The sequence below is a fragment of the Amphiprion ocellaris genome, chromosome 4 (assembly GCF_022539595.1).
Source record: "Amphiprion ocellaris isolate individual 3 ecotype Okinawa chromosome 4, ASM2253959v1, whole genome shotgun sequence".
Classification (NCBI taxonomy): Eukaryota; Metazoa; Chordata; class Actinopteri; family Pomacentridae; genus Amphiprion; species Amphiprion ocellaris.
The window spans coordinates 3,722,863-3,867,041 of NC_072769.1; the positions used below are offsets into that span (position 1 = coordinate 3,722,863).

The 144,179-nt window shown below is 38.8% G+C and overlaps 6 protein-coding genes and 1 pseudogene across 8 annotated transcripts in view; 3 read left to right on the top strand and 4 right to left on the bottom strand.

Moving 5' to 3' along the window:
• Positions 1-17,984: 17,984 nt before the first annotated feature.
• LOC111569006 (putative nuclease HARBI1) lies at positions 17,985-21,586 on the bottom strand (annotated as a pseudogene).
• Positions 21,587-23,997: 2,411 nt separating this feature from the next.
• vps37c (VPS37C subunit of ESCRT-I) lies at positions 23,998-36,931 on the bottom strand. Of its 2 annotated transcripts, none has more exons than XM_035948514.2 (5): positions 36,438-36,931; positions 35,435-35,544; positions 33,572-33,743; positions 29,607-29,689; positions 23,998-28,664 (listed from the first exon to the last, which is right to left on the bottom strand). In XM_035948514.2, the coding sequence occupies exons 2-5, from the start codon at positions 35,525-35,527 to the stop codon at positions 27,933-27,935; spliced, it is 1,080 nt and encodes a 359-aa protein (XP_035804407.1). In that variant the 5' UTR covers positions 35,528-35,544; positions 36,438-36,931; the 3' UTR covers positions 23,998-27,932. The 2 variants fall into 2 exon arrangements, with proteins under 2 accessions (XP_035804407.1, XP_054866209.1); XM_055010234.1 differs by having other exon boundaries at positions 36,803-36,905.
• Positions 36,932-55,597: 18,666 nt separating this feature from the next.
• On the top strand, positions 55,598-68,624 carry LOC111587339 (uncharacterized). The gene is made up of 7 exons (XM_023297256.3): positions 55,598-55,750; positions 58,656-58,784; positions 61,059-61,169; positions 62,623-62,679; positions 62,859-63,005; positions 65,963-66,079; positions 68,055-68,624. The coding sequence occupies exons 2-7, from the start codon at positions 58,659-58,661 to the stop codon at positions 68,112-68,114; spliced, it is 618 nt and encodes a 205-aa protein (XP_023153024.1). The 5' UTR covers positions 55,598-55,750; positions 58,656-58,658; the 3' UTR covers positions 68,115-68,624.
• Positions 68,625-73,109: 4,485 nt separating this feature from the next.
• On the bottom strand, positions 73,110-86,297 carry LOC129348796 (vacuolar protein sorting-associated protein 37C-like). 2 transcript variants are annotated; one of them, XM_055010235.1, is made up of 5 exons: positions 85,808-86,297; positions 84,822-84,931; positions 82,532-82,703; positions 78,718-78,800; positions 73,110-77,773 (listed from the first exon to the last, which is right to left on the bottom strand). In XM_055010235.1, exons 2-5 carry the CDS (start codon positions 84,912-84,914, stop codon positions 77,045-77,047), a joined length of 1,077 nt encoding a protein of 358 aa, XP_054866210.1. In that variant the 5' UTR covers positions 84,915-84,931; positions 85,808-86,297; the 3' UTR covers positions 73,110-77,044. The 2 variants fall into 2 exon arrangements, with proteins under 2 accessions (XP_054866210.1, XP_054866211.1); XM_055010236.1 differs by having other exon boundaries at positions 86,172-86,277.
• A 16,715-nt stretch (positions 86,298-103,012) lies between these two features.
• Positions 103,013-122,752, top strand: LOC129348797 (uncharacterized). The gene is made up of 7 exons (XM_055010237.1): positions 103,013-103,159; positions 105,946-106,074; positions 113,232-113,342; positions 114,800-114,856; positions 115,036-115,182; positions 118,147-118,263; positions 120,259-122,752. Exons 2-7 carry the CDS (start codon positions 105,949-105,951, stop codon positions 120,316-120,318), a joined length of 618 nt encoding a protein of 205 aa, XP_054866212.1. The 5' UTR covers positions 103,013-103,159; positions 105,946-105,948; the 3' UTR covers positions 120,319-122,752.
• Positions 122,753-123,864: 1,112 nt separating this feature from the next.
• Positions 123,865-134,002, top strand: tmem109 (transmembrane protein 109). The gene is made up of 3 exons (XM_023297257.3): positions 123,865-124,232; positions 129,756-129,858; positions 132,403-134,002. The coding sequence occupies exons 1-3, from the start codon at positions 123,999-124,001 to the stop codon at positions 132,774-132,776; spliced, it is 711 nt and encodes a 236-aa protein (XP_023153025.2). The 5' UTR covers positions 123,865-123,998; the 3' UTR covers positions 132,777-134,002.
• A 1,670-nt stretch (positions 134,003-135,672) lies between these two features.
• Positions 135,673-144,179, bottom strand: part of wu:fc21g02 (uncharacterized) — a 22,372-nt gene continuing 13,865 nt past the window's right edge. The window contains exons 9-16 of the mRNA XM_023270193.3: positions 143,507-143,637; positions 141,690-141,773; positions 141,558-141,587; positions 141,343-141,411; positions 141,030-141,161; positions 140,703-140,834; positions 139,376-139,464; positions 135,673-136,118 (exon numbers count right to left, since the gene is read on the bottom strand). Coding sequence (XP_023125961.3) covers positions 136,097-136,118; positions 139,376-139,464; positions 140,703-140,834; positions 141,030-141,161; positions 141,343-141,411; positions 141,558-141,587; positions 141,690-141,773; positions 143,507-143,637 — 689 coding nt within the window. The 3' untranslated portion in view covers positions 135,673-136,096. The remainder of the gene's footprint in view (positions 136,119-139,375; positions 139,465-140,702; positions 140,835-141,029; positions 141,162-141,342; positions 141,412-141,557; positions 141,588-141,689; positions 141,774-143,506; positions 143,638-144,179) is intronic.

The following is a 144,179-nucleotide window of genomic DNA, read 5'->3' on the forward strand; positions in this document are numbered from 1 at the left end:
AAATGACAAACAGCTCCTCAGCGCTTTCCCAATGTGGGAATGCTGCTTTTCTTTTCCCTCTGCATTGAGAGGAACATTCCCAGTCCGGTGCTTTAAGGTCTAATTTGACTAATTTTCTTTGGAGAGTTTAGATGTTTGCTAGTGGATCAACAGTGGTGTTTCACACTATCTTGCATCTTCAGCTAACACATCTCAAAGCATGAAAACACGAAACAGGATGTGAAATTCACTTTGACAAACATCACAGACAAACAGACGGTATACCAACCTTTGCATGTGACCACCAGCGTCTCACAGTCAACTTTTCTGGTTGATCCCTTCTCAGTGATGTCATAACCTTCCATTCTGAATCCATTGTAAAATCTTGGCACACCGTAACAACCTGTCTTGCTCTGACAAACATGTTGCAGAATAGTCTCCATCTTATTTTTTTGACTGTGACACATAGGTAAGGAGGAGCTGTGGGAGGGTAGATGTAGGATCAGGCTGATGATGCCTTTACAATCCGTTGTCCAACTGACGGTGAGGAGACCCAGGACAGGTTCAGGGCTGCTGGAGTAGGAGGTGGGGGAAGCAGTGTCGGCTGCAGGAACTGTGGGGCTCATGCTGGTGGTCGAAGCATTGTCTCTGGTGTCTGGCCCAAATGTTGTTGCTTCCGATCCTGGGGGACAGAAATCAATTACTATGGAAAACAGATCAACACACAGGATCGAAATAATCAACAACTCTGGGAGAAATATGTGTTGTTTTATTCAGTCATCAGGAGATGACTGAATAAAACTTGTCATGTACTCTAATATAGATTTATATGTACCTAGAAATGCTGCATAGAATTCTACTATTATTATCATGTTTTTGTGTTCAATATGTATAAAGTTACAAATTGTCAAAAAAATGGACAAACGACAAAAACGAGACAAAAATGACAATAACGACACAAAAAACAATGAATAAAACAAAAACACAAGTGAGACCAAAAGGAAACACAAAACGACAAAAACGTGAGACAAATGACAAAAGTCAGACAAAAAACAAGACAAACTATTACAACAATGAGGCACAAAACGACAAAAACAAGAAACAAAGTGACAAAAAATGAGACAAATGACACAAAACAAAACCAAAAAAGACAAAAAAGTTACAAAGGGACAAAGAAATGAGAAAAGACACAAAACGACAAAAAGGACACAAAATGACAAAAATGAGAAACAAAACTAATTAAGCAAAACGCAAAATGGCAAAAATAAGACAAAAAACACAAGACAAAAAGGAAACATAAAACAACAAAAACATGAGACGAAAGTCAGACAAAAACAGACAAAAACCAACAAAAACAAGACAAAATATTACAAAAATGACACACACAACGACAAAAGAACAATGAACAATCTAGTGTGTTCCCTGTTTCTGTGCAGAACCATGTGAAACATCTACTTTCTGTTCAAATCAGCTGGTTTCTTCTTTATTTTTTATTTATTTTCAATTATGCTTTTTGTTATTTCCTCCAGAAACATCCATAATACAGAAGAGCAGAGATACACAAATACATCGATCACACAAAAATAAAAATGATAATAATAGTAGAATTATATGCACCACTTATAGTTACATACAAATGTATGTTCGAGTACAGGACAAGTTAGGAGAAGACTGAATACATGAAAGACAGACAGCCAAATGGAAAACAAAACTAAAACTAAAAAAAACAACAATTCCGTTCCCTTCAAAACCAGCACTAAAACGTCACTGAACTGCTTACACAGTGTTAAAGCAAAGCGTTCAACATCTGTTCTTCATGTCCCTGGTGTATGGGTTTGTTTTATACCGTCATCTATTCTTCAGATCTCATTACACTCTGATATTTTGTTTTTACGTTCTTTTCATTTTGCTTCTGTGTTTAACCCTCGTGTCGTCCTGCGGGTCAAAATTAACCATCAATATAGTGTGTAGGAACAACAAGCGGCACTCCATCTGGCAAAAACCCTTCAGTAGGACAACAAGGCTGTTCACAAATCGCACATTGTTGCATTTATTTTATCACTTCCTGCAACTGAACAAATGCTGATACAAGCCGACTTCATGTGGCTGCACATTTTAACCCTCCTGTTGTCATCATTTACGGGCACCAAAAAATATTGTTTGCTTGTCTGAAAAAAATCCAAAAATTCAGCCAAAAAATTCCCCAAATTTCAGAAAATTTGCAAAACCTTCAGGAAGAAAACTCCAATAATTTCTTTAAAGTTTCCCTTAAAAGTTTTTTTTTTTTTAAATCCTCCAAATTTGGCAAGAGAATTCTTGTAAATATTTTCAAAAAATGAATAAAAATATCCCCCCCCAAAAATCCTAAAAATATCTAAAGTGATTCCATATATATCAGTAAAACTTCTAATATTTTCTTTAAGAACATTCACAAAAAAATCAACCAAAATCCAGCAAATTTTGCTGGATTTTGGTTGATTTTTATGTGAATGTTCTTAAAGAAACATTTTTAACATTTCTTTTTTTCTACCAAAAAATTTTCAAAGATTTCCCAAAAATGTTGAAAATGTGGACATCAGAAGTTTCACTGTGAAAACTTGTTTTTTTTCCCCACATTTTCAAACTTTAAAACGGGTCAATTTTGACCTGCAGGACGAGGGTTAAACCATTTGTTTTGAACAATCTGTGCCGTTTCATCAGAAAAATGAACCAAATCTGGGCTTAAAATCACCACATTTCATCAAAATCAGCTAATTCTACACGTCTCCAAAAATAAAAAAGAGATTCTGCCCTCCTTGGCCCAAGTATGAAGCTGACCTGGGCTAAATTACAGATTCTGCTTGTATTACTCGACTTTGTTTTTGCCAAAAAGGCGATCTGTACAGTCAGGAAGTGTGTTCATGTTCACCTGTTAACCCTGAAAAACCCACTGTTGTAAAAACACAACGTGGGCTCATTTTTATTATATAAATTACTTCTTGCTGTGGTACTGCTCCACGGAGTTACCAGGCTACTTGCAGTGAAAAATGAGACCAGAACAAGCAAAAATGTGACATGACAGCCACCATCCACAGCACTAGTTTACCGATAAGTACATCTCAGTGCATTAACGTTCGTAGGTTGACCAGTTTTTCATAAGTCTTCATATTTACTGTGTTAGGAAGCTCAGGTTTCGTCTGGCTACACGCTAGGTTTCAGTAGCAAAGAGGCACAAATGAAGTTCACTGGGTGCATAATGGAGTTTCGCCCTCGTGTCGTCCTGCCGGTTAAATTGACCCATTTTAAAGTTTGAAAATGTGGAAAGAAAGAAATTTTCAGAGTGAAATTTCTAATGTTCACATTTTCAACATTTTTGGGAAATCTTTGAACATTTTTTGGTGGAAAAAAAAGAAATGTTAAAAATGTTTCTTAAGAACAGTCACATAAAAATCAACCAAAATCCAGTGAATTTCACTGGATTTTGGTAGATTTTTATGTGACTGTTCTTAAAGAAAATATTAGAAGTTTTACTGATATATATGTAATCACTTTAGATATTTTTAGGATTTTTTGGAAGATTTTTACTCATTTTTTGAAAATATTTACAAGAATTTTCTTGTCAAATTTGGGGGATTTTTTTTTAAATAATACTTTTAAGGGAAACTTTAAAGAAATTATTATCCACATTTTCAACATTTTGGGGAAATTTTTGAACTTTTTTTAGGTGGAAAAAAAGAAATGTTAAAAATATTTGAAATATTTATAATTTTTACTTTTTAAAAATTTTTCAAATGTTTCTTTCTCGCCGACGATATCCAACTCTACATCTCCACCAACACCACCGCCACCACCACCCTCCCCTCTCTCTCCAGCTGCTTGGCCGACATTAAATCCTGGATGAGGAAAAATTTTCTCCTGCTAAACTGCGACAAGACTGATCTCATCTTTATTGGACCTAAATCACTCACACCATTTCCCCACCCCCCCATTACCATTGATAACACCACCCTATCTCCTTCCGCTCACATCCGCAACCTCGGTGTGATATTTGACAGCAACCTCACTTTTGAACCCCACATTAATCAGATCACCAAAACTGCCTATTTCCATCTCCGCAACATCGCCCGTCTCCGCCCCTTCCTCTCCTTCTCAGCCGCTGAAACCCTCATTCATGCCTTCGTCACTTCCCGCCTTGACTACTGCAATAGCATTCTCTTCGGCTCCACCTCCAAAGTTCTCAATAAACTTCAACTCATTCAAAACTCTGCTGCCCGACTCCTCACCCAAACCTGTTCTCACGACCATATCACCCCCGTCCTGCAGAACCTCCATTGGCTCCCCATTTCACACCGCATCCAGTACAAACTGCTTCTCCTCACCTTCAAGTCCATCCATAATCTAGCCCCCTCTTACCTTACCGATTTGCTCCTCCCCTACACCCCCCCCAGGAATCTCCGTTCCTCCCACACAAACCTCCTTTCCATCCCGCACAGGACCAGCCGGCGACATTGGGGGGACAGAGCCTTCGCCATTGCCGCCCCCACACTCTGGAACTCACTCCCCCATGCCCTCCGTGACTGCACCAACCTCACCACATTTAAATCCCTTTTAAAGACTCACCTTTTTAGATCTGCTTTCCTTAAGTGATTCTGTATTTTATCTTGAACTTGTTTTACTATCTATTGATTTTAATTAACAGTTTTGTTTTATCTTATTGTATTTTATGTACAGCGTCTTTGAGTTTTTGGAAAAGCGCTTTATAAATAAAATTTATTATTATTATTATTATTATTATTATTAATAAATTTGTTTTTTTTTTTCTGAATTTGAATGAATTTGGATTTTTTTTCAGACAAGGGAACAATATTTTTTTGGTGCCCGTAAATGAGGACAACAGGTGGGTTAAAGTGATAAACCCAGAACTGGAAGTGATGCTTTTAAATGATTCGTACCAGCATATACCCAAGCAGGCTGACATTTGAATGAGACTGCAGATCCTCTTTTTAAGTTTAACTCATGATAAACCTTTACAGATGGACTCAGTCAGTGAAAGAAACAGCAGGGTTTGGATGTTTATATTCCTGAGCTGAGTCACCTTACATTTAGTCAGAGCTTCATCGAGTTATTAGAAAAAAACTGTGATATATAATCAGCAGTAATGTGACCCTGAGACTGGCTCTAGATCCAGAATAAAGCTGCTATTCTGTTCTATTAAATGGAAAATACACCTGGAACTGGACCAGATAATATTTTATTTTGAAAAAGACAAAAAGCAACAAAAAGAAGACAAAACATTACAACACGGAGAAGCCAAAACCGAGAAACAAAATGACAGAAAATGAGACACGAAACAAAACAAAAAAAAAAAAAATCAAAAAATTAGACAAAAAAGTTACAAAGTGACAAATGGACAAATGACAAAAACAAGGCAAAAATGACAAAATTACAATAATAACACAAAACAATGAATAAAGCAAAACACAAAATGATAAAAAATAAGACAAAAACGACAAGTGTGATCAAAAGGAAAGACAAAACGACACAAATATGAGACAAACGACAACAGTCAGACAAAAAAAGACAAAACACAACAAAAACTAGACAAAATATTACAAAAATGAGGCACAAAACGACAAAAACGAGGAACAAAATGACTAAAAATGAGACAAACGACACAAAACAAAACAAAAAAAAGACAAAAAGTCACAAAGTGACAAAGAAATGAGTAAAAACAAAACAACAAAAGCGAGAAACAAAACTACGTATTCAGCAAAACACAAAATGACAAAAATAAGACAAAAAACACAAGACAAAAAGGAAACAAAATGACAAAAATGAGAAACAAAACGACAAAAACGAGACAGACAAAAGTCAGACAAAAACAACAAGACAAAACATTACAAAATGAGACACAAAATGACAAAAGAACAATGAACAATCTAATAATTTACTTTATGATCAAAACAACTTGTCATGTTCTAGAAATGATTTTAAATTTATAGTTTTACTAATTTACAAACTGCAGTTAATGTCTTCTGTGGAATTTTTACACTTTGAGGGCCGGATTGGACCCTCTGGAGGGTCGATTTTGGCCCACAGGCCTCATGTTGGACACCTCTGTATTCTAGATATATCCATATGGTAAAAGCTCACTGACTGTAACACTTTTCAGTCCAATTTATTTCTTGGAACGTCTCTGCATCTGACTGGATTGAGCTAGACCTCTGAAGCTAATGCTAATGCTAGTTGCCTGGGTTATTTTCTCTTCTTTAATTTTCAGTTTGTCCTGAAAGTAGCAAACACTTACCAACACTCACGAACAAAACGGCTGAGATGATGAAAGCAGTGATGAGATCCATGACAGGAGCAGTGATCAACAAGTTCAGGTAGAAGACAGGAGGAGAAGCGATGACAGAAATCAGATGAACACACCAGCGTCAGAAGAAGTGATGAGAGAGGAAGTGATGCAGAACTCCTCCTGCTCTGTTCTGTCTTTCTCCATGCAGTGAATCACTTCATCCCCGACCCAATGCTGCTGCTGCTGCTGCTGCTGCTGCTGCTGCTGCTGCTGCTGCTGCTGCTGCTGCTGCTGCTGCTGCAAACGTGCACATTTCCTCCCTTCAAAGAGAGCTGGGTGAAGACAGGCAGAAAGGGGTGGGGAAAGTCAAGAACCGAAGCGAGGAAGGAGGAGGAGGATGTAGGAGGAAGAGCTGAAGGGAAGAGTGACGTGACTCGAGAGACCAAATCTGCTTTTTTTCAACATGTTTGTGAGTCTAAACCTCAACCAATGGGATAGTGAAGACCCTACATCAAGGGTGTCCAACATGCGGCCCGCGGGCCAAAAGCGGTCCTCCAGAGGGTCCAATCCGGACCTCAAAATGTAAAAATTCCAGAGAAGACATTAACTGCAGATTGTAAATTAGTAAAACTATAAATTTAAAATCATTTCTAGACCACGACAAGTTGTTTTGATCAGAAAGTAGAATACTAGATTGTTCATTGTGCTTTTGTCATTTTTTGTCTCATTTTTGTAATATTTTGTCGTTTTCTGTCTTTTTTATCATTTTATTTGGTTTTATTTGTTGTTTTGTGTTTTTGATTTCGTTTTTGTCATTTGTCCATTTTTTTTACCGCTTTGTAACTTTTTTGACAAATTTTTTGTTTTGTTTTGTGTTGTTTGTCAAATTTTTTGTTGTTTGTGTCTCATTTTTGTCATATTGTGTCTTGCTGTTGTTGTTTTTTGTTGTTTTTTGTCTGACTTTAGTCTCATGTTTTTGTTGTTTTGTGATTCCTTTTCGTCTCACTTGTTGTTTTGGTCTTTTTTTTGGTCATTTTGTGTTTTGCTTTATTCGTTCTTTTTTGTCTCGTTTTTGTCGTTTGTCCATTTTTTTGTCGCTTTGTAACTTTTTTGTCCCTTTTTTGTTTTGTTTATTGTCATTTGTCAAATGTTTTGTCATTTTATGTCTCATTTTTGTAATATTTTGTCGTTTTCTGTCTTTTTTTATCATTTTATTTTGTTTTATTCGTTGTTTTGTGTGCTGTTTTGTGTTTTTGATTTCGTTTTTGTCATTTGTCTATTTTTTTGCTGCTTTGTAACTTTTTTGACAAATTTTTTGTCTTTTGTGTTTTGTTTCATGTTGTCAAATTTTTTGTTGTTTTGTGTCTCATTTTTGTAATATTTTGTCTCGTTTTATTTCTTTTTGTCTGACTTTAGTCTCTGGAATTTTTACACTTCGAGGGCCGGACTGGACCCTCTGGAGGGCCGCTTTTGGCCCGCGGGCCGCATGTTGGACACCCCTGGACTAACCAAACGGAGTCCACATCTAAAAGGGGCTTTGCAGTAATGTTAATAATGCGTTGTTTTTAAGTTTCTGTTGTGTTGTCTTGTCTCGGCAGGCCTACTCCTGGAGCGTGACGCTGCTGCTGCTGCTCTATGACTGTGTTGCTGTGGTCATGCACTGCCTGCTGTCTGTGTCGGCCTTCACAACACTTAAATAGACTCACAAACACACACACTGGGTAAATGTACATACCACACCTTCCTCTTTGTAAGCAAAAACCTTTTTGAAAATCCTGCAGATATTTGTTTTACAGCATTGGGTCGGCACCCAGTAGGTATTCCTGTGAAATTAATATTTATAATACAGATTATATGAGTGTAATTCTAAACTAAACTTGTTCTGATAGTGTGCAGTGGGACCACAGTGGCAGTTAGAAGTTTTGACAGTAAATGATTCCCATTCAGTCGTCATGTAGCAGCAGAACGGGTTTACTGATCCATAATCCTGCACATAAAGGCCAACAGCTTCTGTTAATATTTCAATTAAACATCAGAATGGATGAACATTTGGTTTCAGTGATTTTGACAATGGCAGCTCTATATGAATCTATATGAAACTCAGATATTGGTTCTCTAACTGGGTGTACTGTAAATAATGACCTATAAATAACCACAACTCCTAATGGTTCCTTTGTTTTAGTGCAAAAATGTTCACATTTAAGGAATTATCTTTTTACTAAACTTCATGAACAACCTGAAATTTCTGAAGAAAAATAAATTCAGTTTCATCAACATTCAGCCTCAGTTTATCATTTCCACATTACAACTTCCAGATCACAGAGTGTCTACAAAGGAACACAACATTTAGTCATCTGGAACTGAACCAGAGAGGATTTACTGGAGGATCAGAACCACAAAAGTCAGACAAAAAAGACAAAAAACAACAAAAACAAGACAAACTGTTACAATAATTAGACACAAAATGACAAAAGCGAAAAACAAAATGACAAAAAAATGAGAGAAACAACATGAAACAAAACAAAAAGATACGAAAAACTAGACAAAAAAGTTACAAAGCGACAAAAAAATGGACAAACTACAAAAACAAGACAAAAAACACAAAACGACAAAAACGGCTCACAAAAATACGAATAAAGCAAAACAAAATGAGAAAAATGAGAAACAAAACGACAAAAACATGAGACGAAAGTCAGACAGAAAAGACAAAAAACAACAAAAACAAGACAAAATGTTACAAAAATCAGAAACAAAATGACAACAAATTTGACAAATGAGACGAAATAAAACAAAATGTTACAAAGCGACAAAAAAATGGACAAATGACAAAACGAGACAAAAAAACACAAAACGACAAAAACGAGAAACAAAACAACAGAAGTCAGACAAAAAACAACAAAAATGAGACAAAACATTACAAAAATGAGACAAAACGACAAAAGAACAATGAACAATCTAGTATTTTACTTTATGATCAAAACAACTTGTCATGGTCTAGAAATGATTTTAAATTTATAGTTTTACTAATTTACAATCTGCAGTTAATGTCTTCTCTGGAATTTTTACACTTTGAGGGCCGGATTGGACCCTCTGGAGGACCACTTTTGGCCCGCGGGCCGCATGTTGGACACCCCCGATTTAATCCATTCTGTCTGAAGACCAGTTCATGGCTTCTGCATCCCTGATGAGGACTTTAGTGTGAGAAGTGGGATTTCTACGGCACATAAGTGTCTAAAGAGAGATGTGAGTCCAGCTGAGGTCCAACAGATCCTCTAAAGAACTCTAGTTTGGATAGGAAGCATCTGGGAACCATGTTTGTTCAGTAGGAAGCAGCTGGGCTCCTGCTGGGTGTTCTAAAGTTCCAGATACTCGTTCATACATCCAGATCACAGTTCAGAGCTCATAAATGACTGGAGACTGGAGGTGTGAACGGTGGTCAACCTGCTCCAGAAGAGGCTGATGGGTTGTTATTGAGCTACTTGTTAGGTCTGGCTGTTGGATAGTTGCAGAGTAGAACCCAGAGTGGACTTTTTAAATGTGACTGTGAACTGGATCAGACACCTCCACCACAAAACGCCTTTTGGAAAGCTGAGTTGAACTATTTAAGGGCAGGAATTAACCACTGGCTGCTGGTTTATGACTGCGGAGGGTTATAGGATAATGTTCTAATAATGTTAAAACACTTCTAACACACACAAAAAAGCTTCTAATGTTCATAACCCTCCTGTTGTCCTCATTTACCAGCACCAAATAATATTGTTTCCTTGTCTGACAAAAATCCAAAAAGTCAGCAAAAAAATTCCCCAAATTTCAGAAAATTTGCAAAACCTTCAGGAAGAAAATTCCAATAATTCCTTAAAAGTTTCCCTTAAAAGTTTTATTTAAAAAAAATCCCCCAAATTTGACAAGAAAATTCTTGGAAATATTTTCAAAAAATGAGTAAAAATCTTCCAAAAAATCCTAAAAATATCTAAAGTGATTGCATATATATCAGTAAAACTTCGAATATTTTCTTTAAGAACATTCACATAAAAATCAACCCAAATATTTTGGTTGATTTTTATGTGAATGTTCTTAAGAAACATTTTTAACATTTCTTTTTTTTCACCAAAAAATGTTCAAAGATTTCCCCAAAAATGTTGAAAATGTGGACATCAGAAGTTTCACTGTGAAAATAGATTTTTTTCCCGACATTTTCAAACTTTAAAACGGGTCCATTTTGACCTGCAGGACGACACGAGGGTTAAGGAACATTCTGCTGCTCTATAGTAATCACATCCTTGGAAATAATTTCTGCGAAACAAGCCAAAAATATCTTTTTCTGATAAACTGAAACTGTGGACGTCTGCGTTGCTGAACGCCTCCAACATTGCCTCCTATTAGAGCGTATTTTCAGCGTGTTTTTTACATCTGAGTGTTCGTAGACCGGAGCGATGTATGACAGGACGCCTCGAAGACGACAAGTTTCCAACAGCACCAGTCGGTGTGTGGAACCTTGTTAGTGCAGCTACAGAGTGAATAAATACTGAATCTTCTGTGTGACTCATCTCAGCTTCTACTCCGTCACTCTTGGTTTCTCTCAGCATCCACTTTAACTTTACGGCACCATATAGACGACAAAAGCCCCGCAGACTTTCACTTCCTCCTCCTCTGTGCTCTACATCTCGTTTCTCATGACGAGGAACCAGCTTCTGTTCACAACCAGAACCAGGTCACCCTTTCTTCTCAGGAGGCAAAAGTCTTTTTGTTTTTCTTAAATTACCTCTACAGCGGTGACCTCCACTCCAGACTGTTCCTCTCAAAGCCTTGGTCAGGATTCAGCCAACATCTATTCCAAATCTAGATGTTGGCTGAGGAAAAAGAGGAAGATCTATTGAGACGTTCAGAGCAAGCTTCACCATCAAGGTGGCCATGATGTCCTACCATCACCCAATAACCTCAGCCAGTGGGATGGTGAAGACCCTACATCAGGGGTGTCCAACATGAGGCCCGCGGGCCAAAAGCAGTCCTCCAAAGGGTCCAATCCGGCCCTCAAAGTGTAAAAATTCCAGAGAAGACATTAACTGCAGATTGTAAATTAGTAAAACTATAAATTTAAAATCATTTCTAGACCATGACAAGTTGTTTGGATCAGAAAGTAAAATACTAGATTGTTCATTGTTCTTTTGTCATTTTGTATCTCATTTTTGTAATATTTTGTCTTGTTTTAGTTTTTTTTGTCTGACTTTTGTCGTTTGTCTCATGTTTTTTGCCATTTTGTGTCTTATTGTTGTGTTTTTTTGTCTCGTTTTTGTGATATTCTGTCCTGCTTTTGTTGGGGTTTTTTTTGGTTTTTTTGTCTTTTTTTGTCTGACTTTCGTCTCATGATTTTGTCATTTTGTTTCTTATTTTTGTTGTTTTGCGTTTCCTTTCCGTCTCACTTGTGTTTTTTCTCTTATTTTTGTCATTTTATGTTTGTGTCATTTTATTCCTTGCTTTGTGTGCCATTTTTGTTGTTTTGTGTTTTTTGTCGAGTTTTTGTCGTTTATCCATTTTTTTGTCATTTTTTAACTATTTTGGCAAATTTTTTGTCTCTTTTTTGTTTTGTTTCGTGTCGTTGGTCAAATTTTCTGTTATTTTGTGTCATTTTTGTAATGGTTTGTCTTGTTTTTGTTGTTTTTTGTCTGACTTGTCGTTCATCTCATGTTTTTTTTGTTTTGTTTCTCGTTATTGTGGTGTTGTTTCATTTTTGTTTCACTTGTGTTTTTTTGTCTATTTTTGTCATTTTGTGCTTTGCTTTATTCGTGTTTTGTGTGCTGTTTTGTGTTTTTTTTCTCTCGTTTTTGTTGTTTATCCATTTTTTTGTTGCTTTGTAGCTTGTCAAAGTTTTGGTCTTTTTTGTTTTATTTCATGTTGTTTGTCTCATTTTTTTATGTTTTGTGTCTCATTTTCTCAATACTTTTTGGTTTTTTGCCTTTTTTTATCTGACTTTTGTCGTGTTGATCATATAGTAAAACTGGTCCGGTCCACAGGAGATCAAACTGGGCTGAATGTGGAACCTGAACTAAAATGAGTTGGACACCCCTGATCAACATGCCCACTGACTCCAGCTCCACTCAAACACATCTTAGTGGGCTGCAAGACCAGCCTCACTCAAGGCCGTTACACCTGGAGGTACAACCAGGTGCTGAAGTGTCTGGCACTAGTGCTGGAGACAGAGCGCATGAGTGTCAACGTCCTTCCATCCACGTCGACCCGATGGCAAGAAAGAAACAACATTTGTCCGGGAGGGTGAAGGTCCTCTTGGGCGGCCCCAGATCTTGGACAGTTGAAAGGGGCTTGTGATTAGAGGATGCTGGTAGACCTGGACCAAAAGATCTGCTTCCCACCTGAGATCACATCCACCAACCTGTGACCAGACCTGGTGCTGTGGTCAGCTTTGCTTAGACATGTCTAAATCATGGAGCTCACAGTGTCCTGGGAGAGCTCAGTAGAGGAGGCCAATGAGCGCAAGAAGCTGAGATATATGGAGTTTGCCACCAATGCCAAACAGCGAGGCTGGAAGGTGAGGGTCTCACCAGTAAGTAGGCTGCAGAGGATTCGTAGCCACCTCGACATTTGGGCTTCTCCTGGAGATTGGAGTATGTAGGAAGGCCCACCGGCAGGTGATCAAGCACCTCTCCAGAGCTGCTGAAAAGGGAAGTCAGTGGCTGTGGATGAAGAGAAAGCACTCCACCTGGGTTTTCAGGTGAGTAGATGGCATCTAGAGGGTGAACCTGGGATTCACTGCTGAACCCTCTGGAGATGTCATGGGCCAATCAGGGTTAGGGTTAGGGTTAACCTAACCCTAACCCTACACCGAAGAAGGAGGGCGCCCACTGGATAACCCAGAGGATGCTCTCACCCACTGGACCATCTCACAGAGTCTGAGGTGTCTCGTGTATGCAAGAAGGGATGTCAACATCTAGTCCTACACAACAGATCTGCAGTCATGGAAACATCAGCATACGTCATGTAAATTTAGTGTTTTTGGACATATTTGATTTTGATTGAAATAACAAAGGTTAGATCCTAAATAACATAAACTGCACTAAACTATTGGTCTCTTCTTCTTCTTTTTTGAATTGCTACCTTTCATTGACACCAATAATGATCCTGTATTTTAATAGGTGATTTTACCAGACATGTTGACAATGTGGCAGACACCAGAGTCAAAGAATTATTGGAATGCATGGATTTTAAACAGCAGATTATCTTACCTACTCACAAACATTAGATTTAGTTCTACCATGTGGTCTGAATCTGTCACTGATCTAGCTTTCTCTGTCTTTTTTCATAGTCTTAACCAATCTTTACATCCTCCTTCAGGTAGTCACAACTCTCACATCACATATACAGCGCTTGATGCAGCTGCTCCCATCAAAACCAAGAAAATAACTACAAAAAAAACGTTCCGCTAAAAAATAATCACACCATGAAACTAAAAAGAGAACGCAGAACTTCAGAGTGCAGAAAACAAAACTAGAAATCCATCATGACATACTCACTGAAAATCTAAAACAGAGAAATTCCAGAGTCCCGACAAGCACACTTCTCTAACTTAACACCAATATTCATAATCTAGACGGCTTTCAGGACAATAGATTCTTTATTAAATCCAACAAGACATTATAGCAATGAGCCTCCAGCCTCTAGACCAGGGGTGTCCAACTCATCTAAGTTCAGGTTCCACATTCAGCTCAGTTTGATCTCAAGTGGACTGGACCAGTTTTTACATTGTTTTGCGTGCCATTTTGTGTTTTTTGTCTGGTTTTTGTTGTTTATCTGGTTTTTTTTGTGGCTTTGTAACTTGTTTTTTCTTTTTTTGTTTTATTTCGTGTCGTTTGTCTCATTTTTTTGTTGCTTTGTCTTATTTTCACAATATTTTGTCTTGTTTTTGTTGTTTTGTTCTTTTTTTATCTGACTTGTCGTTTTGATCTTATAGAGTAAAGCAGAACACAAAATGACAAAAATGAGACAAAAAACACAAGCGATACAAAAAGGAAACACAAAACGACAAAAACATGAGACGAACAACAAGCCAGACAAAAAACAACAAAAACAAGACAAAATGTTGTGAAAATGAGACGCAAAACAACAAAAAAATTGACAAATGACAGCAAAAAAAACAAAAGAGACAAAAAAGTTACAAAGCGACAAAAAAATGGACAACCAACAAAAACAAGACCAAAAAAACCCACAAAATGAGAAAAATGGCACGCAAAACACAAAATGACTAAAGACAAAAACCACAAGTCAGATGAAAAGGAAACACAAAACGACAAAAACATGAGACGAAAGTCAGACAAAATCCAACAAATGTCGCTGGATTTTGGTTGATTGGTTCATTTTTTTTCCCACCAAACAATGTTCAAAAATTTTTCATTTTTGTTTTGTTTCATTTCGTTTGTCTGATTTTGTCATTTTCTGTCTCATTTTGTTGTTTTTTTTTGTCTGACTTTTGTCATTTCTCCATGTTTTTGTCATTATTTGTTTCTTTTTTGTTTCGCTTTTTTGGTCTATTTTTTGTGGTTTTTGTCATGTTTTGTCTTCTTTTTTTGTTGTTTGTCTCTTGTTTTCATCGTTTTGTTTCCCAAAAATGTTGAAAATGTGGACATCACAAGTTTCACTGTGAAAATATTTTTTTCCCCCACATTTTTAAACTTTAAAACGGGATAATTTTGACCCGCAGGATGACACGAGGGTTAAGAAAGTACCACTATCATATCCATTATCATAAGACCACATAGTATTTTGGAAGGCTCTACACTGGCGCCCTCTGGTGGCAAGATAGTTAAACCAAGCAGGAAGCCATGGGCAGAAGGACCATCCAGAAGCTGGAACATCGGGTCAATCAGGTCAGTAGGTCAACAACCAGGAAGAGCTGCAGAACAAAAAGTAGAGCTGATCCAAAGTCTGTTGTCCTTCCTGGAACGAGGAGGACCTCTACTGAGCCAAACCTTCAAATGCTTCTCCATCGCTCTAATCAAGGGCTGCATTAAGACAATCAAGTGTTCTTAGTCTCCATAAATCACTCATTAAAGATCACTGCACAACCTTCACCTGGAGGAAATACTGAACCAAAAGATCAGAGTTTAATATTCTGATTAATGATTTAAATCAGGAGAGTCAAAGTCATCCTAGTCCAGGTTCCACATCCAGTCCAGTCTGATCTCCAGTGACCAGTAAAACCACAGCATAATAACCTAGAAATAACCACAACTCCTAATGGTTCCTTTGGTTCAGTGCAAAAATGTTCACATTTAAGGAATTATCTTTATACTAAACATCATGAACAACCTGAAATTTATGAAGAAAGATAAATTTAATTTCATCAACATTATCATTTCCACATTACAACTTCCAGATCACAGAATGTCTACAAAGGAACACAACATTTAGTCATCTGGAACTGAACCATAGAGGATTTACTGGAGGATTAAAACGACAACAGTCAGACAAAAAAAATACAAAAAAACAACAAAAACAAGACAAAATATTACAAAAATGGGACACAAAACAACAAAAAAATGAGACTAATGACATGAAACAAAACACAAAAGAACCAAAAACAGCAAAAAATGAGTCAAACAACAAAAGTTAGACAAAAAAAAGACAAAAGCAACCCAACAAAAACAAGACAAAATGTTACAAACTTGAGACGCAAAACGACAAAAACAAGGCATAAAATGACAAAAGTGAGAAACAAAACAACAAAAAATGAGACAAATGACACAAAACAAAAAGAGACAAAAAATCTGCCAAAATGGACAAATGACAAAAATGAGACAAGAAATTACACAAATGACACAAACGAGACAGAAAATGACAAAAGCAAGAAACGAAATGACAAAAAAATAGACAAACAACACAAATGAGATAAAAGGAAACACAAAGCGAGAAAAACAAGAAACAAAAAGACAAAAACATGAGACAAAAGTCGGATTTTAAAAAAAGACAAAAAATCAACAAAAACAAGACAAAATATTACAAAAATGAGACATAAAAAAATGAGACTATTGACACGAAACAAAACACAAAAGAATCAAAAACAGAAAAAAATGAGACAAACGACAAAAGTCAGACAAAAAAGACAAGAAACTGCAACAAAAACAAGACAAAATACTACAAAAATGAGACACAAAATGCCAAAAAAACAATGAACAATTTAGTATTTTACTTTAGGATCAAAACAACTTGTCATGGTCTAGAAATGATTTTAAATTTATAGTTTTACTAATTTACAATCTGCAGTTAATGTCTTCTCTGGAATTTTTACACTTTGAGGGCCGGATTGGACCCTCTGGAGGACCGCTTTTGGCCCGCGGGCCGTATGTTGGACACCCCTGGGGTCCGTTTCACGAAGCAGGTTCAACAAACTCTGAGTTTAACCCTGAACTCTGAGTTGATCTACTCTGAGATAGAAAACTCTGAGTTTTCGGTTTCACAACGGCTGATTTGAGTTGGTTAAATCAACTCGGAGTAGTTTCACCCGGAGTTAAGCGCGTGCACCACAACTCTGAAAAGCCAGTATCAATGGAGCGCCGATTCGACGAGTCACCATGGCAACGGGGAAGCGGAGGACTCCACCGTTTGAATTGGAAATCTTAATGCGCTTATATAGCGATTTGAACACGTTTTTAGAAAGAAGTGCAGCACCTGCAGCTGCAAAAGAGAGGGAGACGGTGTGGGAGAACATTGCTGCCCGGGTCAATGTGTAAGTTTAAATCACAATAATATTACAGGGGAAGACTATTAAGTTATTTCATTTAGGTGCAATCCCGCGGGGGTGAAGCGCACGTGGCAGCAGCTGAAGATGAAATATAAAAACATTGTTCAAACAGGTAAGAAGTCAGCATAATCTTATGGAGCTACCTCATTTTGATCATGTTTTACATCGTACAGTAGCCTAAATATTAGGTGGCTGTTTGACTGTGCAGTGGTTCTATCCCACACAGCCTAAATGTCTGCATCCATATCATGTTCTGTTAAACAATTAAGCCTATTTAAACTAACACAGACTTCTACTCAGCCAACAGAAAGAAAGGAGATGCCCGTAAAACGGGAGGTGGCCCAGCACCACCACCTCTAACGGAAGCAGAGGAGCTGGTCCTAAGCCAGAATTTGGGAAGGCCAGTGGCTGAGGGAATCCCTGGAGGGAGTTCATCCTCTGAGACCACCCCCCAAGACACAAGTGCTTTTATAAAATGTAATGTCTCTGTGTGTGTAGCCCATGTATATGTATATATGGAATGTTTTCAAGCATATTCATACAAATATTCATTTCTCTTTTGGGTCTTTTTTTCTTTTGGCCCAACAGATTCTGATGGTACTATCTGCCTGGTGGAGCCCCTTCACACCACAACAGACCTTGTAACTGTAAGTAGGCAATACTCCAAAGATTTAGCCAAATGGTAGTTTAAGTCCACTGAAACATATCACTCATCTAGGATGAAGAGGATGAAACTGTGTCTGCTGCCTTTACAGAGGGGGATCCAGAAAGGCATACAGAGGTATGTTACTGATAGTTCTCTTCCCATTCACATTTCTGAACATTCTGGTGGAATATAGAATGGCATTTAGCCTACACTGAAGTATTGCACATTCTCATCCTTTTTAACAGAGCATGGCTGGACAGCAGCAGGATGCTTCCTCAACTTCCACTGCACAGATTGACACAGTGAGATGGATGTTCAGTAAACACCAGAGGTTCAGTCCATGGAATTCATGTGCAACTGTATAATTTAATGTCCTTTATGTATTCCCAGTTACCAGTAAAACAAATATACAAAATCCACTTGCTGAGAAAAATACAAAAAACAGATAAAGAAATGCAGTACTTGGACCGCCAGATTAAGAAGGCAGATCTGGAAATTGAAATACTGGAGCACAAGTTAGAGGTGGATGCAGGTCACAGGTGAATTATGTTAACTACTGGAACATGAACTAAACTAGCTCTTTTATTTGTAGGAAATAAAGAAGACCAAATGAAATGTATGTCATGTGTTTATTTCACTGCTGTGGTGGTGATGATGGTGACTTAAACTCTGCAGTGATTATTGCATATGGTGTCTCTGACTGCTCTGCTGTCCTGGATAGCTGGCAGGTGGATGAGGTCATCATCTGGGTCTTCAGTTTGTAGGGCAGAGTGTTGCTCTCCTCTAATAGTGGTAATATTATGAAGAACAACACATGCCACAATAATATCACAGGCCTCTCAGGAGTCACCCTGAGGTGATGTAGACACTGGAAACAGGCTTTCAGCAGGTCTATGGTCATCTCCACCCAGGCTCTCGTCTTGCAGTGAGCCCGGTTGAAGTTCTGTTGGGGGCCTGGTTCAGGGTCAGGGTATGAGGTCATCAGCCTGGGTTGGCATGGTAACCCCTGTCACCCAGCAGAAGGCCATCAAACTCTCCTGTAATGTATAGTGGATACATTAGAGTATATTAAAGGAGGGAGACAAGTGAATTATATTGTTAAAATCTTTAGGCTGCTTACCACGTTGCAGTCTGTTGCTCACATTAAACTCGTGATAAATCCTCCAGTCATGAACAGATCCAGACCACTTGGCCTCCACATTGGAAATGATGTATGCAGCATCACATATGATCTTGACAGTGCAGAGAATGACAGATGTTGAACTATGATGCAGTCTTTAACATTTTGAAACCGTAGTCAATCTACCTCTAACCTACCTGCACATTTATGCTGTGAATGGACTTCCTGTTCACATAATCAGCTTCATTATATTTGGGAGCTGTGATGGGGATGTGTGTGCCATCTATGCAGCCAATCACACTGGGAAATCCTAAAAGAAATTAAATTTACTAATCACAGTCTGAGGTTGCAGCACAATGTCATTAACTGGATATGATTTAAAATTAATTTAACAGATCTCTACATCATTCACCTGCAATCCTGTGGAACTCCTCCTTGATGGCTCTGACAGGTTTATGTCCAGGGAAAACGACAAAGATAGGTAAAAGTCGTTTCAGGGCCAGACACACTTTTCTGACCGTCCTGCATACAGTTGTCTTACTGAAGTGCTCTGCATCTCCGACGTTGTATAAAAAACTCCCATTTGCAAAGAACCGCAGCGCAACACACAACATCTGCTGGGACGTGAGAGCATGACTGCGGTTGGTGATGTTGTAAATGTAAGGACGGAGTAGGTTGTGGATGTAGGTTATGGATTGTGATGTGAAACGGTACCGTTCAAAAAGATAACTGTCCGGAAACGCCAAAACATCTATGCGCGGTCTGAAAACAATCTCCCGACGAATATTTAATTTTCTGCACAGTAATGCTGCTCCTTCATCCACTGGATCGTTAATAAAAGGACGTCATTTTGACACACGGCAGAACTAGACTTCGCCAAAACTCGCCAGTTGACTGAATGAATGAGGAAATGAAATGGCGTGTGTGACTGAAAGAGGGCGGAGACTGAGAGAAACTCGAGGTTTACTGAGATAAACCTGGTCCCGACCAGGTTAGAGTCAGAGAGTCTGTTACTATGGTAACTGACCGAGAGCTTAAGTTACCTCTCTTTGTGAAACAGGGTAGAGTTACCCCTCTGTCTCTGGTTTGAGTTACCTCGCTTTGTGAAACGGAAAACTCAGAGTTTCCCTCATTTCAGGGTTAACAAACTCAGAGTTTTCACTAAACCTGCTTCGTGAAACGGACCCCTGGTCTAGAAGGTGGTACATGAACATTGTTTTCGTACTATTGTCCAATGAGAGGAAGTGTTAATGTGCTGTCTGACGTATCTGAATCATAAATGTGCCTGCTTCGTTCTAGATGATTTTCCGATTTAATACATTAAATCTCATTTTTTGAACAAAACACACCCGTTTCAACTGGTCTTATCCTGTCTTTTCAAGTGTAATTTGATTCCGTTCTGCTCTATTTATCCTTGTTCTACTGTGTTATTGTATTTGTATTGATTTTAGTTCTTTATGTTGAACACTTTTTGCTGCATAATCAGAAATAAATGATTCTTTAATTCCAAGAAATAAAAACTCGGAGCGGTTTGATTTTAAATCAGCATCAGTTTAATTATTCACAACCCCCCAAAAAAAACAGAAAGAAAAAAATATTTAACAATCTACAGTCATCAGTATTCTTATACAATTCCTCGCCATTGGAACAGATAAATCCATCTACACGTTATTTCCCTCTGAATAATATTAATGCTAGTCTCTATTAAGACGTCTCCCTTGTGCTTCTTCTAAAACACTGTAAGACTATTATTATTACTGCCATCCTCTCTGGGACGTGTCTTAGTTGGGATTTGAAAAGCTCATCATTCACAGAATCATCTCCATTTGAAGGGAAGCTGTCTGGTCGGACTGACTCAACGTCAACTGAAGCCATCAGGAAGCTTTTACACGGTCAGTAGAAGGTAAGACTCGACTACAGCACTGGTGATACAGAACCAAAGAGTAGGACGACGACATGTCTGCAGGTCTTATTAATCCTTCAAACCCAGAGTGTGGACATCTGTGGCACTGAGCTCTAACTCCAGGTCAACCAATCACAGGCCCTACAGGGACAAAGAGTCTGTGGTTGGGTGTTGTAGATTAACAAGGTCTAGTAAGGCAGACCTTTAGAAACCACTTAGAATGGTGAGTCAATCATTTCTTCATGTTTCTAGACATGTTGCCAGATTTGGTTTCTTATCCATCCAAATGGAACGCAAGCGTGACCTGAATTTCAAGAAAATCACCAACTGAGAAAATGAATCAACTCTTCCCTTTATTCTCTACCATTTTAGCCAATATTAGGAGTTGGGTGGTTGGTGAAGGTCAACACTAGGCGGCACAAAGTTCCCCGTCTGTACTATAAAACCACTGCAGAAGAGGACACAACGAGATGATGAACTGCTGGCCAAAGATTATAGACAACATGATGCCATTTCTGCTTGTATTAATATGAGAAAGGTGAAGGTTGAGAAATATCCAATCCAACCAGCCACTGGACATTTGATTCCTTTAAGCTTCAGGGGTTGCCTCACTAGAAGATGTTAACTCTGACTTCTGTTGTCCGGGTCTGTAGCTGGGAACATTTTGAGTTTGCCGTTCCAGTCACATGATGTCTAGAGGCTCTTTAGTGGAAATCATTCTCCTGCACAGGAGACAACATGGATCTAGTGTTTCTGTTCTGCTCTTTGCTTGGAACAGAAACAAACTTTGTGAGGCTCGGAGTTACGACATCACCCATCAGTCCATGTGACCAAAGAGAAACCTTCTCACTGGCTCTTAGTTCATGATCAGGAGGGGTTTTGGGACGTCTCAGTTCAGCAATATCTGCCATCTTTTAGCCATGATTCAGAAAATGAACAACCGTGATGAGGCTATAATAATGCATGGCTCAGACTACATGACATTTGAGTCAGATTTGGCTGAGAGTCACAACAATCTCCATGCCAATCCATGACCTTAGTGATGCCATCAGGATGGAGGACTCAGGAAAAGATGTCTGGAAGCTGTTGTCAGTTGCTTTCTCCAATGCAGTCCAAAGGTAACTTTGGATTTATTGGGTTTCTAGTGAATTACTGAATGTCTAAAGCCCAAACGAAAGACAAAAAGAGTGACTGTGGCCCTGCCTGTGGTTTACAGGAAGAGGACAGTATGGGTCATCTGTCCTTTAGCCTGTCTGGACAGTCATCAAGCTTTCTGTGGTCCCATTGGTCGACATCACAGAACGATTGAGGGAGTGTGAGGTTGTCATTGGGACGTTGTAAGCCAAGATGAAGCACTGGTTCTCATCCACTACAACGCCAGACGGTGTAAATAAATGGACGTATTAATGTGTGACATCATCTTTTGGTTGGTTTGAAGCCCAATGATGCAGCATACGAGTAGCGCCGACTGTTCTGTTTGGAGCCAGGACCTTCCAACTAAAGAAAGCAGGGTGGGACCTCTCATTCATCCTACAGTAAACCAACGGAAGCCAACAGGAACTAGCTACAGCGTGCTAACAATCATCAAGACCAATGTAAGCTTCTTGTCAGGGAATCTACTTAACCATAAAAATGGGTTTACGCAGAAAGTGTCAAAACTTTCCATCAGCCTCATAAATGAAGCAGCAATCATTTCCAAAACAACCACCGGCTAGCTTAGCAGAGGGACCACATTTAGCCAGAGACAATCCTGGGCTATTAATAAAAACAGAAATAAAAGGAATCAGTGGAGGTGAAGGTGATGCTTTCTGAAGTTGGAGGCAGATGTTCTTTTAGCAGCATCCACGTAAACTTTGGTAGCTACTAACTATGATGGCCAACATGGGATAAAAGCACCAGCAGTCAAACTCAGGGTTCATTTTCTGTCCCTACTAGGGCTGAAACAATTCCTCGAGTTATTTGAGTAATTCGATTACTAAAATTCTTCGAGGCAAAATTCTCTGAATCGAGCCTTCGTTTAATCAACTACACGCTAGACCCCAGGTCACAAAATGGCGGACCGTGGTCCGAGGCCGGACCCAGACTTCATTAGATACAAACCGGGTCCTTAAATTTGACGGGACGCTTCTATTTTAACCATTGCAGCTTTTCTATTGTTTACGGCAGGAGTGCCCAACCAGTCCGTGGTCTAAATGGTCGTCTAAACTAGCCGTCAGTGAACTAAAACAAGGACAGATTCAGCTGCTGCACAGCTTATTTCTCGCCTCAAATGCTTTCAGGAATACTTTTCCCTGAAGTGTTTTTGAAATAAAAGAGAAAGTTTGTGGCTGAGCCGCTGTGTTTATCCAACGCATCTGCTGGACTGTCAAGCTGAAAGCTCGGTCACGTGACCACGTAGCGGCCCGCTGAAGTTCAGGCGCTGTCACGTGACAATGTTGTGGCCCGCTAGAGACCGCCCACCATGCGTGCGATTTTCAGATGCGGCGCATTTACATGCGGGAAAAACGCATCTAGTGGACACGTAGCTTCACTGTATGCCAGAATTCTGGTGTGCGGTGCCAGCGTTTGGCGGCTCGAAAAAAAAAGACAGGACTACATTGCCAATCGAGTTCATCTACCAATGAAATGAGGGGAACACAGCTTTTGCTCTCAACCAAACTAATATCACTAGCCAATGGGATGTAGAGTTGGTGTCCAGGACGGTTATTTCTGCTGCACAGCCCACTCACTTCCCCTTTTGATGCTGTAACGCACATGCCTAGTGCGGAATCTAATTACTTGATTAATCGCCAGAATAATCGATAGAATACTTGATTACTAAAATAATCGATAGCTGCAGCAACGTCTGTCAGGAAATGCTGATATCATGTAGACTGAACCTGGCATAAGAGTCCTGTACCGCAGCTCTGGGTAAAACTGGTATGATTCTGCGTTTAAGTCCCTGACATGCAATCCATTAACGTACGCTTTTTACCGACCTATCCCAAAATAACCCCCTTTCCAGTGATTCCCCGTTTGGTTTCTAGGTAGACTAGAAAACACTGAAGTCTTAACAGCAGTACAGTGTTTCAAAGGCAATCATTCCACATCTCATCTCACTGATGAAGGAAATATTGTGACGTTTGGAAACACTCGTTTGTGACGATATCAGAGCACCAGGAGGAGAAAGTTTCAACGTAAAGTGATCGTTGTTTGGTGAAAATGTTGAAGAAACTGCTCAGAGGAAATGTAAAAGTATTCGACTTCAAGGCAGCACTTCCACGTTTAGCTTAGGTTCTTCCACAGCAGAATACAAATTTAGAGAGAGGATTATTTACGAATCTCACATCACTGCAGTTGCAATTTTATTTGAATTGATTGAATCGACACAAAACTGACGGCCAGCCTTGATATGTTCACTCCATTAAACTACACATGCCACACTTATTCTCACTCATAGTGCGAATGGAAGGGAAGTCAAACTGTTTTCCTCTGGGATCATCAGTTCGTCTTCAACGAGCAGGGATGGACAGAAGAGAGGGATGGACGGGAGGAAGGGGAAGACAAAGAAGGGATGAGTCTCTGGGGGAACAAGAAGAATGCAGTGGACAAATGTTTAACGCGTTTGTGTGTTCAACTTAGCGTGTCAACGACGAAGGTTTGGGCAAGCATCAGTGTCTTCAGGTAGGGTTTGACCACAGAACTCCTCCTACACCTTCATTAGACCGTCTACATTTCACATCTAACGCTTCTAACCAACTAAAAACTATTTCCTGTTCTTAGCACTGGAAATGGTCCAATCCCCTTTAGTTCCCCAAACATGTCGGCAGCCCAGAGATTTGAAGGGGAAAAATGCCTTAAGGTCAAAGCTCTTCAGCTCTGATACAGTGATTGAGTTACGTTTGTACAATACTAGAGTGCTCTTTTGTCGTTTTGTGTCTCATTTTTTAAATACTTTGTCTTGTTTTTGTTGTTTTTTTATCCATATTTTATCTGACTTTTGTCGTTTGTCTCACGTTTATGTCGTTTCGTGTTTTTTTTGTCTCTCTTTTGTCGTCTATTTTTTGTTTAGTTTCTCACTTTTGTCAGTTTTGGTCTCGTTTCTGTCATTTGTGTAATTTTTTTGTATCGTTTTTGTCGTTTTGTCCATTTTTTTCACTTTGTCACTTTTTTGCCTCTTTGTTTTGTTCTGATTTTTTGTCATTTTGTCACGTTTTTGTAATGTCTTGTTTTTGTCCTCATTTTGTCTAATTTTTGTCGTTTGTCTCACCTTTTTGTCATTTTCTGTTTCCTTTTTTTCTTGCTTGTGGTTTTTGTCTTATTTTGTCATCTTATGTTTTGCTTTGTTATGCATGCCGTTTTGTTTGGTCTCGTTTGTCATTTATCCATTTTTTTGTTGTTTTGTAACTTGTCTAATTTTTTGTCTTTTTGTTTAATTTTGTGTCGTTTGTCTCATTTTTTGATGTTTTGTGTCTCATTTTTGTAATATTTTGTCGTGTTTTTGTTGTTTCTATGTCTTTTTTATCTGACTTATGTCATTTTGATCATATAGTAAAACTGGTCCGGCCAACTGGAGATCAAACTGGGCTGAATGTGGAACTAAATTGAGTTGGACACCCCTGGGTTACGCGATCTAATGTGTCCTTTAGCTGTTTAAGTTGAGTCATGTATACTCTGTCAAAGATCTGTTTCTGACAGCAGCAAATTTTGTAAAAATGTACAAACGTCTCAGTAAAGAAACAGCGACACCTCTCGGTAGGGATATGCACCAGTAGAGTTGTTCATGACTCATCCAAGCTGCACCACCCTCTATTTTTAGAGCATCAGAGAACCATGCATAATGGAAAAGGTGCTGCTTGCTGTATTGAATCCACAAAAAAAATCACTTTCAAGTTCTGCTATTCCTCTCAGTGCAACAGTATTTTAAGACAACGGCAGTTTTCAGTGAAGAAAACTCTGCCGATGCTCCACGTAGCAGTAAATAGCTCAGGACCAAAACCAGAGCAAAGAGGAAACTCATGTTTCTGGGTCTGCCTGATGCAAAGACAATATTTAATGCTGCTTCTTCAAATCTTCACTGACATTTATTAGAATCAGAACAGTGGGTTATTTTGGAGACTTAGACACAGGAGGGCCTAGAAAGTGGTTTATCAGTAGCCAAACCGACAACAGGGGAATAGTTTGTAGTTGGGAGAAGGTTTACAACAGGGGTGTTCAACATGCGGCCCGTGGGCCAAAAGCAGCCCTCCAAAGGGTCCAATCCGGCCCTCAAAGTGTAAAAATTCCACAGAAGACATTAACTGCAGATTGTAAATTAGTAAAACTATAAATTTAAAATCACTTCTAGACTAGATTTTTTGTGGCTTTGTGTCTTGTTTTTGCTGTTTTTTGTCTGACTTCTGTCATTTGTCTTATGTTTCTATCGTTTTGTTTCTCGTCTTTGTCGTTTTGTTTTTTTTGTCTCGGGATTTGTCCATTTTTTTTGTTGCTGTGTAATTTTTTGATCAAATTTTTTGTCTTTTTTTGTTGTGTTTTGTGTCTTGTTTTTGTCATTTTGTCTCACTTTAATAAAAATTTGCTTTTGTCTTTTTTTGTCTGACTTTTGTCATTTGTCTCATGTTTTTGTTGTTTCGTGTTTCCTTTGTGTCTCGCTTGTGTTTTTTGTCTTATTGTTGTCATTTTGTGTTTTGCTTTATTCATTGCTTTGCATGCCGTTTTGTGTTTTTCTGTCTCATTTTTGTCATTTGTCCATTTTTTTGTCGCTTTGTAATTAGTATGTCTAATTTTTTTGTCTCTTGTTTTGTCATTTGTCCCTTTTTTTACATTTTGTGTCTTATTTTTGCAATATTATGTCTTGTTTTGGTTGGGTTTTATGTCTTTTTTTATCTGACTTTTGTCGTTTTGATCATATAGTAAAACAGGTCCGGCCCACTGGAGATCAAACTGGGCTGAATGTGGAACTAAACTGAGCTGGACACCTCTGGGTTACAGCGTACACCTTCGTCCTGTTAGCTAACATATGTTTTCTTCCCTGTTTTTCCTCTTCAGTAACTCTTTCTTAAATGATGAACAATCCTGAGAACTAAATAACAGGTGGCCCAAACTAAAAAAACCCAGCTCACAGTTCTGATTCCCAGCTAGCTAGCGCGTTAGCATGCTCCAGCTACAGTAGTTCCCCAACTAGCAGTGCGAACAGCTAGCGGTCCAGATATGAAGGGGAAAATTTTATATGAATTTTGAGAAAATTTGCCAAAGACAATCCAAGACAATCCAAGTAGATTCCCATTTCTATTCACTGCTGAACATTAGGAGTTCTTTTCATCTGTTTCTATTGCACTTGGTCACATATTGCTTTTATGAATTTTTCCACAACAAAGTCTAAAAACGTCTTCTATGATATTTCAAGATTTTTTCTAAATTTTTGGCATTTCCACGCAGGTTTTTTTTTTAAAACTATGAACATAAAAATAAGTGGATCGATGTGAAGATCAATGTGAAGAACAAACTTCACTGCACCGGTTTGTGGTGAAACACTGATGCTAACACAAAGCTGCAGCTAACTTCCTGTTAGGATTAAATCAGAGGAAAGGAGCAAAGCGAATCACTGCCATCAGCAGAAGCTTCTTAGGTTAAAGAAAGTAAAGTGTGACTTTGTGATTCTGGATTCCCACTGCCGACCAGTTACAGACCCCACACAATCATGCACGTTAATCATTAAACAAGAGTTCTACTTTGTGTCAGTCATTTGCTTTTCCATTTTAAATCCATTTGTTGGAGCCCGTGAGTGATAAAAGTCAAACCTTCCAACAGGAGCCACAGACGGACTCGTTCAGTCGGCTATCTGACACTGACGTAGTGTTACAAAGACTGAATTCGTCACGTATTTTTCATAAAGGGGAGTGCACTTGTGTGTTTATAAGGACTTTCTGATTGCCAAAGAGCAATACACACACTAGAAATGAAAGGAGAGGTAAGAGTGAGCGCATGAAGGGCCGGATAAAGTGTTTGAACACTTAAACACAACGCAACAACCTGAGACTAGTGAGGGCGAGTGAGGATGACACTGGAAGGGGAAAGGAAAGAGAGACAGACCATTGGAGAAAGAGAGAAATAGTGCAACAAAGAGAAGTAAAGCAAGAGACCTCTGGAGTGTGGGAGCACAGGAGAAAGGAAGAAGTTAGGGTCAGGAGAGTGGAGCTGAGGGAGGAAAGTGAAAAGGGTGAAACAGCAAAGAGGGAGGAAACTCAGAAGAACTGAGAGACAGGAGCTTTAGTGCTTTCAAGAGTACTGCTGTGGAACTCCATATCCTGGTCTGTAGATGGGTCTCCCCGTTGGCGACTGAGAATTGGAATAGGCGGGCCCTGCTGGGTAGCTGTAGCCCCCGTAGCTGTAGGAGGCCGGGTAGGGGGCAGGACCGCTTTGGGGGTGGTTGGGGGTGTACTGGCCGAACGCTGAGCCTCCGTGAGGGGCGGGGAAGGAGGGCTGAGTTGGGTAAGGACAGGCGGCTGAGGCTGGAGGCCCAAAAGCGGGCCTTGGGCCGGAGTAGCTCCCTGTTGGGTTGAAGGGCGAGCCTGAACCTGGGTAAGGAGGGAACTGTGACGGTGGGTTGGCCGGGATGGCCGCCGCCGCTGCCGCAGGGGGAGGGTTCGGCGGGGAGATGGGGTAGGGGCTGTAGGGCAGCCCAGAGGATGCCCCTGCAGACGATGAGGCTGGATGAGAGGCGTTCTGGTAGCTGGAGGACGGAGGTTTGGAGCTCGGCTGCTGCTGATTGGTGGTGGAGGCCGTCGTCGTGTGCTGATTCCACGGGGAGGGCGTGGAGGCGGCGTCCTGGCTGATGACGCCCGATGATGACGTCATGGCGGCGGAAGTGCTCTCGCTTCTCTGTCGCAGGATCTCCTGGAGTTTCTCTATCCGCACACGTCTTTTGTGGGCGAGAGAGCGCAGGGAGAGGAAACGGTCGAGGAAGGAGTCCAACGGCAGAGACCCGTCCAGAAACTCATCGGCTAGAGCCTGCAGACGAGACAGCAGCAAGAGGAAGTCAGGATTATTACTGAGATAGCACCAAACTCCCCCTGAACTGGTTTCTCAAGGTACCTCAGCAAACACTTCTACCCGCATTACTGCTGAGGTGAACAGTAAGGGATCCGTTTAGACCAGCGGTGTCGAACTCATTTTAGACACAAAACGTCAAAAAAAAATGACACAAACGACACAAAACAAAAAAATTAGACAAACAAGTTACAAAGCAACAAAAAAAATGGACAAACGACAAAAACGAGACAAAAAACACCCAAAACGGCACGCAAAACAACGAATAAAGCAACAAAACACAAAATGACAGCAATAAGACAAAAACCACAAGCGAGACGAAAAGGAAACAGAAAGCGACATAGACAAGAAACAAAACGACAAAAACATGAGAGGAACGACAAAAGTCAGACAAAAAAACAAAAACAAGACAAAATATTACAAAAATGAGACAAAACGACAAAACAACAATGAACAATCTAGTATTTTACTTTATGATCAAAACAACTTGTCATGGTCTAGAAATGAATTTAAATTTATAGTTTTACTAATTTACAATCTGCAGTTAATGTCTTCTCTGGAATTTTTACACTTTGAGGGCTGGATTGAACCTTTTGGAGGGCTGCTTTTGGCCCGCGGGCCACATGTTGTACACCCCTGACGTAGACGATCCACTAAGTCTTCATCTGTTTCATGCACTAACATTTAGATTTGTTTCAAACACTAACTCTGGAACGATAACAACGTTAAATTTCAAGGCAAAATGACCCATTAATTACACATTTTGGTTCTTTCATAGATGGATGTTCTACTGTGACCTTTCTGCTATGGCAGTTCTCCGTTCTTCTTCTTCACTCTCACAAGGGTACCTAACAAAGTGGCATGTGTGGCCAGTGAGGGTGTGTTTGAAAGGTGAACACTAACCTCTGACTCTGCCTCCGTTTTGCCGCCCTCTGTCTGTAGTCTGGAGAACAACGCCTGTGGAGACACCTGGCCCACCATCCCATCTGAGGAGATAAAAATCAAACAATAATTCCAGCACAGCGCAGAAAAAACCTGTTCAGTCTGATCTCCAGTGGACCGGACCAGTAAAACCACAACATAATAACTAATAAATAACCACAACTGCATTTTCCTTTGTTTTAGTGCAAAAAAGTACATTCTGAAAATGTTCACATTTAAGGAATTAACTTTTTAGTAAACATCGTGAACAACCTGACATTCATGAAGAAAAATAAATTCAGTTTCATCAACATTCAGCCTCAGTTTATCATTTCCACATTACAACTTCCAGATCACAGAGTGTCTACAAAGGAACACAACATTTAGTCATCTGGAACTGAACCATAAAAGATTTTACTTTAAAAAAGACAAAAAACAAGAAAAACGACAAAATATTATTAAAAAAAAGAGACACAAAATGACAAAAATGGACAAACGACAAAAACGAGGGAAAAAATGACACAAGCGAGACAAAAAGGAGAAACAAAATGATAAAAACGTGAGACAAACGACAAGTCAGACAAAAAAGACAAAAAACTACAAAAACAAGACAAAATATTACAAAAATGAGACACAAAATGACAAAAAAATGGACAAACAACAAAAACGAGAAAAGAAACAAAAACTGCCAAAAACGGCACACAAAACAACCAATAAAGTAAAACACAAAATGACAAAAAAAAGGGCAAAAACCACAAGCAAGATGGAACACAAACACAAAACGACAAGAATGAGAAACAAAACGACAAAAACATGAGACGAAAGTCAGACAAAAAAGACAAAAAACTACAAAAACAAGACAAAATATTACCAAAATGAGACACAAAATGACAAAAAACTTGACAAATGACACGAAACAAAAAAAGAGACCAAAAATTCTACAAAAAGTTACAAAGCGACAAAAAAATGGACAAACGACGCAAGCAAGACAAAAAAAGAAACACAAAACGACAAAAATGAGAAACAAAGCAATAAAAGCATGAGATAAGCAACAAAAGTCAGACAAAAAATACAATAAACAACAAAAACAAGACAAAATATTCAAAAAAATGAGACAAATGACAAAAGCACAATGATTCATGATTAAAATGACAAAAACGAGACAAAAAACAAAACAACAAAAATGGCACACAAAGCAACGAATAAAGCAAAACAGAAAATGACAAAAATAAGACAAAAAACACAAGCGAGATGAAAAGGAAACACAAAACGACAAAAACGAGACAAAAGTCAGATAAAAAGCGACAAAAACACGACAAAATATTTCAAAAATGAGACACAAAATGACAAAAGAACAATGAACCTGAATCCAGTATTTTACTTTAGGATCAAAACAACTTGTCATGGTCTTTTCGTTAGCTTTGTATCTATTTTTTTGTACCTTTTTTGTTTTATTTCGACTCATTTATCTAATTTTTTTTTCATTTTGTGTCTCATTTTGGTATTATTTTGTCTTGTTTTTGTTGTTTGTCTGACTTGTCGTTCGTCTCACGTTTTTGTCGTTTTGCTTCTCGTTTTGGTCTTTGTCTCACTTGTGTTTTTTGTCTATTTTCTTGTCATTTCGTCTCGTTTTTGTAATTTTTTGTCTTGTTTGTGTCTGTCCATTTTTTTCTTGCTTTGTATCGTTTTTGTCCATTTTTTGGTTTGCTTCGAGTCATTTATCTAATTTTTTGTCATTTTGTGTCTTATTTTTGTAATACTTCGTCCTGTTTTTGTTTTTTTTGTCTTTTTTTGGTCTGCGTTTTGTCGTTTGTCTCGTGTTTTTGTCGTTTTGTTTCTTGCTTTTGTCATTTTTTTGGTCTCGTTCGTGTAATTTTTTGTCTTGTGTGTGTCATTTGTCCATTTTTTGTTGCTTTGTATCTTTTTTTGGCTCTTTTTTTGTTTCATGTCATTTATCAAATTTTTTGTCATTTTTTTCCTCACTTTTGTCATTTTGTGTCTTTTTTAGTATTTTGTCGTTTTTGTTTTGTCTCTTTGTTCTCACTTTCGTCTCATGTTTTTGTCGTTTTGTTTCTTGCTTTTAGTTGCTTTGTGTTTCCTTTTTGACTCGTTTGAGTTTTTTGTCGTGTTGTTTCTCGCTTTGTCATTTTTGTGTCTCGTTTGTGTCGTCTGTGTAAGTTTTTGTCTTGTTTGTCCATTTTTTCGCTAGCTTCGTACCTTTTTTCCCTTTTTTGTGTTGTCATTTTGTGTCCCCATTTTTGTCATATTTCATCTGACTTTTGTGGTTTTGATCCTCCAGTAAATCCTCTATGGTTCAGTTCCAGATGACTAAATGTTGTGTTTCTTTGTAGACACTCTGTGATCTGGAAGTTGTAATGTGGAAATGATAAGCTGAGGCTGAATGTTGATGAAACTGAATTTATTTTTCTTGAGAAATTTCAGGTTTTTCATGAGGTTCAGTAAAAAGCTAATTCCTTAAATGTGAACATTTTTGCACTAAACCAAAGGAACCATTAGAAGTTGTGGTTATTTCTAGGTTATTCTGCTGTGGTTTTACTGGTCTGGTCCACCGTAGATCAGACTGGACTGAATGTGGAACCTGGACGAAGATGAATTTGACTACCCTGATATAGAATATGTAAAAGTTGAACTTTTTAATTACATTATGAAAACAGCCCTTTTTTATATTCTGTTTTTGGAGCTGTAGAGTTTCAGATGATAGCTCAGATATTTGTAGTAGAGGGATTAAATTTTAAGTTTCAAACAGAGATCTCAGGTGCTGTCAGGTATGCAGTCGGGCAAACACTCCTTGGTATGCAAATTATATGTAAATCAGCCACATTTTGTATGCAAATGAGATGTAAATGAACAGCTCCTTGCCCCTCCCCTCCAAGTCAAGACAGGGACAGGAAGTTGTCAACATTGAAAAAAAAGACACAAAAATTTGACAAACAAGTTACAAAGCAACAAAAAAAAATGGACAAACGACAAAAACAAGACAAAATATTACAAAATGAGACACAAAACGTCAAAAAAAGAGACAAACGACGATAATATTTAAAAAATTATACAAACAAGTTACAAAGCAACAAAAAAAAATAGACAAATGAAAAAAATGAGACAAAAAAATACAAAATGGCACGCAAAACAAATAAAGCAAAACACAAAATGACAAAAATATGACAAAAACCACAAGCGAGACAAAAAGGAAACACAAAACGACAAAAACAAGAAACGACAAAAACACGAAACGAACGACAAAAGTCAGACAAAAAAACAACAAAAACGAGACAAAAAATTACAAAATGAGACACAAAATTACAAAAAATTTGACAAACGACACAAAAAAAATTAGACAAACGAGTTACAAAGTAACAAAAAAATGGACAAACAACAAAAACGAGACAAAAAAACACAAAATGGCATGCAAAACAACGAATAAAGCACAACACAAAATGACAAAAATAAGACAAAAAACACAAGCGAGACAGAAAACAGAAACACAAAACGACAAAAATGAGAAACAAAACAAAAAAACGAGATGAACGACATAAGTCAGACAAAAAAACAAGACAAAATATTGCAAAAATGAGAGATTTTTTGACTGTAAAAAAATTGGCTCTACAAAATAATAAAACCTTTACTGCCTCTGTTTAACCCACGGCACGGTAACGTGTCTTATACTGAACCATGGAAAGGCAGAATGTAAAGGTCTTTTCTTCTGAATCGTGTTTACAGAATGGACAAACAGTTAAAGAAAACTGAAGAGAAACATTTCCTTTGTTAATCGGAGAAACATGGAGATGTAACAGGGATTTTTTGTTTAATAAATATGACTCTTCTGGTGGATTGCAGAAAAACATTGGTGACATATCCAAAGACTGGACCGACATAATCACATTTAACAGTCCATGCATTCATCCTCCACTGGCCCATCGTCGCCCTACCTCTCAGGGAGCTGTGTTGTCTGTAGGTTTCTCTGACGGCCTCCAGCTGAGAATATCTCTCCACCAGCAGCTCCTTTTGTGTCTCCAGACGAGGCTTCATGTCCAGGTTCTGCTCAGCCAGGCTGCGGTTCGACGCCAACGCCATCTCTCTTTCCAGCTGGATGTTCTGGATCTGAGGTGAAGAAGCACAGGGAATTATTATTCTATCTGTTTGTCATTTAATTTAGTTTATTTGATGTATTTCAGACATGCTACAGTAGCATAAAAGAAACAGAACAACCAAATCCAGAATGAGTCACATATTGAACATCTAGTCTTCATGGTGAAACGAGCATGTGGATTTTTAAATTAAACATTTCTTCTTAATTCATAATTTGCTAATTTTACTTCTGAACAGTTGTTGGATGTTATTAAGGAGTAACATGCTGCTGACTTTGAACATTATTCACGCAGTTCTGAGCTCATTATGTACGATCCTTATAGCTGTAGATCAGGAGAGTCCAACTCATTCTAGTTCAGGTTCCACATTCAGCCCAGTTTGATCTCCAGTGGACTGGACCAGTTTTACTATATGATCAAAACGGCTAAAGTCAGATAGAAAAAGACAAAAAAACAACAAAAACAAGACAAAACATTACAAAAATGAGACACAAAATGTCAAAAAAATTAGACAAATGACACGAAATAAACAAAAAGAGACAAAAAATTTGATAAAAAAGTTACAAAGCAACAAAAAATGGACAAACAACAAAAATGAGACAAAAAACACAAAACGAGACACAAAACAACGAATAAAACAAAACACAAAATGACAAAAATAAGACAAAAAATACAAGCGAGATGAAAAGGAAACACAAAACAAGAAACAAAATGACAAAAACAAGAGATGAAAGACAAAAGTCAGACAAAAAACAACAAAAACAAGAGAATTGCAAAAACAAGAGAAAATGCCAAAAAATTTGACAAACGACACGAAATAAAACAAAAACTAGAAAAAAAATTAGACAAAAAAATTGGACAAAAAATTAAACAAGTTACACTGCCATAAAAAAAAACACTAAACGACAAAAACGGCACACAAAACAATGATATAGCAAAACACAAAATGAAAAAAAATAAAGACAAAAAACACAAGCAAGACAAAAAAGAAACACAAAACGACAAAAAACAGAAACAAAACTACAAAAACATGAGACGAACAAGTCAGACAAAAAACAAAAACAAGAAAAAATATTTTAAAAATGAGACACAAAATGACAAAAAATTTGACAAACGACATAAAACAAAACAAAAAAGAGACAAAAGTTACAAAGCGACAAAAAAATGGACAAACAACAAAAACAAGACAAAAACACAAAACGACAAAAATGCCACACAAAACAATGAATAAATCAAAACACAAAGTGACAAAAATAAGACAAAAAACACAAGCGAGATGGAATAAAGCAAAACACAAAATGACAAACAAAATGACAAAAGAACAATGAACAATCTAGTATTTTATTTTATGATCAAAACAACTTGTCATGGTCAAGAAATGATTTTAAATTTATAGTTTTACTAATTTACAATCTGCAGTTAATGTCTTCTCTGGAATTTTTACACTTTGAGGGCCAGATTGGACCCTCTGGAGGACCGCTTTTGGCCCGCAGGCCGCATGCTGACACCCCTGATCTCTCTATGTTAACATGCTGCTGTTACAAATTTATTTCCTATTCTTCTACTTTATTATTTAAAATGACAGTCCAGCTCATCCTACCAAACACCTCTAAATTAAATTCTTAACTCCTCATAAAACTATTTCCTCAAACTCTGAGACAGCGATGTGAAGATGGGAAGCCAACAGTGAAGCATCATCTTTACCTCATCGGACTCCAGCGCCATAGACTCCACCCTCTCCGGGTTGTCCAGCAGCTCCTGCAGCTCCGATTGGCTGAGATCCTGGAGCTTCTCCATTTGATTTGCCAGGATGGCTGTTCGTCAGAGAGAAGCAAGGAAATGAAAGTTAAAACAGTGTTTGGAAACAGAAAGTGGAATGGTACCAATCATGAGCCCGTAATTATTAGTCCCATGTTGAAAACTCAAGGCAAAAGAAGCCACCTATTCATCTAATCCAGGGGTGTCCAACATGCGGTCATTTTTTCATTTTTGGAATATTTTGTCTTGTTTTTGGTGTTTTTTGTCTGACTTTCGTCTCATGTTTTTGTCGTTTTGTGTTTCTTTTTTGTCTCGCTTGTGTTTTTTGTCTTATTCTTGTCATTTTGTGGGAGGTTTTTGTCTCATTTGTCTTACTATTCTATTTTATTGTCGTTTTCTGTCTCACTTTTGTCATTTTTGGTCTAATCTTTGTCATTCGTCCATTTTTTTGTCGCTTTCTAACTTTTTTGTCTCATTTTTGTTTTGTTTTGTGTCATTTGTCTCACATTTTGTTCCTCGCGTTTGTCATTCTGTGTCTCATTTTTGTAATATTTTGTCTTGATTTTGCTGTTTGTCTGACTTTTGTTGTTTATTTCATGTATTTGTCATTTTGTGTGTCGTTTTTGTCATTTTTGGTCTAATTTTTGTCATTTCTAGATTTTTTTTGGTGCCTTCTAATTTTTTGTCTCATTTTTGTTTTGTTTCGTGTCGTTTGTCCCATTTTTTGTGGGATGTGGACCCTGGATTAGAATAAGTTGGACACCACTCGTCTACTCCCTTAATAAAACTACAATCATGTCGGTGGCAAACGTGGGCAGCCAAGACAGAAACACTTTCACAATGTAACGCTGTCCAGATAGAGCAGCTAGTTAAAGTCTAAACACACACACACTGCCCAGGTGAGTGACTGTAGGCCAGAGAACAGGTGAAGCCGGGAAACGGTACTCACACGGGGCTAGCAAACCAGATTCGGTGCGACACTGAGCGGTGGTGACATCCAACACCACCTCTTTATTTCCACTGACACGTCCTCAGGATCTCCGACCTTCCTCTTCCCACGCGGAATCCAGCTCAGTGGAAACAAGCCGAGTGGTTTTCGACGCCCTGTGGCCGGGGATCTAGCTAGCTACGGGCCGGTCTCAGCCGTCGGTTCGGCGGTGAATCCGGTGACAGCAGCGGTCGGTGCGATCGCAATGTCAGCCTCTCAACTTCCAGGGAAGCCCGACGGTTTGCCGACCGAAAACGGAGCTCACAGCGACGCCGCTTGGTCCTGACGACGACCACCAAACGTCTCCGTGTCTAGAAAACACTTACTGTGATAAACAGACGACAGCAGTTGGCCGAATTTGTCCCAGAATGGAGGAAATCCGACTAAAAATAGCAAAGTTTCACTCCACACTGACAGGAGCGGCCGCCATCTTTGGAAGCGTCTACGGTTTGCGGGTGTGGACGACACAGAAATACTCTAAAACCGAAGCCGTGGACTTCAACAACCCCCTTATTTATGTTTAGAAACATTTCAAATAATTATAGTTTTCCGATACACTCAGGTGTAATTATTTTTTAACACATCCAGTCTTAAATATGATGTCCCCCGCACGGCAGGCTAATGGTACGGTCCCGGTGCTCAGCTGACATAAGGGAAACCCCCACGTGACAACTACTGTTTTATTTTTGTCATTTTCTGTTTTGCTTTATTCATCGTTTTGTGTTTTTTTGTCGCGTTTTTGTCGTTTGTCCATTTTCTTGTCGCTTTGTAATTTTTTTGTAGATTTTTTTTGTCTCTTTTTTTGTTTTGTTTCATGTCGTTTGTCAAATTTTTTGTTGTTTTGTGTCTCATTTTTGTAATATTTAGTCTTGTTTTTGTTGTTTTTTTTGTCTGACTTTTGTAGTTCCTCTCAAGTTTTTGTTGTTTTGTTTCTTGTTTTTGTCGTTTTGTGTTTCCTTTTTGTTTTGCTTATGGTTTTTGTCTTATTTTTGTCATTTTGTGTTTTACTTTATTCATTTTGTCTTTTTTGTGTCGCTTTTGTCGTTTGTCCATTTTCTTGTCACTTTGTAATTTTTTTGGTCATTGTTCTTTTGTCATTTTGTGTCTCATTTTTGTAATATTTTGGCTTGTTTTTGTTGTTTTTTGTCTGACTTGTTCGAACAGAGACAGCACGATTTGTCATTGAAAATGAAATCTGGAATTGAAAGAGGAAACATTAAATGTTTGTAAATAAACAACTTTTATAGACTCTGAAAAAAGCCTACTAAAAATAAAAACGTAGATATTCAAATTCCATAATTATTTATTCTGGAAACAATTACTTATCAATAAAAAATGACTGGATATCACTAAAATGTCAACAAAATAACCTTCTGAATTTAATACCAACCACCTTCTAATTAGCTAAACAATCATAAAATGAGCTGATTCAGAAAAATTTTGGATTGTGTTCTTTTTATTAAGTTCAGATAATCATGACAGATGTTTCTTTTTTGGCAATATATCACATTTTATATGTAAAATAACAAATTAAATCCCTTTCCACTAAGTTCCCCATCATAGAAACATCTCTCCAAGAAGTGTGTTGATTCCAGATCACATGACCTGCTCCGCATGATGTCATTTCCTCCTGAAGAAAAGACTGGCCAGACTCCAAAGCTTTCTGAGTAATTTAATATAAAATAGTCAACAGGTTTACTGCAATATCTTTAGAAATAACTTTACATTTAACTCAGTTGTATCTATAATATTTAGAAGAATCGTTCTCTAAAATGCCATGTGGTGTTTGGTTATAGGCGGCCATGTTGGTTTTAGGCCTAAAAACAGCAAAAATGTCAACTATGATACAAAAAGTCCTGCTGTTATATATAGACCCATCCAGAATGACTTTGAAATGATCCATAATTACAGAAAATTAGTCCAGAATGACATGAAATTTGTCTGAAATGGCTCAAGCATTATTCCAAGATTTTTAAAAAAATGTCCAAAATGACTCAAAAAATGTCCAAAATTGCAGAAAATTAACCTAGAATGACAAGAAATTTGGCCAAAATGACTTGAAAAAGGTCCAAGGTGACGAGAAATTTGTCCAAAATGACTTTAAAAATGTCCAAGATGACAAGAAATTTGTCCAAAATGACCTGAAAATTGTCCAAGATGACAAGAATATTGTCCAAAATGACTCAAAAATTTCCAAAATGACAAGAAAATTGTCCCAAGGACAAAAAATGTCAAAATAACTAGAAAATTGTCCAAAATTACAGAAAATTAATCTAGAATGACATGAAAATTGTCCAAAGTGACTCGAAAATTGTCCAAAATAACTCGAAAATTGTCCATAATGACCTGAAATGATTTGATAATTGTCCAAAATGACTTGAAAATTGTCCACAATGACTCAAAAATTAGACTTAATGCAATATCTTTATAAATAATTTTCAATTTCAATTTGACTTAGTTGTATATATAATATTTAGAGGAATCTTTCTCTAAAATGCCATGTGGTGTTTGATGATTTTAGGCCTGAAAACAACAAAAATGTCGACTATGATACAAAAAGTCCTGCAGTCATATATTGACCCAGATATTCAAAATGATTTCACTTTATTTGGGTATTTTTTGTACTTTGATATAATTTTCAGTTACATTTTTTTGATTATTTCTTTATATCTGTGTTTTTACAGTCATATTTTTCAATTTTTTTTAACAGTCATTTTTTTTTTTTTAAATGAACTGATTGCAGCATTCATATAACACACAGATGTATGTATGTTGCTAATTACATCCGTGTTGCTAAAACGTGAAGTGAACTCGGCTAGTATTTAGGTATTTAAAGTAATCTGCCTTGTTGACATCCTTTATGTTAACTTGGTTAAAAAGCATGATACTGTTTATTGCTTTGATTTTTTAAAATTTATTTCGTAAATTATGTTTTAAAACTTGTATGGTATCATATAGTCACCAACAATCGATTTTAAACTATTACATGAGATTCATTGGAAGACAGTTTTATTTTAATAAATACAAACTGGATGATTCAAATTGTAATGTTTTAATTTAATACAATAAAAAAAATCACTGTGTGCATACAACTTTAGCAGGTGTGTGTTTGTGGATAAAAGGTTTCACTTCATTAAACTACTGTGACATCAGGAAACTGGACTCAGTTCATTAGATCTTCTACAACATGAACAGGTTCAAGAAGACGGCATTTACTGTTAGAAACAGAATCTATCAGAACATCTCAAATAGGTTGCTTTAGGTAACATGGTCTCATTCAAAGTCTAGACCAGGGGTGTCCAACATGAGGCCCGCGGGCCAAAAGTGGTCCTCCAGAGGGTCCAATCCGGCCCTCAAAGTGGAAAAATTCCAGAGAAGACATTAACTGCAGATTGTAAATTAGTAAAACTAGAAATTTAAAATCATTCGCTTTTGTCGTTTTGTGTCTCATTATTGTAACAGTTTGTCTTGTTTTTGTTGTTTTTTCTCTTTTGTTGTCTGACTTTTGTGGTTTTGATCCTCCAGTAAATCCTCTCTGGTTCAGTTCCAGATGATGATTCAAATTTAAATTTTAAGTCACACATCAAAAACCTTGTAAAAACTGTAAACTATAATCTGATAAACTTTCGGCACATTAGAGGCTGTCTATCTGTGGATGCTGCAAAGACCTTCATGCACGCTATGATCCTGTCCCACATGTATGATCCTGTCCCACATGTATGATCCTGTCCCACATGTATGATCCTGTCCCACATGTATGATCCTGTCCCACATGTATGATCCTATCCCACATGTATGATCCTGTCCCACATGTATGATCCTGTCCCACATGTATGATCCTGTCCCACATGTATGATCCTGTCCCACATGTATGATCCTGTCCCACATGTATGATCCTGTCCCACATGTATGATCCTGTCCCACATGTATGATCCTGTCCCACATGTATGATCCTGTCCCACATGTCCCATTGGATCACATGTTGGGGACAAGCTGGACAGGCAGTCATCAAACTGCTGGAGTCTCTTTACAAACAGACTTTGAAAATCCTGGACAAAAAATCTATGCAATACCACCATTGTAGGATTTTAGATAAGCATCATCTTCTGAGCTTTGAAAATTTTAAATTATTTTCAAATATGTGTCTTATTTTTGTAATTTTAAATGGTTTGGCCTCTCCTCTGCTGCGCCACTTCGTTCAGTATTGCTCGGCACAATCTATAAAATCCACGAGGATATCTTCCACCACTGACTGTTCAACACCTTTTCAACACACCACCTTTGGACAGTCAGCTTTCTCTGTAAAAGCTACAACTCAGTGGAACGCCCTGCCTGATGACATTAACAACTGTACTTCTATCAGCAGTTTTAAAAGCAAACTGAAAAACTTGCTTAAGAACTGCAACCATTAATGTCTTTCTAATTGGTATTTGTGTGTGACTGTGTGTACATGTGTGCTTTTAAGAGTGTGTGTGCGTATAATGTTTTGTTTCACTGTGTCATGTACTTTTTTGTAACATTTTAATGTTTTGATGTTTTTATTGTGACCTGCCAAGGGACTGCAGATGGAAATTAGCTTAAAGCTAACTCTGGTGCAATACATCAAATGGAAACATTTATGTTTAATATTGTACGTGGTCCCTTTTTAAATAAACTAATAATAATAATATTAATGACTAAATGTTGTGTTTCTTTGTAGACACTCTGTGATCTGGAAGTTGTAATGTGGAAATGATAAACTGAGGCTGAATGTTGATGAAACTGAATTTATTTTTCTTCATAAATTTCAGGTTGTTCATGAAGTTTAGTAAAAAGATAATTCCTTAAATGTGAACATTTTTGCACTAAAACAAAGGAACCATTAGGAGTTGTGGTTATTTATAGGTCATTATTTACAGTACACCCAGTTAGAGAACCAATATCTGAGTTTCATATAGATTCATATAGAGCTGCCATTGTCAAAATCACTGAAACCAAATGTTCATCCATTCTGATGTTTAATTAAAATATTAACAGAAGCTGTTGGCCTTTATGTGCAGGATTATGGATCAGTAAACCCGTTCTGCTGCTACATGACGACTGAATGGGAATCATTTACTGTCAAAACTTCTTTTCTAACTGCCACTGTGGTCCCACTGCACACTATCAGAACAAGTTTAGTTTAGAATTACACTCATATAATCTGTATTATAAATATTAATTTCACAGGAATACCCACTGGGTGCCGACCCAATGCTGTAAAACAAATATCTGCAGGATTTTCAAAAAGGTTTTTGCTTACAAAGAGGAAGGTGTGGTATGTACATTTACCCAGTGTGTGTGTTTGTGAGTCTATTTAAGTGTTGTGAAGGCCGACACAGACAGCAGGCAGTGCATGACCACAGCAACACAGTCATAGAGCAGCAGCAGCAGTGTCACGCTCCAGGAGTAGGCCTGCCGAGACAAGACAACACAACAGAAACTTAAAAACAACGCATTATTAACATTACTGCAAAGCCCCTTTTAGATGTGGACTCCGTCTGGTTAGTCCAGGGGTGTCCAACATGCGGCCCGCGGGCCAAAAGCGGCCCTCCAGAGGGTCCAATCCGGCCCTCGAAGTGTAAAAATTCCAGAGACTAAGTCAGACAAAAAGAAATAAAACAAGACAAAATATTACAAAAATGAGACAAAAAATGACCCAAAAAAAGACCAAAACAACAAGTGAGACAAAAAGGAATCACAAAACGACAAAAACATGAGACTGAAGTCAGACACAAAGCAATAAAATGAGACAAAATATTACAAAAATGAGACAAAAAACAACGAATAAAGCAAAACACAAAATGACCAAAAAAAAGACGAAAACAACAAGTGAGACGAAAAGGAATCACAAAACGACAAAAACATGAGACTAAAGTTAGACCAAAAAACAACAAAACAAGACAAAATATGACAAAAAGGAGGCAAAAACTACAAAACATTTGACAAATGACAATAAACAAAACAAAAAAGAGACAAAAAAGTTACAGTGACAAAAAAATGGACAAACAACAAAAACGAGACAAGAAACAAAAACTGCCAAAAACGGCACACAAAACAACCAATAAAGTAAAACACAAAATGACAAAAAAAGGGCAAAAACCACAAGCAAAATGGAACACAAACACAAAACGACAAGAATGAGAAACAAAATGACAAAAACATGAGACGAAAGTCAGACAAAAAAAGACAAAAAAACAACAAAAACAAGACAAAATATTACAAAATTGAGACACAAAATGACAAAAATGAGAGACAAAATGACAAAAACAGATGAAAGTCAGATAAAAAAAACAACAAAAAACAACAAAAACAAGACAAAATATTACAAAATGAAACACAAAAAGACAAAAAATTTGACAAGCGACATGAAACAAAAGACAAAAAGAAAAAAATTGACCAAAAAAATGACAAATGACAAAAATGAGACAAAAAAACTCAAAATGACAAAAAATGAGACGAAAATCAGACCAAAAAAAGGCAAAATCAACAAAAACAAAACAAAATATTCCAAAAATGAGACACAAAACAATGAACAATCTAGTATTTTACTTTAGGATCAAAACAACTTGTCATGGTCTAGAAATGATTTTAAATTTATAGTTTTACTAATTTACAATCTGCAGTTAATGTCTTCTCTGGAATTTCTACACTTTGAGGGCCGGATTGGACCCTCTGGAGGACCGCTTTTGGCCCATGGGCCGCATGTTGGACACCCCTGAAATAAACTAGTGGTTATTGTGACAGTGATAAGCTCCTATAGAACTCCTTTGTGTGATCTTGGTTGAGAGGTAAATATTGACTCTCTGTGAGTTTGCCTGAATGAGGAACATGAATAAAAGTGACAGAAATTTTAGTAAAAATAAAAACATAGAAAAACAACAGAAAGTTGAAGTTGAAAAGAAGTGAAAATAAAGAGAAGTTTTACAGATACTGACTGCCAGATGTTCTGGAGGACAGTGGTAATATGACCAGTGGTAGTAGTGGTGGTCATCAGGGACGGGCAAACACCGGTCTTCATTGTGTAGAGTGTTGAGGCTGTAGCAGTAGAGGCAGAAGGCCAGCAGCGCCCCCAGCAGGCCGATCACATTACTGCAGGCACAACCCTGAAGCTGGAGAAGTCAATAAACATCCATCAGTGTGACACACTGGAGCTATGTTTCAAAAGTAAAGTCATATTACAGTTAGCTGTCTGTTTGCTTATGTCCTAAACCAGGGGTGTCCAACATGAGGCCCGCGGGCCAGAAGTGGTCCTCCAGAGGGTCCAATCCGCCCCTCAAAGTGTAAAAATTCCAGAGAAGACATTAACTGCAGATTGTAAATTAGTAAAACTATAAATTTAAAATCATTTCTAGACCATGACAAGTTGTTTTGATCAGAAAGTAAAATACTAGATTGTTCATTGTTCTTTTGTCATTTTGTGTCTCATTTTTGTAATATTTTGTCTTGTTTTTGTTGTTTTTTGTTTGCTTTATTCATTGTTTTGTGTATCATTTTTGTCATTTTGTTTCATGGTTTTGTCATTTTTTGACGTTTGTCCATTTTTTGTCGTTTTGTAACTTTTTTGTCTAATTTTTCTGTCATTTTTTGTTTTGTTTTTTGTTGTGTCATTTGTCTCATTTTTTCCCATTTTGTTTTTCGCTTTTGTTGTTTGTGTGTCATTTTGGTAATATTTTGTCTTGTTTTTGTTGTTTTTAGTCTTTTTTTGTCTGACTTTTATCGTTTATGTCACGTTTTGGAGGATCCCTTGTAAAATACCAGATTGTTCATTGTTCTTTTGTCATTTGGTGTCTCATTTTTGTGATATTTTGTCTCTTGTTTTTGTTGCTTTTTGTCTGACTTTCATCTCATGTTTTTATTGTTTTGTTTCTGGTTTTTGTCATTTTGTGTTTTTTTGGCTTGTTTTTGTCGTTTGTCCATTTCTTTGTCGCTTTGTAACTTTTTTCGAATGTGTTGTCTTTGTTGTTTTGTTTCATGTTGTTTGTCAATTTTTTTGTCATTTTGTGTCTCATTTTTGTAATATCTTGTTTTTGTTATTTTTTTGTTGTTTGTTGTCTGACTTTCGTCTAATATTTTTGTAGTTTTGTTTCTCGTTTTTGTGGTTTTGTGTTTCCTTTTTGTCTCGCTTGTGGTTTTTGTCTCATTTTTGTCATTTTGTGTTTTGCTTTATTTTGTTGTTTTATGTGCCGTTTTTGTTGTTTTGTATTTTGTGTCATTGTCTGTCAATTTTTTTGTAATTTTGTAACTTTTTTGTCGATTGTTTTGTCTCTTTTTTCATTTTGATCATGAATCATTGTTCTTTTGTGTCTCATTTTTTGGAATATTTTGTCTTGTTTTTGTTGTTCATTGTCTTTTTTGTCAGATTTTTGTTGCTTGTCTCATGCTTTTGTTGCTTTGTTTCTCATTTTTTGTCGTTTTGTGTTTCTTTTTTTGTCTTGCTTGCGTCATTTGTCTATTTTTTTATTGCTTTGTTTCTCATTTCTTGTCTTCTTTTTGGCAGTTTTTGGTCATTTGGATCATAAATCATTGTTCTTTTGTGGCTTTGTGTCTCATTTTTGGACTCTTTTGTCTTGTTTTTGTTACTTTTTGTATGACAAAAATGTTTTTTGCACTAAAAGAAAGGGAAAAAATTAGAAGTTGTGGTGTTTATATGTTATTATGCTGTGATTTTACTGGTTTGGTCTACTAGAGATTAAACTGGACTGAATGTGGAACCTGGACTAAGATGAGTTTGACTCCTCTGGACTAAATATTTGTTGTGATAATGGAAATACAGACAGTAAAACATTTGACTGATTTGACTTGACATCCAAGCTGTCGAACACAAAGCTGTAGATGAGCTGGTTTTATGAACGTACCAGTAGTCTGCTGGGGTTCCTCTCATTGGCGATGGTGAAGGATCCTCCAATCACAATCTGCAACACAAACACATAGACATGCAGTGATGGAAGTGACTGGAACACATGTTCGATGCCACATGTAACCTACTTTCCATGCATGTATTGCTTCAAATTAAGTTTTACTTTAGACCTCCAACTTCATAACCACTACGTAACTCAACAAAAAGGATTTTAACAATATAGGACCTGAAAGTTAAGGAGCTGTATCATCGAGCTAACTTTGCTCACTGCTACAGTGGAAAAAATGCTCCTCTCAAAAAAAGAAAAAAAACTTTATTTCAAGGAACTTTTACCTTGAAATAAGTGAAAAAAATCTGGCAATAGAACAAGTGAAAAATGGCTTGGTAAGATTTCTTGAAATAAGATATGATATTTAGAATCTTGAGATCTCAAAATTAGCTGATAAAACTTATTTTAAGCTCTATTTTCCCGGGATTGTCAAGCTTAGGTGTTTTAAAATAAGCCAGATATGCTAAAAGAAAAATACTAGATTTTCACTCAAAAATAGATTTTTACTTTCATGTAACCTCATAATTTGAGATGTATTAACCCTCCTGCTGTCTTCATTTACAGGCACCAAAAAATATTGTTTCCTTGTCTGAAAAAAAAAAGAAAAAAATCAGCAAAAAAAAATTCCACAAATTTCTAAAAATTTCTAAAACCTTCAGGAAGAAAATTCCAATAATTCCTTAAAAGTTTCCCTGAAAAGGTTTATTTTAAGACAATCCTTCAAATTTGGCAAGAAAATTCTTGGAAATATTTTCAAAAAATGAGTAAACATCTTCCAAAAAAATCCTAAAAATATCTAAAGTGATTCCATATATATCAGTAAAACTTCGAATATATTCTTAAGAACATTCACATAAAAATCAACCAAAATCCAGTGAAATTCGCTGGATTTTGGTTGATTTTTTGTGTGAATTTTCTTAAGGAATATTTTTAACATTTCTTTTTTTCCACCAAAAAATTTTCAAAAAAATTCCCGAAAATGTTGAAAATGTGGACATCAGAAGTTTCACTCCGAAAATATATTTTTTTCTCCCACATTTTCAAACTTTAAAATGGGTCATTTGACCCACGGGACGACATGAGGGTAAAACTTATTTTGAGTTTTCTTGTAAAATTGTAAAAAAACAAGATAATTTCAAGAATGTTTGAATTAAAAAGATATTTAAGATGCATTGTCTTAAAACAAGTCCCTCCATCTAGATAGATAGATAGATAGATAGATAGATAGATAGATAGATAGATAGATAGATAGATAGATAGATAGATAGATAGATAGATAGATAGATAGATAGATAGATAGATAGATAGATAGATGCTTTATTTGTCATTGCACACTTTCATATACAATGAAATTACATTGAGCTGCCCTGCCAATGACAGCTCCAGCTGCTGCGCGGCGCCTTTCTTCAGGAAAAAAAAAGAAAAAGACATGTTGGGATCTGGGTAGGGATAGCAGAGGGTAAAAGAAAAAAAAGGCTCATTGTATCAAATGAAACCTCCAATCATTGGGAAATTCAATTTGGGAAGGAAACCTAAAAAAAAACCAAACCCGCAAACAGGCAAAGCATGATGTCAGACAAGGATAGTTGGGATAAGGATGTGGGGTGGTGGAGGGGGGAGCACTGCACAGTTAGCCGGTTCCTGTGCAGCAAATTACTGCATGGATTCCTGACTCCTGTGTATAGTTCATGAGTCCGAATGTTTGTGTATGCGTGTAGCCCATCTTCTTCCGTCTCAGACCTCCGGTGTCTCAGTTCGCGAGGGTGGGAGCGCGATAACACAGCAAGGTTGCTATGGAGATGTCCTCAGTTGGCCCGGTCCAAAAGTCAACCGGTGTCCTTGGGAAGGTGGGGGGGGGGTGTAGGAGAGCTATCTCTTGGCCATGAAACTTCCAGAGGAGTTTGTTATTGTTCCAGGGGCACCAGAATGTAATCAGTTATCTTCATGTTTAGGCAGGAGAGGAATAATTTCACCTTCCCCCTACTGCTCTCAACAATTTTAGACCTCAGCTGTAGCGATTCTCACCCTAATGGCTTCCAATCTGCCACTCAAATCAACAGTCACAAATAGTTCATCTTACGATTGAGTTCGTCATACCGAGCATCGGCAGCCGTGATCCGATCGTTTGCACAGACCAGCAGAGTTTGGATGTCGTTTCTGTCTGCGGTCTTCCTGATTTTCCAGAAGCTCAGGCCAGTGAACAAGCCAATTATCAGCAGGCCTGTCATCATAAATCCGAATATATAAACATCTTCCACATCCTCCACGGATAGGGGTGCCAGGCACATGATCCCCTTCCACTTCTCCCAGGCGTCGATCACGTAACCAGAGGCAAAACTCCCATCCGGGCAGGTAGGCTCCCCTAGGCCTGTGCTCTTTGTGGCGACAATCTTGTCAATTGCGTTGAGAGACCAGTTAATCAAGTCCGTGATCGGTGTTTCGAAGGTCCAGTGCCAAGCGATCGCTCCAAGTCAGACAGACGAGACGAGACGAGACGAGACGAAGAAATGCAGCAAGCAAGGAAACATGAGGGTATGGGGAGGAACAGAGATAGCTGCGGAGCGAAGAAAAGTGCGACCGCCTCCTACGAGAGCTGAGAGCAACTGAAATGCTGAAATGTGACTTGTTAAGTGAATTTATCTTAAATCAAGTGGGATGAGAAGTTGTTTAAATCAATCCAACTGGACTTTAAGAAGGTTCCTTGAAGACGTTTCACCTCTCATCCAAGAGGCTTTTTCAGTTCTGGTGGTGGTTGATGTTGCCTCAGCTTATAACCCCTGTGAGGTGTGGTCAGTGTTATTCACATTCTGACGACTATTGAATATCACTGACCACACCTCACAGAGGTTATAAGCTGAGGCAACATCAACCACCACCAGAACTGAAGAAGCCTCTTGGATGAGAGGTGAAACGTCTTCAAGGAACCTTCTTAAAGTCCAGTTGGATTGATTTAAACAACTTTGGATAACCATGACCTGGATGAATGAGAATCTACACAGACAACAAGTGGGATAAGACATTTTGACTAAAAATAAGACAAATAGACTTGGTAAGATTTTGAGTTTTTGCAGTGTATTAACCCTTTGATGCGCAACATGGGTCAAAGTGATCCAAATCCGATGGAAAATGTTTATCTACTGACCCAGACTGCGCATCAAAGGGTTACAAAATCATCTGCTGCTATTGTGGTCATGATTTGATTAGGTTTAGGCAACTAAAACCATTTGGACTATAAAAATCTCAGCTCAGTCTTGGAGTAAATCCAACATGACTAAGCATGTACAGTCTGCTGCAAGTTTAAACTGTTTGATTCACGCCAAACTGGCACATTTCTATCTCTCGATGAAGAAAATAGCATATCTTTTGCTACAGACACTCTTTCATTCCATTACCCATTGTTATTCATAATTCTCTGAGCTTTTGTTGTCTGCCAGACCCCGTGATTCTACCTCCATTTGTCATTAATTAGCAACTCTATGCAACCTGACCACTATTCTTTTCTGTATTTACATCCTGTCCTCTTCCAACTGTCTGACCGACTGGGTAAGAGGTTTTACTCTGTAAATGTTCTGGATTAGCTGATGCTCTGTGTTGGTAAGCCCAAAGTATACCAGAATACCAATAAACGCCTCACTACAGCAAACTTCTCACTAAGGTAAATTTCTCCAACAATCTCAAGTCAGCTTGATGTGTTACATCCTGCATACTGCTGGAGCTGATCTGACCGGTGAATGGCGCTTTCAGTCTTCAGTGAGGGCAGATCAAAGGCAAAAAGTTTTTCTTTGAGTCACCGCTGATTGAGTACAATCAATTCTATTTGAGGATCGACTGAGAAAGAGACTGATTAACATGAACAACTATCACCTTTACATAACAGAGCAGGAGTGTTCAACTCATTCTAGTTCAGGTTCCACATTCAGCCCAGTTTGATCTCCAGTGGACCGGACCAGTTTTACTATATGATCAAAATGACAAAAGTTAGATTTAAAAAAGACAAAAAAAGCAACAAAAACAAGACAAAATATTACAAAAATGAGACACAAAATGTCAAAGAAAGTGAGCCAAATGACACTAAATGAAACAAAAAAAGAGACAAAAAATTAAACAAGTTACAAAGCAACCAAAAACATGGATAAACGACAAAAACAAGACAAAATAAATGCAAAACGGCATGCAAAACAACTAACAGCAAAACACAAAATGACAAAAATAAGACAAAAACCACTAGTAAGACAAAAAGGAAACACAAAACAACAAAAACCAGAAACAAAACGATAAAAACATGAGACAAAAGAAAATGAACAACAAAATCAAGACAAAGTATTACAAAAATGAGGCACAAAACGACAAAAGAACAATGAACAATCTAGTATTTTACTTTATGATCAAAACAACTTGTCATGGTCTAGAAATGATTTTAAATTTATAGTTTTACTAATTTACAATCTGCAGTTAATGTCTTCTCTGGAATTTTTACACTTTGAGGGCCGGATTGGACCCTCTGGAGGGCCGCTTTTGGCCCGCGGGCCGCATGTTGGACACCCCTGGATTAGAGGTGGAGCCTGGGCGGAGTTATGTGACGTTTGGCATTGGTCTGTCTGTCTGTCTGTCTGTTGGCAACATTACTCCTAAATGGATTAAGGGATTTGGACCTTGGCGGAGTATTTATTAATCTTTTTACTATTAAACTAAGAATCAAAATATAAGATACGTACTAGAATTCCCATGACAAGTGGCAGTATGAAGAGTTTTGGCAGAGCTGGATCAGTGTGAGCCAGTGAGGCAGACAACAGCATCTGGAACAGCCCCAACAGGATGGTCACCACCTGTACAGACACAAAGACAAACACAACAATACTCATTTATGGAGCGTTAAACGTCGTTTTCACCGAGGCTGTGCAGTGTTCTGATTTTACCGCAGCGCTTTCAGGGTCAAACCAGGTGGCGAGGCGTTGTAACCTGGGCTCCACTGCTGACACCACCCCTTCAGAAGACATGATGCTGCAACCTGGAAACAGATCCAACAGGAAAATATTTACATAATTTACATAGAACATTTCATGCAAAGATTGAAGCTCAAAGTGCTTTACATGCATGTGGCGAAGAATGCCAAGACACTGGCAAATACATCCTTTAACCCTCCTGCTTTCATCATTTATGGGCACCAAAAAATATTGTTTCCTTGTCGGAAAAAAATCCAAAAATTCAGCAAAAAAATTCCCCAAATTTCTTCTTTCAAACCTTCAGGAAGAAAATTCCAATAATTCCTTAAAAGTTTCCCTTAAAAGTTTTATTTAAAAAAAAAATCCCCCAAATTTGGCAAGAAAATTCTTGGAAATATTTTCAAAAAATGAGTAAAAATCTTCCCAAAAAATCCTAAAAATATCTACAGTGATTCCATATATATCAGTAAAACTTCTAACATTTTCTTTAAGAACATTCATATAAAATTCAACCAAAATCCAGCGAAATTTGCTGGATTTTGGTTGATTTTTTTGTGAATGTTCTTAAGAAACATTTTTAACATTTCTTTTTTTCCACCAAAAAATGTTCAAAGATTTCCCAAAAATGTTGAAAATATGGACATCAGAAGTTTCACTGTGAAAATATATTTTTCAAACTTTAAAACGGGTCAGTTTGACCCGCAGGACGAAACGAGGGTTAATACAGGCGCTGATAAAATGCCACAATAAACAGATGTGTTTCTGCAGCTGAGTTGGCGTTCTCTTATTTGTGCAAAAAGAAACATCATTTTGTGGCACAGCTGTAGAAATCAGCATCCGTATTTCATATCATCAGCATTCACAGTTTCAATCTCTAAATGAACATTTTGGTTCATTTTGATTTCTCCTGAAGTCAATCATAATCTCCTTTACTGGAACAGTCTGCAAGAGAGGACCTGAACTGTAATCTACAAAAGTAGCCTGACATACGTTGCTGGTTTTTCTAGATGAGACAGGACAGTGTGGAGGGCTAAGGAGACGGCATCCTCTGTTGATCTGTTTGGTCTAGATGCGTATTGATGGTGGTCCATATTGATTGGTAGAGCAGCTTTGATGTGTTTAAGCACCAGTCTCTCCATGAACTTCATCATTGTTGGTGTTAGTCCCACCAGCCTGTAGTCAGTAAAGGTGCTTTTCCACCAGCACCTGCTCTTCTCCACTTGGTTCAGGTGGTTTTCCATTCCAGTTGAGCACCACCTCATCATGGGTGGAGTCATCATAGCACGGCGGCCCGGAAGTCCCTCAACGTCATTTGTGTGCGACACAAATGCAACACAACAATGGAGGACATGGAGGCGATGGTAAACCTGCTGCTCGGTCTATGACTTTTTGTCAGATTCCATGAAGAGCAATGCACACCGTCACTGTTGCAGTTTTTTTTTTTTTTAAATGTCGGATTTTGTTTTGGTGAAGGAGTCGCTCTCGTGTGTCATCACTCCCTGTCCAATCAGTGTCCTGCACTCTGTAGACGTCATTTTATCGGCTCCACTCAGCTCGCTGGGAACCCCGGCCCAGTAGGAACTAAAATAGTAACTGGTACCAGGAACTACGTCCTGATGGAAAACCTCACAAACCCAGTAGAGTCGAGCCGAGTAGGTGCTGGTGGAAAAGCACCAGAAGACCCTTCACTGCAGTCTGTTTGGGTAGTGGCACTATGGTGGATGTCTTTAAACAGGTGGGGATGATGCACTGGGACAAGGAGATGTTAAACATGTCTCTGAAGACCTGCCCAGCACAGTCTTTAAGGACTGCTCCGAGGCTGGAGCTGTCCAGGTGGATTCTTGCTCATGGTGAATGAAGAAGTGGTTGAGGTCCTCAGCTAGTGCAGCAGGTTTTGGTCCTGGTTTGTGATGCGCCGTGTTCCTTGCCATGCTCGTCCAGAGTTCGAGCTGTTTGAAATGTCCTTCGATTCTCCTCCTCTAGGCCTCTTTGGTGTCTGTGATGCCCCTCTTTAATTCAGACCTGCTCAGCATCGGCAGATTTGAAAGCTGTGTTGAGTCTTGAGCAGGAGTCGGACTTTTCTCGTCATCCATGACTTGTTGTTTGGGAATATACGGATTTGTTTAGTGGTGGCCACAGTGTCCATACAGCTTTTAACGTAAAACAGCACGGTGGAGGTGGAGGTGCTAAACTGCATGATTTTTATGCTTCACTAAGCAAAGCCAAGTATCCAAACATTCAGAAGATGGCACAGATTGGCTCTACCTACATGTGTGAGCAGCTAACTGATGAACACCTCAGATCTGTCCTGAATGACCACCAGGAGAGAGGGCTAGGGAGGGGCTGGGGTGGAGGTCCTGGTACGTTTCTAATAATCAGAAAAATTAGCAGGCTGTACAAGAACAGAAAATACGTGAATAGAGCCACACCACAGCAGAGACACATCACATGATCATGAGACCCGCCAACAACACAGAGCAGGATGTGTGTTGTTTTTGTGCGTTCGCGTACGTTTTGGCAGCGTGCACGTCTGGGCAGGGACTGAGGAACAGAGAACCAAATGAGGTAGTGAAAGAGAGAAAAAAAGGAACTGAGAAACTCTGTGTAAGAGTGTTAGTTCATCAAAACCACATGTCAGAAGCCTCTTAGGAAGAACAGGAATGCTGCTGGATGAGAAGCAGATGTGGGGAGAGGAAGACGAGGAGGAGGAGGAAGAAGCGGGCGAGTTGATGATGAAATAGACAAGCATCCCGATAGATAGATAGATAGATAGATAGATAGATAGATAGATAGATAGATAGATAGATAGATAGATAGATAGATAGATAGATAGATAGATAGAGAGATAGATAGAGAGATAGATAGATAGATAGATAGATAGATAGATAGATAGATAGATAGATAGATAGATAGATAGATAGATGAGGAACCAGACCTCACATTGACCCCTGTAGACACACAGATGCAGAAAATAAAAGAAGAAGTAGTAATACTTCTCTGGGATCGGTGGACTGCTGACTTCATGTTAAATGTGACCATGCTGCAGAGGTCTGTTAGGTTCTGTTTGGTAGAATAAAGTGCAAGCTGAGCAGTTTTGCTGATAGCTGAGTCTTTTGATAACAGCAGCCAAAGGCTACCAGCTGGAGCGCCCATAAAAATACATAAAGAGTACATCAGAGATGGAGGGTCTATCAGGACAGATAGTTTATACAGGTGTAGAATGGACAGATTCAAACAGGCAGGTAAAGGTGGTGCACATGGACAACTGTAGATAAAATATAGACAGACACAATGTGAAGGCAGGTAAAGACAGAGAGCTAACCTTACACTACATACAGGAAAGAAAAACTTCTACAAATAAAAGCAATGGATCATAGTGACACAGACATGGTAAGTATAGGTATAGATGGTACATACGGCTACAGATGGGGTACAAACAGTAGAAAGAGTAGAGTAGAAAGGATGCATACAGTCACAAATAAGTGTAGAAATGCTGTATACAGATAAAGAAGAATGATGACAGACTGATCAACTTGGTGATTTAATGTGTCACTAATGTGTTGAGGAGATGCCTAAAGACCAAGCCAAATGTCCAGCTCTGCTAAATGAAATCTGAAAAAGTGCCTTTGGAAAAGAAAACGTTTCTTCAAGTCAGGGGGAGAAAAAGTTCAACTAAGGAGCCTGAGGAAAATGTATGTTTCTAATCTACAAAAGTATTTCAACTATGGATTCTTTACTTTGTTGGCGGCCCTTTGACAGTAGTTACAGCTTCCTGTCTTGTTGGGTAAACTCAACATGTAAAAATACCTTATGACTGGCCTGTTGTGCCGTCCACAAGGATGTAATAGTGTGATGTCAGTGACTCCTGGAGCAGTTTGATGCCAAAGGACGCTATTCAGCAGGAAAAACGAAGATCTTTGGCGATGCTTCTTCACACAGCGCTTTGAGAATGCTGTCACTCATGGATAATTAATATCACAGGCAGGACATGATAAAGTTTCTTCAACAGGAAACAGAATGGATGGCCTTAGTGAGCAAGTAAAGACTATTTTAGCGCATAAATGACGGGCATTATAGTCTGTCAAAATGCAGACAGGAGAAACTGCCAGGCTGTGGCCAAAAATATCTGCAATTAAGTACATAGTAGAAGAAGCCAAGAGCCATGGACTGCTACAGATATAAACCAGGTTGTGAAGCCACCGAAAGCCACAAATGCAAGATTTGGCATTCCTGATGAGATCGTTAACAACAATCCAAAATACAAAAGTGACACCAGGGAAGACCTTAACAGACAGTATAGCAATGATGAAGACACGCCAAGTCCTCATAACCCTCAAAGATGCGTTGAGACAGCAGAATACAGCCTTAAACATGATGGCCCTCCGTTAGCAGTAATATTCTAGGGATATTCTAGTAAAAGTCTGCTTGGATTTCCAGGGTTGGTTGGTTGACATTGAATAATACTGATGTTCCTGTGGAGGCAAATTGTCTGTTTAGATTCTCAGTCATCCAGGTCAAGTGGACGTCTCTGTGAAGTTATTGGAGATGTTTTGCCTCTTGGGTGAAAAGCATCTTCAGAAACCTAAAGTCTTTCTGCATCTTATGGGCTCGGATTCTTGTGGACTTAATCTATCCCTGTTTCTGAGTACAGATAGGTTTTGTCAGCCGTTATACTAACAAAAAAAAGTGAAGTGAAAATACTGCAGAAAAGGGAGTTGCCGTCTTGCCCTGGCGGTGTCAGCTGTACCAGCGTGGGGGGAGGTAAAGAACCTGATACCCTCAAATGTTATGATTCATATGAGAACCTTATTTGTCCGATATATTTATGTCCCCAAAAGTTCCTGCGTAATTCTCCATTAATGTCGTTGTAAACACCATCAGTAATATCCACCCTGATCTGTCTTCACAGAGCTTCTGTCCTCCGAACTAAGGCTGACATTTGGCTCTAGAACCTCACAGCGTTCCCATCCGTTCTGCCGGAACAGCAGAACATGTCATTCTCCCATCTAAGAACAGTTTCTGGCCACAACAACAGATCAGTGTCATGTGGAGAAGCAGGGTTACTTACCCCGACAACAGGTCTGAGGAGTCTCTGGATGGCACCAGGACGGTTGGTTTGTCTGCTGTCCAGCAGACGAACTTCTAACAGTAAAACTCCCAGCAGCAAAAAGATCTGTGGAATCTGGAATGCACAAAACTAGGAGAGGAAGTGAAGGAGGAGCTCTGCTGGACTTTATCCAGAGGTAGAGAACAGAACGCTCTCTCTCTCTAGTAAACACATTCCCCCTGACTCACTGCTCTCACAGAAAGGAGAAGGTCGACGTTAGAAACCAGAAGTACGCAGCAGAAGACAGAACTTGTAAAGAAGGATACATTCAATAACTTTTAATCAGAAGAAAACAAGGTAAGAACAAGACATTTTCTCCTTACATGTAGCTTACTAGCGTTGGATAGAGAGGCTTATGTGTTCTAAACTCCCATCTGATTTGAAGGAGATGTCCATTACTAGAGAACAGAACTGTGGAGGAAACGTTGTAGCCATCATCTCCGTAGAAGTCTGCTTCCTGTCAAAATGTAGAAGCAAATGATTTATTTCACATCTGTAAAAATGCACAATACAAATGCTAATTGGGTAATAAAAGATAAAAAGTAGATCACACTGATATGCTTCAATATCTCAACTGTACATCACTTCACGTATTTGTCTTCTTTAGATTTCTGGATGTATTAATCCCAGACTGGCTTCCACAAACTTCAGAGAACATTGGAACTAGCATCTCTTAATAGTTTTATTCAATAAACGAAGCGTAAGATTCTTAAACTGTTCTGTGTCTAAAATGGGGATATTTAAGTTTGCAGATTTGATCGGTTTCTTCACATTCATGTCTGATTTCACATCACATTTGGAAATGTGCTTGCAAAAGTTTTGTTTCTATGTTTAAAATTCATGGTTGTTTAATTGACTCCTTTCATTTTGGTCCAGATAATGCACTTTTACTTTTTAAAAGAGGGAAAACATGAAGGAAGCATGCAAATGTTTTGGTTAGAAAAGCTTTTAGAAAAAGTTTCTTAATGTTCGAGTGACAAATTCAGGAGCATTAAATTCATGCAAGAGGCAAATGAGAAAAGACTGTTGACCTATCAGGAATAACCAGGGACTCGAACGTCCACAACTCCTTGTCAAGGAAATCGTTTTTAGACAGGAAATCTTCGACATGACCGCAGACCACTGGAAGATCTCTGGCTCACCTGGAATCTGTTTCATGTTCTCCCTGTTCATAATGGGTTTCCTCCAGCTTCCTCCCACAGTCCAGAAACATGCTGAGGTTAATTGGTGATTCTAAACCAGGGGTGTCCAACTCATCTTAGTTCAGGTTCCACATTCAGCCCAGTTTGATCTCCAGTGGACCAGACCAGTTTTTACTATATGATCAAAATGACAAAAGTCAGATTAAAAAAAAGACAAAAAAACAAGACAAAATATTGCAAAAATGAGACGCAAGATCTCAAAAAAATTAGACAAACGACATGACACAAAACAAAAAAAGAGAAAAAATTAGACAAACAAGTTGCAGAGCGACAAAAAAATGATAAACAACAAAAACGAGACAAAAAAACACAAAACGGCACACAAAACAGCCAATAAAGCAAAACACAAAAGGACAGAAAGGACGAGTGTCCCTGGTCCCAGAGCTGGATGCTTCAGATGTGTGGTTGTTCTCCCACCTCCAGCTGCCCATTTCCACCAATCTACTCTGCATTGCCCTAATTATACTTGATATGCTCATCAACATATTTTTGAATTTACCACCAGCTATATATGTAGTATATTTAATGTCAGAGCCGTACACCATAGCAGTAAACTATAATTAGTTTCCATGTTAGTTGTACTTTGCATGTATCATCTGTCTAATCATGCATGTATCAAACTGTGTGTTTTATGGTCCTTGTGTCCCCCCACCTCTCTATCTCTATCCCTCTACCTCTATCCCTCTATCTCTATCCCTCTACCTCTAACCCTCTACCTCTATCCCTCTATCTCTGCCTCTCTACCTCTTCTGTCCTTCTCAACCCGCCCGGCCAGCAGCAGATGGGTTCCCCCACATTAGAGCCGGGTTCTGCTCGAGGATTTTTCCCTGTTAAAAGGGTGTTTTCCTGCCACTGTCTCCTTAGGGCTGCTCTGGGGTTCAGGCATATGGGTTCTGTAAAGCGTCTCGAGACAATTTGACTGTAATTGGCGCTATATAAATAAAATTGAATTGAATTGAAAAAAAAAATAAGACAAAAAACACGTGAGACAAAAAGAAAACACAAAATGACAAAAATGAGAAACAAAATGGCAAAAATTTGACAAAACATGAAACAAAACAAAAAAGAGACAAAAAATTAGACAAGGAAGTTACAAAGCAACAAAATAATGAACTAACAACAAAACGAGACACAAAACGATAAAAACATGACACAAAAGTCAGACAAAAAAGAAAAAACAACAAAAAGAAGACAAAATATTAGAAATGAGAAACAAAACGACAAAAGAACAATGAACAATCTAGTATTTTACTTTCTGATCACAACTTGTCATGTTCTAGAAATGATTTTAAATTTATAGTTTTAATAATTTACAATCTGAAGTTAATGTCTTCTCTGGAATTTTTACACTTTGAGGGCCGGATTGGACCCCCTGGAGGGCCGCTTTTGGCCCACAGGCCGCATGTTGGACACCCCTGGTCTAAACTTTCTGTAAATGTGAATGTGAGTGTGATTGTATGAATGGATGGATGGATGGATGGATGGATGGATGGGAAGATGGATGGATGGATGGATGATGGATGAATGGATGGATGTATGGATGATGGATGGATGGATGATGGATGGATGGATGAGGGATGGATGGATGAGGGATGGATGGATGGATGATGATAGATGATGTATGGATGGATGGATGATGGATGAATGGATGGATGAATGGATGGATGATGGCTGATGATAAATGATGGATGGATGGATGGACGGATGGATGGATGGATGAGGGATGAGGGATGGATGGATGGATGGATGGATGGATGGATGGATGGATGGATGGATGGATGATGTATGGATGGATGGATGGATGGATGATGGATGATGGATGAATGGATGGATGGATGGATGGATGGATAGATGATGGATAGATGATGTATGGATGGATGGATGGATGATGATAGATGATGGATGGATGGATGGATGGATGGATGGATGGATGGATGGATGGATGGATGGATGGATGGATGGATGAACCCAGTGGACATTGAGCTCTTCTGTCTCCCCAGGTGATGGCCGTGTCCGTCTCCAGGGATCTAACCGTTCAGGTGCTGGAAGATGTGAATACTGTGAAGCTGACTGACCGACAACAGGCACTGCGAGCTGCTATCCAAAGAGGAGAACCGAAATGTCTGGGGGTGAGAAGGAAAGAGCTCGGTGTTTGTATTTGTGTTGTTACATTTCCTCATAGAAAGAGTGGGAGAGATGAAAAGAGGACATGTTAGGTAGATAGACAGATAGGATGCATTTAGCTCGGCCCAATCGTTGGTTCAACTTCTTCTCTTTTCTATCTTTTTGCAGTTGGTTCATGCAACAGATTGTCACTTATTACTATACACTGCTGTGAAAAAGTATTTGCTCCCCTTCTCAAATTCTTATTTTGCATATTTTCCCCACTTTAATGTTTAAGATCATTAAACAAGTGTGACCAAAGTAAATACAAAATGCAGTTTTTAAATGATGATTAAAGCTACCTGCCCCTGTGTGAAAAGTAATTGCCCCCTAAACCTAATAACTGGTTGCAGCATTTTCTAGATCTGCCAATGAGTCTTTCACATCTCTGTGGAGATATTCTGGTCCACTCCTCTTTGCAGAATTGTTTTAATTCAGCAACACTGGAGGGTTTTCCAGCCTGAGCGGCCTTTTCAAGGTCCTGCCAGCGATTCAATCAGATTCAGGTCCAGACTTTGATTCGGCCACTCCAGAACCTTCATTTAGTTTCTTTAATCTGTTCAGAAGTTGACTTGCTGGTGTGTTTTGGACCGTTGAACCCAAATGAGCTTCAGCTGGAGGTCAGGAGCTGATGGCTTAACGTTCTCCTCCAGGATCTTCTGGTAGAGAGCAGAATTCATGGTTCCATCAATCACAGCAAGTCGTCCAGTTCCTCAGACCTTCACACCACCACCACCATGCTGGACTGTTGCTAGGATGTTCTTTTTCTGAAATGCTGTCAGATGTAACAAGACACACATCTTCCAGAAAGCTCAACTTTCATCTCATTAGTCCATAGAATATTCTTCTAGAAGTCTTGGGGATCATTCAGATGTTTGTTTCCTTTATGTTCTTGTTGTTCAGCAATGGTTTTCTCCTTAGAACTCTGCCATGGATCCATTTCTGCCTAATCTCTTCCTTATTGTTGACTCATGAACACTGACCTTAACTGAGGCTGGGGAGGCCTGCAGGTCTTTAGATGTTCTCCTGGGTTCCTTTGTGACCTCCTGGAAGAGTCGTCTCTGTGCTCTTGGGGTAATTTTGGTAGTGAAGGTTCTCCACTGTTCCATGTTTTCTCCATTTGTGTATGATGGTTCTCACTGTGGTTCTCTGGAGTCCTGAAGCTTTAGAAATGGCTTCGTAACCCTTTTCCAGACTGATAGATGTCAATGACTTAATTTCTCATCTGTTCTTGAATTTCTTTGGATCATTTAGTTGCAACTTTTTGAGATCTTCTGGTCGACCTTGTCATAGTTTCTCTTAGACCTCAAGGATGTGCAGATGTTGAAGATAACGTCCGCTGACACTGTTGCTTAAAATCAATATGATTTTCTTATATAAAAGACAGCATCTGATCAGGCACCATGGAGACTTCAAGAAGCCAATACAAAATCCTGCAGAACAATGGGCAGCGATCAGTTTTTATAGGTTTTAGACATGTAGGAAGTCACAACATATGGTTCTCTGTTACATACCATATAGGGAAGCAGGGAGCATCTTCAACAAACCCCCCTAGACTCTACAGCTCCTAAAGAGCTGCATCCATATCTTTGGACATAGGCACCCTTATAAGGGTTCCTCCAACAGAAGAACACATTCCATTGTGATGACTCACACATCCCAAGTTCCATATGATAAGCAACAAGTATCAGATCAGATACTTCAACCTCATTTAGTCAGACAGGTTCTATTGAAGTGATTTCTGGATTGAACAGGTCTGGAGGTAATCAGGTTGGGGTGTGGTTGGTGAAATTGAACTCCAAAAAATGTGATTAGCCACAGTTATTTCATGATTTAACAAGGGGGGCAATTATTTTTCACACAGAGTCAGGTAGGTTTGGATAGCTTTTATCCCTTTAAACATTAAATCATCATTTAGAAACTGTATTTTGTGTTTACTTTGGTTATCTTTGTCTGATATTTAAATATGTTTGACGGTCTTAAACATTTAAGTGGGGGAAATATTCAACAAAATAAGAATTTGAGAAGGGGGCAAATACTTTTTCCCAGTACTGTATAACTATCTTACAAGAATTAACTAGAAAAGAGAAATAAACCAGCACAGCAGGTGTCCATAGACTGTATGTTGCAATATTCAGTCTGTGTGTGTGTGTGTGTGTGTGTGTGTGTGTGTGTGTGTGTGTGTGTGTGTGTGTGTGTGTGTGTGTGTGTGTGTGTGTGTGTGTGTGTGTGTGTCTCAGGTGAGTCAGGTGATGCTGGGGTTGATGGTCATGTCCTACTCCATTCCTCTTCACTTCACCGAGTTCACTGAGGTGGTCACTCTGGGGGTTCCTTGGTGGAGCGGCCTGATGGTGAGTCTGTGATCTTTGTTTTGGTCTCCATTGATACGCATGTGCTTAAAAGAAAGAAGAAAAAGACTACATAAATGGATAGTTTAAAACAGGGGTGTCCAGCATGTGGCCCGTGGGCCAAAAGTGGCCCTCCAGAGGGTCCAATCCGGCCCTCAAAGTGTAAAAATTCCAGAGAAGACATTAACTGCAGATTGTAAATTAGTAAAACTATAAATTTAAAATCATTTCTAGACCATGACAAGTTGTTTTGATCCTAAAATAAAATACTAGATTGTTCATCGCTCTTTTGTCATTTTGTATCTTATTTCTGTAATTTTTTGTGTTGTTTTTGTAGTTTTTTGTTGTTTTTTTGTCTGACTTTTGTGTCATGCTTTTGTTGTTTTGTTTCTCGTCTTTGTCGTTTTGTGTTTCCTTTTTGTCTAGCTTTTGTTTTTTGTCTTATTTTTGTCATTTTGTGTTTTGCTTCATTCGCTGTTTTGCGTGTTGTTTTGTGTTGTTTTGTGATTTTTTGTCTCACTTGTGTTGTCCATTTTTTTTGCATTGAAACTTTTTTGACAAATGTTTTGTCTCGTTTTTTGTTTTGTGTCATTTGTTTCATATTTTGTCATTTTATTTCTTGTTTTTGTCATTTTGTCTCATTTTTGTAATATTTTTTCTTATTTGTGTCTTATTTTTGTCTTTTTTTTGTCTGACTTTTGTCGCTTGTCTCACGTTTTTTTCATTTTGTTTCTCGTTTTTGTCATTTTGCGTTGTCCATTTTTTTGTCTAATTTTTTGTCTGTTTTTTATTTTTTCATGTTGTTTGTCTCATTTTTGTCATTTTGCTTGTCGTTTTTGTTGCTTTGTGTCTCATTTTTGTAATATTTTGTCTTATTTGTGTCTTATTTTTGTCTTTTTTTGTCTGACTTTTGTCGCTTGTCTCATGTTTTTTTCATTTTGTTTCTCGTTTTTGTCGCTTTGTGTCTCATTTTTGTAATATTTTGTCTTGTTTTTGTTGTTTTTTTGTCTGACTTTTCTCGTTTTGATCCTCCAGTAAATCTTCTATGGTTCAGTTCCAGGTGACTAAATGTTGTGTTCCTTTGTCGACACTCTGTGATCTGGAAGTTGTAATGTGGAAATGATAAACTGAGGCTGAATGTTGATGAAACTGAATTTATTATTCTTAAGAAATTTCAGGTTGTTCATGATGTTTTGTAAAAAAAAAGATAATTCCTTTAATGTGAACATTTTCAGAAAAGACTTTTTTTGCACTAACGCAAAGGAAACATTTGGAGTTGTGGTTATTTATCAGTCATTATGCTCTGGTTTTACTGGTTCAGTCCACTGGAGATCAAACTGGGCTGAATGTGGAACCTGGAATAAGATGAGTTTGACTCCCCTGGTTTAAAGTTTTTGGTCAGCTGAGATGAGGGCTCTTAATGTTAATCTTATGTCTTGGGGTTGTATGCTTCCAGTTCGTCACAGCGGGAGTGGTCGCTATCGTCTTGGACAAAAACTGCACCATGAAGTTTGTGAGTCTCTTCCAAACACACACAACAAACACTGTTCATCAAACTGTTCATCAAACTGTCTTTTCATTCTTCAGTCTTTCTCCGTTTCCAACACTTCTCCTATATTTAGAACTCATACCAAAATCCCAAAATTCTAGATACCCCCCAGATGTTTAGAAGGATGAAATGTGTTTTTTCAGCTGCAGCTGTGTTTGATGGTGACTGTGGTGTCCGTTGTGCTGTCAGTGGTGGCTGTGATCATCTATTCCGTGGACATGGACAAGCATCCTGAGGTGCCTTGTGTCAAGACGATACATGACGGCTGCAACGACGAACACTACGCCACGGTTGGTGTCGGCTTCATTTGTTGCCACTTTTCAACTGTTTCCTGCCTCTTTGTAGAACTTTTTATTCTCTTTAACTGTTCATAAATTCATTATAATGACACTTATGTACTATATTATACAGCACCAATCTACAGTTCAGACTCTGCTCTGTTGGTGGTCTAGCGTTTTGTTTGGTTAGCTTGCTCGTTACCCCCGTATTTGCATTCATTTGTATGTTTATATGGAGAATGGAAAAGACAATGAAAAACACAGAGAAGCCACGCAAAAGCCTCGGCTTACAGTGTTATGATCCTGCTCTAGCCCCTGCCCTTCTTTCCCTTCTTCGTCTTTTTCCTCCTTTCTCCCTTGAGTCCTGATTTGTTTCTGCTTTGACCTGTCTCTCTTTGTCTCCCACCTGTCTCTCTCTCCCTGTCTCTCACCCTCCTGCTCTCCCTGTTTCACCTGCCTGCATTCTGCCATCAGCTGATTACTGCAATGAGCGTCACCTGCAGTAATTAGTTCATTCACCAGTTCTCAACCTCACCTCCAGTATTTAAGCTCCATGCTTCCATTCACTCCCCGCTGGATCATAGATTCACATTCCCTTCTTAGATTCTGTGCCCTCCGAGATTCAGTTTCCACATGGACTTTGCTTCCCCACCTTTGGACTGCGTTTTACCCCCTCCTGGATTTTCCCCACATGGACTCAGTTCTCCTACCGGATTCTCACCAGCCCTGCTTCAGTCTCCAGCCTGTCTTCCCCCTCTGTTGTCAGTTCCCCCATCTTGTGAGTACCCCTCTTTAGCTTAGTATTGTTTATTCACTTTAGTTTTGTAGACGTCCATTTTTGCGTTCTTAGTGTTGGTTTGTAGAGTTTTGTGTAGTTTGGTTTAGTTCGGTCCCCCCAATTTGGTTCTCCATTTTATGTATTGGTTTAGTTATCTGGTTTAATAAAACTCTTTCCTTTATTTACTTGTCTGCCAGTTTCTGTGTCTGTGCTTGGGTTCTCCAGCCCCCATCATAACATACAGACCCTGAGTTTCTCTTAGAGTTTATTGCCACCCCTTTTCCCAGCCTACTTGCCCTTTGCCAACTCCACCACAGTCTACCGGCCTCAGGCTTGCTAATTCCACTGGGGTCTTTCTCTACTGCCGTCAGTCTCCAACCCTGCCTATCAAGGGGTTCTGTCTTCGCCGGTCTCCTATCCGGCTTCCCAAGGGGTTGGTTCTCTTCCATTGGCCTCCTGCCTGGCCCCTATGAAGGGTTGCATCTTCGTGGCTGCCCGAAGTGGAGGTCCCACCTGCCTGACCAGCCTCTGAGCTGCCCTTTTTTGACCTCCTTTGTTTTTTGAGCAGCTTCCGGACTGTCCTCCCTGGACGGCTAGAAAGCTTTACTGTCTCTAATTTTAGGCTGATATTTTCTTCATCTTCTTTTAAGCTTGTAGGCAAAATTTCCAGCCCATTACAGTCATTGAGAAGAATTTACAAAAATCAACTATTACGTTAAAGTAAAAATAGATTTCCATAAAGTAATATCAGTTTATCAAAAAACATAAAAAGTGATTGATAAGTGTTTACTTCCATCAAGTCAGTATTTAGTCGAACAGCGTTGAGCCTGTATGGATACGTCTTCATCAGCCCAACACTTCTTGACACTGCAGTTTTGCCCATTCACGAGCGAGACACATCATCAATTTGAAGCTTCATTGTTTATTGGATGTTAATGATCACTATAGGCGCTTTTCCACTGGCACCGACTCGACTTGACTCGGTTTAGTTCGTTTTCCATTACAGTTGAGCACCACGTCATCGTGGGTGGAGTCACAAAACAGTCACCATCCTCCAACATGGTCTCCAATAATGCAGAAGTGGAGTCAAGGCCACTCTCCCGCTCGTTGTTCACCGGTCGGTGCCGTAAATGCCGTCCATTTAGCTAAACCGCTTCCAACACCTCCGGTTTGACCCACTCTGGCCGTTGTGGTCCTTGATGGACCAATAGTCACTTTTGAGCTTCTTCAGCTTCTCCCGACACTGCTTTATTGTCCTGCTGTATCCGTTGGCAAGCGTCCACTCAGAGACCTCCTGATAAACTTTCTCTGTCCAGTTCCCTCTGGATTCTTTGGTCCATCACCAAAGACAGAAAAGTCTCTTCATTCGTCTACAGTACAGGTCTGGTGTGTCATCACTTCCTGTCCAATCAGTGTCCTGCACTCTGTAGACGTCACATTATCGGCTCCAATCAGCTCGCTGGGAACCCCGGCCCAGCAGGAACTAAAACAGTACCTGGTACCAGGTACTACGTCCTGATGGAAAACCTCACAAACCCAGTAGAGTCGAGCCGAGTAGGTGTTAGTGGAAAAGCGCCATAAGTTGACAATGACTGAGTTAAACTGATGCGGTGTAGGGCAAAGCTTAGTCAGGGATCAGCAGCGTCTCCAAGGCTGGTGGACACCTAGGAAAAGGAGAAGACAGGAAGAGGAAACAGAAGTATAGGGAGGGTGGGGTACGAGAAGTGAGAACGAACAAGAGGGAAGGGCAGAGTAGTACGTATAGACGTAGGACAGGAAGGAGCATGATCGAGGGGTGGTCCTGGTCCTGAACCTCAGCTAAAGATTTTATAACTGCTCAGAGTCTGTCAGGTTACATGGAGGATGTTAGTGATCAGGCTTTCTCAAGTCCAGCTAAAAATTCTCATTGAAATTGGGGTCTGTTCTCACTCCACAACATTCAGCTTGCCTTAAAACCATTTCTGTGCTGCTTTGACTGTATTCTTTGGGTCATCGTCTTCCTAGAAAACAAATCTCCCAAGTCACAGTCCTTGACAGCATCAATTTGTCCTCCAACATTTCCCTTTTGATGGCCTTAGTAAATGCTTTTGAGTAACCCTCATTCTATGTCAGACGTTAATATTGTGCTACGCATATATTTTAACGACAGAAGTTAATGCCAGTGCTGTATGTTCTTTATCATTTCCATCAGAGGCTAAGCAGGGGTTTGAAGTCGTCTCTCCTTCTCTTCACTCTGGCCCAGACAGCCATCTCTGCCATCCTTAGCTTCCTACTCTTCCGACAGAGACGCAGCTTCGGGCAGTATGCCGTAAGTACCCCAGAGTCAATAAAGATTACTTTCATTGACTTAAAGTACATCCAAATCAAATCAGAACTGTTTCAACAGTGATGTCCATCTCAGAATGGCATATACTTGCTGCAATGAAAGACAAGTAGAACTGATATGTAGAAAAAAATACTACAAAGACACTGGTAAGGGGGCACCCCGGTAGCTCTATAAACTGGAGCTATAGTCCCGACCCACGGCCCTGGGTACGAACCTGACAAACAGCCATTTACTGCAGGTCATTCCCAAACTCTTCTCCCCACTTTCCTGTCTCTCTCACTCCACTGTCCATTATGATAAAGGCCAAAAAAATACCTTTAAACACCGCAAAGCTTTGGGAAAGCCTCACCATTCTCAGACAGAAAGAGGAACTTCTTGAGTCTGACTGTTTCGACTCCATCCAAAGCTGCATCTACTAAACACCTGGGACGACATAAACTAAAACCTTTCTACTCATTTGTATCTTCAGTCTTGTTGTTTTGGAACTCGTGTTTCCTTTTAGGTTTTGAGTGTGATTTTTTGTTAGAGTGCATCTTTAATCAGCTATTATTATCATTATTGTATCAGTTAACAATAAAGAACAAGACAGAAGATACAAATGAAGACAAAAGAAAGCATTATTCCATAGATTCTGCCTTCAAACACAAACCACTGCAATGTTATTTTCTCTAAAGCTGGTTCAGATAATTTTTTAAGGCATCCATTCTGAAATAATTCTGGAGAACCTATATTGTAGTTGTGTGTGGAACTTCCTCCACGGTGGACACAAAACAGGTGTTGCACTTGAGAAAGGTGTGTCACCCGCGTTCATCTTTGCAGATTCGGTGTTGGAGGCTTCAGAAACTAACGGCACTGAAGAGTAGTTTGGTTGGAACAAAATTTACTGTGGCAGACCGTCCACACCAGGAGTGTTCAACTCATTCTAGTTCAGGTTCCACATTAAGCCCAGTTTGATCTCCAGTAGACCGGATCAGTTTTACTATATGATCAAAACAACAAAGTTCAGACAAAAAAAGACAAAAAAAACCCCCCAACAAAAACAAGACAAAATATTGCAAAAATGAGACACAAAACGTTAAAAAAAGTGAGAGAAACGACATGAAATAAAACAAAAAAAGACACAAAAAATTCAACAAACAAGTGACAAAGCAACAAAAAAATGGATAAATGACAAAAAAGAGAGAAAAAACATAAGCAAGACAAAAAGGAAACACAAAACGACAAAAACGAGAAACAAGACAAAAACATGAGATGAACGACGTCAGAAAAAAATATTACAAAATATTACAAAAATGAGACACAAAATGACAAAAAATTTGACAAACGACACAAAACAAAACAAAAAAAGAGATAAAAAATTGGACAAAAAAGTTACAAAGCGACAAAAAAATGGACAAACGACAATAACAAGACAAAAAAAACACAGAACAAAAACATGAGGCAAATGTCAGACAAAAAAAACAACAAAAACAAGACAAACTATTACAAAAATTAGACACAAAACGACAAATGAACAATGAACAACTCAGTATTGTACTTTCTGATCAAAACAACTTGTCATGGTCTAGAAATGATTTTAAATTTATAGTTTTACTAAAGTACAATCTGCAGTTAATGTCTTCTCTGGAATTTTTACACTTTGAGGGCCGGATTGGACCGCTTTTGGCCCACGGGCCACATGTTGGACACCCTGTGTCCACACAGATGTGCAAATGGAGCAAGAGTGTGTAGCGACCAGAGTGGAATCGGGCCTGAGAGTCAGTCTGCTAAAATCTGTGCCTAATTAAGCAGCAAGTATTAGTAGAAGATAAGTCACGTATCTATGAATGTTTAGATGAGTTCAATCAGATCAACCTCTGGAGATGTCTTCAGGGACGGTCTGTCTTCAAGAGCAGACATGGCTCAGACCAAGAACGAGATGTTCAAAGCGCTGACTCTCTTTTTCTTTCTTTTCTAGTCTCTCACTTCAGCTGGTCCTCCGACCCCCACAGCTCTGATACCCCCCGACTTCAACTGACCAACCATTGGACCAGCGGTCGCCGTGGAGACAGATCCCCCCTCGTTAGGATGATCAGCTGTGTTCTGTAATTAATCCACGTCTGGAGTTGTTTCTGTTTACTTGTATCTATGACTTAATCACCGTCCTGTCTGGCATGTCGACACCAGATTGTTTCATCAAGGCCTGAATATTAGAACATTCAGTCAAATGGTTCAAACCTCGATCTAATGAACAACTCACCTGTAATAAATATAACAGTAAATAATGGCACAAATAGAACCGCCTGAATAGTTTTACACAAATGTACTGAATGTGACACAATAAACGTGGTTTGTTTTCTGGGTGGTAGAGGGTTTAAACCGGGAGTGTCAAATTCATTCTATTCCAGGTTCCACATCCAGTCCAGTCTGATCTCCAGTGGACGGGCCAGTTTTACTATATGATCAAAACGACAAAAGTCAGATTAAAAAAAGACAAAAAAAAAACAACAAAAAGAAGACAAAATATTAAAAAAACGAGACACAAAACGACAAACAAAACATCTATGCGCGGTCTGAAAACAATCTCCCGACGAATATTTAATTTTCTGCACAGTAATGCTGCTCCTTCATCCACTGGATCGTTAATAAAAGGACGTCATTTTGACACACGGCAGAACTAGACTTCGCCAAAACTCGCCAGTTGACTGAATGAATGAGGAAATGAAATGGCGTATGTGACTGAAAGAGGGCGGAGACTGAGAGAAACTCGAGGTTTACTGAGATAAACCTGGTCCCGACCAGGTTAGAGTCAGAGAGTCTGTTACTATGGTAACTGACCGAGAGCTTAAGTTACCTCTCTTTGTGAAACAGGGTAGAGTTACCCCTCTGTCTCTGGTTTGAGTTACCTCGCTTTGTGAAACGGAAAACTCAGAGTTTCCCTCATTTCAGGTTAACAAACTCAGAGTTTTCACTAAACCTGCTTCGTGAAACGGACCCCTGGTCTAGAAGGTGGTACATGAACATTGTTTTCGTACTATTGTCCAATGAGAGGAAGTGTTAATGTGCTGTCTGACGTATCTGAATCATAAATGTGCCTGCTTCGTTCTAGATGATTTTCCGATTTAATACATTAAATCTCATTTTTTGAACAAAACACACCCGTTTCAACTGGTCTTATCCTGTCTTTTCAAGTGTAATTTGATTCCGTTCTGCTCTATTTATCCTTGTTCTACTGTGTTATTGTATTTGTATTGATTTTAGTTCTTTATGTTGAACACTTTTTGCTGCATAATCAGAAATAAATGATTCTTTAATTCCAAGAAATAAAAACTCGGAGCGGTTTGATTTTAAATCAGCATCAGTTTAATTATTCACAACCCCCCAAAAAAAACAGAAAGAAAAAAATATTTAACAATCTACAGTCATCAGTATTCTTATACAATTCCTCACCATTGGAACAGATAAATCCATCTACACGTTATTTCCCTCTGAATAATATTAATGCTAGTCTCTATTAAGACGTCTCCCTTGTGCTTCTTCTAAAACACTGTAAGACTATTATTATTACTGCCATCCTCTCTGGGACGTGTCTTAGTTGGGATTTGAAAAGCTCATCATTCACAGAATCATCTCCATTTGAAGGGAAGCTGTCTGGTCGGACTGACTCAACGTCAACTGAAGCCATCAGGAAGCTTTTACACGGTCAGTAGAAGGTAAGACTCGACTACAGCACTGGTGATACAGAACCAAAGAGTAGGACGACGACATGTCTGCAGGTCTTATTAATCCTTCAAACCCAGAGTGTGGACATCTGTGGCACTGAGCTCTAACTCCAGGTCAACCAATCACAGGCCCTACAGGGACAAAGAGTCTGTGGTTGGGTGTTGTAGATTAACAAGGTCTAGTAAGGCAGACCTTTAGAAACCACTTAGAATGGTGAGTCAATCATTTCTTCATGTTTCTAGACATGTTGCCAGATTTGGTTTCTTATCCATCCAAATGGAACGCAAGCGTGACCTGAATTTCAAGAAAATCACCAACTGAGAAAATGAATCAACTCTTCCCTTTATTCTCTACCATTTTAGCCAATATTAGGAGTTGGGTGGTTGGTGAAGGTCAACACTAGGCGGCACAAAGTTCCCCGTCTGTACTATAAAACCACTGCAGAAGAGGACACAACGAGATGATGAACTGCTGGCCAAAGATTATAGACAACATGATGCCATTTCTGCTTGTATTAATATGAGAAAGGTGAAGGTTGAGAAATATCCAATCCAACCAGCCACTGGACATTTGATTCCTTTAAGCTTCAGGGGTTGCCTCACTAGAAGATGTTAACTCTGACTTCTGTTGTCCGGGTCTGTAGCTGGGAACATTTTGAGTTTGCCGTTCCAGTCACATGATGTCTAGAGGCTCTTTAGTGGAAATCATTCTCCTGCACGGGAGACAACATGGATCTAGTGTTTCTGTTCTGCTCTTTGCTTGGAACAGAAACAAACTTTGTGAGGCTCGGAGTTACGACATCACCCATCAGTCCATGTGACCAAAGAGAAACCTTCTCACTGGCTCTTAGTTCATGATCAGGAGGGGTTTTGGGACGTCTCAGTTCAGCAATATCTGCCATCTTTTAGCAATGATTCAGAAAATGAACAACCGTGATGAGGCTATAATAATGCATGGCTCAGACTACATGACATTTGAGTCAGATTTGGCTGAGAGTCACAACAATCTCCATGCCAATCCATGACCTTAGTGATGCCATCAGGATGGAGGACTCAGGAAAAGATGTCTGGAAGCTGTTGTCAGTTGCTTTCTCCAATGCAGTCCAAAGGTAACTTTGGATTTATTGGGTTTCTAGTGAATTACTGAATGTCTAAAGCCCAAACGAAAGACAAAAAGAGTGACTGTGGCCCTGCCTGTGGTTTACAGGAAGAGGACAGTATGGGTCATCTGTCCTTTAGCCTGTCTGGACAGTCATCAAGCTTTCTGTGGTCCCATTGGTCGACATCACAGAACGATTGAGGGAGTGTGAGGTTGTCATTGGGACGTTGTAAGCCAAGATGAAGCACTGGTTCTCATCCACTACAACGCCAGACGGTGTAAATAAATGGACGTATTAATGTGTGACATCATCTTTTGGTTGGTTTGAAGCCCAATGATGCAGCATACGAGTAGCGCCGACTGTTCTGTTTGGAGCCAGGACCTTCCAACTAAAGAAAGCAGGGTGGGACCTCTCATTCATCCTACAGTAAACCAACGGAAGCCAACAGGAACTAGCTACAGCGTGCTAACAATCATCAAGACCAATGTAAGCTTCTTGTCAGGGAATCTACTTAACCATAAAAATGGGTTTACGCAGAAAGTGTCAAAACTTTCCATCAGCCTCATAAATGAAGCAGCAATCATTTCCAAAACAACCACCGGCTAGCTTAGCAGAGGGACCACATTTAGCCAGAGACAATCCTGGGCTATTAATAAAAACAGAAATAAAAGGAATCAGTGGAGGTGAAGGTGATGCTTTCTGAAGTTGGAGGCAGATGTTCTTTTAGCAGCATCCACGTAAACTTTGGTAGCTACTAACTATGATGGCCAACATGGGATAAAAGCACCAGCAGTCAAACTCAGGGTTCATTTTCTGTCCCTACTAGGGCTGAAACAATTCCTCGAGTTATTTGAGTAATTCGATTACTAAAATTCTTCGAGGCAAAATTCTCTGAATCGAGCCTTCGTTTAATCAACTACACGCTAGACCCCAGGTCACAAAATGGCGGACCGTGGTCCGAGGCCGGACCCAGACTTCATTAGATACAAACCGGGTCCTTAAATTTGACGGGACGCTTCTATTTTAACCATTGCAGCTTTTCTATTGTTTACGGCAGGAGTGCCCAACCAGTCCGTGGTCTAAATGGTCGTCTAAACTAGCCGTCAGTGAACTAAAACAAGGACAGATTCAGCTGCTGCAGCTTATTTCTCGCCTCAAATGCTTTCAGAAATACTTTTCCCTGAAGTGTTTTTGAAATAAAAGAGAAAGTTTGTGGCTGAGCCGCTGTGTTTATCCAACGCATCTGCTGGACTGTCAAGCTGAAAGCTCGGTCACGTGACCACGTAGCGGCCCGCTGAAGTTCAGGCGCTGTCACGTGACAATGTTGTGGCCCGCTAGAGACCGCCCACCATGCGTGCGATTTTCAGATGCGGCGCATTTACATGCGGGAAAAACGCATCTAGTGGACACGTAGCTTCACTGTATGCCAGAATTCTGGTGTGCGGTGCCAGCGTTTGGCGGCTCGAAAAAAAAAGACAGGACTACATTGCCAATCGAGTTCATCTACCAATGAAATGAGGGGAACACAGCTTTTGCTCTCAACCAAACTAATATCACTAGCCAATGGGATGTAGAGTTGGTGTCCAGGACGGTTATTTCTGCTGCACAGCCCACTCACTTCCCCTTTTGATGCTGTAACGCACATGCCTAGTGCGGAATCTAATTACTTGATTAATCGCCAGAATAATCGATAGAATACTTGATTACTAAAATAATCGATAGCTGCAGCAACGTCTGTCAGGAAATGCTGATATCATGTAGACTGAACCTGGCATAAGAGTCCTGTACCGCAGCTCTGGGTAAAACTGGTATGATTCTGCGTTTAAGTCCCTGACATGCAATCCATTAACGTACGCTTTTTACCGACCTATCCCAAAATAACCCCCTTTCCAGTGATTCCCCGTTTGGTTTCTAGGTAGACTAGAAAACACTGAAGTCTTAACAGCAGTACAGTGTTTCAAAGGCAATCATTCCACATCTCATCTCACTGATGAAGGAAATATTGTGACGTTTGGAAACACTCGTTTGTGACGATATCAGAGCACCAGGAGGAGAAAGTTTCAACGTAAAGTGATAGTTGTTTGGTGAAAATGTTGAAGAAACTGCTCAGAGGAAATGTAAAAGTATTCGACTTCAAGGCAGCACTTCCACGTTTAGCTTAGGTTCTTCCACAGCAGAATACAAATTTAGAGAGAGGATTATTTACGAATCTCACATCACTGCAGTTGCAATTTTATTTGAATTGATTGAATCGACACAAAACTGACGGCCAGCCTTGATATGTTCACTCCATTAAACTACACATGCCACACTTATTCTCACTCATAGTGCGAATGGAAGGGAAGTCAAACTGTTTTCCTCTGGGATCATCAGTTCGTCTTCAACGAGCAGGGATGGACAGAAGAGAGGGATGGACGGGAGGAAGGGGAAGACAAAGAAGGGATGAGTCTCTGGGGGAACAAGAAGAATGCAGTGGACAAATGTTTAACGCGTTTGTGTGTTCAACTTAGCGTGTCAACGACGAAGGTTTGGGCAAGCATCAGTGTCTTCAGGTAGGGTTTGACCACAGAACTCCTCCTACACCTTCATTAGACCGTCTACATTTCACATCTAACGCTTCTAACCAACTAAAAACTATTTCCTGTTCTTAGCACTGGAAATGGTCCAATCCCCTTTAGTTCCCCAAACATGTCGGCAGCCCAGAGATTTGAAGGGGAAAAATGCCTTAAGGCCAAAGCTCTTCAGCTCTGATACAGTGATTGAGTTACGTTTGTACAATACTAGAGTGCTCTTTTGTCGTTTTGTGTCTCATTTTTTAAATACTTTGTCTTGTTTTTGTTGTTTTTTTATCCATATTTTATCTGACTTTTGTCGTTTGTCTCACGTTTATGTCGTTTCGTGTTTTTTTTGTCTCTCTTTTGTCGTCTATTTTTTGTTTAGTTTCTCACTTTTGTCAGTTTTGGTCTCGTTTCTGTCATTTGTGTAATTTTTTTGTATCGTTTTTGTCGTTTTGTCCATTTTTTTCACTTTGTCACTTTTTTGCCTCTTTGTTTTGTTCTGATTTTTTGTCATTTTGTCACGTTTTTGTAATGTCTTGTTTTTGTCCTCATTTTGTCTAATTTTTGTCGTTTGTCTCACCTTTTTGTCATTTTCTGTTTCCTTTTTTTCTTGCTTGTGGTTTTTGTCTTATTTTGTCATCTTATGTTTTGCTTTGTTATGCATGCCGTTTTGTTTGGTCTCGTTTGTCATTTATCCATTTTTTTGTTGTTTTGTAACTTGTCTAATTTTTTGTCTTTTTGTTTAATTTTGTGTCGTTTGTCTCATTTTTTGATGTTTTGTGTCTCATTTTTGTAATATTTTGTCGTGTTTTTGTTGTTTCTATGTCTTTTTTATCTGACTTATGTCATTTTGATCATATAGTAAAACTGGTCCGGCCAACTGGAGATCAAACTGGGCTGAATGTGGAACTAAATTGAGTTGGACACCCCTGGGTTACGCGATCTAATGTGTCCTTTAGCTGTTTAAGTTGAGTCATGTATACTCTGTCAAAGATCTGTTTCTGACAGCAGCAAATTCTGTAAAAATGTACAAACGTCTCAGTAAAGAAACAGCGACACCTTGCGGTAGGGATATGCACCAGTAGAGTTGTTCATGACTCATCCAAGCTGCACCACCCTCTATTTTTAGAGCATCAGAGAACCATGCATAATGGAAAAGGTGCTGCTTGCTGTATTGAATCCACAAAAAAAATCACTTTCAAGTTCTGCTATTCCTCTCAGTGCAACAGTATTTTAAGACAACGGCAGTTTTCAGTGAAGAAAACTCTGCCGATGCTCCACGTAGCAGTAAACAGCTCAGGACCAAAACCAGAGCAAAGAGGAAACTCATGTTTCTGGGTCTGCCTGATGCAAAGACAATATTTAATGCTGCTTCTTCAAATCTTCACTGACATTTATTAGAATCAGAACAGTGGGTTATTTTGGAGACTTAGACACAGGAGGGCCTAGAAAGTGGTTTATCAGTAGCCAAACCGACAACAGGGGAATAGTTTGTAGTTGGGAGAAGGTTTACAACAGGGGTGTTCAACATGCGGCCCGTGGGCCAAAAGCAGCCCTCCAAAGGGTCCAATCCGGCCCTCAAAGTGTAAAAATTCCACAGAAGACATTAACTGCAGATTGTAAATTAGTAAAACTATAAATTTAAAATCACTTCTAGACTAGATTTTTTGTGGCTTTGTGTCTTGTTTTTGCTGTTTTTTGTCTGACTTCTGTCATTTGTCTTATGTTTCTATCGTTTTGTTTCTCGTCTTTGTCGTTTTGTTTTTTTTGTCTCGTGATTTGTCCATTTTTTTTGTTGCTGTGTAATTTTTTGATCAAATTTTTGTCTTTTTTTGTTGTGTTTTGTGTCTTGTTTTTGTCATTTTGTCTCACTTTAATAAAAATTTGCTTTTGTCTTTTTTTTGTCTGACTTTTGTCATTTGTCTCATGTTTTTGTTGTTTCGTGTTTCCTTTGTGTCTCGCTTGTGTTTTTTGTCTTATTGTTGTCATTTTGTGTTTTGCTTTATTCATTGCTTTGCATGCCGTTTTGTGTTTTTCTGTCTCATTTTTGTCATTTGTCCATTTTTTTGTCGCTTTGTAATTAGTATGTCTAATTTTTTTGTCTCTTGTTTTGTCATTTGTCCCTTTTTTTACATTTTGTGTCTTATTTTTGCAATATTATGTCTTGTTTTGGTTGGGTTTTATGTCTTTTTTTATCTGACTTTTGTCGTTTTGATCATATAGTAAAACAGGTCCGGCCCACTGGAGATCAAACTGGGCTGAATGTGGAACTAAACTGAGCTGGACACCTCTGGGTTACAGCGTACACCTTCGTCCTGTTCGCTAACATATGTTTTCTTCCCTGTTTTTCCTCTTCAGTAACTCTTTCTTAAATGATGAACAATACTGAGAACTAAATAACAGGTGGCCCAAACTAAAAAAACCCAGCTCACAGTTCTGATTCCCAGCTAGCTAGCGCGTTAGCATGCTCCAGCTACAGTAGTTCCCCAACTAGCAGTGCGAACAGCTAGCGGTCCAGATATGAAGGGGAAAATTTTATATGAATTTTGAGAAAATTTGCCAAAGACAATCCAAGACAATCCAAGTAGATTCCCATTTCTATTCACTGCTGAACATTAGGAGTTCTTTTCATCTGTTTCTATTGCACTTGGTCACATATTGCTTTTATGAATTTTTCCACAACAAAGTCTAAAAACGTCTTCTATGATATTTCAAGATTTTTTCTAAATTTTTGGCATTTCCACGCAGGTTTTTTTTTTAAAACTATGAACATAAAAATAAGTGGATCGATGTGAAGATCAATGTGAAGAACAAACTTCACTGCACCGGTTTGTGGTGAAACACTGATGCTAACACAAAGCTGCAGCTAACTTCCTGTTAGGATTAAATCAGAGGAAAGGAGCAAAGCGAATCACTGCCATCAGCAGAAGCTTCTTAGGTTAAAGAAAGTAAAGTGTGACTTTGTGATTCTGGATTCCCACTGCCGACCAGTTACAGACCCCACACAATCATGCACATTAATCATTAAACAAGAGTTCTACTTTGTGTCAGTCATTTGCTTTTCCATTTTAAATCCATTTGTTGGAGCCCGTGAGTGATAAAAGTCAAACCTTCCAACAGGAGCCACAGACGGACTCGTTCAGTCGGCTATCTGACACTGACGTAGTGTTACAAAGACTGAATTCGTCACGTATTTTTCATAAAGGGGAGTGCACTTGTGTGTTTATAAGGACTTTCTGATTGCCAAAGAGCAATACACACACTAGAAATGAAAGGAGAGGTAAGAGTGAGCGCATGAAGGGCCGGATAAAGTGTTTGAACACTTAAACACAACGCAACAACCTGAGACTAGTGAGGGCGAGTGAGGATGACACTGGAAGGGGAAAGGAAAGAGAGACAGACCATTGGAGAAAGAGAGAAATAGTGCAACAAAGAGAAGTAAAGCAAGAGACCTCTGGAGTGTGGGAGCACAGGAGAAAGGAAGAAGTTAGGGTCAGGAGAGTGGAGCTGAGGGAGGGAAGTGAAAAGGGTGAAACAGCAAAGAGGGAGGAAACTCAGAAGAACTGAGAGACAGGAGCTTTAGTGCTTTCAAGAGTACTGCTGTGGAACTCCATATCCTGGTCTGTAGATGGGTCTCCCCGTTGGCGACTGAGAATTGGAATAGGCGGGCCCTGCTGGGTAGCTGTAGCCCCCGTAGCTGTAGGAGGCCGGGTAGGGGGCAGGACCGCTTTGGGGGTGGTTGGGGGTGTACTGGCCGAACGCTGAGCCTCCGTGAGGGGCGGGGAAGGAGGGCTGAGTTGGGTAAGGACAGGCGGCTGAGGCTGGAGGCCCAAAAGCGGGCCTTGGGCCGGAGTAGCTCCCTGTTGGGTTGAAGGGCGAGCCTGAACCTGGGTAAGGAGGGAACTGTGACGGCGGGTTGGCCGCCGCCGCTGCCGCTGCCGCAGGGGGAGGGTTCGGCGGGGAGATGGGGTAGGGGCTGTAGGGCAGCCCAGAGGATGCCCCTGCAGACGACGAGGCTGGATGAGAGGCGTTCTGGTAGCTGGAGGACGGAGGTTTGGAGCTCGGCTGCTGCTGATTGGTGGTGGAGGCCGTCGTCGTGTGCTGATTCCACGGGGAGGGCGTGGAGGCGGCGTCCTGGCTGATGACGCCCGATGATGACGTCATGGCGGCGGAAGTGCTCTCGCTTCTCTGTCGCAGGATCTCCTGGAGTTTCTCTATCCGCACACGTCTTTTGTGGGCGAGAGAGCGCAGGGAGAGGAAACGGTCGAGGAAGGAGTCCAACGGCAGAGACCCGTCCAGAAACTCATCGGCTAGAGCCTGCAGACGAGACAGCAGCAAGAGGAAGTCAGGATTATTACTGAGATAGCACCAAACTCCCCCTGAACTGGTTTCTCAAGGTACCTCACAGCAAACACTTCTACCCGCATTACTGCTGAGGTGAACAGTAAGGGATCCGTTTAGACCAGCGGTGTCGAACTCATTTTAGACACAAAACGTCAAAAAAAAATGACACAAACGACACAAAACAAAAAAATTAGACAAACAAGTTACAAAGCAACAAAAAAAATGGACAAACGACAAAAACGAGACAAAAAACACCCAAAACGGCACGCAAAACAACGAATAAAGCAACAAAACACAAAATGACAGCAATAAGACAAAAACCACAAGCGAGACGAAAAGGAAACAGAAAGCGACATAGACAAGAAACAAAACGACAAAAACATGAGACGAACGACAAAAGTCAGACAAAAAAACAAAAACAAGACAAAATATTACAAAAATGAGACAAAACGACAAAACAACAATGAACAATCTAGTATTTTACTTTATGATCAAAACAACTTGTCATGGTCTAGAAATGAATTTAAATTTATAGTTTTACTAATTTACAATCTGCAGTTAATGTCTTCTCTGGAATTTTTACACTTTGAGGGCTGGATTGAACCTTTTGGAGGGCTGCTTTTGGCCCGCGGGCCACATGTTGTACACCCCTGACGTAGACGATCCACTAAGTCTTCATCTGTTTCATGCACTAACATTTAGATTTGTTTCAAACACTAACTCTGGAACGATAACAACGTTAAATTTCAAGGCAAAATGACCCATTAATTACACATTTTGGTTCTTTCATAGATGGATGTTCTACTGTGACCTTTCTGCTATGGCAGTTCTCCGTTCTTCTTCTTCACTCTCACAAGGGTACCTAACAAAGTGGCATGTGTGGCCAGTGAGGGTGTGTTTGAAAGGTGAACACTAACCTCTGACTCTGCCTCCGTTTTGCCGCCCTCTGTCTGTAGTCTGGAGAACAACGCCTGTGGAGACACCTGGCCCACCATCCCATCTGAGGAGATAAAAATCAAACAATAATTCCAGCACAGCGCAGAAAAAACCTGTTCAGTCTGATCTCCAGTGGACCGGACCAGTAAAACCACAACATAATAACTAATAAATAACCACAACTGCATTTTCCTTTGTTTTAGTGCAAAAAAGTACATTCTGAAAATGTTCACATTTAAGGAATTAACTTTTTAGTAAACATCATGAACAACCTGACATTCATGAAGAAAAATAAATTCAGTTTCATCAACATTCAGCCTCAGTTTATCATTTCCACATTACAACTTCCAGATCACAGAGTGTCTACAAAGGAACACAACATTTAGTCATCTGGAACTGAATCATAAAAGATTTTACTTTAAAAAAGACAAAAAACAAGAAAAACGACAAAATATTATTTAAAAAAAAAAGAGACACAAAATGACAAAAAAATGGACAAACAACAAAAACGAGAAAAGAAACAAAAACTGCCAAAAACGGCACACAAAACAACCAATAAAGTAAAACACAAAATGACAAAAAAAAGGGCAAAAACCACAAGCAAGATGGAACACAAACACAAAACGACAAGAATGAGAAACAAAACGACAAAAACATGAGACGAAAGTCAGACAAAAAAGACAAAAAACTACAAAAACAAGACAAAATATTACCAAAATGAGACAAAAAATGACAAAAAACTTGACAAATGACACGAAACAAAAAAAGAGACCAAAAATTCTACAAAAAGTTACAAAGCGACAAAAAAATGGACAAACGACGCAAGCAAGACAAAAAAAGAAACACAAAACGACAAAAATGAGAAACAAAGCAATAAAAGCATGAGATAAGCAACAAAAGTCAGACAAAAAATACAATAAACAACAAAAACAAGACAAAATATTCAAAAAAATGAGACAAATGACAAAAGCACAATGATTCATGATTAAAATGACAAAAACGAGACAAAAAACAAAACAACAAAAATGGCACACAAAGCAACGAATAAAGCAAAACAGAAAATGACAAAAATAAGACAAAAAACACAAGCGAGATGAAAAGGAAACACAAAACGACAAAAACGAGACAAAAGTCAGATAAAAAGCGACAAAAACACGACAAAATATTTCAAAAATGAGACACAAAATGACAAAAGAACAATGAACCTGAATCCAGTATTTTACTTTAGGATCAAAACAACTTGTCATGGTCTTTTCGTTAGCTTTGTATCTATTTTTTTGTACCTTTTTTGTTTTATTTCGACTCATTTATCTAATTTTTTTTTCATTTTGTGTCTCATTTTGGTATTATTTTGTCTTGTTTTTGTTGTTTGTCTGACTTGTCGTTCGTCTCACGTTTTTGTCGTTTTGCTTCTCGTTTTGGTCTTTGTCTCACTTGTGTTTTTTGTCTATTTTCTTGTCATTTCGTCTCGTTTTTGTAATTTTTTGTCTTGTTTGTGTCTGTCCATTTTTTTCTTGCTTTGTATCGTTTTTGTCCATTTTTTGGTTTGCTTCGAGTCATTTATCTAATTTTTTGTCATTTTGTGTCTTATTTTTGTAATACTTCGTCCTGTTTTTGTTTTTTTGTCTTTTTTTGGTCTGCGTTTTGTCGTTTGTCTCGTGTTTTTGTCGTTTTGTTTCTTGCTTTTGTCATTTTTTTGGTCTCGTTCGTGTAATTTTTTGTCTTGTGTGTGTCATTTGTCCATTTTTTGTTGCTTTGTATCTTTTTTTGGCTCTTTTTTTGTTTCATGTCATTTATCAAATTTTTTGTCATTTTTTTCCTCACTTTTGTCATTTTGTGTCTTTTTTAGTATTTTGTCGTTTTTGTTTTGTCTCTTTGTTCTCACTTTCGTCTCATGTTTTTGTCGTTTTGTTTCTTGCTTTTAGTTGCTTTGTGTTTCCTTTTTGACTCGTTTGAGTTTTTTGTCGTGTTGTTTCTCGCTTTGTCATTTTTGTGTCTCGTTTGTGTCGTCTGTGTAAGTTTTTGTCTTGTTTGTGTCGTTTGTCCATTTTTTCGCTAGCTTCGTACCTTTTTTCCCTTTTTTGTGTTGTCATTTTGTGTCCCCATTTTTGTCATATTTCATCTGACTTTTGTGGTTTTGATCCTCCAGTAAATCCTCTATGGTTCAGTTCCAGATGACTAAATGTTGTGTTTCTTTGTAGACACTCTGTGATCTGGAAGTTGTAATGTGGAAATGATAAGCTGAGGCTGAATGTTGATGAAACTGAATTTATTTTTCTTGAGAAATTTCAGGTTTTTCATGAGGTTCAGTAAAAAGCTAATTCCTTAAATGTGAACATTTTTGCACTAAACCAAAGGAACCATTAGAAGTTGTGGTTATTTCTAGGTTATTCTGCTGTGGTTTTACTGGTCTGGTCCACCGTAGATCAGACTGGACTGAATGTGGAACCTGGACGAAGATGAATTTGACTACCCTGATATAGAATATGTAAAAGTTGAACTTTTTAATTACATTATGAAAACAGCCTTTTTTATATTCTGTTTTTGGAGCTGTAGAGTTTCAGATGATAGCTCAGATATTTGTAGTAGAGGGATTAAATTTTAAGTTTCAAACAGAGATCTCAGGTGCTGTCAGGTATGCAGTCGGGCAAACACTCCTTGGTATGCAAATTATATGTAAATCAGCCACATTTTGTATGCAAATGAGATGTAAATGAACAGCTCCTTGCCCCTCCCCTCCAAGTCAAGACAGGGACAGGAAGTTGTCAACATTGAAAAAAAAGACACAAAAATTTGACAAACAAGTTACAAAGCAACAAAAAAAATGGACAAACGACAAAAACAAGACAAAATATTACAAAATGAGACACAAAACGTCAAAAAAAGAGACAAACGACGATAATATTTAAAAAATTATACAAACAAGTTACAAAGCAACAAAAAAAAATAGACAAATGAAAAAAATGAGACAAAAAAATACAAAATGGCACGCAAAACAAATAAAGCAAAACACAAAATGACAAAAATATGACAAAAACCACAAGCGAGACAAAAAGGAAACACAAAACGACAAAAACGAGAAACGACAAAAACACGAAACGAACGACAAAAGTCAGACAAAAAAACAACAAAAACGAGACAAAAAATTACAAAATGAGACACAAAATTACAAAAAATTTGACAAACGACACAAAAAAAATTAGACAAACGAGTTACAAAGTAACAAAAAAATGGACAAACAACAAAAACGAGACAAAAAACCACAAAATGGCATGCAAAACAACGAATAAAGCACAACACAAAATGACAAAAATAAGACAAAAAACACAAGCGAGACAGAAAACAGAAACACAAAACGACAAAAATGAGAAACAAAACAAAAAAACGAGATGAACGACATAAGTCAGACAAAAAAACAAGACAAAATATTGCAAAAATGAGAGATTTTTTGACTGTAAAAAAATTGGCTCTACAAAATAATAAAACCTTTACTGCCTCTGTTTAACCCACGGCACGGTAACGTGTCTTATACTGAACCATGGAAAGGCAGAATGTAAAGGTCTTTTCTTCTGAATCGTGTTTACAGAATGGACAAACAGTTAAAGAAAACTGAAGAGAAACATTTCCTTTGTTAATCGGAGAAACATGGAGATGTAACAGGGATTTTTTGTTTAATAAATATGACTCTTCTGGTGGATTGCAGAAAAACATTGGTGACATATCCAAAGACTGGACCGACATAATCACATTTAACAGTCCATGCATTCATCCTCCACTGGCCCATCGTCGCCCTACCTCTCAGGGAGCTGTGTTGTCTGTAGGTTTCTCTGACGGCCTCCAGCTGAGAATATCTCTCCACCAGCAGCTCCTTTTGTGTCTCCAGACGAGGCTTCATGTCCAGGTTCTGCTCAGCCAGGCTGCGGTTCGACGCCAACGCCATCTCTCTTTCCAGCTGGATGTTCTGGATCTGAGGTGAAGAAGCATAGGGAATTATTATTCTATCTGTTTGTCATTTAATTTAGTTTATTTGATGTATTTCAGACATGCTACAGTAGCATAAAAGAAACAGAACAACCAAATCCAGAATGAGTCACATATTGAACATCTAGTCTTCATGGTGAAACGAGCATGTGGATTTTTAAATTAAACATTTCTTCTTAATTCATAATTTGCTAATTTTACTTCTGAACAGTTGTTGGATGTTATCAAGGAGTAACATGCGGCTGACTTTGAACATTATTCACGCAGTTCTGAGCTCATTATGTACGATCCTTATAGCTGTAGATCAGGAGAGTCCTACTCATTCTAGTTCAGGTTCCACATTCAGCCCAGTTTGATCTCCAGTGGACCGGACCAGTTTTACTATATAATCAAAACGGCTAAAGTCAGATAGAAAAAGAAAAAAAAACAACAAAAACAAGACAAAACATTACAAAAATGAGACACAAAATGTCAAAAAAATTAGACAAACGACACAAAATAAACAAAAAGAGACAAAAAATTTGATTAAAAAAAAAGTTACAAAGCAACAAAAAAATGGACAAACAACAAAAACGAGACAAAAAAAAACACAAAACGACAAAAATGGCAGACAAAACAACTAATAAAGCAAAATACAAAATGACAAAAATAAAAGAAAAAACCACAAGTGAGAAAAAAATGAAACACAAAATGACAAAAATGAGAAACAAAACGACAGAAACATGAGACAAAAGTCATACAAAGAAAGCCAAAAAACAACAAAAACAAGACAAAAAATTACAAAAATGAGACATAGCATGACAAGAAATTTGACTAACTACACAAAACAAAACAAAAAAGAGACAAAAAATTTGACAAAAAAGTTACAAAGCAACAAAAAATGGACAAACAACAAAAATGAGACAAAAAACACAAAACGAGACACAAAACAACGAATAAAACAAAACACAAAATGACAAAAATAAGACAAAAAATACAAGCGAAATGAAAAGGAAACACAAAACAAGAAACAAAACGACAAAAACAAGAGATGAAAGACAAAAGTCAGACAAAAAATAACAAAAACAAGACAATTGCAAAAACAAGAGAAAATGCCAAAAAATTTTACAAACGACACGAAATAAAACAAAAACTAGAAAAAAAATTAGACAAAAAATTGGACAAAAAATTAAACAAGTTACACTGCCATAAAAAAAACACTAAACGACAAAAACGGCACACAAAACAATGATATAGCAAAACACAAAATGAAAAAAATAAAGACAAAAAACACAAACAAGACAAAAAGGAAACACAAAACAAACAAACAAAAAACAGCAAGAAAACTACAAAAACATCAGACGAACAAGTCAGACAAAAAACAGAACAAGAACAAAAGAACAAATATTTTAAAAATGAGACACAAAATGACAAAAAATTTGACAAACGACACAAAACTAAACAAAAAAGAGACAAAAGTTACAAAGCGACAAAAAAATGGACAAACAACAAAAACAAGACAAAAAACACAAAACGACAAAAATGCCACACAAAACAATGAATAAATCAAAACACAAAGTGACAAAAATAAGACAAAAAACACAAGCGAGATGGAATAAAGCAAAACACAAAATGACAAACAAAATGACAAAAAACATGACACGAAAATCAGACAAAAAAAGACAAAAAAACAACAAAAAAAGACAAAATATTAAAAAAATGAGACACAAAATGACAAAAGAACAATGAACAATCTAGTATTTTACTTTCTGATCACAACAACTTGTCATGGTCTAGAAATGATTTTAAATTTATAGTTTTACTAATTTACAATCTGCAGTTAATGTCTTCTCTGGAATTTTTACACTTTGAGGGCCGGATTGGACCCTCTGGAGGGCCGCTTTTGGCCCGCAGACCGCATGCTGACACCCCTGACCTCTCTATGTTAACATGCTGCTGTTACAAATTTATTTCCTATTCTTCTACTTTATTAATTAGAATGACAGTCCAGCTCATCCTACCAAACACCTCTAAATTAAATTCTTAACTCCTCATAAAACTATTTCCTCCAACTCTGAGACAGCGATGTGAAGATGGGAAGCCAACAGTGAAGCATCATCTTTACCTCATCGGACTCCAGCGCCATAGACTCCACCCTCTCCGGGTTGTCCAGCAGCTCCTGCAGCTCCGATTGGCTGAGATCCTGGAGCTTCTCCATTTGATTTGCCAGGATGGCTGTTCGTCAGAGAGAAGCAAGGAAATGAAAGTTAAAAGTGTTTGGAAACAGAAAGTGGAATGGTTCCAATCATGAGCCCGTAATTATTAGTCCCATGTTGAAAACTCAAGGCAAAAGAAGCCACCTATTCATCTAATCCAGGGGTGTCCAACATGTGGTCATTTTTTCATTTTTGGAATATTTTGTCTTGTTTTTGTTGTTTTTTGTCTGACTTTCGTCTCATGTTTTTGTCATTTTGTGTTTCCTTTTTGTCTCGCTTGTGTTTTTTGTCTTATTCTTGTCATTTTGTGGGGGTTTTTTGTCTCATTTGTCTTGCTATTCTATTTTATTGTCGTTTTCTGTCTCACTTTTGTCATTTTTGGTCTAATCTTTGTCATTCGTCCATTTTTTTGTCGCTTTCTAACTTTTTTGTCTCATTTTTGTTTTGTGTCATTTGTCTCACATTTTGTTCCTCGTGTTTGTCATTCTGTGTCTCATTTTTGTAATATTTTGTCTTGATTTTGCTGTTTGTCTGACTTTTGTTGTTTATTTCATGTATTTGTCATTTTGTGTCTCGTTTTTGTCATTTTTGGTCTAATTTTTGTCATTTCTAGATTTTTTTTGGCGAATTCTAATTTTTTGTCTCATTTTTGTTTTGTTTCGTGTCGTTTGTCCCATTTTTTGTGGGATGTGGACCCTGGATTAGAATAAGTTGGACACCACTCGTCTACTCCCTTAATAAAACTACAATCATGTCGGTGGCAAACAAGACAGAAACACTTTCAGAATGTAACGCTGTCCAGATAGAGCAGCTAGTTAAAGTCTAAACACACACACACTGCCCAGGTGAGTGACTGTAGGCCAGAAAACAGGTGAAGCCGGGAAACGGTACTCACACGGGGCTAGCAAACCAGATTCGGTGCGACACTGAGCGGTGGTGACATCCAACACCACCTCTTTATTTCCACTGACACGTCCTCAGGATCTCCGACCTTCCTCTTCCCACGCGGAATCCAGCTCAGTGGAAACAAGCCGAGTGGTTTTCGACGCCCTGTGGCCGGGGACCTAGCTAGCTACGGGCCGGTCTCAGCCGTCGGTTCGGCGGTGAATCCGGTGACAGCAGCGGTCGGTGCGATCGCAATGTCAGCCTCTCAACTTCAGGGAAGCCCGACGGTTTGCCGACCGAAAACGGAGCTCACAGCGACGCCGCTCGGTCCTGACGACGACCACCAAACGTCTCCGTGTCTAGAAAACACTTACTGTGATAAACAGACGACAGCAGTTGGCCGAATTTGTCCCAGAATGGAGGAAATCCGACTAAAAATAGCAAAGTTTCACTCCACACTGACAGGAGCGGCCGCCATCTTTGGAAGCGTCTACGGTTTGCGGGTGTGGACGACACAGAAATACTCTAAAACCGAAGCCGTGGACTTCAACAACCCCCTTATTTATGTTTAGAAACGTTTCAAATAATTATAGTTTTCCGATACATTCAGGTGTAATTATTTTTTAACACATCCAGTCTTAAATATGATGTCCCCCGCACGGCAGGCTAATGGTACGGTCCCGGTGCTCAGCTGACATAAGGGAAACCCCCACGTGACAACTACTGTTTTATTTTTGTCATTTTCTGTTTTGCTTTCTTCATCGTTTTGTGGGGGTTTTTTTGTCGCGTTTTTGTCGTTTGTCAATTTTCTTGTCGCTTTGTAATTTTTTTGTAGAATTTTTTTGTCTTTTTTTGTTTTGTTTCATGTCGTTTGTCAAATTTTTTGTTGTTTTGTGTCTCATTTTTGTAATATTTAGTCTTGTTTTTGTTGTTTTTTGTCTGACTTTTGTAGTTCCTCTCAAGTTTTTGTTGTTTTGTTTCTTGTTTTTGTCGTTTTGTGTTTCCTTTTTGTTTTGCTTATGGTTTTTGTCTTATTTTTGCCATTTTGTGTTTTGCTTTATTCATTGTTTTGTCTTTTTTGTGTCGTTTTTGTCGTTTGTCCATTTCCTTGTCACTTTGTAATTTTTTTGTTCATTGTTCTTTTGTCATTTTGTGTCTCATTTTTGTAATATTTTGGCTTGTTTTTGTTGTTTTTTGTCTGACTTGTCGTTCGAACAGAGACAGCACGATTTGTCATTGAAAATGAAATCTGGAATTGAAAGAGGAAACATTAAATGTTTGTAAATAAACAACTTTTATAGACTCTGAAAAAAAGCCTACTAAAACTAAAAACGTAGATATTCAAATTCCATAATTATTTATTCTGGAAACAATTACTTATCAATAAAAAATGACTGGATATCACTAAAATGTCAACAAAATAACCGTCTGAATTTAATACCAACCACCTTCTAATTAGCTAAACAATCATAAAATGAGCTGATTCAGAAATATTTTGGATTGTGTTCTTTTTATTAAGTTCAGATAATCATGACAGATGTTTCTTTTCTGGCAATATATCACCTTTTATATGTAAAATAACAAATTAAATCCCTTTCCACTAAGTTCCCCATCATAGAAACACCTCTCCAAGAAGTGTGTTGATTCCAGATCACATGACCTGCTCCGCATGATGTCATTTCCTCCTGAAGAAAAGACCGGCCAGACTCCAAGGCTTTCTGAGTTATTTAATATAAAATAGTCAACAGGTTTACTGCAATAGCTTTAGAAATAACTTTACATTTAACTCAGTTGTATCTATAATATTTAGAAGAATCTTTCTCTAAAATGCCATGTGGTGTTTGGTTATAGGCGGCCATGTTGGTTTTAGGCCTAAAAACAGCAAAAATGTCGACTATGATACAAAAAGTCCTGCTGTTATATATAGACCCATCCAGAATGACTTGGAAATGATCCATAATTACAGAAAATTAGTCCAGAATGACATGAAATTTGTCTGAAATGGCTCAAGCATTATTCCAAGATTTTTTTAAAAAATGTCCAAAATGACTCAAAAAATGTCCAAAATTGCAGAAAATTAATCTAGAATGACAAGAAATTTGGCCAAAATGACTTGAAAAAGGTCCAAGGTGACAAGAAATTTGTCCAAAATGACTTGAAAAATGTCCAAGATGACAAGAAATTTGTCCAAAATGACCTGAAAATTGTCCAAGATGACAAGAATATTGTCCAAAATGACTCAAAAATTTCCAAAATGACAAGAAAATTCTCCCAAGGACAAAAAATGTCCAAAATAACTAGAAAATTGTCCAAAATTACAGAAAATTAATCTAGAATGACATGAAAATTGTCCAAAGTGACTCGATAATTGTCCAAAATGACTTGAAAATTGTCCACAATGACTCAAAAATTAGACTTAATGCAATATCTTAATAAATAACTTTCAATTTCAATTTGACTTAGTTGTATATATAATATTTAGAGGAATCTTTCTCTAAAATGCCATGTGGTGTTTGGTGATTTTAGGCCTGAAAACAACAAAAATGTCGACTATGATACAAAAAGTCCTGCAGTCATATATTGACCCAGATATTCAAAATGATTTCACTTTATTTGGGTATTTTTTGTACTTTGATATAATTTTCAGTTACATTTTTTTGATTATTTCTTTATATCTGTGTTTTTACAGTCATATTTTTCAATTTTTTTTAACAATGTCATTTTTTTTAAATGAACTGATTGCAGTATTCATATAACACACAGATGTATGTATGTTGCTAATTACATCCGTGTTGCTAAAACGTGAAGTGAACTCAGCTAGTATTTAGGTATTTAAAAGTAATCTGCCTTGTTGACATCCTTTATGTTAACTTGGTTAAAAAGCATGATACTGTTTATTGCTTTGATTTTTTAAAATTTATTTCGTAAATTATGTTTTAAAACTTGTATGGTATCATATAGTCACCAACAATCGATTTTTAAACTATTACATGAGATTCATTGGAAGACAGTTTTATTTTAATAAATACAAACTGGATGATTCAAATTGTAATGTTTTAATTTAATACAATAAAAAAAATCAATGTGTGCATACAACTTTAGCAGGTGTGTGTTTGTGGATAAAAGGTTTCACTTCATTAAACTACTGTGACATCAGGAAACTGGACTCAGTTCATTAGATCTTCTACAACATGAACAGGTTCAAGAAGACGGCATTTACTGTTAGAAACAGAATCTATCAGAACATCTCAAATAGGTTGCTTTAGGTAACATGGTCTCATTCAAAGTCTAGACCAGGGGTGTCCAACATGACGCCCGCGGGCCAAAAGTGGTCCTCCAGAGGGTCCAATCCGGCCCTCAAAGTGGAAAAATTCCAGAGAAGACATTAACTGCAGATTGTAAATTAGTAAAACTAGAAATTTAAAATCATTCGCTTTTGTCGTTTTGTGTCTCATTATTGTAACAGTTTGTCTTGTTTTTTTTGTTTTTTCTCTTTTGTTGTCTGACTTTTGTGGTTTTGATCCTCCAGTAAATCCTCTCTGGTTCAGTTCCAGATGATGATTCAAATTTAAATTTTAAGTCACACATCAAAAACCTTGTAAAAACTGTAAACTATAATCTGATAAACTTTCGGCACATTAGAGGCTGTCTATCTGTGGATGCTGCAAAGACCTTCATGCACGCTATGATCCTGTCCCACATGTATGATCCTGTCCCACATGTATGATCCTGTCCCACATGTATGATCCTGTCCCACATGTATGATCCTGTCCCACATGTATGATCCTGTCCCACATGTATGATCCTGTCCCACATGTATGATCCTGTCCCACATGTATGATCCTGTCCCACATGTATGATCCTCTCCCACATGTATGATCCTGTCCCACATGTCCTATTGGATCACATGTTGGGGACAAGCTGGACAGGCAGTCATCAAACTGCTGGAATCTCTTTACAAACAGACTTTGAAAATCCTGGACAAAAAATCAATGCAATACCACCATTGTAGGATTTTAGATAAGCATCATCTTCTGAGCTTTGAAAATTTTAAATTATTTTCAAATATGTGTCTTGTTTTTGTAATTTTAAATGGTTTGGCCTCTCCTCTGCTGCGCCACTTCGTTCAGTATTGCTCTGCACAATCTATAAAATCCACGAGGATATCTTCCACCACTGACTGTTCAACACCTTTTCAACACACCACCTTTGGACAGTCAGCTTTCTCTGTAAAAGCTACAACTCAGTGGAACGCCCTGCCTGACGACATTAAGAACTGTACTTCTATCAGCAGTTTTAAAAGCAAACTGAAAAACTTGCTTAAGAACTGCAACCATTAATGTCTTTCTAATTGGTATTTGTGTGTGACTGTGTGTACATGTGTGCTTTTAAGAGTGTGTGTGCGTATAATGTTTGTTTCACTGTGTCATGTACTTTTTTGTAACATTTTAATGTTTTGATGTTTTTATTGTGACCTGCCAAGGGACTGCAGATGGAAATTAGCTTAAAGCTAACTCTGGTGCAATACATCAAATGGAAACATTTATGTTTAATATTGTACGTGGTCCATTTTTAAATAAACTAATAATAATAATAATAATAATAATAATAATAATAATATTAATGGCTAAATGTTGTGTTTCTTTGTAGACACTCTGTGATCTGGAAGTTGTAATGTGGAAATGATAAACGGAGGCTGAATGTTGATGAAACTGAATTTATTTTTCTTCAGAAATTTCAGGTTGTTCATGAAGTTTAGTAAAAAGATAATTCCTTAAATGTGAACATTTTTGCACTAAAACAAAGGAACCATTAGGAGTTGTGGTTATTTATAGGTCATTATTTACAGTACACCCAGTTAGAGAACCAATATCTGAGTTTCATATAGATTCATATAGAGCTGCCATTGTCAAAATCACTGAAACCAAATGTTCATCCATTCTGATGTTTAATTGAAATATTAACAGAAGCTGTTGGCCTTTATGTGCAGGATTATGGATCAGTAAACCCGTTCTGCTGCTACATGACGACTGAATGGGAATCATTTACTGTCAAAACTTCTTTTCTAACTGCCACTGTGGTCCCACTGCACACTATCAGAACAAGTTTAGTTTAGAATTACACTCATATAATCTGTATTATAAATATTAATTTCACAGGAATACCTACTGGGTGCCGACCCAATGCTGTAAAACAAATATCTGCAGGATTTTCAAAAAGGTTTTTGCTTACAAAGAGGAAGGTGTGGTATGTACATTTACCCAGTGTGTGTGTTTGTGAGTCTATTTAAGTGTTGTGAAGGCCGACACAGACAGCAGGCAGTGCATGACCACAGCAACACAGTCATAGAGCAGCAGCAGCAGCGTCACGCTCCAGGAGTAGGCCTGCCGAGACAAGACAACACAACAGAAACTTAAAAACAACGCATTATTAACATTACTGCAAAGCCCCTTTTAGATGTGGACTCCGTTTGGTTAGTCCAGGGGTGTCCAACATGCGGCCCGCAGGCCAAAAGCGGCCCTCCAGAGGGTCCAGTCCGGCCCTTGAAGTGTAAAAATTCCAGAGACTAAAGTCAGACAAAAAGAAATAAAACGAGACAAAATATTACAAAAATGAGACAAAAAATGACCCAAAAAAAGACCAAAACAACAAGTGAGACGAAAAGGAATCACAAAACGACAAAAACATGAGACTAAAGTTAGACAAAAAAACAACAAAAAACAACAAAAACAAGACAAAATATGACAAAAATGAGGCAAAAACTACAAAACGTTTGACAAATGACAATAAACAAAACAAAGAGACAAAAAAGTTACAAAGTGACAAAAAAATGGACAAATGACAAAAACGAGAAAAGAAACAAAAACTGCCAAAAACGGCACACAAAACAACCAATAAAGTAAAACACAAAATGACAAAAAAAGGGCAAAAACCACAAGCAAGATGGAACACAAACACAAAACGACAAGAATGAGAAACAAAACGACAAAAACATGAGACGAAAGTCAGACAAAAAAAGACAAAAAAACAACAAAAACAAGACAAAATATTACAAAATTGAGACACAAAATGACAAAAATGAGAGACAAAATGACAAAAACAGATGAAAGTCAGATAAAAAAACAACAAAAAACAACAAAAACAAGACAAAATATTACAAAATGAAACACAAAAAGACAAAAAATTTGACAAGCGACATGAAACAAAAGACAAAAAGAAAAAATAGACAAAAAAATGACAAATGACAAAAATGAGACAAAAAAAACTCAAAATGACAAAAAATGAGACGAAAATCAGACAAAAAAAAAGGCAAAATCAACAAAAACAAAACAAAATATTCCAAAAATGAGACACAAAACAATGAACAATCTAGTATTTTACTTTAGGATCAAAACAACTTGTCATGGTCTAGAAATGATTTTAAATTTATATTTTTACTAATTTACAATCTGCAGTTAATGTCTTCTCTGGAATTTTTACACTTTGAGGGCCGGATTGGACCCTCTGGAGGACCGCTTTTGGCCCATGGGCCGCATGTTGGACACCCCTGAAATAAACTAGTGGTTATTGTGACAGTGATAAGCTCCTATAGAACTCCTCTGTGTGATCTTGGTTGAGAGGTAAATATTGACTCTCTGTGAGTTTGCCTGAATGAGGAACATGAATAAAAGTGACAGAAATTTTAGTAAAAATAAAAACATAGAAAAATAACAGAAAGTTGAAGTTGAAAAGAAGTGAAAATAAAGAGAAGTTTTACAGATACTGACTGCCAGATGTTCTGGAGGACAGTGGTAATATGACCAGTGGTAGTAGTGGTGGTCATCAGGGACGGGCAAACACCGGTCTTCATTGTGTAGAGTGTTGAGGCTGTAGCAGTAGAGGCAGAAGGCCAGCAGCGCCCCCAGCAGGCCGATCACATTACTGCAGGCACAACCCTGAAGCTGGAGAAGTCAATAAACACCCATCAGTGTGACACACTGGAGCTATGTTTCAAAAGTAAAGTCATATTACAGTTAGCTGTCTGTTTGCTTATGTCCTAAACCAGGGGTGTCCAACATGTGGCCCGTGGTCCAAACGCGGTCTTCCAGAGGGTCCAATCCGGCCCTCAAAGTGTAAAAATTCCAGAGAAGACATTAACTGCAGATTGTAAATTAGTAAAACTATAAATTTAAAATCATTTCTAGACCATGACAAGTTGTTTTGATCAGAAAGTAAAATACTAGATTGTTCATTGTTCTTTTGTCATTTTGTGTCTCATTTTTGTAATATTTTGTCTTGTTTTTGTTGTTTTTTGTTTGCTTTATTCATTGTTTTGTGTATCATTTTTGTCATTTTGTTTCATGGTTTTGTCATTTTTTGACGTTTGTCCATTTTTTGTCGCTTTGTAACTTTTTTGTCTAATTTTTCTGTCATTTTTTGTTTTGTTTTTTGTTGTGTCATTTGTCTCATTTTTTCCCATTTTGTTTTTCGCTTTTGTTGTTTGTGTGTCATTTTGGTAATATTTTGTCTTGTTTTTGTTGTTTTTAGTCTTTTTTTGTCTGACTTTTATCGTTTATGTCACGTTTTGGAGGATCCCTTGTAAAATACCAGATTGTTCATTGTTCTTTCGTCATTTGGTGTCTCATTTTTGTGATATTTTGTCTCTTGTTTTTGTTGCTTTTTGTCTGACTTCCATCTCATGTTTTTGTTGTTTTGTTTCTGGTTTTTGTCATTTTGTGTTTTTTTGGCTTGTTTTTGTCGTTTGTCCATTTCTTTGTCGCTTTGTAACTTTTTTCGAATGTGTTGTCTTTGTTGTTTTGTTTCGTGTTGTTTGTCAATTTTTTTGTCATTTTGTGTCTCATTTTTGTAATATTATCTTGTTTTTGTTATTTTTTTGTTGTTTGTTGTCTGACTTTCGTCTAATATTTTTGTAGTTTTGTTTCTCGTTTTTGTGGTTTTGTGTTTCCTTTTTGTCTCGCTTGTGGTTTTTGTCTCATTTTTGTCATTTTGTGTTTTGTTTTATTTTGTTGTTTTATGTGCCGTTTTTGTTGTTTTGTATTTTGTCTCATTGTCGTTTGTCAATTTTTTTGTAATTTTGTAACTTTTTTGTCGATTGTTTTGTCTCTTTTTTCATTTTGATCATGAATCATTGTTCTTTTGTGTCTCATTTTTTGGAATATTTTGTCTTGTTTTTGTTGTTCATTGTCTTTTTTGTCAGATTTTTGTTGCTTGTCTCATGCTTTTGTTGCTTTGTTTCTCATTTTTTGTCGTTTTGTGTTTCTTTTTTTGTCTTGCTTGCGTCAATTGTCTATTTTTTTATTGCTTTGTTTCTCATTTCTTGTCTTCTTTTTGGCTGTTTTTTGTCGTTTGGATCATAAATCATTGTTCTTTTGTGGCTTTGTGTCTCATTTTTGGACTCTTTTGTCTTGTTTTTGTTACTTTTTGTATGACAAAAATGTTTTTTGCACTAAAAGAAAGGGAAAAAATTAGGAGTTGTGGTTGTTTATATGTTATTATGCTGCGATTTTACTGGTTCGGTCTACTAGAGATTAAACTGGACTGAATGTGGAACCTGGACTAAGATGAGTTTGACTCCTCTGGACTAAATATTTGTTGTGATAATGGAAATACAGACAGTAGAACATTTGACTGATTTGACTTGACATCCAAGCTGTCGAACACAAAGCTGTAGATGAGCTGGTTTTATGAACGTACCAGTAGTCTGCTGGGGTTCCTCTCATTGGCGATGGTGAAGGATCCTCCAATCACAATCTGCAACACAAACACATAGACATGCAGTGATGGAAGTGACTGGAACACATGTTCGATGCCACATGTAACCTACTTTCCATGCATGTATTGCTTCAAATTAAGTTTTACTTTAGAACCCCAACTTCATAACCACTATGTAACCCAAAAAGGATTTTAACAATATAGGACCTGAAAGTTAAGGAGCTGCATCATCGAGCAAACTTTGCTCACTGCTACAGTGGAAAAAAATGCTCCTCTCAAAACAAGAAAAAAAACTTTATTTCAAGGAACTTTTACCTTGAAATAAGTGAAAAAAATCTGGCAATATAACAAGTGAAAAATGGCTTGGTAAGATTTCTTGAAATAAAATCTGATATTTAGAAGCTTGAGATCTCAAAATTAGCTGATAAAACTTATTTTAAGCTCTATTTTACCAGGATTGTCAAGTTTAGGTGTTTTAAAATAAGCCAGATATGGTAAAAAAATTACTAGATTTTCACTCAAAAATAGATTTTTACTTTCATGTAACCTCATAATTTGAGATGTATTAACCCTCCTGCTGTCTTCATTTACAGGCACCAAAAAATATTGTTTCCTTGTCTGAAAAAAAAAAGAAAAAATCAGCAAAAAAAATTCCACAAATTTCTAAAAATTTGGAAAACCTTCAGGAAGAAAATTGGGGGGTGTAGGAGAGCTATCTCTTGGCCATGAAACTTCCAGAGGAGTTTGTTATTGTTCCAGGGGCGCCAGAATGCAATCAGTTATCTTCAAGTTTGGGCGGGAGAGAAGTAATTTCACCTTCTCCCTACTGCTCTCAACAATTTTAGACCTCAGCTGTGATGCTCACCCTGATGGCTTCCAATCTGCCACTCAAATCAACAGTCATACCAAGCAAATTGTTCATCTTACGATTGAGTTCGTCATACCAAGAATCGGCAGCCGTGATCCGGGGTGTGGTCAGTGTTATTCACATTCTGACGACTATTGAATAACACTGACCACACCTCACAGAGGTTATAAGCTGAGGCAACATCAACCACCACCAGAACTGAAGAAGCCTCTTGGATGAGAGGTGAAACGTCTTCAAGGAACCTTCTTAAAGTCCAGTTGGATTGATTTAAACAAATTTGGATAACTATGACCTGGATGAATGAGAATCTACACAGACAACAAGTGGGATAAGACATTTTGACTAAAAATAAGACAAATAGACTTGGTAAGATTTTGAGTTTTTGCAGTGTATTAACCCTTTGATGCGCAACATGGGTCAAAGTGATCCGAATCCGATGGAAAATGTTTATCTACTGACCCACACTGTGCATCAAAGGGTTACAAAATCATCTGCTGCTATTGTGGTCATGATTTGATTAGGCTTAGGCAACTAAAACCATTTGGACTATAAAAATCTCAGCTCAGTCTTGGAGTAAATCCAACATGACTAAGCATGTACAGTCTGCTGCAAGTTTAAACTGTTTGATTCACGCCAAACTGGCACATTTCTATCTCTCAATGAAGAAAATAGCACATCTTTTGCTACAGACACTCTTTCATTCCATTACCCATTGTTATTCATAATTCTCTGAGCTTTTGTTGTCTGCCAGACCCCGTGATTCTACCTCCATTTGTCATTAATTAGCAACTCTATGCAACCTGACCACTATTCTTTTCTGTATTTACATCCTGTCCTCTTCCAACTGTCTGACCGACTGGGTAAGAGGTTTTACTCTGTAAATGTTCTGGATTAGCTGATGCTCTGTGTTGGTAAGCCCAAAGTATACCAGAATACCAATAAACGCCTCACTACAGCAAACTTCGCACAAAGGTAAATTTCTCCAACAATCTCAAGTCAGCTTGATGTGTTACATCCTGCATACTGCTGGAGCTGATCTGACCGGTGAATGTCGCTTTCAGTCTTCAGTGAGGGCAGCTCAAAGGCAAAAAGTTTTTCTTTGAGTCACCGCTGATTGAGTACAATCAATTCTATTTGAGGATCGACTGAGAAAGAGACTGATTAACATGAACAACTATCACCTTTACATAACAGAGCAGGAGTGTTCAACTCATTCTACTTCAGGTTCCACATTCAGCCCAGTTTGATCTCCAGTGGACCGGACCAGTTTTATTATATAATCAAAATAACAAAAGTTAGATTTAAAAAAAGACAAAAAAAAGCAACAAAAACAAGACAAAACATTACAAAACTGAGACACAAAATGTCAAAGAAAATGAGCCAAATGACACTAAATGAAACAAAAAAAGAGACAAAAAGCAACCAAAAACATGGATAAATGGATAAACGACAAAAACAAGACAAAATAAATGCAAAACGGCATGCAAAACAACTAATAGCAAAACACAAAATGACAAAAATAAGACAAAAACCAAAAATGAGACAAAAAGGAAACACAAAACGGCAAGAACGAGAAACAAAACGACAAAAACATGAGACGAACGACAAAAGCCAGACAGAAAACAACAAAAACAAGACAAAATATTACAAAAATGAGACACAAACACCAAACAAAACAGAAAAAGAGACAAAAATTTGACAAAAAAAACAAAACGACAAAAACGGCACACAAAACAACGAATAAAGCAAAACACAAAATGACAAAAATAAGACAAAAACCACTAGTGAGACAAAAAGGAAACACAAAACGACAAAAATGAGAAACAAAACAAGAGACAAAAGTCAGACAGAAAACAACAAAAACAAGACAAAATATTACAAAAATGAGACACAAAACGACAAAAGAACAATGAACAATCTAGTATTTTACTTTCTGATCAAAACAACTTGTCATGGTCTAGAAATGATTTTAAATTTATAGTTTTACTAAATTACAATCTGCAGTTAATGTCTTCTCTGGAATTTTTACACTTTGAGGGCCGGATTGGACCCTCTGGAGGACCACTTTTGGCCCGCGGGCCGCATGTTGGACACCCCTGGATTAGAGGTGGAGCCTGGGCGGAGTTATGTGACGTTTGGCATTGGTCTGTCTGTCTGTCTGTCTGTCTGTCTGTCTGTTGGCAACATTACTCCTAAATGGATTAACGGATTTGCACCTTGGCGGAGTATTTATTAATCTTTTTACTATTAAACTAAGAATCAAAATATAAGATACGTACTAGAATTCCCATGACAAGTGGCAGTATGAAGAGTTTTGGCAGAGCTGGATCAGTGTGAGCCAGTGAGGCAGACAACAGCATCTGGAACAGCCCCAACAGGATGGTCACCACCTGTACAGACACAAAGACAAACACAACAATACTCATTTATGGAGCTTTAAACGTCGTTTTCACTGAGGCTGTGCAATGTTCTGATTTTACCGCAGCGCTTTCAGGGTCAAACCAGGTGGCGAGGCGTTGTAACCTGGGCTCCACTGCTGACACCACCCCTTCAGAAGACATGATGCTGCAACCTGGAAACAGATCCAACAGGAAAATATTTACATAATTTACATAGAACATTTCATGCAAAGATTGCAGCTCAAAGTGCTTTACATGCATGTGGCGAAAAATGCCAAGACACTGGCAAATACATCCTTTAACCCTCCTGCTCTCATCATTTATGGGCACCAAAAAATATTGTTTCCTTGTCTGAAAAAAATCCAAAAATTCAGCAAAAAAATTCCCCAAATTTCTTCTTTCAAACCTTCAGGAAGAAAATTCCAATAATTCCTTAAAAGTTTCCCTTAAAAGTTTTATTTAAAAAAAATCCCCCAAATTTGGCAAGAAAATTCTTGGAAATATTTTCAAAAAATGAGTAAAAATCTTCCAAAAAAATCCTAAAAATATCTACAGTGATTCCATATATATCAGTAAAACTTCTAACATTTTCTTTAAGAACATTCACATAAAATTCAACCAAAATCCAGCAAATTTCGCTGGATTTTGGTTGAATTTTTGTGAATGTTCTTAAGAAACATTTTTAACATTTCTTTTTTTCCACCAAAAAATGTTCAAAGATTTCCCAAAAATGTTGAAAATATGGACATCAGAAGTTTCACTGTGAAAACTTATTTTTTCCCCCCACATTTTCAAACTTTAAAACGGGTCAGTTTGACCCGCAGGACAACACGAGGGTTAATACAGACGCTGATAAAATGTCACAATAAACAGATGTGTTTCTGCAGCTGAGTTGGCGTTCTCTTATTTGAGCAAAAAGAAACATCATTTTGTGGCACAGCTGTAGAAATCAGCATCCATATTTCATATCATCAGCATTCACAATTTCAATCTCTAAATGAACATTTTGGTTCATTTTGATTTCTCCTGAAGTCAATCATAATCTCCTTTACTGGAACAGTCTGCAAGAGAGGATAGTGTCGAAACCTGAACTGTAATCTACAAAAGTAGCCTGACATACGTTGCTGGTTTTTCTAGATGAGACAGGACAGTGTGGAGGGCTAAGGAGACGGCATCCTCTGTTGATCTGTTTGGTCTAGATGCGTATTGATGGGGGTCCAGATTGAATGGTAGAGCAGCTTTGATGTGTTTAAGCACCAGTCTCTCCACGAACTTCATCATTGTTGGTGTTAGTCCCACCAGCCTGTAGTCAGTAAAGGTGCTTTTCCACCAGCACCTGCTCTTCTCCACTTGGTTCAGGTGGTTTTCCATTCCAGTTGAGTATCACCTCATCGTGGGTGGAGTCATCATAGCACGGCGGCCCGGAAGTCCCTTAACGTCATTTGTGTGCGACACAAACGCAACACAACAATGGAGGACATGGAGGCGATGGTAAACCTGCTGCTCGGTCTATGACTTTTTGTCAGATTCCATGAAGAGCAATGCACACCGTCACTGTTGCAGTTTTTTTTTTTTAAATGTCGGATTTTGTTTTGGTGAAGGAGTCGCTCTCGTGTGTCATCACTCCCTGTCCAATCAGTGTCCTGCACTCTGTAGACGTCACATTATTGGCTCCACTCAGCTCGCTGGGGACCCCGGCCAGTAGGAACTAAAATAGTAGCTGGTACCAGGAACTACGTCCTGATGGAAAACCTCACAAACCCAGTAGAGTCGAGTAGAGTAGGTGCTGGTGGAAAAGCACCAGAAGACCCTTCACTGCAGTCTGTTTGGGTAGTGGCACTATGGCGGATGTCTTTAAACAGGTGGGGATGATGCACTGGGACAAGGAGATGTTAAACATGTCTCTGAAGACCTGCCCAGCACAGTCTTTAAGGACTGCTCCGAGGCTGGAGCTGTCCAGGTGGATTCTTGCTCATGGTGAATGAAGAAGTGGTTGAGGTCCTCAGCTAGTGCAGCAGGTTTTGGTCCTGGTTTGTGATGCGCCGTGTTCCTTGCCATGCTCGTCCAGAGTTCGAGCTGTTTGAAATGTCCTTTGATTCTCCTCCTCTAGGCCTCTTTGGTGTCTGTGATGCCCCTCTTTAATTCAGACCTGCTCAGCATCGGCAGATTTGAAAGCTGTGTTGAGTCTTGAGCAGGAGTCGGACTTTTCTCGTCATCCATGACTTGTTGTTTGGGAATATACGGATTTGTTTAGTGGTGGCCACAGTGTCCATACAGCTTTTAACGTAAAACAGCACGGTGGAGGTGGAGGTGCTAAACTGCATGATTTTTATGCTTCACTAAGCAAAGCCAAGTTTCCAAACATTCAGAAGATGGCACAGATTGGCTCTACCTACATGTGTGAGCAGCTAACTGATGAACACCTCAGATCTGTCCTGAGAATGACCACCAGGAGAGAGGGCTAGGGAGGGGCTGGGGTGGAGGTCCTGGTACGTTTCTAATAATCAGAAAAATTAGCAGGCTGTACAAGAACAGAAAATACGTGAATAGAGCCACACCACAGCAGAGACACATCACATGATCATGAGACCCGCCAACAACACAGAGCAGGATGTGTGTTGTTTTTGTGCGTTCGCGTACGTTTTGGCAGCGTGCACGTCTGGGCAGGGACTGAGGAACAGAGAACCAAATGAGGTAGTGAAAGAGAGAAAAAAAGGAACTGAGAAACTCTGTGTAAGAGTGTTAGTTCATCAAAACCACATGTCAGAAGCCTCTTAGGAAGAACAGGAATGCTGCTGGATGAGAAGCAGATGTGGGGAGAGGAAGACGAGGAGGAGGAGGAAGAAGTGGGCGAGTTGATGATGAAATAGACGAGCATCCTGATAGATAGATAGATAGATAGATAGATAGATAGATAGATAGATAGATAGATAGATAGATAGATAGATAGATAGATAGATAGATAGATAGATAGATAGATAGATAGATAGATAGATGAGGAACCAGACCTCACATTGACCCCTGTAGACACACAGATGCAGAAAAATAAAAGAAGAAGTACTAATACTTCTCTGGGATCGGTGGACTGCTGACTTCATGTTAAATGTGACCATGCTGCAGAGGTCTGTTAGGTTCTGTTTGGTAGAATAAAGTGCAAGCTGAGCAGTTTTGCTGATAGCTGAGTCTTTTGATAACAGCAGCCAAAGGCTACCAGCTGGAGCGCCCATAAAAATGGACAACTGTAGATAAAATACAGACAGACACAATGTGAAGGCAGGTAAAGACAGAGAGCATGCAGCTAACCTTACACTACATACAGGAAAGAAAAACTTCTACAAATAAAAGCAATGGATCATAGTGACACAGACATGGTAAGTATAGGTATAGATGGTACATACGGCTACAGATGGGGTACAAACAGTAGAAAGAGTAGAGTAGAAAGGATGCATACAGTCACAAATAAGTGTAGAAATGCTGTATACAGATAAAGAACAATGATGACAGACTGATCAACTTGGTGATTTAATGCGTCACTAATGTGTTGAGGAGATGTCTAAAGACCAAGCCAAATGTCCAGCTCTGCTAAATGAAATCTGAAAAAGTGCCTTTGGGAAAGACAACGTTTCTTCAAGTCGGGGAGAAAAAGTTCAACCAAGAAGCCTGAGGAAAATGTATGTTTCTAATCTGCAAAAGTATTTCAACTATGGATTCTTTACTTTGTTGGCGGCCCTTTGACAGTAGTTACAGCTTCCTGTCTTGTTGGGTAAACTCAACATGTAAAAATACCTTATGACTGGCCTGTTGTGCCGTCCACAAGGATGTAATAGTGTGATGTCAGTGACTCCTGGAGCAGTTTGATGCCAAAGGACGCTACTCAGCAGGAAAAACGAAGATCTTTGGCGATGCTTCTTCACACAGCGCTTTGAGAATGCTGTCACTCATGGATAATTAATATCACAGGCAGGACATGATAAAGTTTCTTCAACAGGAAACAGAATGGATGGCCTTAGTGAGCAAGTAAAGACTATTTTAGCGCATAAATGACGGGCATTATAGTCCGTCAAAATGCAGACAGGAGAAACTGCCAGGCTGTGGCCAAAAATATCTGCAATTAAGTACATAGTAGAAGAAGCCAAGAGCCATGGACTGCTACAGATATAAACCAGGTTGTGAAGCCACCAAAAGCCACAAATGCAAGATTTGGCATTCCTGGTGAGATCGTTAACAACAATCCAAAATACAAAAGTGACACCAGGGAAGACCTTAACAGACAGTATAGCAATGATGAAGACACGCCAAGTCCTTATAACCCTCAAAGATGCATTGAGACAGCAGAATACAGCCTTAAACATGATGGCCCTCCGTTAGCAGTAATATTCTAGGGATATTCTAGTAAAACTCTGCTTGGATTTCCAGGGTTGGTTGGTTGACATTGAATAATACTGATGTTCCTGTGGAGGCAAATTGTCTGTTTAGATTCTCAGTCATCCAGGTCAAGTGGACGTCTCTGTGAAGTTATTGGAGATGTTTTGCCTCTTGGGTGAAAAGCATCTTCAGAAACCTAAAGTCTTTCTGCATCTTATGGGCTCGGATTCTTGTGGACTTAATCTATCCCTGTTTCTGAGTACAGATAGGTTTTGTCAGCCATTATACTAACAAAAAAAAGTGAAGTGAAAATACTGCAGAAAAGGGAGTTGCCGTCTTGCCCTGGTGGTGTCAGCTGTACCAGCGTGGGGGGAGGTAAAGAACCTGATACCCTCAAATGTTATGATTCATATGAGAACCTTATTTGTCCGATATATTTATGTCCCCAAAAGTTCCTGCGTAATTCTCCATTAATGTCGTTGTAAACACCATCAGTAATATCCACCCTGATCTGTCTTCACAGAGCTTCTGTCCTCCGAACTAAGGCTGACATTTGGCTCTAGAACCTCACAGCGTTCCCATCCGTTCTGCCGGAACAGCAGAACATGTCATTCTCCCATCTAAGAACAGTTTCTGGCCACAACAACAGATCAGTGTCATGTGGAGAAGCAGGGTTACTTACCCCGACAACAGGTCTGAGGAGTCTCTGGACGGCACCAGGACGGTTGGTTTGTCTGCTGTCCAGCAGACGAACTTCTAACAGTAAAACTCCCAGCAGCAAAAAGATCTGTGGAATCTGGAATGCACAAAACTAGGAGAGGAAGTGAAGGAGGAGCTCTGCTGGACTTTATCCAGAGGTAGAGAACAGAACGCTCTCTCTCTCTAGTAAACACATTCCCCCTGACTCACTGCTCTCACAGAAAGGAGAAGGTCGACGTTAGAAACCAGAAGTACGCAGCAGAAGACAGAACTTGTAAAGAAGGATACATTCAATAACTTTTAATCAGAAGAAAACAAGGTAAGAACAAGACATTTTCTCCTTACATGTAGCTTACTAGCGTTGGATAGAGAGGCTTATGTGTTCTAAACTCCCATCTGATTTGAAGGAGATGTCCATTACTAGAGAACAGAACTGTGGAGGAAACGTTGTAGCCATCATCTCCGTAGAAGTCTGCTTCCTGTCAAAATGTAGAAGCAAATGATTTATTTCACATCTGTAAAAATGCACAATACAAATGCTAATTGGGTAATAAAAGATAAAAAGTAGATCACACTGATATGCTTCAATATCTCAACTGTACATCACTTCACGTATTTGTCTTCTTTAGATTTCTGGATGTATTAATCCCAGACTGGCTTCCACAAACTTCAGAGAACATTGGAACTAGCATCTCTTAATAGTTTTATTCAATAAACGAAGCGTAAGATTCTTAAACTGTTCTGTGTCTAAAATGGGGATATTTAAGTTTGCAGATTTGATCGGTTTCTTCACATTCATGTCTGATTTCACATCACATTTGGAAATGTGCTTGCAAAAGTTTTGTTTCTATGTTTAAAATTCATGGTTGTTTAATTGACTCCTTTCATTTTGGTCCAGATAATGCACTTTTACTTTTTAAAAGAGGGAAAACATGAAGGAAGCATGCAAATGTTTTGGTTAGAAAAGCTTTTAGAAAAAGTTTCTTAATGTTCGAGTGACAAATTCAGGAGCATTAAATTCATGCAAGAGGCAAATGAGAAAAGACTGTTGACCTATCAGGAATAACCAGGGACTCGAACGTCCACAACTCCTTGTCAAGGAAATCGTTTTTAGACAGGAAATCTTCGACATGACCGCAGACCACTGGAAGATCTCTGGCTCACCTGGAATCTGTTTCATGTTCTCCCTGTTCATAATGGGTTTCCTCCAGCTTCCTCCCACAGTCCAGAAACATGCTGAGGTTAATTGGTGATTCTAAACCAGGGGTGTCCAACTCATCTTAGTTCAGGTTCCACATTCAGCCCAGTTTGATCTCCAGTGGACCAGACCAGTTTTTACTATATGATCAAAATGACAAAAGTCAGATTAAAAAAAAGACAAAAAAACAAGACAAAATATTGCAAAAATGAGACGCAAGATCTCAAAAAAATTAGACAAACGACATGACACAAAACAAAAAAAGAGAAAAAATTAGACAAACAAGTTGCAGAGCGACAAAAAAATGATAAACAACAAAAACGAGACAAAAAAACACAAAACGGCACACAAAACAGCCAATAAAGCAAAACACAAAAGGACAGAAAGGACGAGTGTCCCTGGTCCCAGAGCTGGATGCTTCAGATGTGTGGTTGTTCTCCCACCTCCAGCTGCCCATTTCCACCAATCTACTCTGCATTGCCCTTACTATACTTGATTTGCTCATCTACATATTTTTGAATTTACCACCAGCTATATATGTAGTATATTTAATGTCAGAGCTGTACACCATAGCAGTAAACTATAATTAGTTTCCATGTTAGTTGTACTTTGCATGTATCATCTGTCTTATCATGCATGTATTATACTGTGTGTTTTATGGTCCTTGTGTCCCCCCTACCTCTCTATCTCTACCCCTCTATCTCTACCTCTACCCCTCTATCTCTACCCCTCTATCTCTATCCCTCTACCTCTACCTCTCTACCTCTATCCCTCTATTTGTATCCCTCTATCTGTACCTCTACCCCTCTATCTCTACCTTTCTACCTCTTCTGTCCCTCTCAACCCACCCGGCCAGCAGCAGATGGGTTCCCCCACATTAGAGCCGGGTTCTGCTCGGGGTTTTTTTCCCTGTTAAAAGGGTGTTTTCCTTGCCACTGTCTCCTTAGGGCTGCTCTGGTGGTTCAGGCATATGGGTTCTGTAAAGTGTCTCGAGACAATTTGACTGTAATTGGCGCTATAGAAATAAAATTGAATTGAATTGAAAAAAAAATAAGACAAAAAACACAAGTGAGACAAAAAGGAAACACAAAATGACAAAAATGAGAAACAAAACGGCAAAAATTTGACAAACAACATGAAACAAAACAAAAAAGAGACAAAAAATTAGACAAGGAAGTTACAAAGCAACAAAATAATGAACAAACAACAAAACGAGACACAAAACGATAAAAACATGACACAAAAGTCAGACAAAAAAGAAAAAACAACAAAAAGAAGACAAAATATTAGAAATGAGACACAAAACAACAAAAGAACAATGAACAATCTAGTATTTTACTTTCTGATCACAACAACTTGTCATGTTCTAGAAATGATTTTAAATTTATAGTTTTAATAATTTACAATCTGCAGTTAATGTCTTCTCTGGAATTTTTACACTTTGAGGACTGGATTGGACCCTCTGGAGGACCGCTTTTGACCCACGGGCCGCATGTTGGACACCCCTGGTCTAAACTGCATGTAGATGTGAATGTGAATGTGATTGTATGGATGGATGTGAAGATGGATGGATGGATGGGAAGATGGATGGATGGATGGATGGATGATGGATGGATGGATGGATGGATGGATGGATGATGGATAGATGATGTATGGATGGATGTATGGATGGATGGATGGATGGATGGATGGATGATGGATGAATGGATGGATGGATTGATGGATGGATGGATGGATGGATGATGGATAGATGATGTATGGATGGATGGATGGATGGATGATGGATGAATGGATGGATGGATTGATGGATGGATGGATGGATGGATGATGATAGATGATGGATGGATGGATGGATGGATGGATGGATGGATGAACCCAGTGGACATTAAGCTCTTCTGTCTCCCCAGGTGATGGCCGTGTCCGTCTCCAGGGATCTAACCGTTCAGGTGCTGGAAGATGTGAATACTGTGAAGCTGACTGACCGACAACAGGCACTGCGAGCTGCTATCCAAAGAGGAGAACCGAAATGTCTGGGGGTGAGAAGGAAAGAGCTCGGTGTTTGTATTTGTGTTGTTACATTTCCTCATAGAAAGAGTGGGAGAGATGAAAAGAGGACATGTTAGGTAGGATTAGACAGATAGGATGCATTTAGCTTGGCCCAATCGTTGGTTCAACTTCTTCTCTTTTCTATCTTTTTGCTGTTGGTTCATGCAACAGATTGTCACTTATTACTATACACTGCTGTGAAAAAGTATTTGCCCCCCTTCTCAAATTCTTATTTTGCATATTTTCCCCACTTTAATGTTTAAGATCATTAAACAAGTGTGACCAAAGTAAATACAAAATGCAGTTTTTAAATGATGATTAAAGCAGCGTTTTCTAGATCTGCCAATGAGTCTTTCACATCTCTGTGGAGATATTCTGGTCCACTCCTCTTTGCAGAATTGTTTTAATTCAGCAACACTGGAGGTTTTCCAGCCTGAGCGGCTTTTTCAAGGTCCTGCCAGCGTTTCAATCAGATTCGGGTCCAGACTTTGACTCGGCCACTCCAGAACCTTCATTTAGTTTCTTTAATCCATTCAGAAGTCGACTTGTTGGTGTGTTTTGGACCGTTGAACCCAAATGTGCTTCAGCTGGAGGTCAGGAGCTGATGGCTGAATGTTCTCCTTTAGGATCTTCTGGTAGAGAGCAGAATTCATGATTCCATCAATCACAGCAAGTCGTCCAGGTCCTCAGACCTTCACACCACCACCACCTTGCTGGTCTGTTGCTAGGATGTTCTTTTTCTGAAATGCTGTCAGATATAACAAGACACACATCTTCCAGAAAGCTCAACTTTTATCTCATTAGTCCATAGAATATTCTCCTAGAAGTCTTGGGGATCATTCAGATGTTTGTTTCCTTTATGTTCTTGTTGTTCAGCAATGGTTTTCTCCTTAGAACTCTGCCATGGATCCATTTCTGCCTAATCTCTTCCTTATTGTTGACTCATGAACACTGACCTTAACTGAGGCTGGGGAGGCCTGCAGGTCTTTAGATGTTCTCCTGGGTTCCTTTGTGACCTCCTGGAAGAGTCGTCTCTGTGCTCTTGGGGTAATTTTGGTAGTGAAGGTTCTCCACTGTTCCATGTTTTCTCCATTTGTGTATGATGGTTCTCACCGTGGTTCTCTGGAGTCCTGAAGCTTTAGAAATGGCTTCGTAACCCTTTTCCAGACTGATAGATGTCAATGACTTAATTTCTCATCTGTTCTTGAATTTCTTTGGATCATTTAGTTGCAACTTTTTGAGATCTTCTGGTCGACCTTGTCATAGTTTCTCTTAGACCTCAAGGATGTGCAGATGTTGAAGAAAACGTCCGCTGACACTGTTGCTTAAAATAAATATGATTTTCTTATATAAAAGACAGCATCTGATCAGGCGCGATGGAGATTTCAAGAAGCCAATACGAAATCCCGCAGAACAATGGGCAGCGATCAGTTTTTATAGGTTTTAGACATGTAGGAAGTCACAACATATGGTTCTCTGTTACATACCATATAGGGAAGCAGGGAGCATCTTCAAACAACCCCCCTAGACTCTACAGCTCCTAAAGAGCTGCATCCATATCTTTGGACATAGGCACCCTTATAAGGATTCCTCCAACAGAAGAACACATTCCATTGTGTGGAATCCATTGTGTGGAATCCAGAGCCTGCAGAGCCTCGGCTCTGCAGGCTCTGGATTTTCCCTGCTGACGTCTGACGTTACGGTGAGCGTATTGCGTCACTTCCTGTTGTAGCGCTGTGTTGTGTTCTGTGACTGTTGTAGCTTATCCACTCCATCTAATTTGATATTCATTAAATCTATGTGTAGCGGTAATATTTGAATCGTAACATACACTCGTTTTCTTCACACACCCTCTCAGTACTTAATTCTAAGTTAATCTGTTATCTCTGTCCGCTAGCCTAGCACTTAGCAGTTAGCATGGCTTCTCCCTCTTCCTCTCCTTCTCTTTCCTGCTCAGTGTGTCACATGTTTAGTTACTCCTCTGCCTCCTTTAGTGATAACGATACCTGTAATAAATGCAGTCTGTTTGTAGCTTTGGAGGCGAGGCTCTCTGAATTGGAAGCGCGGCTCCGCACCATGGAAAACACCCCGCTAGCTGTTAGCCAGGCTCCCTTAGCCGGTGCGGACCGCAATAATATAGCTGCTAGTGTAGCTTCTGCTAGCCGTCCCCTAGCAGCTCCCGAGCAGCCGGGAAGTCAGGGTAGCTGGGTGACAGTTCGTAGGAAACGTAGTCCTAAGCTCAAGCCCGCTGTCCCGGTACACCACAAACCGCTTCACGTTTCTAATCGTTTTTCCCCACTCAATGACACACCCGCTGAGAAACCAACTCTGATCATTGGCAGCTCCATAGTCAGAAACGTGAAGCTAGCGACACCAGCGACCATAGTAAAATGCCTCCCAGGGGCCAGAGCGGGCGACATAGAAGCAAATTTGAAACTGCTGGCTAAAGATAATCGTAAATACAGTAAGATTGTTATTCATGTCGGCGGTAATGACACCCGGTTACGCCAATCGGAGGTCACCAAAGTTAGTGTGGCATCGGTGTGTAACTTTGCCAAAACCATGTCGGACTCCGTAGTTTTCTCTGGACCCCTGCCTGATCTGACAAGCGATGATATGTTTAGCCGTATGGCATCGTTTCGCCGCTGGTCGTCTACGTGGTGTACTGCAAACGACGTTGGCTTTATAGACAATTGGAGCTCTTTCTGGGGAAAACCTGGTCTGATTAGGAGAGACGGCATCCATCCCACTTTAGCTGGTGCAGCTCTCGTTTCTAGAAATATGGCTGATTTTACTAGAACTCCTAAAGCATGACAACCCAGAGTTCAGACCAGGATGCAGAGTTGTAGTCTTCCACAACTCTCTGCAGTTTCCTCTCAGCTGTCACCCTCCAGTAAATCACTTAGCTTTATTGAGACTTTGTCTGTCCCCCGACCACCAAAATTCAATAAATTAAGCAAATCTAAAATAAACAAAAGACATAGTAACCATAAAAATCTAATTAAAATTAATACCACTATTTCAACTGAGCGAAGAAACAGGACAATTAAATGTGGTCTGTTAAATATTAGATCTCTCTCGTCTAAATCTCTGTTAGTAAATGATTTGATAACTGATAACCAGATTGATTTGTTCTGTTTGACTGAAACCTGGTTGCAGCAGGAAGAATATGTTAGTCTAAATGAATCAACTCCTACTAGTCATACTAACTGTCATGTTCCTCGAATCACGGGCCGAGGAGGAGGAGTGGCAGCAATTTACCTCTCTAGCTTAAAAATGAACCAGAGACCTAAACCTAGTTACAGTTCATTTGAAAATCTTACTCTCAGTCTCTCTCATCCAGATTTAAAAGCTCAGAAACCAGTTTTATTTGTTGTTGTATATCGTCCTCCTGCTCCTTACTCTGAGTTTTTATCTCAGTTCTCAGACTTTTTATCTGATTTAGTGCTCAGCTCAGATAAAATCATTATTGTGGGTGACTTCAACATTCATGTTGACGTGGACAGTGACAGCCTTACGACTGCTTTTAATTCAATATTAGACGCAATTGGGTTTTCTCAACATGTAAATAAACCAACTCATAGTTTTAATCACACCCTTGACCTCGTTCTGACTTATGGCATAGAAATCAAACAGTTAACAGTATTTCCCCGGAACCCTCTTCTTTCTGACCATTTTATGATAACATTTCAATTTACAACAATAGATTGTATAGGAGTTAAGAATAAATATCATTACAGTAGATGTCTGTCTCACAATTCGGTGACTAAATTCAAGGAAATAATACCCTCTCTATTTAGTCCAGCACCACTTACTGATATAATGGAAGGGAAATATTATAATTTTACCCCCACAGAAGTGGATTATATTGTTAATAATGCTGCAGCCTCACTGCGTACAACACTTGATAGTGTTGGACCTGTAAAAAAGAAAGTTCTATCTCACAGAGGACCTGCTCCTTGGTATAATTCCCAGCTGTGGACTTTAAAGTAGGCGTCCCGAAAGCTGGAAAGGAAGTGGTACTCCACTAATTTAGAGGAAGTTTATGTAGCTTGGAAAAATAGTCTAGTAATTTATAAAAAAAAAAAAGCTCTTCGTAATGCCAGGACAACATATTATTCATCTTTAATAGAGGAAAACAAGAACAACCCCAGGTTTCTCTTCAGCACTGTAGCCAGGCTGACAAAGAGTCAGAGCTCTGTTGAAACTTGTATTCCTTTAGCTTTGAGCAGTAACAACTTCATGAGCTTCTTTACAAATAAAATTATTACGATTAGAGAAAAAATTACTCTGGCCCTTCCTGCAAATGTCACAGATGTATCATCGAGTACAGATACTTTAGAATTGGCTGTAAGACCAGATGGATATTTAGAATTTTTCACCCCCATACGTCTCTCTGAACTCATTTCAATAGTTTCTACATCCAAACCATCAACATGTCTTTTAGATCCTATCCCAACTAGACTGTTCAAGGAGGCTTTACCTTTAATTAATTCCTCAATGTTAGATCTGATTAATCTCTCTCTGGTAACAGGCTATGTACCACAGGCTTTTAAGGTTGCTGTAATCAAACCTTTACTTAAAAAACCCACTCTAGATCCAGATGTTTTAGCCAACTATAGACCAATTTCCAACCTCCCATTTCTCTCCAAAATTCTGGAAAGAACAGTTGCAAATCAATTATGTGAACATTTACAAAGGAATAGCTTGTTTGAAGAGTTTCAGTCAGTCTTCAGAGTGCATCATAGCACAGAAACAGCTCTGGTGAAAGTTACTAATGACCTTCTCATAGCGTCAGATAATGGACTGGTCTCTATACTTATTTTATTAGACCTTAGTGCAGCATTCGATACAATCGACCACAAACTTTTATTACAGCGACTAGAACATTCTATTGGCATTAAAGGGACAGCACTGGACTGGTTTAAATCCTACTTATCAGACAGGTTCCAGTTTGTGCATGTCAACAATGACTCTTCTGAGCATACTAGGGTTAATCATGGAGTTCCTCAGGGTTCTGTCTTAGGACCAATACTGTTCACATTATACATGCTTCCCTTAGGCAACATTATTAGGAAGCACTGTATTAATTTCCATTGTTATGCTGACGACACTCAATTGTATTTATCTATGAAGCCAAATGAAACTAATCAGCTAGCTAGACTGCAAGATTGTCTTAAGGACATAAAGACCTGGATGACCTATAATTTCTTACTACTAAATTCAGACAAGACTGAAGTCATTGTATTTGGCCCCAAACATCTTAGAGAATTGCTTTCAAAGCATATAGTTACTCTTGATGGCATTACATTGGCCTCCAGTACTACTGTGAGGAACCTCTGTGTTATCTTTGACCAGGACATGTCCTTTAACTCGCACATAAAACAAATCTGTAGGACTTCCTTTTTCCACCTGAGAAATATTGTGAAAATCAGGAACATCCTGTCTCAGAGTGATGCAGAAAAACTAGTCCATGCATTTGTTACTTCTAGGCTTGACTACTGTAATTCCTTATTATCAGGTTGTCCCAATAGCTCTCTGAAATATCTACAGCTGATCCAAAACGCTGCAGCCAGAGTACTGACGGGAGTTAGCAAGAGAGATCATATTTCTCCTATATTGGTTTCTCTTCATTGGCTTCCTGTTAAATCTAGAATAGAATTCAAAATCCTTCTTCTGACATATAAAGCTCTTAACAACCAATCTCCATCATATCTTAAAGACCTGATAGTACCATATTATCCTAGCAGAACTCTTCGCTCTCAGACTGCAGGCTTACTTGTTGTTCCTAGAATCTCTAAAAGTAGAATGGGAGGCAGAGCCTTCAGTTATCAGGCGCCTCTCCTGTGGAACCAGCTCCCAGTTTGGGTTCGGGAGGCGGACACCCTCTCTATTTTTAAGACCAGGCTTAAAACCTTCCTTTTCGACAAAGCTTATAGTTAGGGCTGACTGGGGGACCCTGACGGGGTATGCTGGTGTTTTCATTTGCACAACTGACTTCCCCTCTTGACATCCCTTTAGTTTGCCCCTAGTTATGCTGCTATAGGCCTAGGCTGCTGGGGAACCTCTCTTGATGCACTGAGCCCTTCTCTAACTACCTATGTATTTACTACATATACCATTATTGCATTACATTCACTCTGTTTCTTTCTGTGTCCTTTCTCCGAGTGTCCCTGGTCCCAGAGCTGGATGCTGGATGCTTCAGATGTGTGGCTGTGTTTTATGGTCCTTGTGTCCCACCCCCCCACCTCTCTGTCTCTACCCCTCTATCTGTATCCCTCTATCTCTACCTCTACCCCTCTATCTCTACCTCTCTACCTCTTCTGTCCCTCTCAACCCGCCCGGCCAGCAGGCAGATGGGTCCCCCCACATTAGAGCCGGGTTCTGCTCGAGGTTTTTTTCCCTGTTAAAAGGGTGTTTTCCTTGCCACTGTCGCCTTTTGGCTTGCTCTGGGGGTCAGACATATGGGTTCTGTAAAGCGTCTCGAGACAATTTGACTGTAATTGGCGCTATATAAATAAAATTGAATTGAATTGAAATTGTGATGACTCACACATCCCAAGTTCCATATGATAAGCAACAAGTATCAGATCAGATACTTCAACCTCAATTAGTCAGACAGGTTCTATTGAAGTGATTTCTGGATTGAACAGGTCTGGAGGTAATCAGGTTGGGGTGTGGTCGGTGAAATTGAACTCCAAAAAATGTGATTAGCCACAGTTATTTCATGATTTAACAAGGGGGGCAATTATTTTTCACACAGAGTCAGGTAGGTTTGGATAGCTTTTATCCCTTTAAACATTAAATCATCATTTAGAAACTGTATTTTGTGTTTACTTTGGTTATCTTTGTCTGATATTTAAATATGTTTGACGGTCTTAAACATTTAAGTGGGGGAAATATTCAACAAAATAAGAATTTGAGAAGGGGGCAAATACTTTTTCCCAGTACTGTATAACTATCTTACAAGAATTAACTAGAAAAGGGAAATAAACCAGCACAGCAGGTGTCCATAGACTGTATGTTGCAATATTCAGTCTGTGTGTGTGTGTGTGTGTGTGTGTGTGTGTGTGTGTGTGTGTGTGTGTGTGTGTGTGTGTGTGTGTGTGTGTGTGTGTGTGTGTGTGTGTGTGTGTGTGTGTCTCAGGTGAGTCAGGTGATGCTGGGGTTGATGGTCATGTCCTACTCCATTCCTCTTCACTTCACCGAGTTCACTGAGGTGGTCACTCTGGGGGTTCCTTGGTGGAGCGGCCTGATGGTGAGTCTGTGATCTTTGTTTTGGTCTCCATTGATACGCATGTGCTTAAAAGAAAGAAGAAAAAGACTACATAAATGGATAGTTTAAAACAGGGGTGTCCAGCATGTGGCCCGTGGGCCAAAAGCGGTCCTCCAGAGGGTCCAATCCGGCCCTCAAAGTGTAAAAATTCCAGAGAAGACATTAACTGCAGATTGTAAATTAGTAAAACCATAAATTTAAAATCATTTCTAGACCATGACAAGTTGTTTTGATCCTAAAGTAAAATATTAGATTGTTCATCGCTCTTTTGTCATTTTGTATCTTATTTCTGTAATTTTTTGTGTTGTTTTTGTAGTTTTTTGTTGTTTTTTTGTCTGACTTTCGTGTCATGCTTTTGTTGTTTTGTTTCTCGTCTTTGTCGTTTTGTGTTTCCTTTTTGTCTAGCTTTTGTTTTTTGTCTTATTTTTGCCATTTTGTGTTTTGCTTCATTCGCTGTTTTGCGTGTCGTTTTGTGTTGTTTTGTGATTTTTTTTGTCTCACTTGTGTTGTCCATTTTTTTGCATTGAAACTTTTTTGTCAAATGTTTTGTCTCGTTTTTTGTTTTGTGTCGTTTGTCTCATATTTTGTCATTTTGTTTCTTGTTTTTGTCATTTTGTGTCTCATTTTTGTAATATTTTTTCTTATTTGTGTCTTATTTTTGTCTTTTTTTTGTCTGACTTTTGTCGCTTGTCTCACGTTTTTTTCATTTTGTTTCTCGTTTTTGTCATTTTGCGTTGTCCATTTTTTTGTCTAATTTTTTGTCTGTTTTTGATTTTTTCAAGTTTTGTCTCGTTTTTGTCATTTTGCTTGTCGTTTTTGTTGCCTTGTGTCTCATTTTTGTAATATTTTGTCTTATTTGTGTCTTATTTTTGTCTTTTTTTGTCTGACTTTTGTCGCTTGTCTCATGTTTTTTTCATTTTGTTTCTCGTTTTTGTCGCTTTGTGTCTCATTTTTGTAATATTTTGTCTTGTTTTTGTTGTTTTTTTGTCTGACTTTTCTCGTTTTGATCCTCCAGTAAATATTCTATGGTTCAGTTCCAGGTGACTAAATGTTGTGTTCCTTTGTAGAAACTCTGTGTTCTGGAAGTTGTAATGTGGAAATGATAAACTGAGGCTGAATGTTGATGAAACTGAATTTATTATTCTTAAGAAATTTCAGGTTGTTCATGATGTTTTGTAAAAAAAAAAAAAGATAATTCCTTTAATGTGAACATTTTCAGAAGAGACTTTTTTGCACTAACGCAAAGGAAACATTTGGAGTTGTGGTTATTTATCAGTCATTATGCTCTGGTTTTACTGGTTCAGTCCACTGGAGATCAAACTGGGCTGAATGTGGAACCTGGAATAAGATGAGTTTGACTCCCCTGGTTTAAAGTTTTTGGTCAGCTGAGATGAGGGCTCTTAATGTTAATCTCATGTCTTGGGGTTGTATGCTTCCAGTTCGTCACAGCGGGAGTCGTCGCTATCGTCTTGGACAAAAACTGCACCATGAAGTTTGTGAGTCTCTTCCAAACACACACAACAAACACTGTTCATCAAACTGTTCATCAAACTGTCTTTTCATTCTTCAGTCTTTCTCCGTTTCCAACACTTCTCCTATATTTAGAACTCATACCAAAATCCCAAAATTCTAGATACCCCCCAGATGTTTAGAAGGATGAAATGTGTTTTTTCAGCTGCAGCTGTGTTTGATGGTGACTGTGGTGTCCGTTGTGCTGTCAGTGGTGGCTGTGATCATCTATTCCGTGGACATGGACAAGCATCCTGAGGTGCCTTGTGTCAAGACGATACATGACGGCTGCAACGACGAACACTACGCCACGGTTGGTGTCGGCTTCATTTGTTGCCACCTTTCAACTGTTTCCTGCCTCTTTGTAGAACTTTTTATTCTCTTTAACTGTTCATAAATTCATTATAATGACACTTATATACTATATTATACAACACCAATCTACAGTTCAGACTCTGCTCTGTTGGTGGGCTAGCCTTTTGTTTGGTTAGCTTGCTCGTTACCCCCGCATTTGCATTCATTTGTATGTTTATATGGAGAATGGAAAAGACAATGAAAAACATAGAGAAGCCACGCAAAAGCCTCGGCTTACAGTGTTATGATCCTGCTCTAGCCCCTGCCCTTCTTTCCCTTCTTCGTCTTTTTCCTCTTTTCTCCGTTGAGTCCTGATTTGTTTCTGCTTTGACCTGTCTCTCTTTGTCTCCCACCTGTCTCTCTCTCCCTGTCTCTCACCCTCCTGCTCTCCCTGTTTCACCTGCCTGCATTCTGCCATCAGCTGATTACTGCAATGAGTGTCACCTGCAGTAATTAGTTCATTCACCAGTTCTCAACCTCACCTCCAGTATTTAAGCTCCATGCTTCCATTCACTCCCCGCTGGATCATAGATTCACATTCCCTTCTTAGATTCTGTGCCCTCCGAGATTCAGTTTCCACATGGACTTTGCTTCCCCACCTTTGGACTCCGTTTTACCCCCTCCTGGATTTTCCCCACATGGACTCAGTTCTCCTACCAGATTCTCACCAGCCCAGCTTCAGTCTTCAGCCTGTTTTCCCCCTCTGTTGTCAGTTCCCCCATCTTGTGAGTACCCCTCTTTAGCTTAGTATTGTTTATTCACTTTAGTTTTGTAGACGTCCATTTTTGCGTTCTTAGTGTTGGTTTGTAGAGTTTTGTGTAGTTTGGTTTAGTTCGGTCCCCCCAATTTGGTTCTCCATTTTATGTATTGGTTTAGTTATCTGGTTTAATAAAACTCTTTCCTTTATTTACTTGTCTGCCAGTTTCTGTGTCTGCGCTTGGGTTCTCCAGCCCCCATCGTAACATACAGACCCTGAGTTTCTCTGAGAGTTTATTGCCACCCCTTTTCCCAGCCTACTTGCCCTTTGCCAACTCCACCACAGTCTACCGGCCTCAGGCTTGCTAATTCCACTGGGGGTCTTTCTCTACTGCCGTCAGTCTCCAACCCTGCCTATCAAGGGGTTCTGTCTTCGCCGGTCTCCTATCCGGCTTCCCAAGTGGTTGGTTCTCTTCCATTGGCCTCCTGCCTGGCCCCTATGAAGGGTTGCATCTTCGTGGCTGCCCGAAGTGGAGGTCCCACCTGCCTGACCAGCCTCTGAGCTGCCCTTTCTTGACCTCCTTTGTTTTTTGAGCAGCTTCCGGACTGCCCTCCCTGGACGGCTGGAAAGCTTTACCATCTCTAATTTTAGGCTGATATTTTCTTCATCTTCTTTTAAGCTTGTAGGCAAAACTTCCAGCACATTACAGAGTCATTGAGAAGAATTTACAAAAATCAACTATTACGTTAAAGTACAAACAGATTTCCATAAAGTAATATCAGTTTATCAAAAAACATAAAAAGTGATTGATAAGTGTTTACTTCCATCAAGTCAGTATTTAGTCGAACAGCATTGAGCCTGTATGGATACGTCTTCATCAGCCCAACACTTCTTGACACTGCAGTTTTGCCCATTTCACGAGCTACACACATCATCAATTTGAAGCTTCATTGTTTATTGGATGTTAATGATCACTATAGGCCCTTTTCCACTAGCACCTACTCGACTTGACTCGGTTTAGCTCGTTTTCCATTACAGTTGAGCACCACGTCATCGTGGGTGGAGTCACAAAACACTCACCGTCCTCCAACATGGTCTCCAATAATGCAGAAGTGGAGTCAAGGCCACTCTCCCTCCCGTTGTTCGCCGGTCGGTGCCGTAAATGGCGTCCATTTAGCTAAACCGCTTCCAACACCTCCGGTTTGACCCACTCTGGCCGTTGTGGTCCTTGATGGACCAATAGTCACTTTTGAGCTTCTTCAGCTTCTCCCGACACTGCTTTATTGTCCTGCTGTATCCGTTGGCAACCATCCGCTCAGAGACCTCCTGATAAACTTTCTCTGTCCAGTTCCCTCTGGATTCTTTGGTCCACCACCAAAGACAGAAAAGTGTCTTCATTCATCCACGGTACAGGTCTGGTGTGTCATCACTCCCTGTCCAATCAGTGGCCTGCACTCTGTAGACGTCACGTTATCGGCTCCACTCAGCTTGCTGGGAACCCCGGCCCAGCAGGAACTAAAACAGTACCTGGTACCAGGTACTACGTCCTGATGGAAAACCTCACAAACCCAGTAGAGTCGAGCCGAGTAGGTGTTAGTGGAAAAGCGCCATAAGTTGACAATGACTGAGTTAAGCTGATGCGGTGTAGGGCAAAGCTTAGTCGGGGATCAGCAGCATCTCCAAGGCTGGTGGACACCTAGGAAAAGGTGAAGACAGGAAGAGGAAACAGAAGTATAGGGAGGGTGGGGTACGAGAAGTGAGAACGAACAAGAGGGAAGGGCAGAGTAGTACGTATAGACGTAGGACAGGAAGGAGCATGATCGAGGGGTTGTCCTGGTCCTGAACCTCAGCTAAAGATTTTATAACTGCTCAGAGTCTGTCAGGTTACATGGAGGATGTTAGTGATCAGACTTTCTCAAGTCCAGTTAAAAATTCTCATTGAAATTGGGGTCTGTTCTCACTCCACAACATTCAGCTTGCCTTAAAACCATTTCTGTGCTGCTTTGACTGTATTCTTTGGGTCATCGTCTTCCTAGAAAACAAATCTTCTCCCAAGTCACAGTCCTTGACAGCATCAATTTGTCCTCCAACATTTCCCTTTTGATGGCCTTAGTAAATGCTTTTGAGTAACCCTCATTCTATGTCAGACGTTAATATTGTGCTACGCATATATTTTAACGACAGAAGTTAATGCCAGTGCTGTATGTTCTTTATCATTTCCATCAGAGGCTAAGCAGGGGTTTGAAGTCGTCTCTCCTTCTCTTCACTCTGGCCCAGACAGCCATCTCTGCCATCCTTAGCTTCCTACTCTTCCGACAGAGACGCAGCTTCGGGCAGTATGCTGTAAGTACCCCAGAGTCAATAAAGATTACTTTCATTGACTTAAAGTACATCCAAATCAAATCAGAACTGTTTCAACAGTGATGTCCATCTCAGAATGGCATATACTTGCTGCAATGAAAGACAAGTAGAACTGATATGCAGAAAAAAATACTACAAAGACACTGGTAAGGGGGCACCCCGGTAGCTCTATACACTGGAGCTATAGTCCCGACCCACGGCCCTGGGTACGAACCTGACAAACAGCCATTTGCTGCAGGTCATTCCCAAACTCTTCTCCCCACTTTCCTGTCTCTCTCACTCCACTGTCCATTATGATAAAGGCCAAAAAATACCTTTAAACACCGCAAAGCTTTGGGAAAGCCTCACCATTCTCAGACAGAAAGAGGAACTTCTTGAGTCTTTGACTGTTTCGACTCCATCCAAAGCTGCATCTACTAAACATCTGGGACGACATAAACTAAAACCTTTCTACTCATTTGTATCTTCAGTCTTGTTGTTTTGGAACTCATGTTTCCTTTTAGGTTTTGAGTGTGATTTTTTGTTAGAGTGCATCTTTAATCAGCTATTATTATCATTATTGTATCAGTTAACAATAAAGAACAAGACAGAAGATACAAATGAAGACAAAAGAAAGCATTATTCCATAGATTCTGCCTTCAAACACAAACCACTGCAACGTTATTTTCTCTAAAGCTGGTTCAGATAATTTTTTAAGGCATCCCTTCTGAAATAATTCTGGAGAACCTATATTGTAGATGTGTGTGGAACTTCCTCCACGGTGGACACAAAACAGGTGTTGCACTTGAGAAAGGTGTGTCACCCGCCTTCATCTTTGCAGATTCGGTGTTGGAGGCTTCAGAAACTAACAGCACTGAAGAGTAGTTTGGTTGGAACAAAATTTCCTGTGGCAGACCGTCCACACCAGGAGTGTCCAACTCATTCTAGTTCAGGTTCCACATTCAGCCCAGTTTGATCTCCAGTGGACCGGACCAGTTTTACTATATGATCAAAACAACAAAGTTCAGACAAAAAAGACAAAAAAAACCCCCAACAAAAACAAGACAAAATATTGCGAAAATGAGACACAAAACGTTAAAAAAAAGTGAGAGAAACGACATGAAATAAAACAAAAAAAGACACAAAAAAATTCAACAAACAAGTTACAAAGCAACAAAAAATGGATAAATGACAAAGAAGAGAGAAAAAACACAAGCAAGACAAAAAGGAAACACAAAACGACAAAAACGAGAAACAAGACAAAAACATGAGATGAACATGAAGTCAGAAAAAAAATAAGACAAAATATTACAAAAATGAGACACAAAATGACAAAATATTTGACAAACGACACAAAACAAAACAAAAAAAGAGATAAAAAATTGGACAAAAAAGTTACAAAGCGACAAAAAAATGGACAAACAACAAAAACAAGACCAAAAAAAACACAGAACAACAAAAACATGAGGCAAATGTCAGACAAAAAAACAACAAAAACAAGACAATATTACAAGAATGAGACACAAAATGACAAAAGAACAATGAACAATCTAGTATTTTACTTTCTGATCAAAACAACTTGTCATGGTCTAGAAATGAATTTAAATTTATAGTTTTACTAAATTACAATCTGCAGTTAATGTCTTCTCTGGAATTTTTACACTTTGAGGGCCGGATTGGACCCTCTGGAGGACCGCTTTTGGCCCACGGGCCGCATGTTGGACACCCTGTGTCCACACAGATGTGCAAATGGAGTAAGAGTGTGTAGCGACCAGAGTGAAATCGGGCCTGAGAGTCAGTCTGCTAAAATCTGTTGCCTAATTAAGCAGCAAGTATTAGCAGAAGATAAGTCACGTATCTATGAATGTTTAGATGAGTCCAATCAGATCAACCTCTGGAGATGTCTTCAGGGACAGTCTGTCTTCAAGAGCAGACATGGCTCAGACCAAGAACGAGAAGATGTTCAAAGCGCTGACTCTCTTTTTCTTTCTTTTCTAGTCTCTCACTTCAGCTGGTCCTCCGACCCCCACAGCTCTGATACCCCCCGACTTCAACTGACCAACCATTGGACCAGCGGTCGCCGTGGAGACAGATCCCCCCTCGTTAGGATGATCAGCTGTGTTCTGTAATTAATCCACGTCTGGAGTTGTATCTGTTTACTTGTATCTTAATCACCGTCCTGTCTGGCATGTTGACACCAGATTGTTTCATCAAGGCCTGAATATTAGAATATTCAGTCAAATGGTTCAAACCTCGATCTAATGAACAAGTCACCTGTAATAAATATAACAGTAAATAATGGCACAAATAGAACCTCCTGAATAGTTTTACACAAATGTACTGAATGTGACACAATAAACGTGGTTTGTTTTCTGGGTGGTACAGGGTTTAAACCGGGAGTGTCAAATTCATTCTAGTCCAGGTTCCACATCCAGTCCAGTCTGATCTGCAGTGGACGGGCCAGTTTTACTATATGATCAAAACGACAAAAGTCAGATTAAAAAAAGACAAAAAAAACAACAAAAAGAAGACAAAATATTGTGAAAATGAGATACAGAACATCAAAAAATGCAACAAACGACCCAAAATATAAAAAAGACACAAAAAATTAGACAAACAAGTAACAAAAAAATGGATAAACGACAAAAACGAGACAAAAACACACAAAATGGCGTGCGAAACAATGAATAAAGCAAAACATAAAATGACAAAATAAGACAAAAAACAAGCGAGACAAAAAGAAAACACAAAACGACAAAAACATGAGACGAAAGTCAGACAAAAAGCAACAAAAATGAGACAAAATATTACAAAAAATAGACAAAATGACAAAAACAAGACACAAAACAATAAAAAAATCTGAAAAATGATACGAAAAAAATAAAAAAGTGACAAAAATTTGACAAAAAAGTCACAGTGACAAAAAAATGGACACAAACTAGACAAAAAATGACAAAAAAAGAAAAAATATTACAAAAACGAGACACAAAACGACAAAAGAACAATGAACAATCTAGTATTTTACTTTAGGATCAAAACAACTTGTCATGGTCTAGAAATTATTTTAAATTTATAGTTATTACAAATTCTAAATTTATTATTATGAGTTATTATAGTCATAGCAGTCACAGTGGTTCAACTATAACTCGACATCTTGGTTAACATGTAAGAAAAAAAGATTTTTGCGTCTCATAATTCGGAAAATCATGAGAAAAGAAAAAAGTTGTTCAAAGATCCTGATTTTGTTTTTTGTTGATCATGTGAAATGGCCAGGCAAGCAGTAAAATATAGTTTCCTCTATTGCATAAGCAAGAAACTGCATCGTTTCTAAGGAAGAGGCTTTAGTTTCAGAGGAAGATGCACTGTCAGCAGAGATTCTGCACAAACCCTGAACCAGAGGTCTCCAACATGAGGCCCGCGGGACAAAAGCGGTCCTCCAGAGGGTTCAATCCGGCCCTCAAAGTGTAAAAATTCCAGAGAAGACATTAACTGCAGATTGTAAATTAGTTAAACTATAAATTTAAAGTCATTTCTAGACCATGACAAGTTGTTTTGACCAGAGGGTAAAATACTAGATTGTTCATTGTTGTTTTGTCATTTTGTGTCTCATTTTTGTCTTGTTTTTGTTGTTTTTTGTCTGATTTTCGTCTCATGTTTTTGTCGTTTTGTTTCCCGTTTTTGTCATTTTGTGTTTCTTTTCTGTCTCACTTGTGTTTTTTGTCTTATTTTTGTCATTTTGTGTTTTGCTTGATTCGTTGTTTTGTGTGGAATTTTTGTTGTTTTGTTTATTAGCTCGTTTTTGTTCTTTGTCCTTTTTTTGTCGCTTTGTAACTTTTTTGTCGAATTTTTTGTCTCTTTTTTGTTTTGTTTCGTATCGTTTGTCAATTTTTTGTCCTTTTGTGTCTTGTTTTTGTCATTTTGTGTCTTCTTTTTGTAGTGTTTTGTTGTTTTTTGTCTGACTTTCGTCTCATGTTTTTGTCATTTTGTTTCTGGTTTTTGTCGTTTTGTGTTTCCTTTTCGTCTCGCTTGTGGTTTTTGTCTTATTTTTGTCATTTTGTCTTTTGCTTTAGTCGTTGGTTTGTGTGCTGTTTTTGTCGTGTTTTTTCTCTTTTTGTGGTTTGTTCATTTTTTTGTCGCTTTGTGTCTCATTTTCGCAATATTTTGTCGTTTTTGTTGTTGTTTTGTGTTTTTTATCTGGCTTTTGTCTTTTTGATCATATAGTAAAACTGGTCTGGTCCACTGGAGATCAGACTGGGCTGAATGTGGAACCTGAACTAGAATGACTTGGACACCCCTGATCTAAAACCTCTCATTTTTCTTAATTTGCAGATGGTTTCATGATCTAGAGCAGTATCAGGTGCACTATATTATATTATATTATATTATTTTATATGTCCATATCGTACTATTAAAGATATATTCATCCATTCTGTACTAACTCTGACTGCACACTGTTGTTTGTTTTATACAAAATAAAATCATACATAGGTAATGAGTGAGTGTTTCTGATGGGGACAGCTGAAGGTGTGGTTTAGTCTCAGCCAGTTCATGTTAAAGATCCAGAGATCAACCCGACAACATGCTGCAGATGTCTTCAAGGATCCTACAGATTTTCAGGCTTGCTGAGGGCAGATTTTGCAATGTATTCTTTTGTGCAGAAAATGCAGTTGAAGCAAAAAATCAGATCCTCAGAAAATGGTTTGGCTGAAGTTGTCTTTTTTGGATTGCATCAGAGTCGCATGTTTCACAGCCTTGTGCTTCTATTTCCATGAGGTCTGATTTTACATCATAGCACAGATACTTATTTATTAAAACAGGATAAACCACTGATAAAGTGATCCATTTTTGTCATTATCTACAAAACCAGCTATACTTATATTTGACAGAACTACTCCCAGTTTTTATATGTGTGGAGGAACAATGTAAATATGTTTCAGTGAAGCAGTTTCAGCAGATTGTTGTTATTGTTTCCATAATAAATAATTATGGAATTTGTAAAGACATGATCATAATGAACATAAAAACATTCGTTTTTTTTCTTACTTTTAATAAAAATGTATGCAGATGTATCCCATGGACTTCAAAGGTCCCTCAGTTATAGATTGACCTGGGCAATTTTTAAGTCATTTTAGACAATTTTTAAGTCATTTTGGACCATTTTCGAGTCATTTTGGACCATTTTCGAGTCATTTTGGACAATTTTCTTGTCATTTTCAACAAGTTTCTTGTCATTTTCAACAAGTTTCATGTCAGCTTGGATCTTTTCTCGTCATTCTGGATCATTTTTGCATCTTTGGGATAATTTTCGAGTCACTTAGGACAAATTTCATGTCATTCTGGACTATTTTTCCGTAATTATAGATCATTTTTGAGTCATTTTGGACAATTTTCTCATCTTTTTCACCAAATTTTATGTCGGCTTGGATCGTTTATCGTCATTCTGGATCATTTTTGTGTTTAATGATGGGATGTAAAGCAACCATCGGAGAGAGAACAGATTTTCTCTCCAGCACTTGAACGCAGCACGACAGATAATGCTGGATAGAAGCTCTTTTACAGTAAAACTAAAACCTCCCATGACTGGAAACTCTTACTGAGAAAAGAAAGGCAGCGGAAGCACCGTGTTCCTTCAGCCCACTAGGGTGCAGGCGTCCCTTTTCATTCGCTTCTAACTTTCACCACATCCTGCTGGAAAAACTTTGCTGTGTTTCCTCCCATGGCTGCTGGTCTGTAGCTGCATGTCGTCTCCAGTGCTTCAGTTTGCTCTCAGTATGCTTTCCCTCTCTAAACTCAGAGCTTTTAGTGGCCTATGGCTGCTCTGCGTCCTCATCCGACGTGTCTCGGGGCAGAATGTGTTCGAGAGCCGCTCCGTGATCCAGGAGCTCCGGGCGTCCCTGGCTGAGCTGGCCGGGAAGGGGAGGACGTACCTGGGCAGGCTGGCGGGGGAGCAGACGGTGGTGTCGGTGCAGAAGGTGAGAGATGGAAGTAGAAAGTAGTGGCTTTCACTAGGAGAGCAGCAGGGGTGTCGAACATGTGGCCCGTGGTCCAAAAGCGGCCCTCCAGAGGGTCCAATCCGGCCCTCAAAGTGTAGAAATTCCAGAGAAGACATTAACTGCAGATTGTAAATTAGTAAAACTATAAATTTAAAATCATTTCTAGACCATGACAAGTTGTTTAGATCAGAAAGTAAAATACTAAATTGCTCATTGTTCTTTTGTGTTTCCTTTTGGTCTCGCTTGTGTTTTTTGTCTAATTTTTTTCATTTTGTGTTTTGGTTTATTCGTTGTTTTGCCTGCCGTTTTGTGTTTTTTGTCTCGTTTTTGTTGTTTGTCCATTTTTTGTCGCTTTGTAACTTTTTTGTCAATTTTTTTGTCATTTTGACGTCAATATCACTAGAAAGTACCTCATCAGAATCACTCAGTCATCATTAATATGGTACATAGTTGCAGTTTCACTATTTTCAAAAGACTTTTTTATCAACTAAAATGTATTATTTCACAATCATGAAGTTGTAAAAACATATTTGTCTTTTGACTTCATCCTTGTCGGGGTGGACATATTTTATGATTTGCTCGTACTTTATCTGCCTGCAGTAAATTCATAAAAAGTGTTTAACCTTCACCAACATACTTTTACTGATGAGTCTCAGGTCAATTTGACACAAGAGAGATGGAATGGAGTTTAAAATTGAAGGTTTTTGGGGTGAAATCATGACGTCTCAAAGGCAGGTTTTGGTGATATTGACTCATATATTCATAAATAAATCAGTTAGACTTTATGTGCATAGGACTTTTGGTATAAATAGGATTTAATACAAAGTGCTTTTGACGGGGTGAAATGTTGTAGTTTCACTTTCAGTTTCAGTATCCATGACCAAGACATCAGTTTTGTCCTGCTCATTGTCATCCATCCATAACTTCATATTTGAAATGTGGTTTTAGTGGGCCATCAAGTGGCTCTAGGTAGTGATGGTGAAATCACTTTGAAATGCACTTTGACACAACTGCTTCAAGAAGGACACACTGCTTCGAAGCATTTGACACAACCAGAAGAGTGACATCTGCTGGCTCTGTGTCAGAACTGCATCTAAGCGGAAAAAACTGAAAAAGCCTCAGGACTGCTGGTCTCACACTGCTTTGTACTTGCAATAAACGTTTTAAAACGTTATATATGTTTGTTTGCATGCATCTATATGCGTTTGTATATATATATATATATATATATATATATATATATATATATATATATATATATATATATATATATATATATATATATATATATGTATATATATATATATATATTTAAATGTGTGTGCGTGCATGCGTGTGTGCGTGTGTGTAGATATACATACATATGGTGTGTATAGAGGTACTGGGGGACAGGAAAGTGCTTGTGCTACTTTGTGTGGGACTCTAGTATTATGGGATGTGGAAGTGAATGCTAGTGCTTCTGCAGCTTTGCCATTGTGGCAGTATAAATGGAGTGTAAACCAGGGAGTGCATGGTTTCTGTCTGTTTCTTTTGTGGATGACTACCTCTCCAGCTTTGGAGAAGATCCGCTCACATGGCACAGATGTTGCTGGCATGTGGAGATATTTTCTGGCCATCCTGAAGAGGTTTGGATACAGTTTAACGTGATGCCCAGTCGATGAGTGGGTCTTCTCCTCTGGAGAGGTAGGGCTCAGATAGACACCTTACACTCTCACAACTCACAACACACTCTTTCAACCACTCAAACTACTGTCTCTATGTACCTATCTATAACCTATTTTACTATATGTGTAGTGTGTTTCTATGAATGAATGTGTGTTGTGTATGTGTGAATCTGTGTGTATGTATCTATGAGTGTTATTTAGTGTATGAAATGTAACTAAATCTATCTAAACTTAATTCTACCTAAATGTGTTCTCTCTCTGACTTCTTTCCAAATGGTAAATGGTCGCATGTCATAAGGTGGGCCACAAATGTGTGACATGGTCAAAATTGCCCATTTTCCAATAATCTCACAGTTTAATATATATGTCATGCCACACCAAAAACAAAAAACAGAACTTCATTATCTCCTTTTATTCCAGAGATACACTCGTTAATACATGATTAGTTAACTGACTAATGCATTAGATCCTCATCAGAAAAACACGTTTTTCTCAAAATGAACCCGTTTTACAAGAAACACCATTGCTCAGCCAATTCTGAACCAAATTCAATCTGGTTTGTTTTAAATGGTAGATAACAACCAGGGCTACAAGATTGGGCTAAAGAAACATGTTTCCTCTTACTATGAAGGGGTATGAATTGTGGTTGAAAAGTGACCTATCGCAGCACAGGCTCCAAGAGTAAAATTTTGTTGTTGGGTGTGGTAAACGTCTTGTTACACTCCTTGCACTTGTAGAGAGCGGGTTTATGCTTCGCAAGGTGACGAATCAGACTGTCCTTCCGGGTGAATTCTTTACCACATTCTGGACACTTTGGCATCTTGTTTTCTCACTGAAAGGAAGATATCACAAATATAAGGCTTAGGACACCTTGCCCAACCTCTGAAACATGAAAAGGGTTTGAAACAGTTTGACTTTAAACGTATTCCTTTGCAAGTGTGACATTCCATGGCTGTGTAGGCCCAACCTGAACATAGGCTTTCACTGAACTTTGTACTGTGAATCATACAAGCTGTGGAGTCAACAGGTGCAATATCTTATTGTTTAGATAAGATCAGAAACATGCTAAACTACACTTTAGGTTCAGAAGATGAAGAAAAACATGTTACATATACCTGCTTCCGAGAAAATTGGACAAAATGATAGTCCTCAACCACTCCTCCCAAGGTGAAAATGAAAGTGAAATGGCTCCTGTCCTTGAACCCAAAGGCATAAACAACCCCTAGAGACATCTAAGGGGTAATTAAGAAACTAAACAAAAACAAAGAAACAGTTTATTCAAGAAGCAACAGAGGTTTCTGGGGTTCTCAGCCTTGATTACTGCTCCCGCCTCCCGGCTCCACTCCGCCTCCACTCCGATCCACTCCTGGATTATTTTATTAAAAGGATTGCTGAAATAAAACTATTCCATCAAATCAAATAAGGTTAAAAGTAAATGAAAGAAAACTTCAAGAGCTTTCAAATAAGACCAACCCCATCTTCCTAGGCCCATTAGTCTCTGAATAATGATGCTTTGAAGTTGAAAATTTATTGCGGGGTGTCACAGATCCACCTTTTTTGAGTACCCACCTCATGACATGCGACCAAATGTACTAGCTTAATCTCCTCTCAGAAACCCACAGTTTGAGGAGTGAATCAGACCCCTTTTAAGACCTGGACTGATTGAAATGTCCAACTCCTTCATAATTCCCTCGAAGCACCACCATATACAGTCTATGAGCACCGCAACACATGCTGTGATGTAACGAGGCCTCGCTCTCGGGAGTCACATGATTGTTGGGCATGCCGAAGCAGGGATCGAAACTCTGTCTCGGAACACTTCCGCTTCAAAAGCTCGGCACTGTGTCGAGCAAACTGGTTCGAGTGTAACATCACTAGATCTAGGTCAGGGGTGTCCAACATGCAGCCCGCGGGCCAAAAGCGGCCCTCCTGAGGGTCCAGTCCGGCCCTCAAAGTGTAAAAATTCCAGAGAAGACATTACCTGCATATTGTAAATTAGTAAAACTATAGATTTAAAATCATTTCTAGACCATGACAAGTTGTTTTGATTCTAAAGTAAAATACTAGATTGTTCATTGTTCTTTTGTCATTTTGTGTCTCATTTTTGTAATATTTTGTCTTGTTTTTGTTGTTTTCTGTCTGACTTTTGTCTCTTGTTTTGTTTCTCATTTTTGTCGTTTTGTGTTTTCTTTTTGTCTCGTTTGTCCATTTTTTGTCTCCTTGCAACTTTTTTGTCACATTTTTTATCTCTTTTTGTTTTGTTTTGTGTCGTTTGTCAAATTTTTTGTCATTTTGTGTCTCATTTTTGTCATTTTGTGTCTCATTTTTTAAATATTTCTTATTTCTTATTTTAACTTATTTCTTATTTAAATATGTCTTGTTTTTGTTGTTTTTTGTCTGACTTGTCGTTCATTTCATGTTTATGTCGTATTGTTTCTCGTTTTGGTTGTTTTGTGTTTCCTTTTCGTCTCGCTTGTGTTTTTTGTCTTATTTTTGTCATTTTGTGTTTCGCTTTAGTCGTTTTGCGTGCAGTTTTGTTTTCTTGTCTCGTTTTTGTCGTTTATCAATTTTTTTGTTGCTTTCTAACTTGTTTGTCTAACTTTTTGTCTCTTTTTTTGTTTTATTTCATGTCATTTGTCTCATTTTTTGTGTTTTGTCTCATTTTCGCAATATTTTGTCTTGTTTTTTTGTCTTTTTTTATCTGACTTTTGTCGTTTTGATCATATAGTAAAAACTGGAGATCAAACTGGGCTGAATGTGGCCCCTGAATGTGGCCCCTGAACTAAATGAGTTGGACAACCTGTTCTAGGTCATCATGAGACAAGGCCATGTAGAGCTGTGTGTCATCAGCATAGTATAGAAACTGATGCTGTGCCAACTGGTGCAAGCGTGTAAAGGTTAAAAGTAATAATAATAATAATGGATTAGATTTATATAGCGCTTTTCAAGGCACTCAAAGCGCTTCACAATGAATCCATTATTTATTCACTCACACATTCTCACTCGGTGGTGGTAAACTACATTTGTAGCCACAGCTGCCCTGGGGCAGACTGACGGAAGCGTGGCTGCCAATCCGCGCCTACGGCCCCTCCGACCACCACCAACATTCACACGCATTCATACCCAGTGTGAGTAGCAGCACTGGAGGCAAGGTGGGTAAAGTGTCTTGCCCAAGGACACAACAGCACATGACTAGGACAGAGCGGGAATCGAACCGCCGACCCTTCGATCATTGGACGACCCGCTCTACCACCTGAGCCACAGCCGCCCCACGAACTTCGCCCTTCCAACTTGATGAGAAACAAACCTTAAATGTAGCTGAACCTCCTGTTTTCTCCACATTACAGCTCATTTTTATTCAGATGTGAGCTGATATTTACTCTGTGGGCTGATGATTGTTTTTACTGCAACTTCTAGCAGATTTTAAAGCATGTTTTTTTCGTTGTGATGTGGAGGAAACAGGTTTCCATTGGTTTAGAGAACTAATGACATCACAGGAAGTGGTTTTAACAGTTTGTACGAAGCACTACGGTAGTGGTTCACCTGGTTTACCTGCTCAGGTGACCAGACAAGGTCCAACACTCTAGAAGATGTAAGTGTCAGACTTACAATGGAATCTTTTGTAAAATAACTAATAATTAGTGCCTGACAGCTCACATAGATGATTCAGCTGTAAGCGACATAGAGGGTCACTTCCTGGTTTGCTTTTCAGTTTTAATGTGAACTTACTCAGGTACATGTAGCAAAGTAGGCTGATGCCTCTATGGTAACCATGTCTCTGTTCTTAAACCCTCTTTCTCTACTACTACTGCCTTCCCCCTCCACCCGCTCCGTCCAGGCTTTCTCTCAGGTTCTGGGTGTTGTTGCAGAAGGTCTGGCTGAAGGTCTGAATGTTCTACTACAGTATACCTCATACTTCCTGCAGGCTGCTGGAATCCAAGGTAATGCTACTCACACAAGCAGCCCAGTAACAGAAAAACTAGAGTTTAGAGTCAACATTCCTGATGGTGCCGACCTTCACGGCCTCTCTAACAACCATTAGGCTGGAGGGCACCAGTGTACCAAGCATAAACTGTAGTCAAAATATGGTGAAAATGGGCGCTGCCATCTGTGGCTGGTGACGTGTTTTGTAACCAGAGACTACACAGTAGTAACCAGGGAGGTGGACATATCCAAGTCCAACCTTTTGGCCAGCCCAGTTGTGAGCACACATCTTTTGAACTGAATGTATTTCAGCCACCGCATTGCAGGACTTTCAGTGATGCTCTTTTTTTTTTGTGCATGGGTACAAATAATTACAACAATTGCATCTACAAAAACATAGCCACAACTATACGCCCAGTATAAACCATATGTAGTGGCTTTAGACAGTTGTTGTCCACTTGAGTCGAGTTATCTTCACTTTACCTATCACAGACTACCGTTTCAGCAGTCTTCGAGACCATTGGGAGGATGCTAATGGGTCAATAATTTAAAAACAAAGGTACAACTGTAGTCTCTCAAAGAACAAGCAAAATGAGAGGTTGTTGTTGAAAGATTTATCAAATGAATCAGTGGCTTACATTGGGTGAATTTGTTCTTTCTTTACCAGTTTGTCCATCAATATCAGAAGCATCCTCATACTTTGACCCTTTTAGTTAACCCAGTGCTTTCAAGACTGTTGATTCTGAAATATTGTGAGAATTCTACATTTGCAAGTTTGACAATTCTTGATCTTGCACCAAAATTCTTCAAGCAGTGCGAGTGTCGCTCCCAGCCCATAATACAACATAAACTAAACGATTACACTTTGAAGAATTTTTAGCGACTGGATAGATTCAAATTTTGATGAAATTATCCACTTACACTTGTCAAAGAAAACTCAAATAAAAAAGGTCTCTTGGACATGCCCACTAAGTTGGTTTAAACACCAGACACTTGTGCTCCAAACAAGAAGGATGCCCTTCAGTAAAGGCCCTAGGACCCCTGACCCATCACGATACACCCCAATGAGCAGTGATTCCTAACACATCTCTGGGGGTCATCAGGTGGAAACCTCCCTTCAACGGTGTTTCTCCTATTTAGTCCCACAACACCTCCAGGAGGCTAGGATGACCTCTGGTGTCCCAGATTCACCCCCCTAGTGCCAGTTCACACTGCTCCTACACAATCCAAACAGCACCGCCACGTTCAGCTGACCCAGGCCCATTTAGGAGATGCTCCAGCTAGGGACCAGATGCTACCAGTTAGCTAGTGCAAGATGCCGAATAGCTAATGCCAAGTGCTACAAAGTGACAAAGAACCTATATTCATAAACTCTCCAAACCTGCTAGTGCTAACTCTAAATGCTAGACCACAACCATGTCCAAAGCGAACGTATCACTGACAAAGAAACTATACAAGCCAGCTCACCAAACTTGGTAGTGCTACATGCTAATGCTAACTACTAATTGCTAAAATACTTCACTACTAAATTAGTACTGAATCACTATGGACTGTGATAACCTTTGTGCAGATTTTTCTATGCATCCGGTGATTTCCAAACAGAGCAGTTGGAGCTGGGTGGGCGACCCAACATGTACGCCTGGTACCTGATGATACCTTCAGATGGAGGCCACTTAAATGATGCTGCTGAGCCACTTCGCCTTCACATCCTGCTTCTGTTTGCCAATGTGCACGTGGCCCGCATCATTCAAGTGGCCTCCATCTGATGATATTAGTTGAATGAGGGGAAATGCTACCAGCAGGCCTACGGTCATGGAGGAAAGTATCGGCACCCCTGGAATTTTTCCAGAAATACCTGTGGAGAGATCTCAAAACTACTGTTGCAAGAAGGCACTCTTCAAATCTGAGACCTGGAGCGGTTTGAAAGTGAAGAGTGGTCCAAAACTCCATGTGAGACGTGTAAGAAGCTTGTTGATGGTTATAGGAAGCGACTGGTTTCACTTATTTCTTCCAAAAGGTGTGCAACCAAAGACTGAGTTGAGGTTGCCAACAATGTTGACTGGCCCATTTTTTGAGTTTTTTGTAAAATTATGTCAATTTTGGCTTTGATAAGATAAACTTTATTGATCCCACAGTGGGGAAAGTTCACCGTTACAGCAGATCCAAGGAGAAAAAAAAATAGTATAAAGGCAGTACAGAATAAATAGAAACACACAGTGCAAAAACGCAGAAAACCTTATATACACAGAAGATTTTTTTTCTTCTGCTTTTTTGTGTTTTTCCAATGCACATCAAAGAAATAAACATGTGTATACCAAAAACATTTGTAACTGCAACAATTTCTGGGAGAAATGGTGTATTTTCTGGAAAAATTCCAGTGGTGCCAATACTTTTGTCCATGACTGCGTATGGCCTTATTGTAGTGAACAGGTCTGCATCTGTGTGCATAGAACATGGAAAGTATATCATTCCATTATGAACTCTGAAGAATTGTAATGTGAAATGATCAGATATTGCAGTATTTTTATGTTCTATTCTAATCCTGACCCTGTTTTCTACAGTTGGCCGTCCCGTCCACAAGGTGACACCAGAGGGTCTGATCTTTGTGGGCCAGTGGGTCCTCATGGCTCTCATTGGCTACTGGCTCATCTCCCTTGGCTTGCAATTGGTCGCCTCCACTCTGAGGCGGACCCTGTGGCTGCTGAAGGTGGGCATGGCTTTGGCCTGCTTTGGACTCATCCTGAGCGACCACCGGGTGGGAACAGAAACCATGGCGGTGCGTCTGGCCGTCCTGGTGTGCGTCTGTGTCGTTTTAGGCGTCGGGACTTCAGGGGCTTCGAATGCGGCTGATAAAACGGCTCGTCTGGAGGAGCAGATGAAGATCCTGGAGAGACGGCTGAGAGAGATGGAGAGATGGACGAGGACAGCAGAGTGAAGACAGAAAAGCATTCGTTGGTTGTGACACATTGTCTGCAGAACAGGGGTGTCCAACATGCGGCCTGTGGGCCAAAAGCGGTCCTCCAGAGGGTCCAATCCGGCCCTCAAAGTGTAAAAATTCCACAGAAGACATTAACTGCAGATTGTAAATTAGTAAAGCTATAAATTTAAAATCATTTCTAGACCATGACAAGTTGTTTTGATCAGAAAGTAAAATACTAGATTGTTCATTGTTCTTTTGTCATTTTGTGTTTTACTTTATTCGTTGTTTTGTGTGCCCTTTTTGTTGTTTTTTTTTGTTTCAGTTTTCTCGTTTGTCCATTTCTTTGTTGCTTTGTAATCTGTTTGTCTTATTTTTTGTCTCTTTTTTTTTGTTTTATTTCGTGTTTTGTCTCATTTTTTGATGTTTTGATTCTCATTTTTGCAATATTTTGTCTTGTTTTTGTTGGGTTTTTGTTTTTTTTTATCTGACTTTTGTCATTTTGATCATATAGTAAAACTGGTCTGGTCCACTGGAGATCAAACTGGGCTGAATGGAACCTGAACTAAAATGAGTTGGACACCCCTGGTTTAGACGATGATGCATTTATTTCTCTGTAACTTCTGGGAACTAAAGGTTTTATAATTGGGATCTTATCTATAATGTCTTTAAAACTGATGCCTTACTTATGTTTTTTTAACTCATGTAATATAATATTTCGATCCCATTTGGACAGGATTAGCAGGAATGAGTTCATGGCCTGCAGCTTTCATGATACCTATCATTTCTTTCAATTTTTGTGCTTTTTGTTGGTGTTGACATCTTTCTATCAGGTTTTCCTCCATTTTCACTCTAAAACTGCTCTGGAAGGGACTTCAATTATAGGAGGAATCACCAATTTAGTGCAAAACGGGCTCATTTCAGCTGTAGTTTTTAGTGTTGAGTGAAAATGACTCCAGACTGAATTAAAATCCAGATCACAGCAGGTGCAGTTAAAATCAGCCAGCCGCCCCTACAGACACACATTCCAGTGGCTATAATCATTCCTGGCAGCAGTGATTTGTCATATATGTTGTGATTACAGTTTTTTACAGTTTCTTGCCAGTATTTTAACTGTCCTTTCCCTGAAAAATAAAACAATTTATACCACTGTTTAGGCAGGAAAACAAATGAGCGTATTTACCAGACGTGTTGAACTATTTTCGAAGCTTTAAGTTTCATTTGAGATTAAAGTTTGATTTCTATTTCTGTGTTGAATCTATGCATAGCTCCATGGTCTAGGCTGTATTCTGACATAAGCAGAAATGTACCTACATGGTGTGGAAGATCATTACCGCTGTGATCCGTCCACTTAGTAATAATATGTCACATTTACACAGCATATGGACCTGCACAAGATAATATTTCTGAGACTACATTCAACATCTAAAAGGCTACTACCCAGAACCAGAATTCTTCTATTACAGCATCGATGCAGCTCTAATATCTGAGTCACAGTCCAGAGCTTTATTCTGGATTTCTGGACAAACTGCAGTTTTTATGTCCTCAGTGTCTTCAGCTGCAGTGCAGGTTGTCAGGTCTTGTGTGTGTGTTTTTTTTTTTTTTTTTTTTTTACTTTAACCCTGTAAAACCCAGTTTCAGAAATACATCAGTTTTATTATTATTACATTGTTTATACATACATACATACATACATACATATATATTTTTTTAGATTATAAATATAAAAAATATTTTTGCAATTTTTTTTCTATATTTGAATTTATATATAAATGATCCGTTTATTGTGATTATTTTTATTAAATATATATATATATATATATATATGTATATGTATGCAATTTTTCTTCTATATTTTGGTTTATTTATGTGTCTGTATATATATATATATATATATATATATACATACATACATATGAGTTTTTCTGGTTTTTAAGCATTTTGTTCAATTTTCTTTCAATATTTGGGTTTATATATGTCATATTTGCTCATTTTTTTGCCATTTTATATATATATTTCATTATTGTTATTGCAAAATTTTTTCCTTATATATGGGTCTTACAGGGTTAAAGAGCTCGGAGCTACACGTTGGTTGTCAAAGTTAATCAGTTGCTTTAACCCTCTATACCAACACTAATGTAGTCATTTTTCTGCTGGTCTCTGTTCAGTTCAGCCTCATGCAGACGTTAATCTCTGCTCTGATTGGATGTACAGCAGGGTTCTGTTGAAGTCTTGATTCCATACTCCTTTGGATCCTTCTGAAGGTTTTAGATGAATGCAATCACAAAGCCAAAGACGGGTGCTGGTAGTTTCCTAACGTGTCCTCACAGTTAGAGACTCTGTTGGTCATCATGGTTCTCTGTTTGTGTTCCGTTGGGAATAAATGTGGCCTTCAAGATGAATGTCACCAGCTGGACTCAGAAAGTTACAGTGTGAGTAAATGTGTATTTATAGGAAGTGCTTAAGAGTTTACCTTCATTATGTCTTCCAATAAGTTTATGAATTCAGTCAGTAGAATAGGGAAGACACCAGTGACTGTTGAGTTACACAGAACTCTTAAGGAGTGACCATAGAGACTGCATGGAACATCTGATGCCTCCAATTCTATACTTTCATTTAGCAGATATGAGTAGATCCAACACCATCAAGGATCTAGTCAGGAGAAAACAACCTGGATAAGAGCTTCTTCACTGGTCGTTTTGATCATATAGTAAAAACTGGTCCGGTCCACTGGAGATCAGACTGGGCTGAATGTGGAACCTGGACTAAAATTAGTTGGACACCCCTGGTCTGGACAAAACAGAATGAGATTAAAAAAACAACAGTTTCATCTACATTGTTGTTATTCTGTTGAAAATCTTGAGAACTTTCCTAAAAGTTGTTAGTAACACAAACTTGAAACACACACTGAAAATGGAAAGACAATGAGTTTAACTTTATTCATGCGTAAATTTTTTGACACAGAGTTGCTCATCAGCTACATGTACGATGTGAAGAAGTATAAAATGAGAGGTAGGAAGTTAGTTAGTTAGTTAGTTAGAGGTCAGTGGGACCTTGACAACAAATACAACAGGTGGGGATAATTACACGTCATCTCCAACTTCACCAGCTTCCAGAACCACCAACTAGAGCTACGCAGAAGATTATTTTTTACATAGCAAATAAAATTCTAAATACAACCATCTGAAAGCAAAAGTTCAACATCAAGCGTGTTTTTCCATATAAGTAACATCAGCTCCAGGACACGGGGTGAAACAACAGGTCTGATCATGTGGTCCAATGGCAGAGCTTAAAGGGCCACATTCACCTTCACATCGAGATGAAAAGGCACTCTGTGTTCATGTTGGTCTGAAAGATAAACTGTAAAAGATGTATACAAACACAAGATTTCAATCAAAACTAAACACAGTTTATTTTTTATGCAAACTGCGACCGTAAAGCAGTTTAGAACTGATCTGACATGATTTAAAAAACCTAGCTGCCTAGAATGAATGAATCAACCTATAGCAGGTCTGCAACATCTGGTCTGCATAGTGTGTTTACAGGACAAGGTTTAATGTAGTCACCTCAGCAGAAAGACAAACAAAAAGTATTTGCCCCCTTTTCAAATTTTTTTTTTTGTGCATATTTTCCCCACTTTAATGCTTAAGATCATCAAACAAGTGTGACCAAAGTAAATACAAAATGCAGTTTTTAAATGATGATTAAAGCTACCTGCCCCTGTGTGAAAAGTAATTGCCCCCTAAACCTAATAACTGGTTGCAGCATTTTCTAGATCTGCCAATGAGTCTTTCACATCTCTGTGGAGATATTCTGGTCCACTCCTCTTTGCAGAATTGTTTTAATTCAGCAACACTGGAGGTTTTCCAGCCTGAACGGCTTTTTCAAGGTCCTGCCAGCGATTCAATCAGATTCAGGTCCAGACTTTGACTCGGCCACTCCAGAACCTTCATTTAGTTTCTTTAATCCGTTCAGAAGTCGACTTGCTGGTGTGTTTTGGATCATTGAACCCAAATGAGCTTCAGCTGGAGGTCAGGAGCTGATGGCTGAACGTTCTCCTTTAGGATCTTCTGGTAGAGAGCAGAATTCATGGTTCCATCAATCACAGCAAGTCGTCCAGGTCCTCAGACCATCACACCACCACCACCTTGCTGGACTGTTGCTAGGATGTTCTTTTTCTGAAATGCTGTCAGATGTAACGAGACACACATCTTCCAGAAAGCTCAACTTTCATCTCATTAGTTCATAGAATATTCTCCGAGAAGTCTTGGGGATCATTCAGATGTTTGTTTCCTTTATGTTCTTGTTGTTCAGCAATGGTTTTCTCCTTGGAACTCTCCATGGATCCATTTCTGTCCAGTCTCTTCCTTATTGCTGAGTCATGAACACTGACCTTAACTGAGGCTGGGGAGGCCTGCAGGTCTTTAGATGTTCTCCTGAGTTCCTTTGTGACCTCCTGGAAGAGTCGTCTCTGTGCTCTTGGGGTAATTTTGGTAGTGAAGGTTCTCCACTGTTCCATGTTTTCTCCATTTATGTATGATGGTTCTCACTGTGGTTCTCTGGAGTCCTGAAGTTTCAGAAATGGTTTTGGAACCCTTTCCAGACTGATAGATATCAATTGTTCTTGAATTTCTTTGGATGGCGGCATTTAGTTGGAGGTTATTCAGATCTTTATTTTGAGATCTCTGCTTGGGTGTGTGAACTTGCTTTCTAAAAAAATTGATTAGCCACAGTTAAATCATGATTTAACAAGGGGGCAATTACTTTTTCACACAGGGCCAGGTGTGTTTGGATAGCTTTTTTCCCTTAAAACATTAAATCATCATTTAAAAACTGCATTTAGTTTTTATATATATATATATATATATATATATATATATATATATATATATATATATATATATATATATATATATATATATATATATATATATATATATATATATACACTTTTTATAATTCCAAAAAGTACAAATACAAAAAAAGTGTTAAACTAACCAGAACACGTTTTATATTTTAGATTGTTTACTTTGATTCCTGCTTTGTTCACTCTTGTTATTCTCTGGATGAGCTTCATGAGGTAGAACCTGAAATGGTTCTCCAACAGTCTTGAAGGAGTTCCAGAGATGCTGAGCACTTGTTGGTCCTTTTGCCTTCACTCTGTGGTCCATCTCATCCCAAACCATCTGGATTGGGTTTAGGTCAGGTGACTGTGGAGGCCAGATCATCTCCATCATCTCCTTCTTGGTCAGATAGTCCTTCCACAGCCTGGAGGTGTGTTTGGGGTCATTGTCCTGTTGGAGAATAAATGATGGTCCAACTAAACCAGTCATCTTGCTGCAGGATACTGTGGTAGCCATGCTGGTTCAGGGTTCCTTCAGCTTGGAATAAATCCCCAATAGTGACCATCACTCCTCCTCCTCCTCCATGCTTCACGGTGGGAACCATGCATGTACAGACCATCTGTTCACCTTTTCTGGTCTCACAAAGACACAATGTGTGGAACCAAAGATCTCAGATTTGGACTCATCAGACCAAAGCCCAGATCTCCACTGGTCTAATGTCCATTCCTGGTGTTTCTGGGTCCAAACTAATCTCTTCTGCTTGTTGCTTTTCCTTAGTAGTGGTTTCTTAGCAGATATTGGACCATAAAGGCCTGATTGGTTCAGTCTCCTCTGAACATTTGATGTAGAGATGTGTCTGCTACTAGAACTCTGGGTGGCATTTATCTGGACTCTAATCTGAGCTGCTGTTAACTTGACATTTCTGAGGCTGGAGACTGGGATGAACTTCTCCTCAGCAGCAGAGGAGACTCTTGGTCTTCCTTTCCTGGGGAGGTCCTCATGTGAGCCAGTTTGGTCGTAGCACTGGATGGTTTTTGTGACTGCATTTGGGGATACATTCAAAGTCCTTGTGGGTTCCTGGGTAGTTCCTAGATGGTTTCTGGTAGGTTCCTGGGTAGTTCCTCGATGGTTCCTTAAGGATTCATTCAAAGTTCTTGCAGTTTTCCGGACTGACTGACCTTCAGTTCTTAAAGTAATGATGGACTGTCGTCTCTCTTAGCTGATTGTTTCTTGCCAAAATATGGACTCTAATAGCTGTCAAATAGGGCTGTCAACTGGAGACCAACCTGACTTCTGATGGTCCCAACCCCATTAAGAAGGCAAGAAATTCCACTAATGAACCTTGAGAAGGAACACCTGTGAAGTGAAACCATTTCAGGTTCTACCTCATGAAGCTCATTGTAATGTATTCTTCCATAGTTTTGATGTCTTTAGTATTAATCTACAGTGTAGAAAATAAATAATTAAAATAATAAAAACCATTGAATGAGAACGTGTCCAAATTTTTGACTGATACTGTCTGTGTTCATATATATATATATATATATATATATATATATATATATATATATATATATATATATATATATATATATATATATATATATATATATATATGTATATATATATATATATATATATATATATATATATATATACATATATATATATACTGCAAGAGCTTTGGTTTTCCTTCCCTGATATGAGATCTGAGACAGGAGAACACAAACTGTGACATCAAAGTAAATCAGACCAGAAGGAAGGTGCTCCTACAGGAAGTTGGTGGATTTATTCCCATCGTCAATCTGGAACTGATGAGCGGAATCAGAGGAGCTGAGAACGTTGGGTACAGCAGCTTCACCCTGCGAGTGGAAAGAAAAGCATGTTGAGTTTGCTTCCACATTTGGCAATGCCTTCTTCTGCATTTTTGCATCGTTATGTACGTCACAGGAAAGCTATACACCGCTTCATCCTCAAGAGGGTCCCGGGGGGCTGGAGTCTATCCCAGCTGACTGAGGGTGGCCCAGTCTGTGCTTTGGAGGCTAGCTGTAGCACTGTACACTACCCCCTCTACAAACAAGAATGGTTTACCTCAGGGGTGTCTAACTAACTTTAGTCCAGGTTCCACATTGAGCCCAGTTTGATCTCCAGTGGACCGGACCAGTTTTACTATAAGATCAAAACGACAAAAGTCAGATAAAAAGACAAATAACCCAACAAAAACAAGACAAAATATTGCAAAAAAGAAACACAAATACAACAAATAAAGCAAAAAAACACAAGTGACACGAAAAGGAAACACAAAATGACAAAAACATGAGACGAAAGTCAGACAAAAAAACAACAAAAACAAGACAAAGTATTACAAAAATCAGACACAAAACGTCAAAAAAATGAGACAAACGACATGAAATAAAAGAAAAAAGACAAAAAATTAAACAAGTTACAAAGCGACAAAAAAATGGACCAACGACAGAAACGAGACAAAAAAAAAACACAAAACGACAAAAATGGTACACAAAACAACGAATAAAGCAAAACACAAAATGACAAAAATAAGACAAAAAACACAAGCCAGATAAAAAGGAAACACAACACGACAAAAACATGAGACGAAAGTCAGACAAAAAACAACAAAAACAAGACAAAATATTACAAAAATGAGACACAAAACAACAAAAGAACAATGAACAATCTAGTATTTTACTTTAGGATCAAAACAACTTGTCATGGTCTAGAAATGATTTTAAATTTCTAGTTTTACTAATTTACAATCTGCAGTTAATGTCTTCTCTGGAATTTTTACACTTTGAGGGCCGGATTGGACCCTCTGGAGGGCCGCTTTTGTCCCGCGGGCCTCATGTTGGACACCCCTGGTTTAGATGTTTTAATTGGTAAAACTGGAAGTACAAACCCACAAATGCACGAATGTTTACTGGCTAGATCAGTCAGATTGTTGCTTTAAGGAGAATCCACAATTATTTACCCTTAACAACGAGGAACGTGTAAAAATAATGGGCAAACGCTGTGTTCTACAGTGAGCTGACTCATTTTCTCTTCCAATGGGTTTGTGCACGTATGTGTGTGCACGTGTGAATACCTGTGGTGCAGCAGGAAGCAAGGGTTCGGCTGGTGTGGAGGCCATGTTCTCCATCTTCACCTCCTCTTTAACGGGTTCACCGGATTCTAGTGGTGGAGGAGAGCTGTAGGTGGCTGGAGCTGTAGCATAGCCCTACACACACACGCACACACACACACACACACACACACACACACACACACACACACACACACACACACACACACACACACACACACACACACACACACACACACACACACACACACACACACACACACACACACACACGTCAAAGGTCAAACACTGAAACCACCATCATTGGTCATGTAAAGAGTCGGATCATACCATTGATGCGGGTTCAGGAGGGTACTGCCCCTGGGGTGGGCCGTTCCACTGGGGAGCCGGGGCAGGGGGCATCATAGCAGGACCAGCAGGAGGGTAAGAAGGGTTCTGTGGTGGGTAGGCTGGGTTAAAACCCTGCAGAAGGACACAAGGTAGATCAGTAAATACAGAGCGAGGAGGCAGGAAAAAGGAAATCTAAACGGGTAGAAAAACACAAATACTAGTTAAAAAAAGACGACACCAGCTGAGAGGTTGTGTCTATTGTCGTAAGAGCATGTTAGGCTGAGTTAATGAAGTCGATAGACTTGGTGCTCACAGGGGAGGGTGGGGGGCAGTTCCACGGTCCTGGACCAGCAGATGGAGGGGGAGGATGGACTGCAGGACCCTAGAAAGGAACACACACATGTAGATATGCAGAAAATAGATTAGCATTAGCTGGCTAATAATTGTCCATTTATCAGTAATATGTTCCATGATGGTTCTATAAGTTTAATTGTATCATAAACGTGTGTTTTAAAATGTCTAACATACCATGCTAGAGTTGGGGTCATAGTAGTAGACCTGCAAACAGAAAGAACGTTCTGTAATTCAACCAGTAAACAGCAACAAACCAACGGCAGACGGATTTCAAACAACTATAAATCAGTATTAGGTTAACCTCACCGCTCCTGGTTGTCCAGGAGAGCTGTACGGAGGACACGGTCCAGCAGGACCGCTGGGAGGAGGATGGACTGTTTCTGGGGAACTCTGAAGAGACACAAATGAGCTAGCTTTAGCTCCTTTCACTGAAGTAAAACAAAAACAACATCAATTAAAGCTGCAAGCAACATTGGTCGGGTCCTCGCATCCTCGCAGCTCGGCTATCACATGCATGTGCACCAGGTGGCGCTGCAATTGAGCGTGTATATCGACATGTGGATGTGATGACGGCCAGACTCTGATCACACATGTGAAGTTTGAGGCAGATTGGAGCATGTATGCGCTAGTTAGACAGCACTTCCTGTTTTATGGCGAAACATCCAAAATGGCCGCATTCAACTGGTCGCCATTTCCACGCCCTCAGACTTTTGCGGAGCGTTTTGGTAACTTTCGATCACCTATGCCTAGTGTACATCCTAGGTAAATTTCAGCTCTCTTGTGGTCACCCTATTTGAGTTTATTGCTTTTAAAAAATGTCCAAAAATGACCCAAAATCGTCCAAAATATGAATCATAATTCAAAATGGCCGACTTCCTGTTGGGTTTTGGGTATTGGTGCAGGAGGGTTTTTTCTCTTGCACCAATATATGCGTACCCAATTTCAGAAGTCTAGGTCAAACGCTGTCTGGGGGCTGAATTTTCATAATATTCCGGGGGTCGCTATTGAGCCATTTTGTCACACACGTGTTCCCTTCCCCTAAAACATAACATTTTTCACCAGTCCTGGTGTGTGTGCCAATTTTGACACGTTTTCAAGTATCTTTTGGGCGTCATAAATGCACTTCTTCCGTCCAACAGAGAAAGTATAACAATAATTCCTTGCTTTCCAATTAGTAACTCTGGCTTTTCCCATCTGAGAAGCTGGAATTATTGTAGTTTCCTTCCTCTTCATGCCATTCTCAGCGCACTGGTCACTACTCACCCAGTCGCTAGTGTATTGTGTTTTCCCATTTATTTAGCTCATTGTCTTTAGTGGTTGTTGCTTATCTCCTGGTATTCGTGTCTATTTTTACGTGTTCTGAATTCATAATTTACTTAATCTTGAGTTTCGTTTGTTAGCTGCTGATTGGACTGAGTAACGGTAAGTGGACTGAACAACAACGTGATGAGAAAGTAATGATAATTATGCAACAGTAACATAATTAACCCTCCTGTTGTCCTCATTTACAGGCACCAAAAAATACTGTTTCCTTGTCTGAAAAAAATCCAGAAATTCAGCAAAAAAAATTCTCCAAATTTCTGAAAATTTGCAAAACCTTCAGGAAGAAAATTCCAATAATTCCTTAAAAGTTTTATTTTATCCCCCAAAATCCAGCAAAATTCGCTGGATTTTGGTTGATTTTTTTGTGAATGTTCTAAAGAAACATTTTTAACATTTCTTTTTTTCCATCAAAAATTTTTCAAGATTTCCCAAAGATGTTGAAAATGTGGACATCAGAAGTTTCACTGTGAAAGTATTTTTTTCCCACATTTTCAAACTTTAAAACGGGTCAATTTGACTCACAGGATGTTAAATGAAGACAAATTTGTACATAAAATACATATGAGCACAAAATCTTGCACTTAATGGAAGATTTGTTTTAACTTTCCAATTACAACACATTAAAAGGTTTGATTTAGATTCAATAAAACGTGATCAAACCCGTTCCTCACACATCGAGTCAGACAGACTTAACTTGACTCAAGCTAAAATTTTTTACTTCCGCCTATTTAAAACTGAATTACAGAGGAAATAAGAGCCCTGTAAGAATGAGTCAGTGAATGTGTCTGTGCGTACGGTACCTGGAGCGTTGTAGCAGTGGTGGCTTTCTTTTTGAAAATCTTCTTCCGACAGCAGCAGCAAATCCCAGCTGGGATTCCCAGCAGTAGGAGCAGAGCCATGAGAGGGTTTCCTTCTGAATACTCATGACGGTCTGTAGTAAAAAAAAAAAGAAAGAAAAAGACGTATTATCCATTAGCTGTCCTCACACTGCAAAAACTCAAAATCCTACCAAGTCTATTGTCTTATTTTTAGTCAAAATGTCTCATCCCACTTGATTTAAGACGATGCATCTTAAATATCTTAAGTCAAACAATCTTGAAATTATCTTGTTCTGAGTTGAATTTTACAAGAAAATTCAAAATAAGTTTAACCCTTGTGTCGTCCTGCAGGTCAAATTGACTTGTTTTAAAGTTTGAAAATGTGGAGAAAAAAATTACTTTCACAGTGAAACTTCTGATGTCCACATTTTCAACATTTTTGGGAAATTTTTGCAATTTTTTTGGTGGAAAAAAATGTTAAAAATGTTTCTTAAGAACATTCACAAAAAAATCGCCCAAAATCCAGCAAATGTCACTGGATTTTGAGTGATTATTTTGTGAATGTTCTTAAAGAAAATATTAGAAGTTTTACTGATATATATGGAATCACTTTAGATATTTTTAGAATTTTTTGGAATATTTTTACTCATTTTTT

Coding starts and splice junctions, on each gene's coding strand:
- vps37c (XM_035948514.2), bottom strand. CDS start 35,527: ATGGAGAAGCTCCAGGATCTCAGCCAATCGGAGCTGCAGGAGCTGCTG. Junction 33,744..35,434: donor TGGCGCTGGAGTCCGATGAG/GTAAAGATGATG, acceptor TCTTCACCTCAG/ATCCAGAACATCCAGCTGGA. Junction 28,665..29,606: donor AAACGGAGGCAGAGTCAGAG/GTTAGTGTTCAC, acceptor TCTCGTCTGCAG/GCTCTAGCCGATGAGTTTCT.
- LOC111587339 (XM_023297256.3), top strand. CDS start 58,659: ATGGCCGTGTCCGTCTCCAGGGATCTAACCGTTCAGGTGCTGGAAGAT. Junction 58,785..61,058: donor GAGAACCGAAATGTCTGGGG/GTGAGAAGGAAA, acceptor TGTGTGTCTCAG/GTGAGTCAGGTGATGCTGGG. Junction 61,170..62,622: donor CTTGGTGGAGCGGCCTGATG/GTGAGTCTGTGA, acceptor GTATGCTTCCAG/TTCGTCACAGCGGGAGTGGT.
- LOC129348796 (XM_055010235.1), bottom strand. CDS start 84,914: ATGGAGAAGCTCCAGGATCTCAGCCAATCGGAGCTGCAGGAGCTGCTG. Junction 82,704..84,821: donor TGGCGCTGGAGTCCGATGAG/GTAAAGATGATG, acceptor TCTTCACCTCAG/ATCCAGAACATCCAGCTGGA. Junction 78,801..82,531: donor ACAACACAGCTCCCTGAGAG/GTAGGGCGACGA, acceptor TTATCTCCTCAG/ATGGGATGGTGGGCCAGGTG.
- LOC129348797 (XM_055010237.1), top strand. CDS start 105,949: ATGGCCGTGTCCGTCTCCAGGGATCTAACCGTTCAGGTGCTGGAAGAT. Junction 106,075..113,231: donor GAGAACCGAAATGTCTGGGG/GTGAGAAGGAAA, acceptor TGTGTGTCTCAG/GTGAGTCAGGTGATGCTGGG. Junction 118,264..120,258: donor GCAGCTTCGGGCAGTATGCT/GTAAGTACCCCA, acceptor TTTCTTTTCTAG/TCTCTCACTTCAGCTGGTCC.
- tmem109 (XM_023297257.3), top strand. CDS start 123,999: ATGTCGTCTCCAGTGCTTCAGTTTGCTCTCAGTATGCTTTCCCTCTCT. Junction 124,233..129,755: donor CGGTGGTGTCGGTGCAGAAG/GTGAGAGATGGA, acceptor CGCTCCGTCCAG/GCTTTCTCTCAGGTTCTGGG. Junction 129,859..132,402: donor GCAGGCTGCTGGAATCCAAG/GTAATGCTACTC, acceptor TGTTTTCTACAG/TTGGCCGTCCCGTCCACAAG.